General features: G+C 42.4%; 2 protein-coding genes and 1 long non-coding RNA gene across 14 annotated transcripts; 1 reads left to right on the forward strand and 2 right to left on the reverse strand.

Moving 5' to 3' along the window:
• Nucleotides 1-48870: 48870 nt before the first annotated feature.
• Nucleotides 48871-106083, forward strand: ZC3H12C (zinc finger CCCH-type containing 12C). Of its 8 annotated transcripts, none has more exons than XM_083436297.1 (7): nt 48871-49456; nt 56789-56951; nt 84366-85129; nt 94981-95120; nt 96695-96929; nt 98100-98206; nt 98798-106083. In XM_083436297.1, the coding sequence occupies exons 3-7, from the start codon at nt 84438-84440 to the stop codon at nt 100192-100194; spliced, it is 2571 nt and encodes an 856-aa protein (XP_083292423.1). In that variant the 5' UTR covers nt 48871-49456; nt 56789-56951; nt 84366-84437; the 3' UTR covers nt 100195-106083. The 8 variants fall into 8 exon arrangements, with proteins under 8 accessions (XP_083292423.1, XP_083292428.1, XP_083292425.1 ...); XM_083436299.1 differs by lacking the exon at nt 48871-49456 and adding an exon at nt 49725-49806; XM_083436298.1 differs by lacking the exon at nt 48871-49456 and adding an exon at nt 49821-49894.
• Nucleotides 106084-107181: 1098 nt separating this feature from the next.
• Nucleotides 107182-110536, reverse strand: LOC310675920. The gene is made up of 2 exons (XR_014510318.1): nt 110073-110536; nt 107182-107842 (listed from the first exon to the last, which is right to left on the reverse strand). It is a non-coding gene; the product is annotated as an uncharacterized lncRNA (long non-coding RNA).
• Nucleotides 110537-113719: 3183 nt separating this feature from the next.
• RDX (radixin) lies at nt 113720-141128 on the reverse strand. 5 transcript variants are annotated; one of them, XM_083436539.1, is made up of 16 exons: nt 139109-139213; nt 137809-137925; nt 134791-134868; nt 128650-128733; nt 127943-128038; nt 126576-126613; nt 125276-125550; nt 124336-124419; nt 123681-123827; nt 123313-123409; nt 122587-122750; nt 121236-121366; nt 118316-118476; nt 117380-117472; nt 116424-116672; nt 113720-115000 (listed from the first exon to the last, which is right to left on the reverse strand). In XM_083436539.1, exons 6-16 carry the CDS (start codon nt 126576-126578, stop codon nt 114836-114838), a joined length of 1569 nt encoding a protein of 522 aa, XP_083292665.1. In that variant the 5' UTR covers nt 126579-126613; nt 127943-128038; nt 128650-128733; nt 134791-134868; nt 137809-137925; nt 139109-139213; the 3' UTR covers nt 113720-114835. The 5 variants fall into 5 exon arrangements, with proteins under 5 accessions (XP_083292665.1, XP_083292664.1, XP_083292663.1 ...); XM_083436538.1 differs by lacking the exons at nt 137809-137925; nt 139109-139213 and adding an exon at nt 140721-141083; XM_083436537.1 differs by lacking the exons at nt 126576-126613; nt 139109-139213 and adding an exon at nt 140721-141075.
• Between the last annotated feature and the right edge of the window lie 3051 nt (nt 141129-144179).

A 144179-nucleotide genomic window follows, 5' to 3' on the forward strand; every position in this document is an offset into this window, starting at 1 on the left:
GCCCTTTGGCAAAGCAAATGATCAGCACTGGCCCACCCATGAGGTGGACTGAAGCAGCTGCTTCAGGCGGCTTAATCCCATGGGGCGGTGCCCTCACAGGTGCTCCACACACCCCTACCACCACCAGGGTTGTGTGGTGAGATCTTGCCAGAAGTTGCCACCACAGGAGCCATGTGACCCCAGTAAGTGATGCTCTGGAAGGGGCAAGGAGGCGGTGTCTTCTCATTTTGCCTCGGGTGGCGAAACGGGATGGGCCGCAGTTGCAGAGGACAAGAGGCGTTCCCAGCTACTAAAAGGGCTCAGGGCACAGGCCCTTGACACAAAGTCGCAGAATATTTGTGTCAGGAGATGGCAGAATACAGCACCACTCTCCCTACGAAGAAGAAGAAGAAGAAGAAGAAGAAGAAGAGGAGGAGGAGGAGGAGGAGGAGGAGGAGGAGGAGGAGGAGGAGGAGTTTGGATTTGATATCCCACTTTATCACCACCCGAAGGAGTCTCAAAGCGGCTAACATTCTCCTTTCCCTTCTTCCCCCACAACAAACACTCTGTGAGGTGAGTGGGACTGAGAGACTTCAGAGAAGTGTGACTAGCCCAAGGTCACCCAGCAGCTGCATGTGGAGGAGCGGAGACACGAACCCGGTTCACCAGATTACGAGTCTACCGCTCTTAACCACTACACCACATTGGCTCTCCAGGTAATGAGATGGACGGATCAGAGAGACTCTGAGGACCCTGAAGACTTGGGGTGGCAATGGGGAACTTGTCACAATCTGGTAACTGCATCGTTTGGGAATTTATATGCACAGATGCCTCTGGGAAATTAGAAAGAAAGGTGGTTGGGGTGTCACCAACACTGCTTTGTAGTGCACCCACCTCAACTTTTCTAAGTTAAAAAAAGGAGGAAGGGCAGAGAATCCAGGTTGCTGACGAACCAGGGCTAACCATGTCCCATTGCCGCCACCACCCAGCCCCATCCATCAGCCAGAGGACAAAGAGCTACTGTGTGGTATATTTGGGGTGTTTGTTTCTCATTGTATTATTGCCATCTGTTTTAAGCCACCTTGCGAATCTTCAGGTTAAATAGGTCCAATCTCTATTTTAAAAGAAAGAAAGCTGTGTTCTACATTATCTGCCAGGAAAATGGAAATAAGAACAGGGGTCATTTATTACGATCACCATTGTTTTCATAAAACAAAATAAAAAACCACTCAAATAGCTACTGTCACTACACTGAAGGTTGTTCATAGCTTATAAAGTTCACGTGGAAAACAAATCTTGACAGGAGGGTGGACATTAATTAATCTAAATTGCAACAGAGAACCTGGTATTTCAAATGCTCCAAAACAAAATGAATTCTTCCTCATTATTATTGATATCATGAATGTCAAAGGGATTAATAATTGTTAGCCAGCTGTCACTGGTGTCAAGTGAAATTTCTTCTAGGACATTTGAATTATTAACTATTTCTTCAAGCAGATTGCTTTGGTTTAAGGCGACCCATGCACCAGGAATCTTCAAATAATCAAGTAAGTATTCTGAGAGAGATCGCACAAAGAGGCAAAGGCCCTAATGTGAAGTCCTTTGGCAGACCCCCACTATGGCCCATTGGCACCCTGAAGTACTCTGAAAATTTCAATCATGGTCAAGATCTGGAAGCCAAACCACTAAGTAGACAAAGGTCCAATATATACCAGTACGTGATTGTTAGACATGGTTTGGGTGGGAAATCTGGCTTCCCAATTCAATTGAGCTCAATACCATAATGAGCTAAAACCTAAAGCCATGGTCATTCATGCTTCAGGTACCATCAAGGATGGATGACTTAGTTTCTCTACACAATAGTGTCTTTGAAAAACATCTGCAAATTTAAACCAATGCACGTTTTGGTTTAAATTTTAAATGCAGTTTTTAGAGCATGTGATTCCTTATCGATTTCAACAGATGCTGGTCTACTTCTGAGCTCAATTCTATGTTCTGGTTATTATTACCTATAAAACCCTAAGCATCTGGGGACTCCTCCTGCTTGGGACCGCCTCCTCTCACATGATCCTGTCTATCTCCTTAAGTCAGCTGGAGAGGTGGTTTTGCATGTTCCACCTCCATCTGAGGTGCAGTTGGTGGAACACGTGGTGAACTGGCAGAATCAACGCAGTACTTCCGCGGGTACAAATTTTGTACCATGCCAAACTCAGTGCTATTTCTTGCGGTGGTTATTTAAATTTATATACCTTCATCAAAAAGGCCGCAGGGCCATTTACAACATGGTGTAGACCAGGGATAGGCAAACTCAGCCCTCCAGAAGTTTTGGGACTACAACTCCCATCATCCCTCACCACTGGTCCTGTAAGCTAGGAATGATGGGAGTTGTAGTCCCAAAACATCTGGAGGGCCGAGTTTGCCTATGCCTGGCGTAGACCTTGGGTTAGAAAAATTCTATAAACTGTTCTGCGGCGTCTATGGAAGAATGGTCATATTTCCAATATCATCCATACAAAGTAATCCAATCAGGCAAATCAGTTAAGCTTGTGTTCAGATAGACGGGAGCAAACTCGAGTCTTTGATGACAGTTCTTTTGATCAAATTGCAGCTTAAGAGCTAATTAATTGATTGAGTGGTTGCAAGAAATTGAGTTTGATGGCGGTGTTGACAGACTCAGGGAAACGGATTGATTTGGCTTTAAATAATATTTATGAGGATGACAGCATGGGTATAGTATAGGTTGTCACAGCCTTCATCAATTGCCCCATTCTCTTATCCACCCTCATCATTCTGTCTCTGGTACCTGTCATGTATTAGTTTCTGGTGATAGGTGATAGGACAGCTACTTCCAGGTAAATATATACAGTCATACCTCTAGTTGCAGATGTATCAGGTTGCATTTTTTCAGGTTACGGACGCTCCGAAACCCAGAAGTACCGGAACGGGTTACTTCCGGGTTTCGGAGGTCATGCATGCGCAGAAGCTCTAAATCGTGCTTTGCGCATGCGCAGAAGCACCAAATTGCAACCTGCGCATGCGCAGACATGCCGCTGTGGGTTACAAACGTGATCTGTGCGGGATGCATCCACTGTATATATAGCAATCTTAGTCATACTCAGTGTGGATCCACTGAAATCAATGGACTCTACTCTGCGTATGACTAACATTAGTTATCACCCAATGATTCTGTAGTCTTACATTTATATACATTCTTATTTCTTTTCTTAAATCAAGCTGTGTACAAGTCTGTCTTTCAGCTTCTCACCCACACCAGAGGTGTGAGAAATGATGAGATCAGGATCTTCCAAAACCTGCTTAGGAACTGTCAAGGACTGGGCAGAGGAGGAATGGTGGAGACCGCCTCCCCAGCTTGACCCTTTCAGGGAGGTGGAGAACGAAGACAGTTTAGATTTACAACAAGGGTTTGAGGGAGGGAAAGCTGGGAAATAATGGGAGAGGAAGAAGAGGAAGAGGAAGCACTGGGGGTTTGACAGCTGACAGGCACAGTGTCTTTAGAAAGCATTACAGACCCACCCCCAAGAACCAGGCAAGCCTTGAAAGTAGGAGAGCAAAGAGCTCAAAGACAGAGGGAATATAGCAGCACCCGTAAAAGAGACCATGTGAATGACGAATGAGGAAGTGGGAGAGATGGGGAGTGGAGATTCACTCGGGGCAAAGCCATTATCCAAGAGGCTGGGTTCTATAGCCTCTCTCTGTAAATACTGAATAATAAGAGGACGGTAAGAAACTTCTCCATGTCTATGTACGTTCCTGGGCAACCAGCCGGGAGTCGCTGGCAGCAGCCTGACAGGAACGATCGCTCAAATTCAAAATGGCTATTTTTAAACCCAGTGGAGAGCTTTGGGCTTTCAAATTTTAGCATTGTGGAATGCTAAAATTCGGCACCCCCTGCCTCCCACACTCCATCCGATAGCGTTGTTGTGGCACCCAGTGCATCTGAGCTGGTCACACTACCCTAAAACTACCTCTGCTAAACATATTCACAAGTTGAAGTGGAAGGAGGAGCATGTTGCTTGTGAACAGGGGGACCATCACACAGGCAACTGCATTCACTTTTTTCAGATGATTGGGATTCCTTAAAGGTCTGCTTCAGGTTCTGCCAAGTGTAAGGAATCGATTTTTCACTGTGGCAACACCTACCTACCCTCTGACTCAGGCGGCACTCAGACAGCACTTCATTCCATTTTTCCAATGTAAATTTCCATGGGGTGTTTTTTTTTGGGGGGGTGATCTTTCATATGACAAAAAAGTCACTTCTGGAAACCTAGAGGAAGTTTGCCGCTCATTTTTGTGTTAATTTCCTTCAAAGGGGGGAGGATTACAACCCTGTTAACTCAGAAAATCATGGCGGTTTGGGGCTGTTTCACCCACACACACCCGCTCTTTTCATGGATCACACCACCATTGTGATGCAATCCATGCATTTATTTCTCAACATTTTCATGGGAGAACAGAAGGGCACATGCACATCAAGGTGTGTGTGTGTGACTTGTCTGATGACATCCACTGTCATGTCACACTGCAGCCACTGGTATGAATGACAATAATAATAATAATAATAATAATAATAATAATAATAATAATTTATTCTTTATACCCCGACCATCTGGCTGGGTTTCCCCAGCCACTCTGGGCGGCTTCCAACAAAATATTAAAATACTTTGCCTATTAAACATTAAAAGCTTCCCTAAACAGGGCTGCCTTCATATGTCTTCTAAAAGTCTGGTAGTTGTTTTTCTCTTTGACATCTGGTGGGAGGGCGTTCCATTTAGTGCCATGTACAGTGGTACCTCGGGTTACAAAAACTTCAGGTTACAAACACGTCAGGTTACAGACTCCACTAACTTGGAATTAGTACCTCGGGTTAAGAAATTTACCTCAGGATAAGAACAGAAATCGCGGGAGGCCCCATTAGCTAAAGTGGTATCTCAAGTTAAAAACGTTTTCAGGTTAAGAACGGACCTCCAGAACAAATTAAGTTCATAACCAGAGGTACCACTGTAGTAGTATATTGATCAAAATGTCACAGGTCCATAACACAAAAGGTAACACAGGGTGAAAGGAATGTTATAAACCAGGACTAGCATTATAACCAGGAAAACTAATACAATAATCCCCACATCTGAATGCAACTTCAGGATTAGACAGTGTGTGTTTCTATGTCCACACATGCATGTGCAAAAAGATGTTCAATTAGACCGCTTGCCACATAATTGCCTGATACCTCCAGTATTTCTAAATTCATCTTACGCTTTTGATAATCTACCTTCCTCTTCTGGGATTGGACCGCTGATCCTTTACTACATTTCTTTCCATTGTACATTTAGAACATTTCAGGCGTTTGTTAGCAACAGTCCTGGAGTGAACTACACCGTCCTAGCTTTCATCTGCTGCCATGTCAAAGAACACCCATTTGGTTCATTTGTTATCTATTAACACATGCCAGAAATGCAGCCTGTGCGCTGGAAGGAGCCAAACCATCTGGGAATCTTGTCTTTGAAAAGAAGAAGAAGAAGAAGAAGAAGAAGAAGAAGAAGAAGAAGAAGAATGTCAAAAGTAAACTGTTAAATCATTATTTAGTCATCTGTCACTCCGAGTGTGGAAATAAACAAGCCACTTGAAAATGATGGTTAAATATTTTGTGTTATGATTATTATCAGCATTTATATCTTCCTCCAGGGAGCTCAGGATAGTACGCAACATTCCATCTGCCCTCCCTTTGGCTCAGCCAGTCACATGGTGGTTGGCAGCTCAGGATCAACCAATGAGATTCATAACTGAGTCAGGATTTGAACCTGGGCCTCCTCATGCTGAGACCAGCATGCTAACCACAGTGGTTCCCAATGCTTAGCTTCAGATCTAGCGCTTCAAAGTCAGTGATTCCCAAAGTATCAAGACCTGATGCCTGGTTAGCGCCAGCAAGGCTAATCCAGTTTCCATGCGCGCCAACCTGTTCAGTTTCCAAACCAGGACATGCATCTTCCCATCCATGCGCCTGCATGAGTCATGTGACCTGCATGAGATCACAGAGCCCCAAAGACACACTTTTTTGGGGGGACGTGCTCTCATTGGAGGGTGCCATTTGAGATCGCAGCCCCAAAAGGGCTTTTTTCAAGGCGCAATATTGGGGCAAAATCACACGAAATTCTGGCAACCAAAAGGGCTGGCGTGCTCTCGTGGGGGAAAACAGGATGTCTCGTTTTTTTCTGGAACATTTGTGGTGTATGTAGTTCAGTTCCATCATGGACTGAGTCAAGAAACAAGCTGCTCAGCCCCAATCCCTTGAATTGGAGGGCCTTGTATGACACCACAGAAGAGCAAGGGCAGGAAATGCTGCCTGAATACATCGGAAGCTTCCTCATACCAAGGCCACATTCAAACCGTACACTGAATGCACTATGATACCACCTTAAACAGCCATGGCTTCCCTCAAAGAATTCTGGGAGCTAAGAGTTGTTAAGAGACCCCTATTTGCCTCACAGAGCTGCAGTTTCTGGAGTGGTTTAACAATCAATCCCTCTTCTCAGGGAACCCTGGCATTCTTGTAACCATTGGTTGAAGAACTGCGTCGTATTATTCAGATAGCTGCATGTTTTGAAGGTTAGCTGGTTTCAGTGTACATTTGAAAAAAGGGCAAATTTGATAGATTTGCCCTGAAAGATGAACAGAGTCCAATATCTCCCCCATCCCTAGATATAAGTATTCTAAATAAATATATAGGGTATGTTACTGTACTTCAAGGCGTGCTGTGGTGTGCCTTGAAACAGAAAGTCACCATGTTGGATAATAATAATAATAATTTATTATTTGTACCCCGCCCATCTGGCTGGGTTTCCCCAGCCACTCCACAAAGACCAAAAATACACTAAGATGTCACACATTAAAAACTTCCCTGAACAGGGCTGCCTTAAGATGTCTTCTGAATGTCAGGTAGTTGTTTATCTCTTTGACATCTGATGGGAGGGTGTTCCACAGGGCGAGAGCCACTACCAAGAAGGCCCTCTGCCTGGTTCACTGTAGCTTTGCTTCTCGCAATGAGGGAACCTCCAGAAGGCCCTCGGCGCTGGACCTCAGTGTCCAGGCAGAACAATGGGGGTGGAGACGCTCCTTCAGGTATACCGGGCCGAGACCGTTTAGGGCTTTAAAGGTCAACACCAACACTTTGAATTGTGCTCAGAAACGTACTGGGAGCCAATGTAAGTCTTTCAAGACCGGTGTTATGAGGTCTCAGCGGCCACTCCCAGTCACCAGTCTAGCTGCCGCATTGTGGATTAGTTGTAGTTTCCGGGTCACCTTCAAAGGTAGCCCCACATAGAGCGCATTGCAGTAGTCCAAGTGGGAGATAACTAGAGCATGCACCACTCTGGCGAGACAGTCCGCGGGCAGGTAGGGTCTCAGCCTGTGTACCAGGTGGAGCTGCTAGATAGCTGCCCTGGATACAGAATAGATGGATCTTTCAGAACGAGATCAGTGTCTCCATTTCTCTGTCAGGATTAGGGCACTGACATCCCTCTGAGATGGAGAGAAGGATGCACTTAGTTGACACAGGAATAGCCTGTGGCAGCTGATAGGCATGAAAGAATTTCAGAATTATTTCCTCAAGGAAGTAGCTATAACAGCTTCTCTCCGATAACCACTGAAAGTATCCTTTGTTGCATTTTGTGACGCAGTTGTGCGCGGACTCCCACAGAAACCGCCCTGCTATGCCTAACACTGCAATTTTGTCCCATAAACATTTCGGGATTATTATTTTTTAGCAATGCTATATCTTTGGCTCTTCCAGGCATAGCTTTCTCTGTGCACGTGCAACTCAGTGGCAATTGCCCAAACCGAAAGAATGTAATTCACATTAAGTAAGTATGACCTTCTGTTCTACAGAGACGAGAGCAATCATATTCATCACCGGCCGAAGGAAGTCAAAGCGAACAGCCCTGGGTTGAATGGAACACTGCCATCTTCTGTTTTGGCTCAGCAGTTGATCTATGGTTCTGCTAGGATTGAATTATGAGTGTATTACAGGAGGCTGCTGGGTTTCTCCTTTGAATTGTTGCTGTTTAAAGGCTGGTTTGTTCATTCAGCAGAATCAAGTGGCAAAGCTTTTTCTAGAACTGCAAAATTGGGTCAGGGAGCTCATTCAGCTCAGTGGGTGTCCATTTCCAGCTTCTCTCTCACACACAAACTCACCCTACCATTGCAAGCGCTGCAAGCAAGGAACTCCCATTAACATTATAATATAACAAATATAATATAATATAATGCTTTCAAAGGCAGGCCAGGGGATAATGTTGTTGTTGTTTAGTCGTGTCCGACTCTTCGTGACACCATGGACCAGAGCATGCCAGGCACTCCTGTCTTCTACCGCCTCCCACAGTTAGGTCAAACACATGCTGCTAGCTTCAAGAACACTGTGCAACCATCTCGTCCTCTGCCGTCCCCTTCTCCTTGTGCCCTCAATCTTTCCCAGCATCAGGGTCTTTTCCAGGGAATCTTCTCTTCTCATGAGGTGGCCAAAGTATTGGAGCCTCAGCTTCAGGATCTGTCCCCAGGGCTGATTTCCTTCAGAATGGAGAGGTTTGGTCTTCTTGCAGTCCATGGGACTCTCAAGAGTCTCCTCCAGCACCCTAATTCTTCGGCGATCAGCCTTCTTTATGGTCCAGCTCTCACTTCCATACATCACACCTGGGAAAACCATAGCTTTAACTATACGGACCTTTGTTGGCAAGATCACTGCCCCTTCATGGATCACTGCCTTGCCGTGGCAAAGGGGCTTGAATAACTCAGAGAAGCTATGAGCTATGCTGTGCAGGGCCACCCAAGATGGACAGGTCATAGTGGAGAGTTTTGACCAAACGTGATCCACCTGGAGCGGGAACCAGCAAGCCACTCCAGTATCCCTGCCAAGAAAACTCCATGGACAAAGACAACAGGCAAGGGATAATACAAGGCTCAAAAAGGAGAGGAAACAAACTGAATCAGAAACATAGAAGCAAGGTGCTGGGGACTGTTTAATTTTGAAAATGCTTCAGTAAAACTTTTTTGTGCTATGTTAATTGAAGTATATGTTAACATAAACATTAGCCATGCTTGGTCACTCCTGGTCTAGGAACACAAATCTTGAACCACCCTGAGATCTAGGGATGGAGGGCAGTATACAAATTTAAAGAAGAAGAGGAGGAGGAGGAGGAGGAGGAGGAGGAAGAGGAGGAGGAGGAGGAGGAGGAAGAAATGCTTGCCCCAAACACAAAAAGAGGATTTCAGTCCTGAGAAGCCCTCTATGTCTTTGTATTTTTACCGTGTTGGTTTCTGCTCCAATGATGGGCAGTGGAACAGAGCAAAATCAAAGACCAGCTTTACTGGATACCATGTTGAGATTTTTTTAAAAAGTGGATATGAACTCAATGGACACCTCTATCCCCCCAATCCTCAAAAACCTGTCATCTGTACTCACTCTCTGCTTTGTTGTTTTAGCCTTCCGTTTGAGAAGGTTGGAAATCACCAGAGGAAATCCTAGAAGTAAGTGGAAAGAGCGCGACAGAGTTAAGTACCAAGGATCCTCTGCAAAATGTTAATAGTTCTCAGCATGATATTTAGGAGAGAAGGGGATTTGTTGTGGAAGCTTAAGCCAATGACAGACAGTAAGAGTGCATTAATTAAACAGTGAGATGTCCTACAGAGACTTGCACAGTAAGCAGAGGTTATAGCCAAGGTTATTTTAATAAAGGACAAAATAATGCCGTGGAAAGGGGGTTGCCAAGAAAAGTTCCTTTCTTCTTAGTGAATATCCTCGCCATATTTATTAATGGAAAAGACAATGTCAAACTCTACGAGGACTTGAACTATGGGGAAATGGTATGAAACCCACAAGCCAAGCCAAGCTGCTCCTAAGTTTAACCTCACCATATTCCCCTGGAATTTCTCTCACGTCGCAACTTAGAAATGGTGCTTTGCACTCTTAACAAACTGTGTCCTGAATGCACACATGTGTCTGCTCATCCACTGGATGCAATCCTGAGCAGAACAAGGGTTGTACCCAATGCTCATCCTACTCAGAGTCGACCCATTGAAAGTAATAGACCTAAGTTGGCCACGTACATTCATTTCAGTGGGTCAACTCTGAGTACAACCAATATTGGATTCAGCCCTAAATCCTCCTCTGCTCCTCTTCCCCGATTTCCACACAAGAGCATCAAGCTATGGAAATGGGTGCTTTGACTCGCCCATCAATCAAAGCTCAGCCACTAGTGGCACAGCCCCGAATGAGAACCAGCTCCTCTCTCCTTTGTTTCCTCTGTTCCGTAGGACAATCTGCTTCCATGAAATATACACTGATCCTTCAAAGAGGATGGACTTGCTCCTTTGAAAGGTCCCACCAAGGGATTCAAGGTGGGCTTTTGTCAACTCGCTTCCACTTTTCCACCAGCTTTGCAATGCTCAGTCTGCCTTCCATGTCGCTGTCACTAAGGAATGTCTAGGCTGTCCATCATAATGGAGACATTCAAGTTATACGTTATGATATTATTCATTTGAGCACATTAATATTCCTTCCCTGCTTTTGCCTAATGAGTTTCTGATTTGTAAGCTTTCCCTACTCCCAACCTGGCTCTGCCACTGCCCAGGCGGCTATTGTTTACTTCCTATAATCCTTCTCAGGGTGCCTTCTGTTGTCCCTCCTCATATCTTCTCAATGCGCCATTCATCCTGGAAAACATTTATCGAGGATTAATTTGCAATAAATTGCTGCCGTACCCTCATCTTACTGAAGTCTCTGGTAGGATATAGATTGTCCTTCTGTCAAAGAGCTAAGGGTAAAACCATTAATCTAACTCTGTCCCACTCCTCTTCTTCCCGCTTCCACAGAGGACGGGATTTGCATTCTTTAAAAATAAAATATGGCTCTGATTATTCAGCTTTGAGCTTTTTGTTTAGCGTCAGGCTGAAAACATTTGCCCCAATCCAACTGGTGGAAATGTGCCTGGCAAGGGATGCTGCCCATGTATTTTTCTGGGCTGAACTATCAATATGTCAGGGTTGGGCCACGGTAATAGTCTGAGATAGGAGCTGGGGATAAATTCAATTCAGGTTACATTTAAAGACAAATCTGTCAAGTTCACACTTTCTGAAACCATTTGAAGACAGAACCGTGGCCATCCTTCAAAATTTGCTTATATGAAAATATTACAATACAGTACTCCAATCAAATAATTTTTACCCCCCCCCCAAAAAAAACACATATCAGAGGGAATTGTGCATAAAATTCAATATATTCATGAAAATGATGTTTGTTGTGTTATTTTGCTTGCAAAATTGTCACCTATTTATGCCTGAGAGACGTTACTGAGGCAATTTTTAGGTGAGCATGGCTAACTGTTCTCATTATAAATAACCTAGAAATGGGACAGCAGTTATTGGTGGTATATTTATTTAAATCAGTTAGAGAAACATCATTAAAATTGGGGGGGGGGGGGACTGTCATGTGAGTGCAGCTTGTGTCAGCTGCTGAGCCTCTACCATTACTTGGCTGAATAAAATTCTCTCCCATACTTACCAGTAAGTGTCGCTTTCTGCATGTGTTGGAGCACAGTCAAAACCTCAGGCTTTCATCTCTCTCTTACCCCCAATGCCTGTGTTGGGAGCCTTGTGCAGAAGTTAGTAACAATTGTGCATAGCCTGCATTCAAGGGACACCGTCTGCCAACAACAAGCATTCAACTTTGTTCGACTGGTCATGTTGCGCAGATGCCTGATGATCGTCTTCCAAAGCAACTACTCAATTCTGAACATAAAAATGGAAAGTGTAATGCTGGTGGTCAGCAAAAGAAGTTTAAAACTCTCTCAAGGCAAATCTTAAAAATGTAGTATAAACACCAACAACTGGGAAACACTGGCCTGCGAGAGCTCCAATTGGAGAACAGCCTTTACCAAAGATGTCATGGGCTTTGAAGACACTCGAACTCAGGACGAAAGGGTGAAACGTGCTAAGAGGAAGGCACACTTGGCAAACCCTCACCATGCTCAACTCCCACCCAGAAACCAATGTCCCCACTGTGGAAGGACGCGTGGATCCAGAATTGGCCTCCACAATTACTTACGGACTCAGTGTTAAGTCCGTGTTCATGGAAGACAATCTAACTCGACTACAAGTGATCGCCAGAAAAGAAGAAGTTTCCTTCCTGGAACCAACATGACAAGGTTGCTTTCATTTGTTCGTGAACTGCCTGGGTCTTTCTTCTTGAAATGAAAGGCAGCATGTAAATTATTCTATTAATATTAAGTAAATAATAATTGGTAGTAAACTGATGATAAAGCACACCCCCATATTCAGGCAGAGGACAAGGATTGCTGGACCCGTCTTGGTCGTTTCTAGCTCAAGAACTTGCATTGGCACATGGATGCATCTTTCCCCGTTTGATGAAGCTGATGAGCTATAAACAGTCGCAGTGACTGGCTTTTGTTTGGCTTCATCATGTGCTGTTGTCGTGACCTCTGCAGAACATGCACAATGTTTAGTTTCAGGCACAAAGGTTACTGCTTCTTTTATTTTTAAAATAATATATCAACTCTGCCAAATGCAGAGAGATCCTGTGGAGGTTCTTTGAGCCGAGATCTCATTTGCCCTTGCTGCGAGAGGTTTGTCTGCACGCACGCTTCCCACTGCCACAACTTAAAAAAATAAAATAAAGATGGCCGCACCGTGGTACCTGCAGGCCCATTCCACCCAGGAAGAGGGAACTGATCACTCCAGAGCAACTGCTTCATGCAGCATTTAAGGACATTAAGGACCCAGTAAATACGTTGGTGCAGCTTATGCTTCCGGCATGCTAAGTAACTGCCTTTGCTGCTCGCCATTGCATATCTTAATGAAATGCTGACAGTTTGGCACCTCATTGGATAACAGCATTCCGGAGTATCCGTCACAACTGACAGCTGTTCAGGAAAAGTGTACAAAATAATCTCAGAGACAGGAGCTTCGCCACGGCCGCACGGTGCATTATTTATATCCTAGTTATTGGTGGCAAAAGAAAGCCAACGTTTTAGGCACAGAACATCTTTAGATCTAGCAGGAAATGATGCACCACCAATTTGTCTCTTGGTACACAAGGGCCTGTGCAAGGTTTTAAAAGCAGCATTTGCAACTGCCTCTGTCTCTGGTACCAGGCTGGGCGTAAAGGGAAATGGTGATTTTTTTACTTGTAAGGAGCAGGCAAAGGGCATCGTCTCGAATCTCAGGTCTGTAGTGCTTGGTGCTAAGGCAGGAAATAAAAGATCCCTCTGGCTGGATCTCGAAATTTACAGCCTGGGGAGCCTGCTGAAGCTGTTTGTTGGCTTGTGGGGAAGGCTGTAGCTGGAGACAAGGGGTGAAGAAGAAGAAGAAGAAGAGTTTGGATTTGATATCCCGCCTTTCACTCCTCTTCAGGAGTCTCAAAGCGGTGAACATTCTCCTTTCCCTTCCTCCCCCACAACAAACACTCTGTGAGGTGAGTGGGACTGAGAGACTTCAGAGAAGTGTGACTGGCCCAAGGTCACCCAGCAGCTGCATGTGGAGGAGTGGAGACACGAACCCGGTTCCCCAGATTACGAGACTACCGCTCTTAACCACTACACCACACTGGCTCTTTTGCAAGATCTCAGCAGGCCCTGCATCTCATGCAGCCTGGCAGGATTGTGGGGTGGCCTTTAAAGGACCAGTCACAATCCTGCCTAAGCTTCCTGATTTGATTTATTATATTTCTATTTTGCTTTTCATTCAAATCCCAAAGTGGCTTACAAACAGTGGAAAACAATAACATGGTAGAATCATAGAATCATGGAACTGTAGAGTTGTAAGAGACCCCGAGGGTCATGTGGTCTAACCACTGCAATGCAGGAATCTTTTGCCCAACGTGGGATACAAACCCATGACTCAGAAACTACAACTAATCCAGAATGCGGCAGCTAGACTGGTGATTGGGAGTGGCCACTGAGACCACATAACAACAGCCTTGAAAGATCTACGCTGGCTCCCAGTACGTTTCTGAGCACAATTCGAAGTGTTGGTGCTGACCTTTAAGGCCCTAAACAGCCTCGGCCCAGTATACCTGAAGGAGCGTCTCCACCCCTAGCATTCTGCCCAGACACTGAGGTCCAGCACCAAGGGCCTTCTGGTGGTTCCCTCATTGCGAGAAGCAAAGTTACAGGGAACCAGGCAGAGGGCCTTCTCAGTAGTGGCACCCTCCCACCAGGTGTCAAAGAAAAGAACAACTACCAGACTTTTAGAAGACATCTGAAGGCAGCCCTGTTTAGGGAAGCTTTTAATGTTTAACAGACAAAGTATTTTAATACTTTGTTGGAAGCCTTCTAGAGTAGCTGGGGAAACCCAGCCAGATGGGTGGGGTATAAATAATATATTATTATTATTACTATTATTACTATTATTATTATTATTATTATTATTATTATTATTATTATTATCTCTGAGATTAAAAGTCTCATGCTCTACTGACTGAGCTAGGAAGAGCCAGGTAGACCTAGCAGCAGCAGCAGCAACAGATTTAGGGTGTAATGAATTAATTGTACACTATCCCTCTGAAAACAACCCAGACTCTGGCTTCTCTCTCTCTTTTTGATCTAGTGGAAACCCTTCTATTGGTCTGTACCTTAGAGTCCTGCTGGGGGATTGCATATAACCCTATTAAATTAACTTGTTTTATTATAAAACATGTGTGTGAAGCCAGAATCAGTAGCTAAGTTTCAACAGCTAACGTTTGGCGCTAGAGCTTTCATGACCACCTCGTCCCGCTGGAAACAGACCACAAACCATCGGAGAGCATACTCAAAAATCATCTCACTTCAGCGCCACCAAGACCTCAATGTACGATTCCAAAGCTCCACAGAGTCAAACACAAATCTGGAAAGAAGAACAGAAAGACTGCAGTCCCCCATCTCATAGTCTTGCACAGAGGACCCGTTTGCTGAAGAGAAACATTTGGGCCAGGTGACCAAGAACCACTGAAAGGTTGTACCTCCTGCCTAATGCCAAAGGGCACTCAGTTCCATAAGGCAAGTCCTGCTGCGATAAAGGCAGGGAAACACTCCCCTGACCCCATCTACTGGCCTGAGAAGGAATAGCTGCTGGGAGTGGGAAGCTCCCATCCTTGCCAAAGGCCAGCTTATTCTTGGTCTGTAATACATGTTCTGTTTCCATCCATCATTCAGAGGGCTAAAATGTATATTGTGTGTGTTATTATTAGTATGAGCTTCTTGTAAGCTGCCTTCAGAATCATTTAACTGAAAAGCAGGGTATAAAATCTTCAAAATAAGATGGGATAGCTCAGTCAATACAACATGAGGCTGATGATCTCAGGGTTGTGGGTTCAAGACCCAGGTTGCACAAACGATTCCTGCACTGCAGGGGGTTGGACTAGATGACCCTCGTGGACCCTTTCAACTCTTTCATTCTATCTTTTTAGGAAATAAGTAGATTGGCTCTCAATGGGGCAGCCAAGAGGCAGGTCCAGAGGGTACTAGTGTACCAGGCCTAAGGACAGCAGTGGACCTGAAACATGAAGCTTTCATTCTGAAAAAGAGTAAGTCTCTTGCCCTCTTAAAAAGAAAGATATGAAGCAAAATGTGCAGGTAACTTTCTGTGAAATGTGCCAGTCTTGCTGCTTCTACTTTTCAGTGTTTTCAGCCAATAAGTGAAGTCATTGTTGTGATTGACAAGTGAGATGTTTGGACACCAGGTGATAAGAATCACCAAGGTCCTAAAGCACACCTTCCAAGTGTCTCTATTTTCCAGGGACTTTGCTGATTTAGGGAACCCATCCCAGTTTCTGATTTGATCGCAGAATGTCCCACTTTTTCTTAGGATGTCCCTATTTTCATTGGAGAAATGCTGGAGGGTATGGAGTTATCTGACCCCCTGAACTGTCTGAAGGCAATCCCGAATAGGGAAGGTTTTTTTTTTAATGTTTAATGTTTTATTATGTTTTTCTATATGTTGGAAGCTGCCCAGGGTGGCTGGGACAACCCAGTAAGATGTGTGGGGTATAAATAGTAAAATTATCATTATGGGATCGTTATTTTCACTGGAGAAATGTTGGAGGGTATGAAAGAGCTGCTGTTTTCCCCTCCCCATTGCATTTTCACTGCTTCTGTCTCATATTCCACTCCTTGAAAGCTGGAAGTGCAAATGTACATGGTCCCATGACACTTCCTCATCTCCACCAGCCTGTCAATGGAAATGGCAAAGGAAAAGGCAGAGGGGGCTGCTGCATTGAGCTTTCCTGCCCAAAAAACCACCACGAGGACAGAATGGCCTGCGCACAAACAACAGGTTCCTAAATCAATCAACAATCTTGAGCAGGTGATAAACACAGAGTGTTGCCCATGATCAGCACTCTAGTAATAAAGTTTCCAGTTGCTTAGGAATTCTAAGAAACCAAAAGATTTCAGTGCAGCTTTTAAATCAGTGGTTAAAATCAGAGCAGTTTTGATAGGTTCAATCTGCCATCTTGAATCAAAATGGCATCCAAATGTATTCAGACATAGAAGAAAACCTCCTCCTTGATCTTAGGAAGAGTGGCTGGGGGAAACCAGCCAGATGGGCAGGATATAAACTTCTTGATGTTGTTGTTGTTGTTAACCATCATGCAAAACGTAATTATAGCCCAAGAGGTCTCCCAATGCATAACGATCATACAACTTTCCTACATATATAGTAGCTCATAATTTAGGATCGTTTTGGTGTGCTCAGAGCCAGTGTGATGTAGTGGTTAAGAGCAATAGACTCGTAATCTGGTGAACTGGGTTTGCTTCCCCGCTCCTCCACATACAGCTGCTTGGTGACCTTGGGCTAGTCACACTTCTTTGAAGTCTCTCAGCCCCACTCACCTCACAGAGTGTTTGTTGTAGGGGAGGAAGGGAAAGGACAATGTTAGCCGCTTTGAGACTCCTTTGGGTAGTGATAAAGTGAGATATCAAATCCAAACTCTTCTTCTTCTCATCCTCCATTCTACCCCATAAATATCTTTCCCAAATATTTGACAAAGAAAACCAAGACTCAACCCTATATTTAAATGATTCCTATCCCTAATTTTGTCTGTGAACCTCCCAGCCATTGCACAGGAGTCTTCCTCGTTTTTGTTTGGTTCTTGCCATCCCACAAAAAGGTCATGCCTTTCCTTTCTCATACCCAAGTAGGCCATTTGGGCCTTATTTTTAGAAAGGATTTATTCAGGTAGTAGTAGGTGACCTTTCTTACACACTGTATTGATTGCACTGCAATGTCTCAGGCTGACAAGGTGAAAATGGCTACAGTATTTTACAGTTTACAGTGCTTGTTTATTTACCTGCTTATGTAATACATTCGTGCACTGCCTGGGCTTGATTGATTTATTGCTTGCGGCCTGGCTAGGGGAATTTCTTCAGCTGCTTGCTTATATGCGGCGCTCTCTGTGAATTAACAAATTACGGATAAGGAATTCACCCAAGAGCATTATGTCTGCGCTTTGTATACGAACAGCAGGTGTGGGTGTGAAAACTGTTCCTAGAATCATAATGCTGGACTGGGTGATCCTTTAGTTTGATCTAGTTCTTACTGCGGAAGACTGCAGCTATTTATTATCTATTTCATAAAAGTATTTATTTGCCACCCTCTCATAAAATATTAGAGAGGTGTATAGCACAAAAAAACACAAAACGCTGTTAAAAAGCAGTGCAAAAGAATCATTAATGTGGTTGGCTAATCAAATAATGTTTTTGTTATGTACTGAAGTTCTCACCCTGGGCCAGCAGGGGGATACTGTAGCTAGTTTTCACTCAGGTCCGCATATGCAAATAAGGGATTGAAAGTGATGTTCAGTGATTGGATACTTACAGAAAGTGGTTACTGTTGCGTTGTAGTGGAGTTCTATATAAGCAGGCTGGCTGAACCCTTCAGTTCAGTTCAGTTCAGTTCTGGCCTGTGAATAAACAAGAGCTGTTTGAAGAATCGCTGTGTCGTCTGATATGTTCACCCACAACTTAACAGTTTTAACAGCAGCAAAGGCCTGTTGTACTTGTAGTTTCCAAGTCACCTTCAAAGGTAGCCCCACACAGAGCACATTGCAATAGTCCAAGTGGGAGATAACTAGAGCGTGTACCCCTCTGTCGAGACAGTGCGCGGGCAGTTAGGGTCTCACATACCCTCCAACATTTCTCTGATGAAAATAGGGATGTCCTATTCCATCGTCATCATTGTTGTCATCATTTTATTATTTATACCCTGCCCATCTGGCTGGGTTACCCCAGCTACTCTAGGCAGCTTCCAACATACAGTGGTAGGTCGGGTTACATATGCTTCAGGTTACATACGCTTCAGGTTACAGACTCCGATAACCCAGAAATAGTACCTTGGGTTAAGAACTTTGCTTCAGGTTGAGAACAGAAATCGTGCTCCAGCAGTGCAGCAGGCCCCATTAGCTAAAGTGGTGCTTCAGGTTAAGAACAGTTTCAGGTTGAGAACAGACCTCTGGAACAAATTAAGTACTTAACCTGAGGTACCACTGTATATAAAAACATAATAAAACATTAAACATAAAAAACTTCCCTATAGGGGGCTGCCTTCAAATGTCTTCTAAAGGTTGTATAGTTACTTATCTCCTTTGCTTCCGGGCTGCATAACTCTATACCCCCCAAAATTTATCCAATGAAAACAGGGACGTCCTAAGGGAAAGTGGGACATTCCAGGATCAAATCAGAAACGGGGTGGCTTCTGTCAATCCAGAACTGTCCCTGGAAAACAGGAACACTTGGAAGGTCTCAGCTGATGTAGCAGATGGAGCTGGTAGACAACTGCCCTGGACACAGAATTACCTGTGCCTCCATGGACAGCTGTGAGTCCAAAATGACTCCCAGGCTGCACACCTGGTCCTTTAGAGGCACAGTTGCCCCATTCAGGACCAGGGAGCACCCCACACCTGCCCACATCCTGTCCCCCAGAAACAGTACAACAGATTCACCTCAATCCATTGACCACCATCCAACCTCCAACCACCTCCAGATACCTACACAGGAAAGAGTTATCGCCCTTATGTCCTGCTCATGGGCTTCCCCAGAGACATCTCGTTGGCCACTAAAGGGAAAAGGATGCTGGACTAGACAGGTCTTTGGTGTGATGCAGCAATGTTCTTTCAATATTCTTATGCACGGTGCAGCTCTCAGGTATGTGCCCAGCCACAGTCCCACTGATATTTTTTTTAAATGTGCTCCAACCTAATACTTTATTAATGCATCCTATTTGCCCTCAAATGTGAGCGGCGGCTGCTGTATGAGAAGCTATTGATTATTATTTTGGCCTGCAAAACAACAATTTTGAATCTAATCACTCAGAAGCTTTGGAGAAAAGTAACACGAGTAAAAGGGAAATCATATTGCTGAATAATAAATGAAACATAACCATTGAGATTATGGTAGCGAGTCAAAGAAAGGTGACTCATATTTCTCCTTAGTTTTTAGCAGAAGGTTTAGACTTCAGCTGGGCAGAAGCAGGACCTATGCCTCCATTCAGCAATCTGACTTCTTCCACAAAATATTACTATCATCGAAGAGGGACGCGGGTGGCGCTGTGGTCTAAACCACTGAGCCTCTTGCGCTTACCAATCAAAAGGTCAGCGGTTCGAATCCCCTTGGCAGAGTGAGCTCCCGTTGCTGTGTCCCAGCTCCTGCCAACCTAACAGTCTGAAAGCATGCCAGTGCAAGTAGATAAATAGGTACTGCTGTAGCGGGAAGGTAAGCGGCGTTTCTGTATGCTCTGGTTTCCGTCACAGTGTCCCGTTGTGCCAGAAGTGGTTTAGTCATGCTTGCCACATGACCCAGAAAGTTATCTGTGGACAAACGCCGGCTCCCTCGGCCTGAAAGTGAGATGAGCGCCACAACCCCACAGTCGTCTTTGGCTGGACTTAACCATCCAGGGGTCCTTTACCTTTTTTTACCTTTACAATTATCAAGGAGATGTGACTTTGAGACTGCAATGAAAAATCAGAATAAAATTGCATGCTTATACGGCAAAGAGTAACCATCAGGTATAATTCCAAAGCCCATAATTAATCAATGGAATGGAATGTTTATATTTGCATCAACAAAATAATAATAATAATAATAATAATAATAATAATAATAATAATAATAATAATACTTTTAAAATCCTCATTATGTCTGAAGCCACTAAACTTAATCCTGGTTGCTGCCACCGCCTCATCCCTGCTGCCCATATGGCTGCAAAGGAATGAAGCAGGGGCAGTTAGAAAATGAAACCAACATTAGGCAAAACAAGCTATGATTACTTTGTCTGCAAGCCTAATCCTGGTTTATGCAACAAACCATAGTTAAAGCAAACCACAGGTCAGCATTACATGCAAATGCAGCCAGTCTAGCTTTTAAACAAAACTTTTAAAAGTATTTTTGTGTGATGTTTTAGCAGATTCAGTACTTTTGAATCTATTAATCTCTGACCAATTGTTCAATTAAGTGTTGCTTCTCTAGTAAAGATTTTTCAAATAACCTTAGAAGAGGACAGCTGCCTTTCCCAAGCCATATCAACTTGCTCTGAACAGGATTAGATGACGCAGTTAGCTAGATTAGATGGCTAAAGCATTAAATTGCAAGGTTTAAAAGATCTACTCCTTGCTTTAATATCACAGCTTCTGTTTCTTCTGTGAAGCAGCACCACGGAACAATGTACCAAAGTGATTTTTTTTTCTGCCATAGGTGAAATCCTGGTGGTGATTTATGATCCAAGCTTTAACAGTGACTTGGCAATGCTCAGGGAAGCCGGAATCCAAAGCACATCTTTCCTTTTGTGCTCTGTGATGTGAGTGTAGTGCACATTAACGGCAGGCATAAATTGTAATTTGTCCAATATAATTAAGGATAATCTCCAGAAGAGAATTAATAAGTTTGTGCTGAATCAAGAGGCACTACAACGATGGCAAGGTTGGTTGAAACTCCACACCGCATTTTAATCACAGTAATGCAATTACAAGCTTTTTTTCCTTTTATGCTGTCCTTTGAAAAGAAGAAAAAGCCAAAGAATGCCATTAATTATTGGTAATGATTTTTTATCTCTTTTCTAATGGTCGAGCAAAATGAATGTGAAACGCAGGCCCGTAATTAAAAGAGGCTCCCGAGTGAAAGAATTGCACATCTCCAATGCAAATTCTTCCGTTCCCAAATCATCGTTACTGAAAATGATGCAGTGCTTCCCATTCAGGAAATTCTACAAGATTTTGTGGTAGAGATAAAAGCAAGAAAAAGGAGTCATGTAGGCAGTAGTGTTGAGTGCCTGCAGTCTCTTTGTGATATACAGTATTAACAAGCGTGGGTTTTCAAACCATGACACTTTGACATCAGGTGTCCATTTCTCCTAAGCAGTGGTGAGGTGCCAGCTGTTCAGTAAGTACAGTAGAGTCAAATTATTTGTGTGTGTTTTTTAATGCAGCGGAGGTGGCGCTGTGGGTTAAACCACAGAGCCTAGGACTTGTCAATCAGAAGGTCGGCGGTTCGAATCCCCGCAACGGGGTGAGCTCCCGTTGCTCAGTCCCTGCTCCTGCCAACCTAGCAGATCAAAAGCACGTCAAAGTGCAAGTAGATAAATAGGTACCGCTCCGGCGGGAAGGTAAACGGCGTTTCCATGCGCTGCTCTGGTTCGCCAGAAGTGGCTTAGTCATGCTGGCCACATGACCCGGAAGCTGTACGCTGGCTCCCTCGGCCAATAAAGCAAGATGAGCACCACAACCCCAGAGTCAGTCACGACTGGACCTAATGGTCAGGGGTCCCTTTACCTTTACCTTACTTTATTAAATGTAAATGTAAAAAACAGCTTATTGTCCTGGACTGGTTGGACTCAGAGAAATGGTGCAAAGAACCAGCTGGGAAACCCCCAAGACTGTGGATTGGTGGTTGGACATTGATGAGTGGCCAGAGGGAGAAGAGGGAAAAGGAAGCTGAAGAGATAACAGGACTTAGTGAGCGAGGGGAGTCTGTGGCAGAGAACAGTCCAGAATCAGAGGCAGAAGCTGAAGCTGCAGAGGAGGGAGGCCAAGAGGCAGAGATGAGTCCAGCTGGTGAAGAGTCACAGGTGTCTCCCCTTCCTGCTGTGACAAGCTCCCCTCCCCCTGATCTCCCAGAACCAGGAGAGGTGTGAAGAGGGTGGGGAAGTTAGCTTCATGCAGACACAGTCTCCGACTGCTTGGGGAAAACCCTGGAGAGGAGACTTAGGGGACATTCAGTCTCAGCAGGTGCTTCATGAAGGCAAGACCTACCAGAGAGGAGTTGCTATGTTCATTAAGCCTGATACTCTTGTGCAGATCCTGTTTTTGCTAATAGAGCGTTAACTCTGATTTGCTTGGTATGTTTTACTGCCAGCTCACTCCCATCACTCATTCTGCATTACTCCAGTAACCCATTCTTTGTAACTTTGGGTTGGGCTGTAGCTCGGTGAGACAGCATCTCCAGACACGACTGAGAGAGACTCCTGCCTGAATGGATGGAAAGCTTCTGCCAGTCAGTGTAGAAAACACTGGCCTAGATGGACAAGGGTCTGGAATCAGTATAAGGCAGCTTCCTACGTTTCTAACCCTAAAATATTGTGCAATAGTGAAGCACGCACAAAAGGTGCAGAGGAAGAACAACCGCTGGGCAGGTGTGCCAACATTATGAGGCTGGGGAGCCTTGGCCCTTGGCCTATGCATGACACAGGTGGACGTCAGCAACCTGTACAGCCATTAGGGTTGGAAGGAAATATCCTGGCAGAGTTTTGCATATTAGAATCATAGATTTGTAGAATTGCAAAGTTGGAAGGGAGCCCTGGGGTCATCAAGTCCAACCCCATGCGATGCTTGGAATCTCAACTAAAGCACCCTATCACTAAACTATTAGTTTTGTATCCTGTTCTGATACCGGCTGTCAGTGGCGTAGCGTGGGGGGTGCAGGGGGGGCCGGCCGCACCGGGCGCAACATCTGGGGGGGGCGCTCGCACTCACAGTGCTAAAATCAGTGCTAAAATCCACGGGTTAGGGGATGCAAATTACTTGCCTTGCCCCGGGTGCTGACAACCCACGCTACGCCACTGCCGGCTGTGTTTGCCGCTGCAAAAGTAACCATTGCTCCACAGACTTGCATATCATTCTACAAATCATGCGGCTGGCACATGAGAAGGGCAATGGAGCATTGCCATACCGTTGTCTGCGCCGTTGATGCAGCGCATCCTGCCAGCAGTTGGAAAAGCTGCGTCATAATAATGCAGATATCAATGGAATCCTGCAGGGTTTCAGGCTCGGTGCACCTCCAAAGCCCTGTAGAGATCTTTATAGTTCACGTTTTCTGCTCCTGTTGCTTTCATTATCATTTCTTTTCTCCTTGTCGGAAATAAGATATTTGGAACGCGGGGTCTTAAGTGATGGTCCCAGAGCGGGTGCCATTCAAAAGCAACAGAGATATTTCATGTAGAACAAAATACCGCAAGGTGTTTGGAGTACAAAATTTTTTTACAAAAAATTGCTTGAAAAATGCATCAGTCTGAAACCAATGAAATAAAATTCTACAACGCAATACATATTGTTTACAAAATATAAAAGAGCAGAAGCTAAGGAGGAGAGAGAGAGAGAGAGAGAGAGAGAGAGAGAGAGATGGCAATGGTAGAGATTTTGGTGGCTTTGGGGGCCTCATTAGGCGCAGCAGGGGTCTTAATTTAGCTCATGAGACCATTTTCCCCAAGCCACACCCACACACCCAACATCTAACATCATATATACATCGAAATTAAAAAGAAATTAAAAAGAAAATTGTCCAGTAGCACCTTATAGACCAACAAAGTTTGTTCTGGTATAAGTTTTGAAGAAGTGTGCATGCACACAAAAGCTTAGAACAAACTTAGTTGGTCTATATAAGGTGCTACTGGACAATTTTTATTATTTTTATTTTTATTTTGACTACGTCAGACCAATATGGCTACCCACCTGAATCTAGAAAGATGTCAGATTCAGGGCAGGTAAAGACACAGCTGCATAGGAACCGTCCGGAGCCTTAGAAAGAGCTCCGGCTTGCTCCTAGCAAGTGGCACTTGTGTGCAGCATCTGTTGAATTTGGCAACCAATGCCAGTGCTCCTGGGACCGGTTTCACCTCCCAATCAGAGCTCCTGAGTGGCTCCAATCTCTGATGAACAGCAGGGAGCAATGTCAGCGCTAATCAGCCAATTAGCTCTTTTTTAAGCCTCCTTGGGCCCGGTTCCACTGCAAAGGTTCTCTAATCAAGAACTCAAGAGCGCAGCTGATGTATGCGTGGTGTTTTGTGTCAGCGTTGCTCGTGCGGGTTCCCTTTACTACAGTGGTACCTCTGGTTGCGAATGGGATCCGTTCTGGAAGCCCGTTCGCAACATGAAAGGAATGCAACCCGCAGCAGCGTTCGGGTTGCGATTTGTCGCTTCTGCGCATGCGCATGACGTCATGCTGCATGTCTGCGCATGCGTGAGCTGCGAAACTCGGAAGTAACCCTTTCCGGGTCGCCATGGGACGTAACCTGAAAAAATGTAACATGAAGCAAACATAACATGAGGTATGACTGTATTAGCTTGTGTTCCTTTGGTGGTGAGAGAGGTTGGGGTTGGCCCAGGGTGTTGTGGTTGTTTGTTTGTGATTGGCTGCGGCGAACTTTGTTTTCATGTGTGAGTGGGTGTTTTTGAATCAGGTTAGACATATTCATTCGTATACTGTTGGTGGATTATTGTCGTCATCTTGTTGGGCTGTGTATGTGATAAAGGGGAGCCATGGCAAGGTGAAGGCGCCTTCTTCTATTTGTCCCCGTGTCAGTTTCAGTTTATTGGTTAGTTTTTTAATAAGGCTGTTTCCCACACTATTTGGTACCATTGCTTACTCCTGACATATCTCTCCAGTGTCTGGCTATGATGTTTCTGTCTGCTGAGCGTAGGTGGGTTATGAGCTCTTTATGACGAGAGTGGGCATTATTATCTTGGAAGATGTTGTGATACAGGTATGTAGAAAATGTAACTTGAAAAAAGAGACATTGCACATACTTTTGTAAACCAATAAATCTTCAATAAAAAATATGTTGTTTTTTTTAAAAAGAGCGCAGCTGATCCAAACCATGATTTCAAGCTCTGGTTTCATTAGCTGAGGTCTTCCTTTGCAGCATGACTCGAACTCAAGCCATGCTGCAAATTGGGTGGCAGGGGTGGGAAGGGTCACCTAGCATCACAGTCGGAGGCTCAGCCCACCTCTCAAAGTGGCTCCCCAAGGGTGAGAGGGAGTTAAGAATCCAACCCACTGGGCTGAAAAGGATCCTGATGTACTGAGACAGGTGTAACCCTGAGGTCCTCTCTTTCCAGATACATTTCTCCATCATCTGCACCTTTTCTCTTTTTGAAACATTTCCAGCAAAATGTTAATAGGAGGAGGACTGGCCTAGCTGGGTCTAGTGGGGATGGGTGAGGGGGAAGTGTAACTCTCATCAGAGTTTGGTTTGATTCCACTTGCTTGCTCCTGTACAGAAGTTAACAGTTCTCTCTGCCACGGCTCAACCTTGATATTTATAATGTCCCTGTGAACCTACCATATGGCTATAATGATGAAATAGTCTTCATACATTGCTGAAATGAAGCCTAGGTACGTATAACTGCATCTGTGAAACATTTAATCCCTGTGGCTTCTCCATTCCTCCTCTGTCATCGGCCCCATGGTCAGTGTCTAGATTGTAGGGTTAGAAGAGACCCCAATACAGGAATCCCAGCTAAAGCATCCATGGCCATCCAACCTATGCTTATGTGCTAACATGCCTCTTCTTTACTTTCCAATTTCATTCCCCACCCCACTCCCCTGTTCCAAATTTTCACAATCACCAAGGTTGGTGCAATCTACGTGTGTGTGTTAGTGATTAACACCAAACTCCCGTGCTAAATGGAATTAAAGTTAGAAGACTCACTGAAGGTTCCGAATAGTTCAAACTCATGGCTTCGTCTCCTGTCTTCAGTGGAGAGTGTGAACATTTGTTCCCTCACTTCTTTCCAACATCCTTGTAAATATTTTAGAACTGTCAACATATTTCCCCTACGCTCATCTGTTCTCTAGACTAAACAGACCAAGGAGTGATTTGTCTTCTAACCCTTTCAGAATCCTCAAAGTTCTCCCCTTGTAACTTGTCAACATCCTTCTTAAAATGGTGTTGTCCCCCCCATAAAACAGACAAGGTTTGGAACAAATGAATGTTGTTTTTCTTTAAAGATATGGATCTGAAATAGATATGCTTGCAAGGATGCAGTGTCTCGCAGCAGGCATGTAGCAGCAGGGAGAGAAAAAATCATGGATATCTGAATCACTGATATCCTGGTCAAAGAGACACTTTGTCCTAGAGTTTGGCAGGTAAACATATAGACTGCAGTGAAGCTGATGGGAAACTCACCAATGGGGATGTGAATTGCAGAGATAATTTACAGGTTTTGTTGCAGCAAAGACTTAGGTAGTATCAACGATGTTTTCCTGCTTTTTGTAAACAGGTGTGTTTATTCTGGTCCGAATAAGAGTTTCTTCTTCTCTTTCTCTCTTTTTAATTGGCACCAAGGTTTGTAATGCAGAGAACCTAATCAATTTGCAAATCGAAATGCAGCCACCCTCTGAAATTCACACATCTCTTAATTTTGCAACGTGAACAGCAATATTATTTTGGGAACACGTGTGCCAAAAAGCATTATGCTGGGGAAAACTGCTTTGCAAAATTATGTATGTTCACAAACGGATGCTGAAATGTGGAGAAGTGAAGGGTGGGGAAATGAGAAACCAAAGCTGACATATTTGCTCAGCTTTAGTCATCGGTGCGTCTGTCTGTTGTGCAAACTGTGACTGCTGCTCTGCTGCATCTGTTTCTACCCTTACTCCTTTGCGGAACTCACAGCAATCTATGTGTGGCAGAAAATACAATCCCCTCTCATGCCTTCTAATTTCATTCTAATGGCCTGAGGGGAGAGAAACGCCTGAGTGATCGTTTAATTGTTTCTCGCAGAGCAGCAGGCAGAGCAAAAGTATAAATATGCAAAGGCCACTTCATTTCAGAGGAGTGTGGATAACTAGCAGATGGGCAGCTGGACGTGAAGTTCTTTCTTATCAAGAGAAACTGCCCTCCCCAGTACAAATGGCACCCATCTGGCTGGATACCACAGCCCACTTGGGGAGAAGGGGGCCAAAGGATTGTGGGAGATCCTAACTTCATTTGCATGTGGCAGCAATCACTATCACCGTGTGCAACTTTTTTATTTCTTCACTAGCACACAACAATGCACGCTTTAGTATTCTGGAGAAGCATTCTGCACTCCTTCGCAAGCACTGCCTTCATACACCTTCAAGAATAAAAAGCATGTAGCATTATGCTTTTTTATTTAACCAAAGTTATAAACCAGTTAATGAGACGGGTCTGTGTGCTTAACATAAAATAATATAAAACATTCAAAAGAAAATGCAGATAAAATCAACAGACTTTCTTTTAAAGGCATAATAATATTAATAATAATATTCTCAATATTCTTCCTTATTGAGAATGCCTGCCGGAAGGAGAAAACGAGGTGCAAAGAGCCAGAAGACCATTATTGAGACTCACAATTCCTCTAAAACAAAGAATCGGCAGAGAGCCAACGCCATCTGCCCTGGCTCAGAAATAGAGCGGGTTGAGGAAGCCGAGAAAATGGAGCAAATAGAACAAACAGTGAGTAACAACATTGGGGGAACCTCACCCCCCCTTAAGGAGGATGTCAATGACCCGACCCCCCTCCTCCCAGAAAAAGCTAATCCGTCCAAGAGGGCAAGAGCAGGAGCAGGAGGGATTCCTCCCACTCCTAACGCTGACCCACCCATGCCTCTAGAACAAGATATCAGAGGAGCCTGCTTTCAACCAATTCGGGATACACACCCCTACCAAGAGATTTGCACGTTGTCTGCAGAAACTATGGTTCTGGTTCTCCAAAGACTGGATGAAATCCTCACTAGAATAGTTAACATTGAGAAACAATTGGATACTAGTTCCTCCCCTTCAAATGCCCAAGGGCTTAAAAGGATGATAAGAAATGACTCTGTTAATAACTCACCAACTCAAACTATGGATGAAGTGAGGTCCTGTCAAGTCTTGCAAACGAACCAGATAATGCTTGAGATTCACCGATACACTCATAGGTGGATGAACCGCAGACAAATTACTATGTCCTTGTCTCAGCTCCTGAATTACCATTACCGAAATGTAGATCTAGAAAATTTCCACTTCCTGCCTACCTTGAGAAACACCATGCGCCTATTTATGACCTTTAGGTCTTCAACCCTCCCATCTCGACTCATGGATACCCTATGGTGGTTCCATTCTCTCTGCCCAGTGAGGGTATTTAAGGATGAAACTAGGAGGCAATTGGTCCCTTGCATAGAGTCAAAGCTAATGCGGATAAAGGAAACCAAGCTCAACACTAGAAATACTAATTGCCCGAAGGAAGAAAAGAACTTTGTAAGCCTAGAATTACAAGACCTGAAGAAGAGGCTAATGAGTATAAAGACTGAGATTTCTACCCAAAATATAAGGACAGTAGAGCCTAGAGCACAATATTTAAAGACGTCCAACAGCTCCGTATCCCATACAAAGACATCAGTGCAACTCCCTGTTCCCTTTTCAAACGACACCAAATTAGATGAGGAATTTGGTGCCTCCGACATTTCTATGGCAACAACACCTAAAGAACTCTATGTTGCTGACAATCTGGAGATATCCAGCAACAAATCTACATCTGGACCTTTGCCTAATGTTCCAAAAATTTATCAGAGTGATCAGCCTTCTCTACTGTACTCCTGGCGAGACAGGATGGACAGATCTTTCAAATTCGAATCTGGCTCTTTGTTGGCCAGTGATCCACATTTTATAACACATACCTCATTAATACTTCCACAGCCACAGATAGAACCAACAATCCTCCAATTAACCCAGGAGGGAGAGGGGGATTGACAGTTAATGAAACACCATGGGACTGTCCCCCCCCCCCCCCGCTTGGGGTGCGGTTGGTTGGGTTTTATCTTCTAGGAATACTTACCCTATCAGACCTCCACCTCTTTCCCATACCATTTTGACCCAGGAGTCCTGGCCCAAGGATGACTTGTTATTGAGGGGATGTTACCCATCTATTGGGGAGGCTAGTATGGGGTCTAGGATTTCCACAATTGAAGGGCTAGGGAGGAATGGCGGTGGGGCTAGATATCTCTATCGGCGAAGGGTTTCGAGATGCAGTGATCCTCAAACCCCTTCCAATCTACGCCCCATCCCAAGGGATGAGGGTAGGGAGAGCAAGGATTACACACCTCCGTCATTGGTGCTGTGCAATGCCAGGTCCATAGGCAACAAAACCGCCACCATGCGTGACTTTTTTGTCTCGCAGGGGATTGACCTGGCTTGCATGACGGAGACCTGGGTACGGGAAGGCGAAGTAGTCTCCCTACATGAGATAACACCCCCAGGTTTCTCTGTCCTCCATCAATCGCGGACTGTGGGTCGGGGGGGAGGAGTAGCGTTGTTATTCCGGGAGGATTGCTCTTTCAGAGCTCTGCCATCACCGGCAATCTCCGGCATTGAGTGTGTTGGTCTCGTGTGGGGCACCAAGGAGAGCTTGGCTGTCTGGCTGGTGTACCGACCACCCAGCACACCTGCAGCCACCCTGTCAGACCTGCTGGAGGTGGTGGCGGGCTGGGCCTTGGAGTTCCCAAACCTACTGGTTTTGGGAGACTTCAACGTCCATGCCAATGCCGCTCCCTCCTCACAGGCTCTGGACCTAGTGACTTCCATGGCAACACTAGGGCTCTCCCAGTTTGTTTTGGGCCCCATTCATCAAGCAGGCCACACACTGGATCTGATCTTTGGGGCTGGCATAGATGTGATCATGCTCCCCGCTGTGGAAGTGCCATGGTCTGATCACTACACTCTGAAAGCCAAGATTGACTTCCCGCTCCTCCCCAGCTCGGGTGGCGAACCTATTTGGGCTCGTCCACGAAAACTGATGGATCCTGATAGATTCCAACAAGCCTTGCGGAACCCTGCTCCTCCTGGCGACTCATTAGATGACCTTGTTGAGGACTGGAATAACCGGCTCTTGGCAGCCATTGATGAGATCGCGCCTAAGCGCCCTCTGCGACCCCATTGAAACTGGGCACCTTGGTTTACTGAGGAGCTCCGGAAAATGAAGCGAGATCTCAGACGGCTAGAGGGCGGGGTATAAATAAAATATTATTCTTATTATTCTTATTATTGTTATGGTTTGTATTCAAAGTAGCACTAAAGAGAATATTCCAGCAGTGCAAGGATTTTCCTAGAACTTTCTCCCATCTCTCCCCTTGCCTCTTGCCCCCTAAATTTGTTCTGGGGGCTCCCCTCCAACCTTCCAGAGCTTTCCAGCCCAGTCACCTGAAAGGCCTTCAGCTTTTTCCACGCCAGCTGGTCAGTAGATGAATGTGTAACTAACAACTACCTGACTTTGCTTATTTCCTCCTCCCTCCTGATCCATTTTCCTTTGGTGTCATGTCTTTTTAGATTGTAAAAAGAGCTCTTTTTGCCTGAAGAGTGTGATAGAAATCCAACAGCAACAACAATAGTATTCTCTTCCTCTTTAATCCAAGAGCACGCAGTTCTGGCCTGCAGCTTATCCTGCAGACCAGGCCCTCTAAACTGGTATTAAACAAATTTCCTATTTCCCTACCAAGTCACTGGAAAATGAAGAAACTTGAACTGCCAACCCAACTGGTTATTTTTTGTATTCTCATTGGCCCTCGTCCAATGTGTGGCAGTGAGCTTTGTGGTTGCTTCAGAGGGCAAAGAGCTTCCAGCTTAGCAGGTGGACTATTCTATCAGCTTTGACAGGACTGATCTCCTATTTGCAGGGAGAGACAGAAAGAGAGAGAGTGCTTTTAATTAGTCCCACCTGTAGTTGTCTCTGCCTCTGGCAGCAGTTAATGTCTGAGCCATTTTTGTGCCCACAGATCACCATTTACTGGGACAGTGGGAAAAGCACAGCTGCATATCCTCCAACGTTTCCCCGATGAAAATAGGGACGTCCCACACTTCCATATTGATAATTTTACTATTTATGCCCTACACATCTTGCTGGATTGCCCCAGCCACTCTGGGCAGCTTCCAACATATATAAAAACATAATAAAATCTTAAACAGCCGTGTCATGCTTAGGATAATATTTTATTCTCTTGTCCTTTGTAATGTTTTATTTTGAAATCTTTAAGATAATATTTTAGTTTCCTGTTAATTATGTTGCCTTGACTGTATACTTTATATTTGACTTTCTTAGAAATGTTTGGTTCTGGATTGTTTAATTGATGTTTAATATGCTGTAAACCACTTTGAGATGTTTCTTAAAAATATAAAGTGGTATAGAAATGAAAATAATAAATAAATAAAATAAACATTTAAAAAAACTTCCCTATGCAGGATTGCCTTCAGACTACTTGGGGGTGGGGTCAGATAACTCCATACCCTCCAACATTTCTCCAATGAAAATTTGTTGTTTAGTCATTTAGTCATGTCTGGCTCTTCGTGACCCCATGGACCAGAGCACGCCAGGCACTCCTGTCTTCCACTACCTCCTGCAGTTTGGTCAACCTCATGCTGGTAGCTTCGAGAACACTGTCCAACCATCTCGCCCTCTGTCGTCCCCTTCTCCTTGTGCCCTTGATCTTTCCCAACATCAGGGTCTTTTCCAGGGAGTCTCCTCTTCTCATAAGGTGGCCAAAGTATTGGACTCTCAGCTTCACAATCTGTCCTTCCAGTGAGCACTCAGGGCTGATTTCCTTCAAAATGGATAGGTTTGATCTTCTTGTAGTCCACGGGACTCTCAAGAGTCTCCTCCAGCACCATAATTCAAAAGCATCAATTCTTCGGCGATCAGCCTTCTTTATGGTCCAGCTCTCACTTCCATACATCACTACTGGGAAAACCATAGCTTTAACTATACAGACCTTTGTTGGCAAGGTGATGTCTCTGCTTTTTAAGATGCTGTCTAGGTTTGTCATTGCTTTTCTCCCAAGAAGCAGGCGTCTTTTAATTTCATGGCTGCTGTCACCATCTGCAGTGATCATGGAGCCCTATAAAGTAAAATCTCTCACTGCCTCCATTTCTTCCCCTTCTATTTGCCAGGAGGTGATGGGACCAGTGGCCATGATCTTCGGTTTTTTGATGTTGAGCTTCAAACCATATTTTGCGCTCTCCTCTTTCACCCTCATTAAAAGGTTCTTTAATTCCTCCTCACTTTCTGCCATCAATGTTGTGTCATCTGCATATCTGAGGTTGTTGATATTTCTTCCAGCAATCTTAATTCTGGTTTTGGATTCATCCACCCAGCCTTTCGCATGATAAATTCTGCATATAAGTTAAATAAGCAGGGAGACAAATATACAGCCTTGTCATACTCCTTTCCCAATTTTGAACCAATCAGTTGTTCCATATCCAGTTCTAACTGTAGCTTCTTGTCCCACATACAGATTTCTCAGCAGACAGATGAGGTGATCAGGCACTCCCTTTTCAGGGACATCCCTGGAAAATAGGGACACTTGGAGGGTCTGCAAGTGCACAATGGCTGGTGTCTGTTTGAATCCATCACGGTACCTATGAAAGAAACAAGACTCTCTTGGGATGTTAATGCTGTGAACCCCTCCTCCGTAGGCTCAGGTTGTATATATGTGTAAATAAACCAAAGGCCACAGTCTCCACTATGCCTCATTTCTAAAAGGAAACACGAACCCTGGGCAAAGTGTCTGGAAACCCCTGGAATCTCACACTGTGGCTGGCGTGCAAAAATAGTATAAGGAATTCACACTGAAATGCTGATGAGAGGCCTTTCGAAAAGTTGTAGAGTGTTGTCAAAATGTGACCTTGGAAGATTGAAAAAATGAGAAAGGAAGAGAAACGGACATTGGCAGCTTTGCTCACCCTTACTCACAAGGTTTTTCCACTGTAGGATTATTTGGCTATAAGATGAATGAGGATAGCAGCAGAACCTGTAGATTTTTTGCTGTCCTCTGCCAAATATATTTCTTCTTCTTCTTCTTCTTCTTCTTCCCCTTCCCCTTCCCCTTCCCCTTCCCCTTCCCCCTTTCTTTGGCTTGTTTTCTGAGCTCTCCATCAGCACTGAAGGCAGAAATATGATTTTTAGTTTTTTCTACTCCCGTACCCTTCATCCAAGGATCCAAGGATACATAGGCTGCTGTCCTAGAAAGTTGCCACAGTGCCCTCTAGTGCCTTCCTAAGAGCAAAATATTTTCTTTCTGTATTGCCTCTGCCTTACTGTGTGTCACAAACTTTTGAGGCAAAAGGGATTTCTCTGCCTTGGAAGGTGGTGAAGTCTCTTTCGTAGAGGTTTTAAAGCAGAAGGCTGCCTGCCCGGCTCTCAGGGACATAGTAGTAGAAGATTCCTTCACAGGCCATGGAGCAGGGAATGGATTGGGTGATCTTTGAAGCACCTGACAAGGAATCATAGGGTTAGAAGAGACCCCTGAGGGTTGTATCGTCTAACCCCCTGCAATGCAGGAATCTTAGCTAAAGGAAGAGAAGGTAATTTTGCCACCACTGCCTGGGGTGGGGCTTGAGCATGAGGCAGGTCTCTTTCTTTTTATTGTGTCTTATAATTTTATGAAGCTAAAAATGAAAATATGACATAACAGAAAAAGAGGCATCCCATAATCCCCACCCCCTCACCTCCCTAGCCCTCAGTCATACAGTTAGATTACAAGTTATTTAATAATTATTAGGCTCTTGGTTTTGTTTTGTTACTTGGAGTCATCAGAAGGAGTCTGGGTGGAGTTTCATTTCTCCACTGCAGTGGAGATTGTCAGGAGATTGTCCTACACTCGAATAGGACCTTGGCAGAGACACACACCCGACTGGCATGTTCTCTCCCTCTTGGTCAATTGTTTGGGAGCTTCATTAGCTTTCTTCAGCCCGAACATCACAGCGACTGATGCCAACCAACACCGGCACACTTAGAGATCCGCAGAGTTTGCGCAACTTGCGTGACAGACCTCAGCAACTCAGCATTTTGGCTAATCTACTTTATTTACATATAAACACACACAGAGCACTGCAACATGGCTCCCTCTCTCTCTAGCATCAGACAGCAAAGAGAAAAAGAACAAAGGACAATAGTCCCACTTCAGGAAACACAGTAACACAAACATCCTGTCTCCGTCACTTCCCACTTTGTGGAGTCAAAACATATACCATCATGTGATAGACAACAATCCCATGACAGCAATCATGGAGCAGGAATTCTAACAGATACAGAAGAAGACCAACAACCTGTTCTCGTGATGCTATTTGATGCTCATACATTGATGCTATGATAGTCAGATCTGTCTTTGAATGGATGGTAATTGGCCTGCACCGTGATTGTCATTAGTATATTTAATAAAAGGCCACCAAACAATAAATAAAATCTGTTTGCTTTGAGCGACATGGATGTCTTTAAAAAAAATATTTCCCTCATTGAAATGTTCCTCCAATTTTGAAGGAAGCAGTCTAATAAGCAACCAATAGCAGCTTGCGGGGTGGTTCGAACACCAGCACTAAATGCAGCATACTTGGTGTGACTGAGTGCTGGAGCCAATCCTGTGTCCCTGGCAGTTTGTCAATACAGTCCCAACCTTGGCCCAGCTGCTTCCAGATATGACCCCCTAGTCCCCACACAGAGCTACAGTTCTCAGAGCAATTTAACTGTCAATCCCTTGTCCCAGGGAACTCTGGGAATTGTAGAAAAGGGGGGAGAATAGGAGTCTCCTTAAAAAAACAGCAGAATATAATAATGAGGATAATAAATCAGAAATGGAAGTTGAGGGAGGGTGGGGAAAATGTTATGCAAATTGTACATTATAGATATAAGTATATATGTGAAGAAGAATATCAATAAAATAAGAGAGAGAGAAGAGAGAGAGAGAATAGGAGTCTCCTTACAACTTTGTTTGTGGGAAGCAACAATTGCCTGGCAATGGAAATCTGAGAGCAGCTTTCTCAGCATACTCTCCAACATTGCTCCAATGAAAATAGGGATGTCCTATTCAATTATTATTATTATTATTATTATTATTATTATTATTATTATTATTATTATTATCATCAGCAGCAGCATCATTACCCACCTATCTGATTGGGTTGCCCCAATCAGCTTCACTCTGGGCAGCTTCCAACCTATATAAAACCATAACAAAACATTAAACAGGGCTGTACAGGGCTGCCTTCATATGTCTTATCCCTTGCTGGAGGGTCACATAACTCCATACCCTCCAACGTTTCTCCGATGGAAATAGGGACGTCCTAAGGAAAAACAGGATATTTCAGTATCAAATTAGAAACCGGGATGACTACTGTAAATTCGGGATTGTCCCTGGAAAATAGGGACCCTTGGAGGGTCTGCTTTCTGTCCTAAGAAATGTATTGGACTATAACTAGAAGTAAATACATACTCAGCTTGATGGTCATAAAAATACCGTCAAGGCATCTGCTATGGTGTTACTAGGCAGGGAGTTATGAAGACCCTGCACCACCACAATAACAGACTGATTTCTCACAAGAGGGGGATGAGGAGGAAGAAGAAGAAGAAGAAGAGGAGGAGGAGGAGGAGGAGTTTGGATTTGATATCCCGCTTTATCACTACCCTAAGTAGTCTCAGAGTGGCTAACAATCTCCTTTCCCTTCCTCCCCCACAACAAACACTCTGTGAGGTGAGTGGGGCTGAGAGACTTCAGAGAAGTGTGACTAGCCCAAGGTCACCCAGCAGCTGCATGTGGAGGAGCAGAGATGCGAACCCGATTCACCAGATTACAAGTCTACCACACTTAACCACTACACCACACTGGTATTATGGGGCACCTCTAATTGTGCCATTTCTACAGATCAAATGATTGAGTTGGCATAGGGTAAGGTGATCCTGAATGTAAACTGGTACCAAGCCTTTAAGGGTTTTATACTGTATACTAACAGTAACACCTTGAACTTGACCTGGTAGCAAAAAGACAACCAGTGGAGGCCTCTAAGCAGAGGTCTTATATGCAGAGATATGCAAACACTGGGGTTTCAGGGTAGGATACAGGTATCTATTCTGCGGCTCATGCTTACAACAAATCAACCAGAGCACAATCTCTGCTATTAAAACATGTTGTGAGAAATAACCCCTTAAAGAAAATAAAGAAAATTAATTTCAGTAGTGTTATTTAAGACTGCAATCTTATACATTCTTTTCTGGAAGCAAGCCCTGTTGAATATATTGGGGCCTACTTCAGAGTAAACATGCACAATCTCCAGCTTGGATAGTCCTAAAGAAGCTACAGAACCAATACTGTTAACATTTCTATTGTTAGTAGTTATCAGAAATACTCATGACTACCCACTAGAGGACACCATCCCATAAGTTTAGAGAAGCAAAAACAAGTGAAATGCCAGCTCGTGTTGCATTTACTCCTCCTCCTTTAAAACCTTACAAGTTTGCTTTTGATAATGGGCAGAGTTGATTTCAACAGGAAAGATATTGAGCAGATGCTATATTCTCCTGTTGAGATCAAGCGTACTTAACAACCATTTCATCTGATCTTGCTTATGCCTTAATTTGTTATCCGTGGAGCAAAAGTGAGAAGGCTCCCTTCATTTTCAAAAATTCTTCTTTCTTTAGTAGGGTCTGTTTTCAGTTTTATCATAGAAGCAGCAATCTAGCCCAGGGGTGTCCAACTTCCAAGAGACTGTGATCTACTTCTTGTTGTTGTTGTTTAGTCGTTTAGTCGTGTCTGACTCTTCATGAACCCATGGACCAGAGCATGCCAGACACTCCTGTCTTCCACTGCCTCCCGCAGTTTGGTCAAACTCATGCTGGTAGCTTCGAGAACACTGTCCAACCATCTCATCCTCTGTCGTCCCCTTCTCCTTGTGCCCTCCATCTTTCCCAACATCAGGGTCTTTTCCAGGGAGTCTTCTCTTCTCACGAGGTGGCCAAAGTATTGGAGCCTCAGCTTCAGGATCTGTCCTTCCAGTGAGCACTCAGGCCTGATTTCCTTAAGAATGGATCAGCTTGATCTTCTTGCAGTCCATGGGACTCTCAAGAGTCTCCTCCAGCACCATAATTCAAAAGCATCAATTCTTCTGTTGATGTGATCTACTATCACTATAAAAAAGTGGCAGTGCTCTACCCATTGGATTGACCATAGTTGTTGAGCAGGGAGGCCATTTTTTTTTAGGGGAAGAGACCAGAGTTCTTGAGCTTTTTGGGGGGGATGAGCCAAAGTTGTTGAGCTCTTTTATTTTTATTTTTTCAAATGGGGGGGGGATTCGATCAATGGAGATCATGTGATCGACCAGGGACAGCCAGCAATCGACCAGTGAGTAGCAATCGACCGGTTGGACAGGTCTGATCTAGCCCATTCTGTGTTAATTGGATGGTCTCAATGCAGCTGAGGAATCGCCAAAGTGGGGCTGCCACGAGTCCCATTCACCCTTTTAAGCCAAACCCACCATATCTTATTTATTATTTGAAATATTTAAGCTTTCATAAAAAATGCAGCAAGGCAGTATGCACCATACGAATTACAATAAGATAAATAAAAACATCAATAAAACATTGGGAGGGTCAATAAATAATGATTGTTAAAAGAAAGAAAAAAAACACTACACATTGCAAATGCTTGTGTTTTTCGGAGACTTCTCGAAGGAGGCAGGAATTTTCTTTTTCCTTGTCTCAGTCTTCAAACACTTTGACTCTGCATTTGGCATCCACATTACAGAAATCAAACTGGTACAGCTGCAATTATTAATCGTAACAACAGGACTGGTGGTATGTGTTGAGTGTACTAACATTTTGTGTGTGGTGGTGGCCACTTCATGTTCCACTCCAAATGTCCCAGAATGTCCAGTGCATGCTGGGAAAATTAAATGGCAGCAACCAAGAGGCAACTGGTGAAATCTGCTCCCTTGTCAGTGTCACGGATGAGAGCGACGTTTCAAAGAGTGGTGCAACTACAGGTATGTAGCTGAATCCATCCTTTGGTTTTGAAAATCCTTTCCGTTGAAAACAAAAAGCTCTCTCTAGAGAATCTGATGACCTCTCAGTATATTCATGTGATTATTTAACCAGCTTGATGACAGCCTGTTTTTAAGTTAATGCTTAACGTTCAGAGCCCACTCAGAGGAACTTGGAATCAATTCATGCACTTCTCCAAGTGTCTTTCTAAAGAGAACATTTTATTTATGCTCTCAAACGGATGTGGTTACTCATCATTTCAGGCTCTGCTAGGATTTTACTAAGATGTCACATTGGTAAAGGTAAAAGGTAAAGGACCCCTGGATGGTTAAGTCTAGTCAAAGGCGACTGTGGGGTGTGGCACTCATCTTGCTTCGGGCCAAGGGAGCCGATGTTTGTCTGTAGACAGCTTTCTGGGTCATTTCTGGGCATGACTAAACCGCTTCTGGCGCAATGGAATACCTTGATGGAAGCCAGAGCGCATGGAAACTCTGTTTACCTTCCTGCCGCTGCAGTACCTATTTTTCTCCTTGCACTGGTGTTAGGTTGGCAGAAGGTGGGACAGAGCAACGGGAGCTCATCCCGTCACGCGGAATCAAACTGCCAAGAGGAAGCAGGTGGCGCTGTCATATTGATAAAACCCATCTCTGCCTGCCAGGAAAATCCAGTAAGCAGGCAAAGCCTAGAAGCCTACAGATCTGCAAAGCAATGTTACCCCTTCCTTGTTATTGTTTCAATAACGACAATCCTTTGCAAGGCCACTGACTGATATGCTCTTGTAATGCACCCTTCCTGTTTTCCCAGCATAGCAATGACGTTGTTTGCTGAATGACTCGTTTGCTGAAAGCGAGAAGAAAAGAAAATAATGCTTTTAATGTTGTCCATTCAAACACCAGAAGCCTGTGCAGGAAAGCAGCAGAATCAAATTGGAAAGCTTCATATGAATATTATTTTAAAAGTGGGGATGGATGTTGTTGTTTTTTAAAAAATACTTTATTGTCACTTGTACAACTTGTATACAGTGAGATTACACGAGAACCCCCCACTCAGCTCTCTTAGACTTTATTCCCCTCGTTTACTGACGCACACCCACCAAACCCGAAAGTCAGTTGCCCTGTTGTTATCTTTTCATTCAGCAGCCTAACAGCCCACGGATAGAAGCTGTTCTTTACCCTGTTGGTGCGACTAATCATGCTTCTATATCTTCTGCCCTCAGGCAGGAGATCAAGAAAGTGCCAGCCAGGGTGTGAATCATCCCTGAGAATTTTCCTCACTCTCCTGAGGCAACGTTCTTCCGTGATGTCATCCAGCGGATTCATGGGACAGCCCATAATATCTTGTGCTGTATTCACCACCCTCTGTAGGCACTTCCTATCAGTTGATGACAAGCCAGCATACCACACCGTGTTGCAGTATGAAAGGACACTTCCTATAGTGGACTGGTGGAAGGAGATCATCAAATGTTGATTGACATCATTCTTTCGCAATACTCTGAGGAGATGGAGTCTCTGTTGGGCTTTTCTAACCACCTGGGTTGTATTGATTTTCCAGGTAAGGTCTTCACTGAGATAAACTCCTAGGAATTTAAAGGAAGAGACTCTCTCCACACAGCCCTCCCCTATGTACAGCGGGGCTAGTTCTCCTCTCTTCCTCTGAAAGTCCAACACCATCTCTTTTGTCTTGCTGATATTAAGCTGTAAGTTGTTAAGAACATAGGAAGAGTCTGCTAGATCAGACCAGTAGCCCATGTAGTCCAGCAGCCTATTTTCACAGTGGCCTCCCAGAAGCCTATGAGAAACCTTCAAGCAGAACCTGAGAACAAGAGCACTCTACCCGTCTGTGGTTTCCAGCAACTGGTATTCAGAAACATTGCTGCTTCCAACTGTGGAGGCCGAGCATAGTCATCATGGCTAGTAGTCATTGATAAGCCTTATCTTCCATGAATTTGTCCAATCCATACAAGTTGGTGGCTCTCACTGCCTCTTTTGGGAGTGAGTTCGACAGTTCCGCCATTTGCTGTGTGAAGAAGTACTTTCTTTTGAATTGCCTCTCAGGCTACTTGTCAACTATTTGTCAATTCAAAACAAAAATTTATGGAAAAGTGGGATAGATATAAGATATATGTTCAAAAATACAGTAAAGTTCGCTATCTGTGCTAGCATTCGATTGGCGTTGGAGAGCGACTGAGTTGAGAAATAAGACCAATGGTTAAAAGAGAGAGAGAGAAATAAGACCAAGGGTACATATTGATATAGGAATGTATTAGATAAAATGTAAAGAAATACATAACAGGATAGACAGGAAGTCCAAAGTGTTGGTACATATATGATTTTGGAATACTTTTTTGTCCTTGTTTTTTTTTCCCTTTAGGTATATAAACTTTGTATACATGCTGAAAATTATATTTTAATAAGCCTTGTAATGTAATATGTAATGTAATGTAATATGTTTACCAATGTAACATAAGAACATTAATAAATAAATAAAACTCAAAAGAAAAAAGAAAAAGAAGTATTTTATTTTATCTGTCCTGAATCTTTCAACATACATGAATGCTAGTGTTATGAGAGAGGGAGAAAAAGGCTTTTCTCTATCTAATTTCTCCATGCCAGGCATAATTTTATACACTTCTATCATGTCACCTGTCGCTCACCTTTCCCCTAAACTAGAAAGTCTCAAAAACGGCAGCCTTTCTTTTGGGTTGCATGTCTGAATGCTCCCAACCACTAACCCCCCCCCCAAAAAAAAATCCTCTGCACACAGCAACAAGCACATCAAGGAGATCAAGGAGAAAAGCATTCTGAAACCTTCTCCTTAACATGCTGATTTTCTAGGTGTAGGTTTGTCTTTCGCAGGGGAACATTAAAATATGAACTAATAAACACATCATTATACTATTTAAACTTGCATATTCCAGGGAAAGGTATGGTAACTGATTGTGCTATTTGTATACTCTGTGTTGATTTGACAAGTTCTGGCAAGAAGTTGTTTTAGATCTCGATATCTATGGCTGCAATCCAGCTAGGAGTAAACCTCGCTGAATTCAGTAGGGCTTACTTCTGAGTGGATGTGGTTATGATTGTCCTGTACATTTCCTGTTATGTACGGAAGTTCTCACCCTGGGCCAGCAGGGGGATACTGTAGCTAGTTTTCACTCAGGTCCGCATATGCAAATAAGGAATTGTAAGTGACGTTCAGTGATTGGATAGTTACAGAAAGTTGTTACTGTTGCCATGTAGTTGAGCTCTATATAAGCAGGCTGGCTGAACCCTTCAGCTCGGTTCTGTTCTGGCCTGTGAATAAAGAAGAGCTGTCTGAAGAATCGCTGTGTCGCCTGATATGTTCGCTCACAACTTAACATTTCCCACCCACCCCTTGTGGAGCCACATGTGGGGGATCAAGTTTCAACAGGCCTCAAGTTTCAACAGCCATCAGGATGCATGCCAAAGAGGGTAGGAAGAATAAGGAAAGGATGAGCAAATGCCTTTTAAAAAGGGGGGGGGGTGGCAAATAGATTTAGAAGAATACACATCTTTTATTGCTGAAAAGAATATGAACAAAAATGCAGCCAAGTTCCGGAAACCAAATAGGAATGTTAAAAACTCCTTTTAAAATAGGAAAACAAGGTAGTTTTCTACTCATAATGAAGACTCTGGTGTGTATGTCTAAGAAAGCAACAGCTTGTGGCAGGGGGTAGTGTGTGGCAGGAAAAGTGTGTGGCAGAGTGTGTGTGCCTTTGGCCTTCACAACTAAGACTCCGGGATCTTAAAACCAACCATCTATTGAAATGACAAGCCCCAAAATAATTGTTCATGGGGCTTAAAAGCTCCCATAAAAGCAAGCAGAAAATTGATGACAATTACTTGTGAATGGCAGGTACACTCTCCCACTCAGTGTGGGGGCAGAAGATATGGAAATTTAGCTCATCATTCCCCTTTGTTTCATGGATCTTGTTCATCAGATCTTCTATGAACTCATGAATGATAAGGGGCTTTTAACTGAACAAGTGGAAGAAGTTATGACTACTATGTAGTTATGCCTATTCTGCTCCCCCCCCCCCCGCCCACTGCCCCACCATGGTATAAGTTGTTATTCTTTTCCCTGAATGAAACGTCCTGGCACTTGACAATTCTTCCTTGGGAAAATATGGACGTCTCATGAAGTCCATTAACAGAGGCAGCATTATGTTGTGTGTGTGTGTGATGAGTGACAAATCCCATACATATGAGGCTCTCATAAAGAGAAGTGGAGCTGATGTTGGCTCTGAACAACTAGTCCTCCTCCAGCATTTCACCTCACCAGGTGTTCCAGCAAATAAATATTTCATTATCTGAAAATAATGAAGTTCTATAGATCCACCAAGAAAAGAGAGAAAAGAGGTGGTCTTGGCTCTGGGCCATATGTACTTTTGAGTCTCAGAAATACAGTGGTACCTCAGGTTAAGTGCTTAATTCGTTCCAGAGGTCCGTTCTTAACCTGAACCTGTTCTTAACCTGAAGCACCACTTTAGCTAATGGGGCCTCCTGCTGCTGCCACGCCGCCAGAGCCCGATTTCTGTTCTCATCCTAAAGTAAAGTTCTTAACCCGAGGTACTATTTCTGGGTTAGCGGAGTCTGTAACCTGAAGCGTATGTAACCTGAAGCGTATGTAACCCGAGGTACCACTGTACATGGACTTTCTCAGAAATACACTACGAAAGGAGTGAGTGTGGAAAAGAGAGTAGCAGAAAGTGGCAATTGATCCACTCATCAAAAACCATCAAAACAAATAATCTGTCACCCTAAATGGAACAGTTTGGATCCCAATTTTCCCCAGCTTTTGGGATTATCCCCATATCAGATAAACCCAAGTTTACAGAGGGAAAGCATTAAGATTGGTGTCATCTGAGAGCTAACGTCATGTGGACTGCACAAATTAAATGGAAACACAAACAGCAGCAAACACACAGTAAACTCTGGCTTGGACAAACCTTAGGTTTCCTTCCTTTCAGCCTAATGTGCATCCTGGGGAGGCTGTAATCATAAAAGGATATAAAGATCAATTGGTATCTGTTCTTTATATAGTTCAGATTATGTCTGAAAGAGATCAAAGTTGTAGAACATGGTTTTTAAAGGGTTGCTATCCCCTGTAGATGTTACAATCTCCTCTGACATGATTATTCACTGATAACAATGTTTCTTCCCAGAAGTAATGACATTGATTAGATCTGAGTGTCTATAAGGCTTTCTTTTGGTGATTTTCCCCTCCTGCTGATTTCCCCTTTTTAAACTCAGGCAGGGCGATTAAACCTGACTCATCTATAAAACACAGGCACAAAAACATTGGGCTCACACGCTTGCTTTGCTTGAACAGAACGCTAACTATCTTACCACATTTATAGATTGCCAAATAGAACAGCTACCTTTAAAAAAAAAAGAACTGGAACAAGCTGTTTTTTAAAATAAATAATCAGTTTCATGCAATCTTTCCATGTACTCTTTTTTTAAAAAAGCTATTAGGGCACTTATTTTGAAAAGGGTTCTATTTTATGGGTTTTTGTCAAGCCATTTTTTCACTGAGATCCAAAAGAATTGAAGCAGGAACAGAGTACAGTGGTACCTCGGGTTAAGAACATAATTCGTTCCGGAGGTCTGTTCTTAACCTGAAACTGTTCTTAACCTGAAGCACCACTTTAGCAAATGGGGCCTCCAGCTGCTGCCACGCCGCCGGAGCACGATTTCTGTTCTCATCCTGAAGCAAAGTTCTTAACCCAGGGTACTATTTCTGCGTTAGCGGAGTCTGTAACCTGAAGCGTATGTAACCTGAAGCGTATGTAACCTGAGGTACCACTGTATACACTTGTCCTCACATTTTTTCATTCCCAATACAGTGGTACCTTGGGTTACATACACTTCAGGTTACATTTGGATAGAAACTGTTTCTCAGGCGGCTAGTCCTAGTCTTTATAACCCTGTACCTTCTTCCAGAAGGCAGAAGCTGAAAGAGATAATTTCTGGGGTGTGTACTATCCTGCACTATCTCTGCAGCTTTCTTATGACACCTGGAAGCACAGATTTGATCCAAGGTGGGAAGGGTGCACCCAGTTATTCTCTCTGCAGTCTTTACAACCCTGGACAGCATTGTTTTTTCCCTGGCCGTGCAGCTCCCAAACCACACACACAGACCACACAGTGTGCTGCAGCTAGAAGCTCTGGGGAAGGTGTTACTGTTTAAAACAAAGGTTCCAGTTTGAAATCTTTGCAATCATATTTTGCAATATGATTGCAACAGAAACTCTTTAGAAAAAGAAAAACGAGGCAGGCCTCTGGTCCTGCATAAAAGAGGAAAGCATTCCATCCAGGAACCAAATTATTCATGGCTTATGGAGCCTTCCAGGAACTCATGAGGGGAAAGTGTTAGAATTATTAATGTGCAGAATACGTAAACAGGGATGAGAGATATTCTGCTCACGGGAAGGCTGCTGTTGTGGAAAATGAATATACTCTGTGTCAGGGTCAAGCGCAGCATATAATATCCTTTCCAAATAGCCAGCTGACTGGACGCTCTTACATATTTGTTGTTACACAACTTTACATTTGATGCACAACTGCAACCAATCAGCCAAAGTTCAGCACTTTCAAATCCCTTTGATTTCAGCTGGAGCATATAGAATCATAGAGTTGTAGCATTGGAAGAGACCCTGAAGATCATCTAGTCCAACTCTTGCAAGGCAAGAATCTCAACTAGATCATACATGACAGATGACCAACCAAGCACTGCTTTAAAATCTCCCAGGAAGGAGAGGCCCAAGGGAGTCCATTCCACTGTTTGAACAGCTCTTACTGCCAGAAAGTTCTTCCTGATGTTTAGTCGGAATCTCCTTTCTTGTAACTTGAAACCATTGGTTTGAGTCCTACCTTCCAGAGCAGGAGAAAACAAGCTTGCTCTCTCTTCCATGGGACAGTCCTTGAGATCGTTGAAGATGCCTATCATATCTCCTCACAGTCTCCTGATGAGAATCCCTCAATTCCTTCATCTACATCATTTACATCATCTGATAGGAAGTGCCTACAGAGGGTGGTGAATACAGCACAAGATATTATGGGCTGTCCTGTGAATCTGCTGGATGAAATAGCGGAAGAACGTTGCCTCAGGAGAGTGAGGAAAATTCTCAGGGATGATTCACACCCTGGCCGGCACTTTCTTGATCTCCTGCCCTCAGGCAGAAGATACAGAAGCATGATTAGTCACACCAACAGGGTAAAGAACAGCTTCTATCCGTGGGCTGTTAGGCTGCTGAGTGAAAAGATAACAACAGGGCAACTGACTTTTGGGTTTGGTGGGTGTGCGTCAGTAAACAAGGGAAATTAAGACTAAGAGAGCTGAATGGGGGGTGCTTGTGTAATCTCACTGTATACAAGTTGTACAAGTGACAATAAAGTATTTCAATTTATAAAGATGTTGAACAACGAGCCCAGGATAGACCTCTGTGCCACCCACCACTTGTCACTTTTTTCCAGGAGGACAAGCAACCATTAGTCAGCACTCTTTGTGTTTGTGCATTCCCCTGATCCACCAAGCTTGTAGAGCTAAAAGGAAGGAAGGAAGGAAGGAAGGAAGGAAGGAAGGAAGGAAGGAAGGAAGGAAGGAGTTTTGTCTTGCATGACTTGTTTTTGAGAAACCCATTCTGGGTCCTAGTAATCATAGCATCCTTTTCTAAGTGCTCACAGACTGACTGCTTAATTATCTGTTCTAGGACTTTTCCTGGTGTCAATGTCAAGCTCACCAGTCAGTTTCCTGGTTCTACTTAGGCCTGCCATGAAATGGATAGTACCTGAAAGTGTTGAAATTTGGTTGGATTGCATCTATACTATGAGACCCTGAACTTCATGGAAGTACAACGTGATAGTAAAACAAAGACACTCTCTAATCACACTAATTCAGTGGTGTACACTGAAGCAAATGCAGTCATGCTTCCCAAGAATATACATTAGTGCAGATGTCACCAACAAATCTGTGCTGGAAGAAAGTGTTCCACAACATGGGACTGGTGACACTAAAAGCCAGACTTCTCATTGAGGCCATTTGGGCCTCTGTAACATGGGTGACAACTAAGAGTGCTCCTCCACATTATCTCAGTGATTGAAATGGGCTTGAGTTGTCCAGAGGTTTGTGTATGAATACAAGAACATTGAACCAGTCCTGGTAGGAGATAGGCAGCTAATACAGATGTTTTCGCAGAAGTGTCACATGCTGTCACACAGTATAAAGGGACAGAATTGCAAGGGCTTAGAGTACAGAGGCTATTAAGTGTATTTCATAGTCCTCAAAATACAGCTCTGTGCAGGTATTCGTGTAAGAGATTTCCACGGGAAATTATATAGAATGGGTTGCTTTGCAACACACTCAAATCACTGTCACCTTTCATCCATGACAACCAAAACCAGAGAAACAAATACTTTCATTAATTTAAGATTTATTTCCCATTCCTGGCATGAGTTTAAGCGCTCTAATTTGTGCTTTTCTAATGCTGTCAGCAGATGTTTGCTTTTTTCTAACAAAGAACATTTTATTATTTGATGCTGGTTTCATTGATACACAAGGGACAGTAATTGTAGGGTGTTTTGATAGATGAGCTATCTACCTTGACAAGGAACACAGAAATGCAGTAGCAGCCTGCTTTAAGATTATAGTATAATTATTCCCACATTCTGAAAATAACCCAGAGACAGGAGGTTGTCTAAAGTGGCAAAACGTCCCAGACAAGCCCTGGTGAGGGGATTCTTCAATTAACTATAACCACCAGGTTTTCAATTAATACAGATTCCCATGTCATCTAAATGGGGAAAGTATGGTTAACAGCTTCTGAACAAGCCAAGATATTATGCCATGTATCATGGCTTGTTCCAAAGCTGCTGACCATAGTTTCACAGTTCAGACAAAATGAGAAACTATAGTTAATGAAGTACTTCCTGGTTTGTTGCTTACACTGTAAATGAAAGATTTCTTTATTTGCTGACTCACACAAAGAGAAGAACAAGGCAGCTGCACCCAAAGCCAAAAAGATTGCTCCTATCTTGACATTTCAAACTGAAGCTAGATACCCACTATACCTTTAAAGCACATTTCCCCTCTCAAAAAATTTTGTGCAATGTACCTCATTAAGAGTTGCTAGGAATTGTGACTCTGGGGTGGGTAAACCACAATGACCAGACTTTAAAGAGTGCTTTAAAGGTATAGTGTGTATGTCTGATTGTCTGTATGTGGCTGTTGCATTTGACACCTCTGAAATTGCACTCTTTGGGTACATATGGTGGTTGGCAAAATGTCACGCATACAACAATAATTCAAATATATGTCTTTAATTATTTGTGTGTTCTTTATGTTGTTGCTGCTTATTCTTCTTTCAGGGTGATATCCAACTTCATGTGAGCAGACTTCTACTTGCAGAACAGGTCTTCTCCTTCCCCTTCTTCCAGTCGCAGTCCTCAAATCTGCTCCAGAGGATCCCCAACCCTCAGGAAAATATTCTGAGAGGTGTGCAGGCATGGTGTAGCCAGGATTTATTTCAGTGGGTGGCAAGCTTTATGTTGGGGGGAGCATAACCAACTTATCTGTGATGCAATCTGTCAGGTAAGTATTTTTATTTATTTACTTGATGGGGGGGCAGCTGCAAAGAGAATTATGTTCCATTCAAACCTGGATGCCACTGAATTCAAGCCAGTTTTGAAATTGTTCCTGTAGACTCCCTTTTCTAAAAGTGTTGAGAACCACCTTGAATGCTATACAGTATAGAGGAGGCGACCATTTTGCTCAAGTCTAATTGATGTGCGACTGCCAACAGGTGGGTCCTTTGGGACCCGAAAGAGGGCAGAACTGGGGCAAATGCACACAGGGGCCAGGAATGGAACCCCCACACAAAATGGTTGCCACCTGTACACTAATAATAATAAAGTAACCCACCCATCCTACTTTTTCCTCCATAATTCAATGACTCCAAACATAAATGTGGTAGCCAGCTGAATGACTTGGATGAATACACCCATCCAAATATTATTCTAGTTTTCAACTGATGTTAAGCATTTTGGTAATTTAAAGTGTACTAATGGGCATAAACAGTCCCATAAATGAGACATTAACACTTTGAATTAACTAAGGCAGCTGGCCTAACGTTGTTGCTGAACCATCCTGAGATCTATGGATGAAGGGCGGCCTACAAATTTCATAAATAAATAAGTAATTTCTGCAATGAAAACCCACCAGGGCTCAAGGCTGGGCTGGCCCAAGATATTTCGGCATCTGAGGTGGACCCCAAAATGGTGACCCCTTGCCTGTCAGAGAAAAGGGGGTGAGGGAAGATCTGGGGAGGGGAGGAGGCGGTAAAGAAAAATCAACATTGGGATCTGCTGCTCTGGTGGGTCCTGCTGCCTGATCACTTTGCCATATGACCTGGCTCAATGCTACTTGGACGACACACCCTCTGATCTAGAGCTGTGCTCTTCTTACTTCCAGCTTTGAGGGACTAGTTTCATAGATTGTAGAATCTATGACCCTCAGGGGCATAGCTGTCAACTTTTCCCTTTTCTTGCGAGGAATCCTATTGGGAAGAAGGGAATTTCCCTTAAAAAAAGGAAAAAGTTGACAGCTATGCCCCTGAGGGTCATCCAGCCCTAGGGAAAGAAGAGGATTTGTTAATGCGGAAAGAAAAGCAGTTTCTTTTTTCTTGCAATTTCACCTGCTCCGTAAGTGAGCACTGATGCTAAAAACAAATGATGGGCTTTAGCTCTAACAAGCCGCCACGGACGTCTTAGGGTGCCAGTCTCTGCCCACACCTCACCCTACGCCAGGCACCCCGCAACGTTGTCACTTTGTCAGCATTTGTGTTCGGATGCAATTCTTACCAACCTCCCTCCAGCAGGAGGAGGTTTAGCACTGAGCTGAGAGAGCAGCTTTTGAGCACTGCCTTCCCTTGGCAAAGAGGAAGCCTTCTTTTACTAAACGGCGGCATGAGAGGAAGCAAAGAAGCCAGCATGATGCCTCGCAGGGAAGAAGGAGAGGAGAGGTTTGTCCCAGAGCTCTGGGCGCTGCAGGAGAGGGCATTTAAAAAGGTCCCCCGAATCTGCTGCTGACACGAGCCAGTTTGGGTTCCCACGTTCAGTAAGGACTCGCTTTGGGATTTTTTCGGACAAGAGCGGGATGAGGAATTATTGGGATGGGGGCAGGTGCCGTGAGGGGTGCGGAGTGCTCCGTCTGCAAGCCCCACGTCTTTATTCTTCCAAATTTTAACCAAATCACGACCCTCCCATAGCTTTAAAAAAAAAAAGCATCTTCACAAAAGGTCCCCCGTCTGTAATTCGAGCACTGGCAGAAAGGATCGAAGGGCTGGACAACTCCCATGAGAATCCAAGGGAAGAGAATGATGGAGGCAGAGACCCATAGGTAAGGGGTGCTGTTTGGAGGTCGGGGTGTACAGCAAGGTAGGAGAGGGAGGCAGAATTGCTGGGGCTGGATAAGTTTGGGGCAAGGGGTGATGGTGAGGTGATTTAGAAGCCTGGTTATGGGGTGGGTCCGCGATGTGGGGGTGGGACTGTGTGCTTTGAGAGATCAGTGGGGAGATTGAAGTTTTTCTGGCAGGCTGGGGCGTACAGAAAATGTGGGGGAAGTCGGTTCCTGGACGTGGACGGAGATCACGGGGGAGGGGGAGGTTCGGCAGAGGGAAATCTAAAAGCTTCCAGGGATCCAGTTCGTGGGAATGCAAAGGAATCTTCTGGCGCGTGACGGGTTATAGGGTAAAAGCAACACTTGGGATCCTGAAGGCGGGCGGCAGAGCGGGGCAAGGCATGGGCTGAGTGGCAGGGAGTGTGTGGCCGTCGGAGGGCAAGGGCGCGCACCCAACGTTTGTTGAATGAGTTGAGCTGCTACTGTAGGGATAGGCAGGGCGAGTGGGCTTTCAAACCATATAATAATAATAATAATAATAATAATAATAATAATAATAATAATATATGATCTCCGCCAGTAATTTCAGAGTGCAGTCTCAGAGGGTAGTAATGCTGGGTTGATTCATTCATTCTTGGTGTGTCACTGGAGTCTGTACGTGTGGCAAGCAAGGGATGGGCTGCATGTGCCAGAGCTCAGCCCCCTGGCCTTGGAGCATGTGCAGAAAGTGCCTCAACCACACTCGGGTCACCACCACAAATGTTGTTGTTGTGTGTGTACCCCCCCCCCCGCCTAGGACCGTGGCTCACTTTTTGTGGGGGTTTGGGGCAGTTTACATGGGGAGCGCCCCACTGAAAGCCCCCATGGCAAGAGCAAGAGAGGAGAGGGAGGCGGACGCCATGGGGCTCTTCCTTCCCCCTGGTTTATTATAGCTGCCCCCTTCCTAGCAGGTGGCTCTACTGAGAGGTGTCTGGCCGAGGAAGGCCGCCGCCGCCGCTCCTGTGGGGCGAACGAGGCCCCGGCGACGGGGGGCGGCGTCTGGAGCCGAGGAGGCCGCGGGCTTCCCCTTCCCCGGCTGACCCTGTCCGGGTGGCGAGTGAAAGCCGAGGCCGCCGGGATACTCTTCCCGTTGCGACTGGGCAAGCGGGAGGCGGTCCTGCGGAGGCCCAGCCGGGAGAGCGCCGGCGCTTTCGCAAGGCCGAGGCGGGCGCCGGCGACTCCTCGGGGTCGCGTAGGGGAGCTTTCCCCGGACCCCCGGCCGCGAAAAGGTCGTGGCGCGGACAGAGGCCGGGCTGCAGCCGCTCCGGGGGGCGGGGAGGAAGAGGAGAGGGAAAAGGGCCGCTTCGCCTTGAATTTGAGGAAGGTGAGAGAACGTTTCCCGAGCCTCTCAGGAACTGGACAATGGAGCTTCCCTCTTTTTCTCCGCCACCCGCTAATCGGCATTTCCCACCCCTTCAGCTGCAACGCTTTTTGCCCATATTCTCCCGGAAAGTTTTTTAGGTGGTTTTTTCTCTCTCCTAGGATTTTCCCAGGCCCCCTCCTCCCAGTCAGGCTATTTCGCTTCAAAATGAATTTATTTGCTTCCCCCCGCTCCCGCTTCTTAAGTCCTTTGATTCCTTTATTTGAGGACTTACTCGCCTCTCCACCAAGGAGCTGTGTTTTATAGTATAAGCCTAAACAGTGTTTGGATAGGAGTATGTCACAATGAAGTTGTTATTGTTATTATCATCATCATCATTTACTTGATTATTATTATTATCTTCTTCTTAGTGAGTCTGGTTATAGGATTGTACTGGTGGGCAGAAATCCTGAATGTTCACATACTTGGGAGTAAGCCCTATTGAATTCATTATTAAATTGGGCTGCTAGGGGCAGACAGCTATCCTGCAAAGTAGGTCACACTCAACTTTTTCCTCTTGGATACCTTGGGTATATTTTCCTACTGATAATCAGTGAGGTGCAGGTGACAGTAGTTGGTTTGGAGAATCCATTTTTAAAACCTCACTCAACCCTGAAACTCAATGTGGGATTTTGCAGCCAATCTCATTCTGAATTACTTCATAGGTTTGTTGTGAGGAATAGAGGTGAGGGAACAGATAAATCAACCTGAGCTTCTTGGAGGAAGGGTAGGATAAAAAGCTAGTGTTTCCATTTGCAATGTGATAAAACAGTCTTTGTAAATGTGCATGCACTGATTTGGTGCACATGTGTTGATATTGTGCCAGAATGCAAATTGTGAATCAGACCCGAGAGAGTCTGATCTTGCTCAAAGCCACCTAGCAAACTCATAACTGAAGTCTTGAATTTCCTTAGCCAGTGCAACATTCTGCCCACAACCGTATTTCCTCTGTGGCTGTGTGAAAATCAGTGGGTGCTCCACCTGACCCAGTATCTAAATGACAGAATTATTGAATAAATAGATTATATTTCAACATTCCATCCCCTTTCAAGAACTACAACAGAATGATTAGTGTTTCTTCATACACAGAACACACAGGTGATCAATGCAGTCCATAGATATTTACTCAGAAGTAAACTCCATTGACTTCAGTGGGACTTACTCTCAGATAGGTTTATGTATAGAACCACAGTCTTAATTGGTATCCAGTTTTGAGAGAGAGAGCTGGAATGTGGCAAATATGATTCTAACTCAATGGCTAGCTGTGCTGCACGTTGATATTAACAAACATGACTAAGTTTGTTCCATTAATTTCAGTAGGTCTACTCTGAATAAAAGGTATAACACCACCCAATATTTTTAACAAGTGTTCTTTTGAGGCTAATTTATATACTATTTTAAAGTGTGACTATTTTAGGAGTAAAAATCAATAGTAAAAATAGGTATCCATCTGATTAATAGCACTATTAAACATTGTATTTATGCAGTTTTTGAGAGTTGCTTGCTGTTCTGAATGATAATTGGAAGTCTCATCTTGTGAAATTATACACAGGACTCACAAATATTTGAGATACCATTTGCTGATACTTTTTGTATGGATGAAAGTTCAATACTGTATAATGAATTTCAATTAAGTTGGTGAGAACTGCATCTGCAATGATTGTAAAGATATCATGATTTGAGCTGAAAGGTTTTCTCATAAATATTTTTTTCAACTATAGTGCCTCTAGTCTTTTGTCTTTAAAAAGGTATGTTCCTTAGGTTTAAAAAACGACAACTGTGATGAATCCCCAAAGTTCATGTTCTGCTGTTGTTTTATTGTTAATAATTATTCAACATAATTGGATAGTTTCTTTATTTGTCTTTTTATACTTTCTTCTGTGCAGTAAAAACTCTTCAGATAGCTTCATTTGGAGCTCAAGGGATAGAATTTTATTTCTCCCAGTTCTGTTGTTGTTGGGAAAGTATATATCTAAGAGAAATTTTTAAAAATCACCCCAGGGTTACTGTGGTTTTGTTTGTTTGTTTGTCCACAATCTGCATTGGGTCTTGGGATCTTGCAAGCATTTTCATAATTATATTAGCTATTACCATAATTTTAGTTTTACAGATCTTGATACCTCAAGTGGAATCCAGAAACAAGGCATCCAGATTTATTGTATATGCCTACTAGAATAAAACTGCTTTAAACAGGCGGTGAAGTAGCTGGGTGATTCATTGCAATCATGAGCAGATGGCAGAAATCTAAACAGGAGATCGATCTGGGTTTTTTGTGCTATCTGAGCATGCTTGTCCACAAGTAGACATGCATTACTTACTTAATTAGCCCTGTGGCACATGTATTTTTTCCCCTTTTCAGGATTGACTGCCCAGCTGTTGCATGTTTAGGCAGAGGCAAATGCTTTTAGAAAGTGTAAGGCTGAGCTAGATGAGCTTATTCTTTCACATACCTTACGAAATAAACTCTGTTTCCACTGATTCAACATCAGAGCTGGTTTCATGGATGAAAGTCAGTGTGGCGAATGGTGGTTTTCTAAGGTCGGTCAGTTTTTCTGCACCAAATATAACTACCCAAATACAATACAGTCACTATCTTTCTTCATATTTACTGCCCTACCCCAGATCTACTTATATGGCAACTATTGCCCAGTCTCAAATATTCCATTCTTGGGCAAGGGGATTGAGGAGGTGGTTGCTGAACAACTCCAGGTATGCCTGGAGGATGCGGACCATTTGGATCCCTTCCAATCGGGATTCAGACTTCATCATGAGACTGAAACTGCCTTGGTCGCACTGGTTGATAATCTCCGGTGGGCTAGGGACGAAGGTGAAAGCTGTTTCCTAGTTCTGCTGGATTTCTCAGTGGCCTTTGATACCATCGACCATAACATCCTTCTGGACCGTTTCGAGGAGCTGGGGGCACTGTTATACAGTGGTTCCGCTCCTTCCTCCTAGGCCATGTCCAGAAAGTGGGGGGGGGATGAGTGTTCAGACCCCTGGGCTCTCACTTGTGGGATGCCTCAGGGTTCCGTCCTCTCCCACATGCTTTTTAACATGCATATGAAGCTGCTGGGAGGGATCATCAGGGGGCTTGGGCTGGGTGTTCACCAGTATGCGGATGATACCCAATCCTGTGTGTTTGGAGGCAGTTGGAGGTTGGATGACGACTAACAGATTGAGGTTGAATCCTGACAAGATAGAAGTACTGTTTTGGGGGGATGGGGGGAGGGCAAGTGTGGAGAACTCCCTGGTCCTGAATGGGATAGCTGTGCCCCTGAAGGACCTAGTGTGCAGCCTGGGAGTTGTTTTGGACTCACAGCTGTCCATGGAGGCGCAGGTGAATTCTGAGTCCAGGGCAGCTGTCTACCAGCTGCACCTGGTACACAGGCTGAGACCCAACCTGCTCGTGAACTGTCTCACTAGAGTGGTGCACGCTTTAATTGTCTCCCGCATGCACTACTGCAATGTGCTCTACGTGGGGCTACCTTTGAAGGTGACCCAGAAACTACAACTAATCCAGAATGCAGTAGCTAAACTGGTGACTGGGAGTGGCCGCCGAGACCATATAGCACCAGTCCTGAAAGATCTACATTGGCTCCCAGTACATTTCCGAGTACAATTCAAAGTGTTGGTGCTGATCTTTGAAGCCCTAAATGGCTTCGTCCCAGTATACCTGAAGGAGCATCTCCACCCACATTGTTCAGCCTGGACACTGAGGTCCAGCGCCAAGGGCCTTCTGCCGGTTCACTCACTGCGAGAAGACCTGTTTAGAGACATTTTTAATGCTTGATGTTTTATTGTATTTTATATTTTTTTTGCTGGAGGCCGCCCAGAGTGGCTGGGGAAACCCAGCCAGATGGTCGGGGTATAAATTAATTATTATTATTATTATTATTATTATTATTTTTAAAAGCATTTTCGCATTTTGCTCCAGGATGGGAGCAACATGGGTCTCCACCTGCAGGGAAACAAATAGCATTTCATTTGAGCCAGGAGTTGAAGGGCGTCAGTTTCTCCACGTGTCTGTTTTGTGTCAGTGTGTTCAAACTTGTGATCATCCCTCCTGCCTCAAATTATAGTGTTACCTTGGTTCTCAAACTTAATCCATTCTGGAAGTCCGTTCTGAAACCAAAGCGTTCCAAAACCAAGTCGTCCTTACCCATAGAAAGTAATGCAAATCTGTTCCAGACTTTTAAAAACAACCCCTAAAACAGCAATTTAACATGAATTTTACTATCTAACGAGACCATTGATCCATAAAATGAAAACAATAATGTACTGTACTATAAAATAAACAAGACAGTATTGTAGATGATAAAAAAAATCTTACCTGCACTAATGATTGTCACTGTTTGGATGGGGAGCTTTTATCCCTTTCTGCAGTCAATCAATCAATCAATCAATCAATCAATCAATCAATCGTTAGCTGAACTGGGTTCCACACAGTCACAAAAACAAATTAACCGAAAAAGCCTCAAAAACAAAAACGCAAAATAAACAGCAAAAACAAAAGTGCCAAACATAATCCGTTCTGGAAGTCCATTTGACTTCCAAAATGTTCCAAAAACAAGGCGCAGCTTCTGATTGGTGCAGGTGCCCTGGAAACAATAACCGACAGCTGCATCGGATGTTTGGCTTCCAAAAAACGTTCAAAAACTGGAACACCTACTTCCGGGTTTTCAGCGTTTGGGAACCAAGATGCAACTGTACTGTTTCAGTAACTGCCTCAAATGTTTATCTGAATCTGCAACATGCAAGTATCCTCAGTGGTTAGAAATGTGATAGCTAAAGGGAAAGCCCATAGCTCGATAAGAGTATGCATATTACGCGTTCGTGCAAGCATAAGACCTTGAGCATCATTTGATAGATCTTCCCGAGCCCTTCTATCTCCAAGACTTTTTGAAGTCCTGCCAGAGAGGAGGAGCCATATATTCTGAGCCATATAGGCAGCTTCATATGGTCATCTGTAATATGGCCTGATCCTATGTGTACATTTTGAGGGTCTGGCAATTTAAAACTTGCAACCCTATCCCGATTGTGTTGGCTCAGAAGTCTCATCTGTCTCTCTGTTATAACCTGATGACCAGGTTGTGATTCTGCAATCCTAAGCATGTTTGGCCACTGCTTATGTAATTGGGAATTGGCAAGTGATGATCAGTTCTTTATACACTGCCTCTTTGGTTGCCCCAACCCAGTCAGATGGGCAAGGTACAATAAATATTAAATTATTATTATTATTATTATTAGGAAAAAATCCTTCTTATTCCCTGACATCTTCACTTTGCGTAACATGGTGAAACTATAATATGTGAAACATATATGGTATTTCCCCAGATAGAGAGGAAAGGGCATGGGGCAAGGTTTTTCTTTTATTTATTGAAGGATACACACACCACACACTTTCACCCTAAAGGCAAAAGGCTCCCAGGCTTACAAATATCAGTAATAAAAACCTGCCCTTGGGCTTCCAATCTAAAAGACATGGCACAAAAGGAAAAGTGATTGGAAGGGAGGAGGAAAACAAAGCAAATCCTGGTACTAGCTCTTAGGGGGTTCCTGTATAAACAGAAAAAATCAAAGAGAGGCGGATCCAAAGTTGATGGAGCCTCAGCTGAGCCAATGAAGAGGCCCTGCATTAGCTCCTCTCCCTCTGCTATAGCTCGATGGAATGGCTCCATCAGGGTTAGTGTAAGTTAGGTGTAAGAACTTATTGTCCAGGATACTTGTTTCCTATTTTAAACCTTTTGATCAAGGCAAAAAACCATTGTGAAAGTTAAGTGGATTCGTACTTTGTGTCATCAAGGTTATTTTTATTTGCGGTAGAATTTCAATTTCCTCCCCTGCATAACTGAAGTCGAAACCAAGGTATTTTGCATAAGCTTCAGCGAAAGCATATCAACTACCTTATTTCCTCGTGGTTTATTCTTTTACAGGAATATTCATATGCACAACCTACGCTGTGTTTTCCATATGGTAATCAGTAGCCCACATTTTCTCACAAGACGATTCTTGCAAGTTCAATGGGATGGAACTCCAGAGAACGAAGTGCTAGCATCCAGTATGATGGTCCGTTTGCCTTGAAATCCATTCAGCTAGGTAAGAACATCTGAGATGGGGCAGGAAGGGACCCACGCTGGTCTTGAAAAGTACTGTATGTGCAAAATTAATATGTAAATATAGCTGTGCTGGTGATGGGAAAAACCCAGTATCTTTTGCGGTTTATACAGTGGTGATCTAAGTGGTTCAAGCCCTGAGTTGACAAGTATTTACAGCAGCGGGCCTGCCATTTACCAAGATGCTTAAAAAATGCAATTAGATGTTCTGACTGTATTTTCTAATTCATTTTGGCAGTCCCTAATGTCAGTTAATTGCTAGTCCTTCAGATGTTATTAGAAAAGATTTCTGTATGAACCCAACAACTAAGAGCATGCAGAAAACACCTCCATAAATAAATTCACCATAAGCATGTTGAGTTTTCTTTCTTTCATCCACAGCTCTTGGCTAGAACACACAACTGAGAACAGTTTCCTAACAAATGTGTGTATTTCTACTGTGATCAAGGGGCTGCAACTCAGCTGCTTTATAAATTCTAGAATTTCACTGAGTTACTTGTAAATTGTAATGCTTAGACTATTTAAGTAAAAATTAATGGTTCAGCTGAGTTGATGGAAACTATTATCATTTCTATTTACTTCACAGAGAAACCAAATTTGATTGTTTATGTTGTTCGAAAGGGATATCTGTATAAGCAGGTGATGTTGGAAACTCAAACTATGGAGGATTTTGTGCTTTAAAGGATTTCAGTAGAATTTGAGGAATTGAAAGAATTGTTTTTTGTTTCTTTGCAAGTAAAATCAATGCTCCAAATTTCTCCTTTTAGCACTTGCCTAAATCTAAATTTTCAGTAATGAGAAATGAATATGATTGATGGTTCCTTGACACTAACTTTTTAGAAGCTTTCTATTGTAAAGAATTGGGGAAGTAAATCCGACCACAGGAAAACATTCTAAAGTTTTTAAAGGGACAGTAATAACATAGGTCATGTAAAATCTTCGTTTATAGTCTACAAAGAAACCTTAATCTCTTGTTAAGGCCCCAATTGAAGAGTCAAATTTCCTCCTTGAAATATGTCCAGAAGCCAGTTAGCAGCCAATACAACAGAAAGTACATTAACGTCACAATCTTAGGCATGTCTACTTAGGCATGTTTTACCTGAAATCCTTGAATCATAACTTAGGGCAGTCTGCTATTTGGGTGTTAACACCTTAATGGAGAACATTTCCCATCATGTTGTCCCATATATAGAATCATAGAATTGCAGAGTCATCTAGTCCAACCCCCTGCAGTGCGGAAACTCCGCCCACAGCCGTCCCTGGGTTGGCTCAAACCACCAACCTTCTGGTTAACAGCCAGACACACTGACCCATTTCGCCACAGGAGGGCTTCATCTCGACAACTTTCCTTGAAGTGAGTTCTTCCTTAACTTGGAAAAGTACTTGGAAAATAAAATAATTTTTTAAAAAATTACTCTTAAGAACCCCATTTCACATTATAAAATGTTTCCGTGGAAGTTCCCCAGTCCTTTGCAAAAACAATCATGGCGCCAGCCGTATAGTTTGACTACTCGGCTGGTGAGGATTTGTGTGTTATCCAGGCAACCAGTCAAGGAGAACATTTCATGGCAGACATAAAGCTCTTTCAGTGCAATGCAATGCATCTCTCACCAGAAGGAAGGCATATTTGAGTTCAGTTAGCTTACTTCCAAGTAAACAAATATAGGATTGTAGCATTTTATGCTTCTGGGCATATTTGAAGCTGCTGCTTCTGCTGATGATAATGCTTATACCCATTGTATCAGGCATGGGGAACCTGTCCATGGAGCAAATTATCCTATTTGGCCTGCAAAGCTATTGTAATTATGTTAGGTGTGGGGCAGGTAAAGCCTCAGCTGCAAAGCAACAATTGAGAGCCTTAAACTGTGCTCCTGGTTGTTCCTCTAAAAGTTTGGTGCCAAGTGCAAGGCCTGGCTGGGATCAACGCCACTTGGGAAATCTCAGGTGGAGCTGCAAAGGAGGTGCTTCACCCGGCAGGCATTGTAGTATCAGGTGACTGCCAGATGGACTGCCCCACATCCTGTCAGCATGGCCTGAGGCAGCTGGACGCATGAGGATCCAGCCTGCCAAACGGATTCAGCTAAACCCCCCTGAGTTCTATCTTAGGACAACCTTGCAAAATAAACACACAAAATTACTAGCCTGCCTGCTGTCTGTCCTTGTTTTAAAAACAAAGCCGGAAAGCAGAATAGCACCTTGCAGAGAGCCAAATGTGTGCAGAAGTCAGTTAAGACAAGCATTTATGGAGACAAGGAACATTTGTTATTTCAGACGCTTGCAAACACAGAGAGCCCCATAGAAAACATTACATATGCTCTACTCGCAGGTGCATTCTGCCACAACGCGATTTACATAGGGGTATGCAATCCACAAGACATGATACAAAAGAAAGAAGATGGCCATATTCAGCTACCCACTCACTAAATGACCACTGACACAAACCATAAGTAAAACCAACTATGCTATGTAAACCAGGGGTTGAAACTAAAGTTTGAATTGGGTTCGCAAGCCATGGTTATGTAGAACCTCCCCCCCCCCCTTTTTTTTTTTTGGTAAATGGTGAATTTCATCTGGTTTTTTTTTTTAAAAAAGACACATTAATACAGTGGTACCTCGAGTTAAGTACTTAATTCGTTCCGGAGGTCCGTTCTTAACCTGAAACTGTTCTTAACTTGAAGCACCACTTTAGCTAAGGGGCCTCCCAGTGCTGCTGCACCGCCGCTGCACAATTTCTGTTCTCATCCTGAAGCAAAGTTCTTAACCCGAGGTACTATTTCTGGGTTAGCGGAGTCTGTAACCTGAAGCGTATGTAACCTGAAGCGTATGTAACCCGAGGTACCACTGTATTGGGAAAGGGGTGGAAGGGGAAATTACTCTTGAGAGGGCAGGGGGGCACAAGGCAGGTCCTCATTTTGCAGAACCATGCCTTGACAAAAACTAGTTTTATTTTTTTTTTTATAAATTTTTTTATTGCGTTTCTTTCCATAATTTTATAGGTTTATAAACAAATAAAGTAGTTACAAGAAACAAATTTTCTCTTTTTTAACAACAAAAACAAAATAAAACTTGGACTTCCCCACCCCTTCCGATTCTGCGTTCTTTGCATTAACAATGTCAGCATTTTGTTACCTTATTTCATACCTTGTTGTAACTTTCGAATGTTATGTATCCAAATACAATATATTATATCTCAATTTCAATACCTTTAAAATAAACATAACATATTCAATTTAAATTGTCTCCTTTTCTCTTTTGTCACTAATTTTACCATTTACTTAATCATATTCGCAGAAGCTTATCGTTTCCTAATCATGCACTTTCTTAGGATTCATACAGCTTATAATATTTTTTCAGATAATCTTTAAATTTTCCCCAGTCCTCCTCAATTGTTTCTTTATCCAAATCTCGGATTCTGCCGGTCAGTTCAGCTATCTCCATGTAGTCCATCAACTGCGTCTGCCAGTCCTCCAGCGTGGGCAAATCTTGTGTCTTCCAACTCTTTGCAATGAGTATTCTTGCTGCTGTGCTAGCGTACATAAACAAAGTTCTATCTTTCTTTGACATTTTCTGGTCCACCATGCCCAACAGGAAGGCCTCTGGTTTCTTAGGAAAGGTATACCTAAATACCTTTTTCAATTCATTATAAATCATTTCCCAGAAGGCCTTCACTTTTGGGCAGGTCCACCAGAGATGGAAGAAAGTCCCCTCTGCTTCCTTACACTTCCAACATTTGTTGTCAGACAGGTGATGCATCTTGGCTAACCTGACTGGGGTCATGTACCACCGGTATATCATTTTCATAATGTTTTCCTTCAAGGCACTAGATGCCGTGAATTTCATTCCGGTGTTCCATAACCTTTCCCAGTCTTCAAACATAATATTATGTCCAACATCCTGTGCCCATTTTATCATAGCAGATTTAACTGTCTCATCCTGTGTGTTCCACATAAGCAGCAAGTTATACATTCTAGATAAATTCTTGGTCTTTGGTTCTAACAATTCTGTCTCTAGTTTCGATTTCCCCTCCTGGAAACCAACCTTTTTATCCATTTTAAAAACCTCTTGAATTTGAGCATAATGTAACCAATCTCGCACCTTGTTTTTTAATTTGTCCTGGCTCTGCAACTTCCAACCGTCTCCAATTTTTTCAATTAATTCCCAATATTTCGGCCAATAGGCCTCCATATTGGGTCTTTTTCGAGCTTTGGCCTCCACCGGTGATAGCCACCTCGGTGTTTTACTCTCTAATAAGTCTTTATATTTCATCCAGACTGCAAAAATCGCTTTTCTGACAATATGGCTTTTAAACAATTTGTGAACTTTAACCTTGTCATACCATAGATATGCATGCCAACCAAATGCATTATCAAAACCTTCCAGATCTAGGACGTCGGTGTTTTCTAGCAAAAACCAATCTTTCAGCCAGCAGAAGGCTGCAGCTTCATAGTACAACCTCAAATCCGGCAGGGCAAACCCCCCTCTTTCTTTTGAATCAGTTAATATTTTATACTTTATTCGGGGCTTTTTGCCCTGCCAGACAAACTTAGATATATCCTTCTGCCATTTTCCAAAACATTCCTCTCTGTCCACGATCTGTAGGGTTTGAAACAAGAATAACATTTTCGGCAATACATTCATTTTAATTGCTGCAATCCTTCCCAACAAGGAAAGTTTCAATCTTGACCAAATTTCTAAATCCTTCTTTACTTCCAACCAGCATTTTTCATAATTGTCCTTAAATAAATTCAAATTTTTGGAAGACAAATAGATCCCTAGGTATTTCACTTTCTTTACCACATTTAATTCTGTTTCTCTCTGAAACCCCTCTGTTTCTGTAAGTGTCAAATTCTTGGTCAAAACCTTGGTTTTTTGTTTGTTCAACTTAAACCCCGCCACCTGACCAAACTCAGATATAAGTTCAAGAACTCTTTTTGTACTGGATTCTGGCTCCTGCAATGTCAAAACTAGGTCATCTGCAAAAGCTTTAAGTTTATATTGTTTCACTCCGACCTCTATCCCTTGTACCAGCCGGTCCTCCCTTATCATGTTCAATAGCACCTCCAGGACTGAAATGAATAAAAGAGGGGATAGAGGGCACCCTTGTCGTGTCCCTTTTTCAATTTTGAACTCCTCCGTCACCACATTGTTCACTATTAATTTGGCCTTTTGCTCTGAATAAATTGCTCGTAACCCATTTTCAAACCCCCGCCCCACTCCCATCCCTTCCAAGTTTTTCTTCATGAGCATCCAAGATATATTGTCAAATGCTTTCTCCGCATCAACAAAAATTAACACCGCCCTTGTGTTCCTGTCAGTTTGTAAAAGTTCCAAAATATCGATGATGTTTCTGGTATTCTCATATAAATGTCTACCAGGGAGAAAGCCTGCTTGGTCTTTGTGAATTACTTCAATTAAAACTTTTTTAAGTCTACTTGCCAAAATGTCTGCAAATATTTTGTAATCCACATTCAGGAGTGAGATGGGGCGGTAGTTCTTGAGTTGAGTCTTTTCAGATTCTATCTTAGGTATCAATGTGATGAACGCTTCTTTCCACGTTTCTGGTGCCCTCTTCCCATCCATGATCTGGTTGCATACCTCCAACAAGGGTTGTGTTAAATAGTCTTTCAAAGTCTTGTAGTATTTGGAGGTAAGCCCATCCGGGCCTGGAGATTTGCCTAGTTGCATATTCTGAATGGCACTTTCAATTTCCTGGGTGGTTATTGTAGAGTTCAAGATTGATCTTTTATCTTGAGTTATTTTTGATAGTCCATTTGTCTTTAAAAAATGATCTATCTCTGATTCTTTCTGAGGCCCCTGTACATAAAGTTCTTTAAAATATCTGTGGAAGCACTTCCTAATTTCCTCTGGTTTCTGCACCGTTCTTCCTTCAATCTCTAGATTTGTAACTGTGTTCAACTTTTGTCTTTTTTTCAGCTGCCAAGCTAGCAGCTTTCCACATTTATTTGCTGATTCAAAGGATCTTTGCTTCATCTGTTTTATTTTCCATTCAATCTCCTGATTAATCAATTTTGAATATTCTGCTTGATGGAATTTAATTTCTCTCAACAGATCCTTTGACTTTGGTTTAGTTCTCAATTTTTTCTCTCCTTGATGTATTTTCTCCAGTATTTTATCTTTCTTTCCATTCCAGAGCTTCTTCTTAATTGTATTCTGTTGTATCAGAAACCCCCTCATGACAGCTTTGCTTGCGTCCCAGATGGTTCTTTTTTCTACTGTAGTATTCAAATTTATCTCAAAATAGTCCTTTAATGTTTTTTGGGCCTTTTTCACAATCTCTTGATCTCTTAAAAGAGTGTCATTCATTCTCCATCTGAAGGAACCGGTTTGAGTAAGTCTGAGATCTAATTTCAGAGCGTTGTGGTCGGAGCATGTTTTTGGGCAGATTTCCACCTTTTTAGTCTTGGGTGCCAGCCCCCTGGAGGTCCAGATTTGGTCGATCCTTGACCAGGACAGGTGGGCCTCAGAGAAGAAAGTTCCTTCTTTACCTAGGGGGTTCTTTGTCCTCCATATATCAATCAAATCCAGATTGTCAGTCATTTCAAAAAAAGTTTTAGGCAGTCTGCCGTCTGATGTTAGATTTTGGTTATAAGACTTATCCATATGTGTAGACACCACTCCATTCATGTCTCCCATCATTATGATGTTAGCATAGTCCAGATAGTCCAGCAGCGTCTCATGCAGCTTCTTGAAAAATTCTGATTTCCCGTCGTTTGGAGCATAAATTCCTAGTATCAATATTTTTTCTCCTTGGGTCTGGATTTCAATTGCCAGAATTCTTCCATATTCATCTTTGAATAAAAATTTAGGTATCAGGCTCTCCTTAGCATAAATCACCACTCCTCTTTTCTTTACCTTGTCTGAGGAAATAAACTCTTGGCCTAGTCTTTTGTTGACCAAAACTTTCCTGTGGAGCCTGGTCACATGGGTTTCTTGTAAACAAATAATATCCAATTGTTCTTTCTTCAATATATGAAACAGTTTCCTTCTTTTCTCCGGGGAATTTCCGCCATTTATATTCCAACTGAGTAGCTGCAGAGACATCCTGAACTATTCTGTTACACCTAGAGCGGTGTATCTTCTTTTTCCTCTAATTCCGAGGATTTAGGCGTCCCTCCGCCTGCTGGCAGAGTGGGTCCTGGTTTAAGTATAGGCCAAAGGGCTGCTGCTTCTTTTTGGAGATCTTCTCCGTGGTCGTGCTGGAACTTTTGTAGATCCTCTGGTGATCTTATTTTAACCTTCTTCTGTTTGTAAGTAAATGATAGTCCTTGTGGGAACTCCCACCTATAAGGGATTGAGTCAAGTCTCAACAACTTAGCCAATTCTGAATAGGTGGCTCTCAGATCCAATAGCTGTTTAGGAATATCTCGGTAGATTTCCACCCTTTTCTCTTGTATCTCAATTGAGTTTTTGAAGTGTAGGCCTAATATTTTGTCTCTCTCCTCTCTTGATCTCAAAGCTATTAGACAGTCTCTAGATCTATCTTTTCTTACCAATCTTCCCAGTCGAAAAGCCGATACTATTTTAAAATCACTTTCTTCTTTTAAGCCCCAGAACTTTGAAAATTCTGTTGTCAAAAATCCAATCAAATCTTCTTGTTCGATTTCTGGGACCGCCCTAAGCCTAAGATTAGTCTCCCGGTTTTTCAGTTCCACCAAAGAGAGATAGGTTTGTTGGTCCCCTATCTGTTTATGCAGAGGCTTGACTTCTGCTTTAACTTCCTCAACCTCTTTTTTAGCTGATGTTGCAATTTCAACGGCTTCCCCTGCCAATTTACGGTTCTCTTCCGTTGCTCCTTGCAATTTTTCAATTGCTTGGGTGTGTTGGGAAACCTGATCTGTCAATTTCTGGATCGAGGATGTAGCTTGGTCAATTTTTGTTGATTGGTTATCAATTTTTTGATTTAATGTTGACAATTGTTCCAAAACTTGTTTCAGTACTGCCTCTGCTCCTCCTGATGCCATATCTTCCTCTTCAGATTTTTCAGGCTTTTCACTTTCTACTTTTTGTGTTGCAAGCACAGCAGGCACTGATAGTCTACGTCCCTGAGTTAAAGTTGTTTGCAAAAGCTGTGCCTGCTTTTTTGCTTTTTCTTTTTCCTTAGCTTCCTTAGCTTTGGCTGCTCTTGTCTTTCCTGTACCACTCATCAGTCAATGTTCAAGGTCAGATGTTGTAATCCCATGGGAAAGACAAGTCCAAATTTATAAACAGTCTGGAGAAAGAAAGTAAGCAAAAAAACTTTTCCCAGGCCTTTGTTATCCAATGTCCTCTAGGGGGAGTGCCACCAAAAGTTAGTAAGAAGAAGGTAACTTTTCCGCCATTAAAGTTTCCGTTTTCAAAAACAATTTTAAAAGCAAGTTAGTTCCAAAACACTAAGAAAAAAGTCCTGCAGAGCACTTTAAAACGTTTAACAATGTTCCAACAAGGTGCCTGCAATTGTATCCACTCAAACTAAGTAAGCCCAAAAGTTGCACTTCAGTTACAAAAGTATCTGGAAGTTTGTAACAGTTCCGCAGTCAAGCAACTTCACCCGGCCACCCGAAGATTTGGAGTTAGAGTCTTCCCTCGCCCCATGGGGGACCGCTCCAAGTCCAATTTAAACTGTATTTTTTCTTCCTTTAAGAATAGAATTTCAAGTGTGCACGAAAGTCCCACTTTAAAGCCTTAAAGCTTCCCTGTTCACAGCGCTTTCCGCTCTTTAAACAGTCTGCTTTGATCTTATAAGCAGTGCCGGAAGACGGACTTCCTCTTTCTCGTCTCCCGGTTTCAGCCAAATTTCTTCAAGTTATTGTAACAAATCTTAAGTCCTTACTCACGGGTTTGCTGTTTCAGAGTAGTATTTTTTGGAAGAAAGGTCAGCGCTCATCCGTGACAGCCGCGCGGCTTCGCCTCCGCAGAAAGAGCGATGAACTCACAGCACCGCTCCCCCTCCTTCACTCCGGAGCCCCTTACGGGGTCCCTTCCGCGAATTTGGGGTCGCTCCAGGTGCCCGCCGAGTCCCACGGCCACGGACTCTCTCTGTCCGTGGTTTTTCTTAATGGGTTGCCGCTGCGCCGTAGCGAAACAACCCTTTTCTGCGGTGCCCCTCTTCAAAGCTCGAAGAGGTCCGCCATCACGGTTTCGCGCCGCCTCCAGAGAATTAAAGCTGCTGTCCTGGAACATTGCAGGATGGCGCGCTAAGAAAAACAATCGACAAAAACTAGTTTTAGATTAGCTGCGAACCTGAATAAAGCCTAAAACAGACTGTTACTTGATAACGGGAAGCATTGACTTGAATCCAGCGCCACACTACATAATCGCCCCATCAGTGCAAGGAGTTCCACTTGTGCAATGGGACTTTCCCCGTTCTCTCCCTGGGTGCACCATGCATCCTCCCCAAACCTGTTCTGAAGGGCTTGGGGGAAACCCCAGAACAGATTTAGGGGAAATGGACGTCCTGAGCACTAGATTAGATACAAGCCATTATTAAACATTAGAGAGGGTGGCACAGCCCACTACAGACTGACTTCATATTTGATACTGATGCTGAACTCTCAACTTGGGATACTAAAAGAGAGGGTCGTTTAGTGAAATGTCTTGCAATGAGGTGGCAGTGCTATTATCTTAGCTTTCAGAAATATGACAGAAAAGGAATGCAGTAGTTAGACGTTTTAGATCAGAATCAAAGGAACAACCTGCAATGCACGTACAATACATTATTGCATATACCATTAGCTATAGCTCATACACAGTTATATTTCATTTGCCTGTGAAAAAAGACAGCCCATCAGCTTCTGGTGATAAGTACTCTTAAAATCTTGATAAGATCTACACGCCATGCTGTTCATTTAGCACTTACAGTGTTTATCTCAGTGCAGCTGAAGAGCACTCAGAAATGTGTAGGTTTCTCCCATGGGTACAGAAAAATGGGTAAGTTTTTTTAAAAAACCCACTGAACTCCCCCTTCTTTTATAAGAAACAGCTTTTATTAACACTGGCCCACCAACCATCTGTTGATAGTCGGGATTGGTAGTGTAAAGAAACGCTTGAATGTCATCTCTCTGCAATGCAAGATGTTGTAAAAATTAATATATATTGATGTTAATTGAATTGCCATTTCTAGTTTCGAGGGAATGGTTTCCAAATGCATTTATCATTGTCAAGAAGCTGGCAAGTGTGAACTTTTTAAGAAGTACGGTTGAGTCGAGAACAGAAAAGAGAGGAATAGAAGGTGTACATAAATGCAAATATCTAATAAATATTCTGAATGTGATTTTTCATGCTCAGTTTTCTACAGAGAAACTTTATGATGTGCTGACAGTAAACAGATTATTCAACAAGACAAGAAAGTTTCCATGTAATCTTAAATATGTTGGGTAAATTGATCTTCAAATCAATTTTGGTTGAGAGAAATTTTCGACTATTAGAAGCAGCATAAATGCAGCGCTAAAGCAGCAAAAATCAATTATCTAGGTCTTCAGGCAAAATTTGAATCAGAAAAAAATCTAATTTCCTACATTAATTGAGAATATTTTAGCATGTTTGACCATATTTAATAACTAGAACAAAAAAGCATATTAATTTTATGTGCTGTATAAGTTTCTGAAATATCTTCTCATAGCTAAAATAGTGAAACTGAAATATTTTCTGTATCCAATCAGTTCAGTTAGGAGTGCAGTCATGACTTCCCCATGTTAATGACTGAAGGGGTCGTTGAGACAAGGGTTGCCCATTGGGGTTGTGGTGACAGTTGCCTTGGATACACGGGGTTCAGTGGCGTAGCGTGGGTTGTCAGCACCCGGGGCAAGGCAAGTAATTTGCGCCCCCTAACCCGTGGATTTGCGCCCCCTAACCCTAACCCCCAGATGTTGCGCCCGGTGCGGCCGGCTCCCCCTGCACCCCCCATGCTACGCCACTGACGGGGTTCAAACCACTGTAGACTCCGCAGCTACACCAAGCTGGATCTGGTATAGTGAAAATGACAAGAAAAAGTGCTTCTCCAAACTCCACTTAGGATCGCTCTGAAAGTGAACCTTGTATGGTTCGTGTGTTGCATTCAGACTTGTACATGGAAATTACTCATTTTGGAATGCTTGTAAAAAAATATATTAAAATATAGCATCTCAGTAGCATACACTACATTATTTAGATTTTAACAGCACAATCCAATGCATGTTAATTCGCGAGCCAGTCCCATCGAGCTGAATGTTTTTGTGTTGTTGCCTACAGTCATAAATATATGATTTTGCATTCCTATTCATAAGAGAGGAAGAGAAAAGGACAGCTGGGAGTGAGGGGAGAGAAGCCGTGACAGAAGTTGTGAGGTTTGAACACAAGTTGGCAGGGCAATGTCTGTGCATCTTTAAGTGGCGAACAAGAAATACTTTATTGAAGGGCTCTCACCCTAATTAATATACACTCTTCATATTCTATTTTGTGATGGAAAATAGCAGGATAAAGTTTGGGAATCTGAATAAATCAGCAGAGATTTTGCAGATGATCTATTATTTTCTTTAATAGAAACTGATCATTATGCATAAATAAACTTTAACAAAGAGGCTTTTTTGTATAATCTCCCATTTATAGTCATTTGAAGTATTAGAATGGCAGGGGGCATTATGTATAATTCAGAAAAATGTGCGTCTTCCCCACCACTTTAAGTCTGGGTTTGGTGAACGTATTTCTAGACATCAGAAAGCTTAAATCTGAATTTATTTCAAAGGATGTTTTCTACGCAAAAGTAAAAGTACATGTTGATTATAAAGGGTCACCGAATATATTTTTCACATTTGTTTGCTGAGGCGAGCTTACTTGGAGAAATGCCTTGACAGTTGTCTGACAGTTTTGCCCTGATCTAAAGGACTGACTTCGTATCTCATTGGACCTCTGAGACAACTCTTGGTTGAGAAATGGTCACTGCTACATTTATAGAATGTAGAAACAGTATGTTACAAGCAAACTGTAAACAGATCAAGACATTGGCAGGATTATTGTAAAAAACCTGCCGTTTCAAAAATGTATATAAGATATATATGAGAATAGATGATTAAAATAATAAGTGAGGGCAATTTGGAGTATGCAGGATAGGTCGAAAACAAATGTAAAGAAACGCAGAAAGAGGGGAAGGGAGTCGAAATTGAAAATGTTAAAATTATGGTTAAATAATTGTTGTAATGTATATAAATGAAAATTATAAATAAAAAGAAAAAAGAAACAATATATACTATCACTAGTGTATGTTCAGAACAGGTCCAGCACAGCAGATAGTGTGTTGAATTTTGGTTTGCTAGACCTTCCTTCAAAACTCAGCTCTTGGTGTAGGCTTGAACACTTACAAATATTATTGTAACATTATTACAAAATGTTACTGTTTTCCATGTTGAAATCTCTGTTTCCTGAATGAGCATCTATACTGCTGTATATTGTAACCCTTAAAGTTATTAGTTTGCGCTAAATATGACTTCTGCAACCTCAGACCATAACCTGAAACCTTAGGCATTCTTTGCAGAATAATACTGGCGTAGAAACCAAGAGAGGCATTTGTTTGCCTGTCCTTGTGAACATGTAAGCATTCAAAGTAAGATAAGGCTAAGGCTGCAAACTTATGCGCCCACTTTGAAGTATTTTCAAGTAAACAAGGCTAGGATTGGGGGATGTAAACATCCAGAACTTTCAATGAATAAAGTTTCGCATAGACAGCTCTGCAGCTACTATCAGGGCCTGCCAGTAGCAAGCATTAGAGCCTGAAATGGAGAGTTCTGAGAACTGAACAGGGGTGGAACAGAGTCAGCTTTTGGATCCTTCCAAGCCTGGTGCAGGTGCAACTAATCCCCTGCTCCATTGCAACCAGTGGCAGGAGGAGAATAAAGGGGGATCTCTGCATGATGGGGAGGAGGTAAGTCATTATCCTCATTCTGTCCTGGCTAGTGCAAGCCAACAGGGCTCCGGATATGATGGAGAATCTGTATATGAACCCCTATGGACCCACACGTGTGGGTGAACAACAGAAAAATCGGCTGGATGCCTGGATTCAAAATGAAGGGCAAGCACACAGAGAGCCCCAGTAGCAGGGTATTAACCTCATAAAAATAAGCAGCACAGGACAGCGTTAGGAATATAGGTTGTTAAGCCTTTTTAACCTGTTCAGCTGCAGACAGCAGCTGATCTCTTTCTACCTCTTGCAGTGAGCAAACCACACACTGTTAAGTAAGTTTAAAATTCTTTACTTACAGATTCAAGATCTGTATCATACATGCAACAGCAAGGATCATACAGGCAAAATAGCATTGGATAGAAAAGTCACTTCAAACATGCGGTCTGTGCTTGGGAATAAGCACAGACATGTCCTTCTCATGGCTTACATGATGCAGAGAGAGAGAGAGAAAGAAGAAAGAAGCTTCACTTTCTCTCCAGAGCAGAGGGGGCGTGATCTAACTGCGTCTATCTAGCAATTACAACCATGTGGTTCTTAGCCCCTTCATGCACTGACCAGCAATTATGCATAGTTATGTTTGCAGTCTCCTACCCTGTTCACCTCAAATTTGCCTTCAGGGAGATACGGGAACCTTCTGCAGTAAATGTGTCAGGAAGACACTAGGACAAGAGAGAATGGGAGTCGTGGAAGCAGAATCCCCTTGGTGCGGCATTGGATACAGCCAACTGTTCTTCCTGCAACCAAAAGCAACTTAAGAATTTAAAAATATTTTTTTCACTGGTGATTTTGTTACATAGGTAAAAGTCTCAGCCTTAATTACCGTTCAGCTCTTTGGGTTTTGCAAGCTTCCTTTAGATGGGCTTGAATAAGAAGCGTGCTTTTGACTTCCTCCAACTAGAGGATGGTCGCAGAGGTGAACAGTAGTTTTGCCTCAGGGCCTGTTGATAAAAGCTGAGGTCATAGAAAATCTAGCTCCCTGCACAATACTAAAAAGGCAGTGGGGCCAGGGAGGGGAGGGGAGGGGAGAGTATTAAGGTTTCTCCTAAGGCAATCTGCTCTGGCTATTGTGAGAGGCATAATATTGGATTAGATGTGAATGTCGCTTGGGCTGCGTTTGCAGTGCCACTTACTGAAATAATTGAAATCTACCCAGTGACACTTGCTGGTTTGCTTCTAGGGAGCAGGTTTGTGTCTTTCTCTGCGGTTTTTAAATTGTAAAGTGATTTGGCATGTCCCTCTTGTGTTAACTTTAAGATTCAGTCTTTGTCGAAACAAAAACATGCGCGCCTAATAATTTAATCTAGGCCAAAACTTGCTTGTTTAAATACCTGGCGAGGCTTTTGACTGTTCTGGATGGAAATTTGAATTTGCTGGAAGTCCATTTGGCGACTGGCTGCCCAATGTTCTCAACCAAGAATACGATTTGAATTCCTCACGCTATAAATTAAAAGCACACTGTTAAACATAAGGGTATTATCTAGAAACCATTTAACGCTGCCATATTTGTGTATAAATCAGATTAGCCCTGCTGAACTTGGTGAGACTTACTGATCCAATCCTAAAATTGTTGCAGCAACAGAGAATCACTTAAACTGGGGGGCAATAAAAAGAACTCTGCCCCTCTCAGTTCTCTGCAGTTCAGGAGATGGGAGGGATGTTTTCTCTGCCTTGATGCTAGGCTGTTGCAGGAGGGAGGCAGCAAAGCACTGCTTGTACCTTCTGCAAAAGCCCAGCCCACAGACAGAGAAACCACTCCTTTCCTTTCCGTGTTCAAGTGCAGAGAAACTGTCCACCTCTTACCCAAGTTCTCTGCAGTAAATAGAGAATGCGGGAGTTGAGAGATTTGCACTAAGTGTGCGGGAGGGGGGCACTGGCCCAGGGTGCATGTGTGAGTGGCGGTCACTCTGGCAAACGACTTGTGGATTCACATCCTTTTAGCAGTCTTCTAACTATTCTGTGATTTGGGAGCGGGGGATATCAAGCTTTGTAGAATGTGGGTCATGTGCGACTAAAGTTTCCACCTGGATTGTAAGCTCTTTTCTATACCTACAAAACAGTTTGCTGCCTATAACTGTATTATCGGTGTCAGGCATTTAGATGTTTTACCATGTGTGCCTATGTGAAAAAATAGTTCCTGATGGCTCCTTTGGTGGAAATGCATTTCTCAGATACGCCTGACAAGTGCCAGTATTTATGCATGTCGGATCCCCCAACATACACACACAATCTGTATCATGATTAGAGAATGAAATAGCTAGTAACGATGATAGCTAAAAATGGAAGCCCACAATCATAAGCATGGAATCTCTAGGGTCAAATCACACTAGGGACAAAAAACAGCCAGTGGTGATCACTGTCTTAATAGCCTCCTATGTTATCTGACTAGTAGCCATACTCAGAGATGAATGCAAGGCTGAGTGGACCTTAGACTGAGTTATCAAATTCTTGGGTGGTGTATTAAAATCTTTATTATTCTTGTATATGCATCCCAATGTAATTCAGGACAGAAGATGCAAGCTGATGTATATATTTTTCAGTTTCTTTGTTTTGTTTGATTGTCCCAGTAAAAACAAACAGAGGAGAATCTCTGGTCCCTTGCAGAAGTGTGCATACCAACTCTGCAGGCCACTTTTTCCGATGACCTGGAGTAACCTCTTGCATTTCAGCATTGTGTTTTAAATATAGCAGTGGGATAATGGCTAGACTGCTCAGTTTGCTGGATCGGAAGGCTTTGGTGCAGAACTGGAGCTTTCTTTGTTCCATCTGCTCTGTGTACTTTCTGGTAATGCCATTATACCCTGCCACCAATGTGACAAGAGACCCACAATGTTTCCTGCTTAGGTTTCTTTGTTGTTCTTGATGTTTCCAGTAGGAAATCTAGTATACTAGTTAAAACTCTTAACATGAACGCTTTTACAGCATGATTTAATAAAATTGCACTAACATTTATATGTGTGTGTGTGTTGGCCAATGTCCAGGATCTCTCTAGGAAGAAATTAGAAATGACTCAGAGAAAGCTATCAAGACACATCTAAATAATATAGTAGCAATATGGTTTGTTAACTTTATCATATGCGCAAGTGTGCTGATTGTAAATCACCCACCCACATACTGCTCAGTTAAGATGTTACAGTACCCAATTGGAGAACCATGGTGCGGAGATCATGAAGCATGTGCTTTCTCTCCTTCTTCCCCTTTCGTGTGTAAGTTCATTGTTGTTTCCATGGCTTGTGTTAATCTTCGTTTCCTGCAACACCTGGCTCAAAACGAAGCAGCGGTATGTGTTAGCTTTTGAATTTCCTCCAAATCATGGTTTGAAGTGGGCTTGAAACCATACTTTTGATGGAGCCTCATTTAGCCCTTCAGTGTAGTTTGCACAGTTTAGATGTCATGGCAAAGTATAGTTATCACAAACCATGGAGGAAGGGGAAAGGCAGGATGCATGAGCCTGCCTGCATATCTGTAATCTCCAGCCTATAGTTGCAAGATTTTATATTGTTATGCCCAAAATGAGCCACTGGCCAAAATGTTCCAAATTTGATCCAGCAAGGTATTAAATACCCAAAGACAATAAAAATTTTGAACTATGAAGTGCTTCCTTCCTTCTGATTTCCTCAATTTGCAATTCCTGGGCCCTTTAAGAGCTGGGACTGAAATCCCATTTGGAAGTTTGGGCTCATCTTATACCATCCAACCATTTAGTTAATTGACAAAGGGAATGGAACAAGCAATTGGAGGCATGACCTGAGAGATCTTATAAGCCTCATCATCAAGGCCAGCAGTCTCCAGAGCAGGATCAAGCATGTCCATTGCTGAATGGGAAATACAGTTTCCAGTGCAGCCTTGTGTTCAGGGAATTGGAGAGGGACCATAGCTTAGCGGTGGGGTGCATACTTCGCAGACATACAGTCCCAGGTTCAGTCCTCACCATCTTTAGTTAAAAAGGTAATTGATTAGCCTGTGGCACAAAAGACACTAATGAGAGTCACTGTATGGCAACAGTGGGTTAGGTCACTGGTCTTCAGCCTTGATCCAAGATGGGTCTCAAAATTCATGTTTGGGTTAAGAGTGGGTTCTGGGTCTGAAAAGTTAAAGTCTACTGTTCTAGGCAGGCAATTGGTCTGCAAAGCTACTGTTACTAGCCAGTCATTTCTGCCTCTCAGAAAGTACCGTATTTTCCGCTCTATGAGACACACCAGACCACAAGACGCACCTAGTTTTTGGAGGAGGAAAACAAGAAAAAAAATATTCTGAATCTCAGAAGCCAGAACAGCAAGAGGGATCGCTGTGCAGTGAAAGCAGCAATCCCTCTTGCTGTTCTGGCTTCTGTGATAGCTGCGCAGCCTGCATTCGCTCCATAAGACACACCCACATTTCCCCTTACTTTTTAGGAGGGAAAAAGTGAGTCTTATAGAGCAAAAAATACAGTATATTTGCTTGGGGTAGGATGGGCAGGAAGGCAGAGGGTGAAATCTCCTGGGCCTTTGTCTCTCTGGACTTTTAAAGAGCTCTTAAACAGACCCTGAGTTGTTGTTTGTTTGTTTGTTTCTTTGTTTGTTTGGAAAGTAATGCTAATTAGAAGGTAAATCAAGGGGAGCTCATCACTAGAATAATCTTGTGAACTATGAATATTCAGGGATAGATTGTTCTAGAATGAAGCATTTGGAATCCTGTAACTGAAGTGCTTTTAGAACCACCACCACTCCAGTAGTTATTAGAGTTGCATGACAAACATTTCTAGTAACTTAAATCAAGCATAAATAAATAAATCTATATTTTATTTTATTTTTGTAAAAGGGACATAATCTCTGCAAAATGCTGTTTACAAGAGTCCTGTGGCACCTTAAAGATGAATATATTTATTGTCACATTAAGATTCAGTGGTCTAGAGCCCAATCTGTAAGATGCAATGAATCAGATATGCACACGTGTGGAATAATAGTAAAAGGAATGATTTCTGTGCATGATTAACTTTGTAGTCAATGTATACAATACTGTTAGCCTAGTCTCTGGAACAAGGATGAATGTGTGTAAATATATTCCATGGAGTCTTTAAGTATACTCCCAGAGGTAGTGTATATATATAAAATGCAATCTACTTTTCTTTTATTTTTTAAAGTATACCCCCAGAGGTCTTTGCAGTTGACAAGATTTATTCATTATATTTATGACAAGCCTTTCCTTCAAGGAGCTCAGGGTGGTTCTCCCCCCTCCCCATTTTGTTTTCACAACAACCCTGTGAGGTAGGTTAGACTGGAAGATGGTGACAGACCCAAGGTCACCAGTGTGATTCAGAGCTGAGCAAGCATTTGAACCCACTCTCGCAGGTCCTAGTTTGACATTCTAACCACCATGCTTGTCTGTCAGCCTTTCCATCACTCCAAAGCAAGCAGTTCATCAATTTTATGTTATTTTAAGTACGGTACTTCTTCCCTCGCTCCCTTTGAATATACTGTATTTTTTGCTCTATAAGACTCACTTTTTCCCTCCCAAAAAGTAAGGGGAAATGTGTGTGCGTCTTATGGAGCGAATGCAGGCTGCGCAGCTATCACAGAAGCCAGAACAGCAAGAGGGATCGCTGCTTTCACTGTGCAGCGATCCCTCTTGCTGTTCTGGCTTCTGAGATTCAGAATATTTTCTTTCATATTTTCCTCCTCCAAAAACTAGGTGCGTCTTGTGGTCTGGTGTGTCTTATAGAGCGAAAAATACGGTAATTCCCAGGGTGGTTTTCAAAAATTTAAACACCACAAAATATATGCACAAGAATAACAATGGCCCAGATTCAACTGACCCAGCGCACCAGCAGAGGGCAGTGTAAGAGCTTCTGCTAGCACAGTAGGGCTTCCCCCCCCCCGCCCCCGCCAAGCACCCACAACTCAAATTCATAGAATTGGAAGGGACCCTGGAAGTCATCTAGTCCAACCCTCCGCAATACAGGGATCTCAACTAGATCATGCATGACAGATGGCCATCCAACCTCTGCTTAAAAACTTCCAAGAAAGGAGAGTCCACAACCTCCCAAAGGAGACTGCTCCACTGTTGAACAGCTCTTACTGTCAGAAAGCTCTTCCGGATGTTTAGTCGGAATCTGATTTCTTGTAACTTGAATCCATTGGTCCAAGTCCAAGAGAAAACAAGTTTGCTTCATCCTCCATGTGACAGCCCTTCAGTTTTTGAAGATGACTATTATCTCTCTTCTCAGTCGCCTCTTTTCCAGGCTAAACATACCCAGCTCCTTCATCTATTCCTCATAAGGCTTGGTTTCCAGACCCTTTATCATCTTGGTCGCCCTCCTCTGCACACATTCCAGCTTGTCAATATCCTCCTTAAATTGTGGTGTCCAGAACTGGACACAGTATTCCAGCTGTGGTCTGACCAAGGCAGAATAGAGCGGTACTATGACTTCCCTTTATCTGGACACAATGCAGATAAAATGCAGCCTAGAATAGCATTAACTTCTTTTACTGCTGCATCACACTGTTGAATCATGTTAAGCTTGTTGTCTACTAAGGCCCCTAGATCCTTTTCATATGTACCATTGTCAATCCAGGTGGCCCCCATCTTATATTTGTGCATCTGGTTCTTCCTTCCTTAGTGTAGAACCTTACATTTGTACCTCCTGAAATAAATTTTGTTAGTTTTGGCCCAATCTCTTGAGGATACCTTGAAACCTGATTCTGTCTTCTGTGGCATTGGCTACTCCTCCCTGTTTGGTGTCACCTGCAAATTTGATGAGCATCCCCTCAATTCCTCCATCCAAGTCTTTTGTAAAGATCTTGAGCAACAATGAGCCCAGGAAAGAACCTTGTGATACCCCTAAGAAGCAGAATTGCCTGCCATAATGGAACCAGCAAAAGACCGTGACATTGAATTCCTCCCAATAACTGGATATGCTTCATTTTCTCAGGTGCAAAACACATTTCCTTTAGTTTCTAAGAGCACTGTTGAACTGTTCCGTTGTTCACACATGGAGAGGTGAGCTGGCCTATGAAAAGCAACTAGAAACAGCTACACCAGAACAGTGATTCTGCTAGGACTATAAAGGTTTTTGCAGCTAGGTAAAACAGACTGGGATCCCTCATTTCACCTACAGATGTTTTTAATACGCTTAACATTATCCAATACCAGTAACTGAGGTAGTCTAAATACCACAGCAGGGACTGATTAGCTTTTTCAGATCACTGCCTTTATTTGCTGTTTGCAAAGAAGCTTAATCCAGTGCTGGCGACCAGGCTTCCTGCTGTGGTTTGAGGTAGTATTCTCTTATTCTTTGTATCCATAGTGGCAGAAATTAGAGAGGGGGACTCCTGCTCCTTATTGAAAACCTCAAAATAGTCAATGACAGTCTCAGGATCTGGGTGATTTTCTTTTCCAGGATCATTTAATATATATTGGTTGGTTAGTTAGTTGTGAATTTGTTCACTGCCACCACTACTACCAGAGAGAGTACGTACAGCAGTGCCTATAGAATGGATTCTGAAGTTTAAGATCTATAACTGTGAAGAAATGGAAGAGTTGCATATATTACATTGTATTGTATATGCAGTAATTCATATTTTTATTTTGAATTTTTTATGATTCAACATTTAGCTGATTTTAATGAACTGGACCTCACAGTAAAAAAAAAAAAAAAAAATCATTTTATCTCTTTCAGTTAAGCACCAATCATTATTTTTCTGTTGATCTCCTATGCCTGCAGGAATAAGCAAAAGGTTATTTACAATTTTCAGAATTTATCTCTCTGTAGCATAGTGTGTTCTTAAATCCTATGCAGGAGGGTAAACTACAAGGTTCTTTTGAACGAAACTCCCCTTGAAGGAGTTGCTGTGCCTGTCATTGCCCTTGTCATTCACACGTTCTGAATGTCAAAAACGAGTAGACGGTCACATCAAAACAGCATGTTGAAATTTGACTGTTATTTCTCTTACAGGCGTAGAGGATTTTAACCAACGGTGCCCTTCCATTTACGAAAGGTACTTCTGTCATCGGGGGGGGGGGGTAATTTTTGCAAATTCCCACTTCTCCTCGCAGCCCCCTGTGCAACCCCTCCATCTTTTCCAGGAGGTTTGGGGACCCATGGGAGGTGGTGTGAGGGGAAGAGGGAATAAGGGGAAAGAGGGAATAAGCAAAAAATTGCCTCTTTTCTCCTTCCACTGTCTGAAACCTCCACTGGATCAAATTGGAGGGGACACTGTTGGATAAAACCCATTAAACGTTATGAAGCCCACTAAGCAAACTCACTGTAGTATTATCTCCCCCTCCTCAAATGTTTCTTTATTTCCACATGCTGTTAGAAATAATCCCAACATAGAGACTGCAAAAAGTGGCACTTGGTTTTCACGTTTGTCAGCTCCTGGTTCCATTGCTACTCGGATGCACCTAGTTATGTAGGTTTTTCCAAGAAACCACACAAACAAATGCTTCAGGAAATCGAACACTTTGGTGAGTAATTCTGCACATAAATACTCTGAGTGCTTTTCCCACTGCCTGTTTGATTTTACTTTTACTTTTTTACTTTTTCTTTTTTAAGCCGGAGAAGAATGCAGGTATAATTGTGCCGCTGTGCTGGGTACTGTTGCGCTCTCCCCCCCCCCCCCCCCCGCAAATAATAGAAGCGAAATGTCCTTTATGATCGGCGTGGGCTGTGTTTTTTGTTTTGAGCTCTTCTAAGTCGAACCTTGCAACTTTTACTATATAAAAAATAATTCCCTTTCTTTGTTTCGTGAATTAGAAACAATGAGGGAAAGCTGAAGTCTGCCCAGGCCAGGTGTTTCTTGTTGGCAGCCTGCTCCCTAATGACTCTGGCTCTCATACAGCAGCTGCCTGCTAGTCTCTTTTGTATGGCCTATTGTTGCTGCACACCCCTCGTTAATACACATGCTGCCCGGGGCAGACCCTGAGAATGACATCAACTTGCTTCTCTTAGAAACCTACAAACCTGACTCAGGGTGGGGAGGCTTTTCCTTGCATCTGCCTGGCCAACTAATTGTCAGCCTTTCCCGGCCTCCGATTGGTCGCTCTTCTGCTCGGTAATAGGTTAAGCAAAGACATTGCTATTCCATCTGGTCAACCATTCATTGTTCTGCTTGCCTGCCTGGAAGTTTGCAGCTGAAATCGTGTTAAGGAGTTGCTTCAGGACCTGCTGCAAAAAAAATAATATTGCCCGCCTCAGTATCTCTGTACTTTCCAGTTAACGTAAGTATTTGGGCTTGCCTTTGCCAGGGATTAAACGCTTTTACTCCTTTCGACCCATCAGTATGTTCCTAAATAAAAGAAGCACGATATGTGTAAGGGATTTTTTTGGGGGGGGGAGTTGTAAAAGCTGCAATCCCCCCCTTCAAAAAATGGCATTTTAAAAATGTGTTATTTTAAATCTCATTCATTCAAGTGAAGAAATGTAAGATATAAGAGTGACACCTTACCAGAAGCTTGTACATAGCTAATGGACAATAAAAAAATTTCATTAGAAGTGAATTTGATTGTTTTTTTGGTAGCATTTGGCTGACTCGATAAATGTTATCCTTAGTAAAAATGAGCAGCTGGAAGCACACCAGTTACCTGTGTTGAAAGGATGGTTTTGTGATAAATTAAATTAACCTTCATGTGACAACATAAATTATTTTATGGTCAAAGAATTTAGTCCAGCTTCAGGAAGGTGCAGGGAGGATGTAGAGGATGTATGTGTAAGTGTCATATATATATTGTGTGTGTGTTGATTTTTTTTCTGGTGGTTTTGATTTGCTGTTCAGCCTGTTTTATATTTTGGGCTCAGATACTAGGCTGAGGAACACTTTTAACACTTTAATCTTTGAGCCAATGCCAGAGTTCCTCAAGGGGGGGGGGGGGAGATAACTTCCTGGGAGGGGACACCTGAAAGGGTTAAAAAGAGGTTTGCATTTCTACCAAATGCCCTATTGTGTGAACATATGCATAAGTCTATTGAAAGTTTTCAGAAGATGGGCAGGCCACCAGTTGCTGGTCTCCTGCAGTTCCAGTAGACATCTGTTGCCCTAGAGCATTAACCAATCTGTTCAACGGGACATCCTTCCTTTGTTAGAGTGAGGGCTGTTGTCTGCATCAGTCTCTGAAATACAATGGTAATTAAATATATAAAGTCCTGCAGCAGATATTTATTACATATTTATTATTTTGATTTGCATTGTTACAATGTCTTGGCTATTTTAATAATGCATAACCTGAGCGATCCCTCCTTTCCCCAGCAAAACATATCATTTAAAGTATACTAATATTCTTAGCGTTGTTGATTAGTGGGAACATTTACTACTGAAAAGCAATAGACAAGCCAGGCAGTTATGGCACATATTCCCATGAACTTACTTGATGTTGTTACTTTCCAACATACTGATTAGCACTTGCCTTTCTTGACTCAAGAGGCAAAAATGTAAATAAAACCTGGTAACTGGGCTTAAATTTTAAGTAACCATTTTAGTGCACATCCCTGTGAATTCAAGTTAGGATTTCAGTTTATCCCAATAAGGCCACTTTCAAGATGTGATTGGACAAGTGCTCCCCCTCTTTTCAGTATATGGGCAATTGACTGCACTGCATTCATGTGTGACTTAAGGTTTCATGGGAGGCAATGTACATACATATATATCATATAATGCATCAAAAGTTGTTTCCCAAGACTAACATCTTGCGGTGGTGCAGCTGCAAATTTCTTGTGTAAAGTTACAGCTGCAGATTTCTTGGAAGAGATAAAATACACAGAGATGTACCAGTGGGATTGCTGTTTGGGAAATAGAAGCCATGGCATCATTAAGTTTTATTTGCAGTGGACTCTCAATAGATAACTACCTTAAGGCTATAATACTTAGCACTTCCTAGTAAATCCCGTTGAAATCAGTGGAGCACACTTCTGAATAAACATGTGCAGGCTTCTGCTGCACAAAAAGGGGTTGTTCTTAATGTCAGAATAAAATGCTATGCTTTTCTATTTGTGTTGGTTTGTTAGCTGTTAATCAGTACTTATCTCCTCAAAAAAAATGTTCTGAAGTGTCTGAGTGCAAGCATGTTGTCCATTAGATTTCCTTAGTTCTGTTGTCAAATGTGTTACTAGTATGACTTTGAGGTATATTAAGCATACAGTTGCACGTTAATTATAAAAAGCCCTCTTTGTAATGCCTGGGTGGAGATATATGACTTGTATGCAATGGCTGAATTTGTAAATGCTAGGCTCTTTCCTCATTTAGTAGCCATTTCACATTCGCTTAGAAAGTTTCCAAACGCTGAAAATTCCAGCAAAAGTTTATTTCTAAAATAGGCTTCCTTTTCTGGTCTGCATCTCTTAACTGACCTTATTCTGGACCAGATGAAAAATGCTTACACCTTAAATGGGTTACAATGGAAACCAATGGTAGTTGCTTCCAGGTGATGTTATTTTCAGTGCCCAGGAAGCATTTCGCAGTGCATGGGTTTGGCGAGTGATCCATTATCTCAGTGTATTAACTATTGCGATACATGAGCCAACCTAAACCTTTTCCAGCCAGTCTTAAAAGTGTTGCCCATTAAATATACTTCCTCCAGTCAGAGCAGATTGCAGGGTTTATGGAACAATGATGTCGGAGCTTCCAGATTGGTTTGGCAGCTGCATTGTTCTCCGAGGGTATACCAGACGCACTTAAGTCCCCGTCTTTTTTTTGTAGGCTTTGTTCATACCAAATTATTCTTGCACTCTGCTAGCATTCATGATGGCTTGTTAAAGGAGTGCATCCTAGCAACGAAAGGCTGGTTGCTAAGCAACATAGCTTTCCATAGGTTTTTCTTGTTTAAGATACTTTTTGGTGGTAGTTTTATGAAGGCCGCCAAAGTGTGGGTTTTGAACTGTATTCTTTCATTAGGATACTGTTGTGATTTGTTAGCGGCGATGGGGCTACGAGTGAATTGGGGCAGTTAGTAAATCACAACGTTGTTCAGCTCTGCTTCCTGAATTCACCATGTATTTGTACTGCAGCACTGTCTGAATGAACCTGGAGTTCGTTATTTTTATAAAGTCAAGCCTGTAAGGGCTTATCAACATTGATATCCTCTTAACAGGTATTACTGCAGTTGTGCATCCATTAAACAAAATTAAGAATTCCAAGAATTTTTTTTTAAAAAGTTATTTTTGTAAGATTAAAACAGATTGGACACTAAAAATGCTTTTGTCTTTTTAAATGAGAAACTGTATATGTAGGATGGAAAACTTTGCTTTATTAACCACCATGATGCAACTTTTAGAACTAATTTTTAAAAGCTGGTGAGACGCACCTATGAAGGACTTTGAGAGGAGAGGGGACAAAGAAATATTGGGGGTAAAAATGAATTCTGAAATGAGAACAAATTGTGCATCTTGTTAACTTTAACCAAATCAGTATTTTAATTATAACTGTTTGGATTCCCCCCCCCCCCAAAAAAAAGATCCTCTAAATTACATAGATTGTGAGTCCTTTGGGGACAGAAATGTATGGTGGTATATAAATTACTGCTACCCATTCTGAGCTTTCAGAAGATGGGCAATACTTTAAAAATATGTCATCCTTTCATTTTTAGACAGCAATTTCCTAGCTTTGTGTTATGATATTAAATATATATTTCTTCTCTATTATTGGCCTCAATCCACAGGCTGTTGTATGTGAAGATTTCCTGTGCCAAACAGATGGTAGGTACTATCAAGCATGGAAGTGTTAGTCACCTGTTGAGGAGAGAGGGAGTTTCTGGAATAAGTGCTGTTGCCCTTGCTCTCTCTCTCTCTCTCTCACTCACACACACACACACAAATTATATATATATACACACACACACACACACACACAGTGGTACCTCGGGTTACATACGCTTCAGGTTACAGACGCCACTAACCCAGAAATAGTGCTTCAGGTTAAGAACTTTGCTTCAGGATGAGAACAGAAATTGTGCTCCGGCAGCATGGCAGCAGCAGGAGGCCCCATTAGCTAAAATGGTGCTTCAGGTTTTCAGGTTAAGAACAGTTTCAGGTTAAGAACAGACCTCTGGAACGAATTAAGTACTTAACCCGAGGTACCACTGTATATAATCACATATCCAGTAGCTCTGGTTACAAGGATTTTCTCCACATAGCACATGGGACTTCATCTGGAAGAGTAGTCACCAAGCCCAAACTTCCTTTGCACTTATTGCCATTTCTGGACTGGGACAGGTGTCTTTAAAGCATTTCTTCTTTTATCTAAATGTTCAGCCATATAAATGGCGTTATACTTTTAAACAGGGTCCATTTTAAAGCAATCAGTGTGCATAGATGGTTGTGTATTCAAACATCCCACCCATTGTATCAGGTGGGATGGGCACACGGTATCTTGATGTCTACAGCCCTGTTCCATCTTGTGTACCGGGTTGAAGCCTTTTGTTGACTACTTGCTAAAATAAATGAAGATTTCACAGCAGCTCTTGGAATTGCAGCTTTCTTAACCACTGGTTTAGCTTTATTCCCAAATATTCCCTGCTTGAAGTGCTGTAGGTTTAGACTTCCTGGTGTGTTAAAAAAATACAGGTAAAATGTCTTGTTTCCTTGCTTTGTGGCATCAGACATCTGGAATTTTGTGAACATTTGGCATCCTTGATATTCCACCTGTAGTTTTTGCCTGCTCTACTCTTGTGCCTCTTGTTTTCTCCTGCACCATAGTCTAGATCTTGTCAGTTAATATAGCATGAATGCTCGAAATAACTTCAACACTCCATAAAAACTAAGAGCAGACAATTGATGAACATCCTGGGTTTTGCTCCTAAGAATCTTGGCCGGACACTGGAAATTGGTTTAATTCACATCCATATCAGAAGGTTTATAGAAAATGCTAAATAGAAAAAATGGGTGAGGTAGACTCCCAGCTTATTTATATATGAGAGTGATATAGTGTGTCAGAGTTCCTAACCTGAATGGTGGTAAACATTGAATGTCACATATTTGCAGTCCTGTAATGGCAGTTAAAACTGTGTGACAGAAATTGATATGACTTGATAATAACTTGGACAAGCACTGAAAATTGATATTTGCCAATAAATATGTTTTTGGACATTTATGCTTCACTATAATAATCTAAATGTTAAGTAAATCCTGTCTCACTGGTAATATGTCGTAAGGATTTTGAGTCCTCTTGATTTAAAGTACATTATGATTGAGCTGTCACATTGTTGAAACAAAAGAGCTTTATTGACTTGGGGCCTTGACATCTGCTTGAAAACCTTTACAAGGGTCAAAGGCCAGCACTAGTTTGGCCAAACTCATTTTGCAACCTTGACAATTTAATATTTGCTTGTGATACAAGTATGTATTGGACCTTTCACAGAGCTGAGTTCCAAATAGATCTCACCAGGAGGTGATTAAAAGAGAATGGTTTAAATCTCCCTTTAGGAAGGCAAAAATCTAAATCTTAAGACAAGTTCCAAATGGAAAGAAAATCCCTAGTTCTAACTTTATTATTTCTTCTTTAGGAATACAGGATACTTTATATCCCGGAATACAGGAAAACCAACAAAGTGGAGTCAAGTACATGCAGCAGCTTCATGGGCTTGAAGGATCACTTGAGGCATGACCTAGGCCACCTCTATGAGGACAGCACTGAGACTCAAATAAGTGCCATTGCACCTTGGTCAATGGTAGAGAAACCAACCATGGATAAAGTTAACTCTAGAAAGGAGGATGCTAACAAGGAGACTTCTGAAGAAACTGGAAGCTCCAGTTGTGATTCTGAGGAGAGCACAAATTCCGATAGTGAATTGGAACGGCCAGCTATAATTGGACCAGAATCATGCTTCTTACCTAAGACTCACAGACCACTGTGCAGGTCTCCTTGCTTAGAACCGCATATATTAAAGCGCAATGAAATCTTGCAAGACCTTAAGCTGGAGGAAGCTCAGATAGGGTCTAAAGAACTGAAGAAACCTCCTGACGTGGTGAAAGAGTATCAAACCAAACTGGAGTTTGCACTTAAGTTAGGTTATTCTGAGGAACAGGTTCAACTTGTCCTGAATAAGCTGGGTACTGATGCTTTAATCAATGATATATTGGGAGAACTTGTCAAACTTGGAAATAAAACTGAGACGGATCAGAGTGTAAGTAACATTAACGCTAGCATAATGCGAGAAGCATCTTCTGTTGAGTCTCAGAGATCTGACTCCCCGCTTCCGGAAGATGTGCCAGTGGATGGTGATAACCTCAGACCTATAGTTATTGATGGCAGCAATGTGGCAATGAGGTATGTTACAGTGGAATGATATGCTACAGTAGAATGGTAGCCGTTGTGTTTTGGGGTTTGAGTTGTAACAGGTGAGCATATTACTGCCCTTCTGTTACTCGTGACGTTACATCATCAGGGATAATCAATGTGGTGCTTTCCAAATAGTGTTGGATTACACTTCCCCTCATCCCAGACGATCAGCCATGCTAACCAGGGTTGATGGGAGTTGGTGCTCTGACAAATGCGGGTCCCTTCTTCCAGCTCTGATTCTAACATCTGCACTGCTTTGGCTACCCCTGCATATAGGTAGACTGCCAGCCTAGCAGTTTGAAAGCACACTAGTGCAAGTAGATAAATAGGTACCACTGTGGCAGGAAGGTAAATGATGTTTCCATGCGCTCTGGCTTCCATCACAGTGTTCCGTTGCGCCAGAAGCGGTTGAGTCATGCTGGCCACATGACACGGAAAGCTGTCTGTGGACAAACACCGGCTCCCTCAACCTGAAAGCGAGATGAGCGCCACACCCCATAGTCGCCTTTGATTGGACTTATCTCTTCAGGGGTCCTATACCTTTTTTTACTTTTACCAATAGGTATAATATAAACCACTCAAAATAGTTCCCCCATCAAGTAAGAAGCAAACAGAATAGTAAGCAAACATTTACATTGCTAAATCACAATATGCACCATTACTTCATGAACTTGAGCTACAACCTGTTAAAAAGCGTTTAAAATTCCAACGATAAAACTCACTGAAAAATATGAGAGGTTATTGAGTCCTTCATCAACTTCAGTGTCACAGTAGCAAACAAAAGCTTGGTGCAAAGCATACTATTAGCAGTGCACAGGAGACATCCTCAAACATTTAGACCATACACATGTTCTGTAGAAGGGAAAAATAAAAATTTCATTACTGTTATCACACAAGATTAGTCACAGCTTTCCAAAAACACTACAGTAGCAATAAAACTCAGTCCTACATACATACATACATACATACATACATACATACATATTGACCCTTTTTTCTCTCTTTTTTACTTTTTTCTCTTCTTTTCTTGTGCTTTTTTTCTGTAACTTTTAAACTTTTAATAAATATTTTTTAAAAAATAAAATAAAACTCAGTCCTATACACATTTAGAAAAAGAAACCTACCTCCTGAACTACCAAGGGCTTCTAGAACATTTACAAGACTTAAACTGCAATCATTTTCTCACTTACCTGGGAGCAGGCCCCATTTAATTCAGCGCAACTTACTTCTGGGTGGACTGTGTGTAGAGTTGCACTGTGAAAAATGCCTGAATGGTTCATGGCTGGAGATATATAGCGCTTCAGAAAGCATAAGGAAAGCTATATTTCACTATAGAGAGTGGGCATTCCCTCTGAGATGGTTATTTTGAATCCCCCTTGTGTTGGAAAGCCGTACATGAGAGCTTGCTTTCCCTTTCCATGGGAAAGTGTATTCAGAACTGAGGAAGAGATTCCCCTTGGTTTCAACACTAGAACTCTTGGGCATTCAATGAAGCTGACTGTTGGACAACTTAAGACAGATGAAATTATGTACTTCTGTACACAGTGCACCTTAAGCTATGAACTTGCTCTCAACTCGAATGCTTTAAAAGAGGAGCAGGCAAATTCAAAGAGGGCAGTGCTATCAGCTATCAACATTTACTAGCCACGATGGCTATGTTCTGCCTCCACCGTCAGAGGCAATATGTCTCTTAATACAAGTTTGGAAATTGCAGTTGGGTGTAGGGCTGTTTCACTCATGTCCAGCTTTGCAGACCTTCCCACAGGCATCTGGTTGGCCCCTCTGAGAACAGGATGCTGAGCAAGACAGGCCATTTGCTTGATTCAGCAGACTTGTCTCACGTTCCGTGTGGGGTTTTCTGTATTTTAACCGTGAGAGCAGAAATTTAGTAGAATAAAAACTGAACTAAGATTCTTTGCATGCACAAGATTATCCAAAGTAATGGCAGATATTCAGTACGGACGCGGGTGGCGCTGTGGGTTAAACCACAGAGCCTCGGACTTGCCGATCAGAAGGTCGGCGGTTCGAATCCCCACGACGGGGTGAGCTCCCATTGCTTGGTCCCAGCTCCTGCCAACCTAGCAGTTTGAAAGCACGTCAAAGTGCAAGTAGATAAATAGGTACCACTCCGGCGGGAAGGTAAACACTGTTTCCGTGCGCTGCTCTGGTTCACCAGAAGCGGCTTAGTCATGCTGGCCACGTGACCCGGAAGCTGTACGCCGGCTCCCTCGGCCAATAAAGCAAGATGAGCGCCGCAACCCCAGAGTTGGCCATGACTGGACCTAACGGTCAGGGGTCCCTTTACCTTTTTAACAGTACTGCAAGGGCGAATACAGAAGGGAAAATGTACATGCGCACGTATAAATATTGAGCTAACCATGTTGGCTCAACAAAGCTCCTTATACCACTATTGGGATGTACAAAACAGAAAGTGAAATGTCAGGAAATATGATAGGATGATAGATGAATATAGCAGATCCAATTTATACATCACAAAAGTGTCCCCAGTCTGTTTTTATGACATATAATGTATTCAAAGTATTATATTAGACTGTACTGAACTAATCGCTTGTGACTGTTTCCATATTCTTCTTGGATGTTATTTGGCGTTTAAAAGCTCAGCAGAGATGAGCTTGGTGCAGAGTTCCTGCTTGACAATCAAACTGAGATTCTGACTTGGTAAAATGGGAAAGCTACATTTATTACTTGCAAATATGTGGTTGAAGGAAACATCCCCAGTTCCTTCTCACTAAGGTGGAGATGGCTTGAGCCATGCTTGCTCTTGCAGCTCAGATGAAGAGAGATTTGAGAGTGTCTTCTGTCGCGAGGAAGGCATGAAGGAAAAGAGGCATCGAGGTCAGGTCAGCAGCTTCATGTCTAACACTGAAGGAACATCAAGAGGTTAGCACAAGGAGGACAGCTTAGGAAACTTGGAGATTTATCTCCATCTACCCTTCCCAAGCAAGGGACGCGGGTGGCGCTGTGGGTTAAACCACAGAATCTAGGACTTGCCGATCAGAAGTTCGGCAGTTCAAATCCCCGCGACAGGGTGAGCTCCCGTTGCTCGGTCCCTGCTCCTGCCAACCTAGCAGTTCGAAAGCACGTCAAAGTACCAGTAGATAAATAGGTATCGCTCCGGTGGGAAGGTAAATGGCATTTCCATGTGCTGCTCTGATTCGCCAGAAGCGGCTTAGGCATGCTGGCCACATGACCCGGAAGCTGTACGCCAGCTCCCTCGGCCAATAAAGCGAAATGAGCGCCGCAACCCCAGAGTTGGCCACGACTGGACCTAATGGTCAGGGGTCCCTTTACTTTTACTTTACCCTTCCCAAGCAGGTATATTGGCTTACAGCACTTCTCATAGTAATTTTGTCCCATAATACACTGGTAGATTTAGACATTATGCCGAAGCATATCGTGTTTTAGAATCCAAACGTTCAGACACCAACTCCTGGTTTCATATATGTCGTTCCCCCCAGCACCTGTGGTTACTTAATTCAGGTTTCTTCACCCCGTAGCATGGCAGCCTTGACTATGCACAGTTCCCTAAGGAATTCCAGGATCTGGTAGATGAAGCAGAATGTTAATTGACACTCTTTCTGAAAAGCTACGTATAACTAGAAAACTTCACTCCTCCTCTCCCAACACCAAATTGATCTAGCTTGCCTCTTATTTTATTGGAATGACTCAAAGAACCACAAATGAAATATTGGATGGCATCCACTGGTGGATTTGCCCAGGTGGAAAGTGCTTTGGCAAGTTGGGGCAACCAGTTTCCACCGCTCCCACCTACCTGCTGTAACTCTCCACTGTGACTCTCCCGTTATGTTCTGGAGTATCCTTCTTTTCAGATGCCTGGATTACAGTCTCCCTTATCTGATGATCAGCCATACTGCAGCCAAGACTGATGGGAGCTGTAAGCTAAAACATCTGAGGGCAGCATGTTGGGAAAAGCTGTTTGGCATTCCACCCCCACCCCCGGAACAGCCTTGGGAGGGGGGCTTAACTAGTTGAGGATAACTGGCATAAATTGGGTACTCCAACATACAGAGCCACTCCTGAATATAACCCAATATCTTTTATCTGCTAAAAGGACAATTTTATGTGAATTGAATGTAATTATATAGTTGACATTTAGCCAGAATGCTGAAGCTGATACAACCAAATTATTTCTTTAGTAAGCTCTATAGTAAGGATAAAGAACTGATCTTAAAATCCTAGTGAAGGTAATTGCAGACTCCCCACTGCCTTTAATGGAATCAGGCTTTCGTTGAGCTGACCTTATAGCTGCCTTCGGACTACTGAACCACGCTAAGCTTGTTTTTAAAAGTACATCCAATTATGTCAAGTGACATGTTCCCATTTCCAAGAAGCTGCTGGTGGCTAAAGTAATCGACTTTTACATCCCCATGACATTTGTTTTCCTAGCTCAGGGTACAGAGAAGTGCCTTTTGTTACTATTGCTGCCAAAAGAATAACTCCCCGCCCAAATAATCGTGACTTTGCCATAACATCTCATAGCTACAAGTCATGGGGGAAACACGGTTATAAAATCAGTGGCAATATATTTCAGAGCTAAGCTGCTCGCCGTTCAGGTATACTTTCTCTTTACAGCTGCAGATGACTGACACTTAATTGCATGAATTCAAAGTAATTGTGCATTTTGCTGGATACAAAGAACGAGGGTGACTCATCACTGATGTGATTTTTGCAAGAGCCTTGACTTCAGTTCCAGCTCTAAGCCAGCAAGTCTTTTCAGCAGTGGTTCTCAAACTTTTCCCTCGGAGCCACGCTTTCAGAATAACAGTTTGCTTGCCCCACACCACATTTCTTATTGATAAGAAATACATTGGAAAACAAAAAAGGAACAATTCCTTGCAGTGCTTGATTGGCAACAGAGAACACAACTGCTTTACAATGTGACCGTGGGGCATCCAGGAAGTATAAAACAATGCAGCTACAATATTCATTCCAAAAATAAAATTATAAACAAGCCTCTTACATGTGTCCCTTAAGTATGCACACAAACTCAAATGAGAGGCGTGAGCTTGCTTTTGCCGGGTAATCTCATTTATATTAGGTCTAATTTGAGACAAAAAAATTCACCTCATCAGCACAAAGGAGCCTTTCTCTTTTCTGATCTTTCATATTTGTCAGAGTTGAAAATCCTTGTTCACAACAACATGGCATGGAGAACTGTAGAAGAATAGTCAAGATACTCTCCAGCACTTTGTTGAAAGACGATTCTGGATCACAGCTAGGATTGTCCTCAGTATCGCTTGATGCTTTTGCTCTCATTTTGACAAGTCTGCAAATAAAAAAACACCATGTTGGTAATATACTATACAGTACTACACTGAAATAGGGACATGGGTAGCGTTGTGGGTTAAACCACAGAGCCTAGGACTTGCCGATCAGAAGGTCGGCATTTCGAATCCCCGTGATGGGGTGAGCTCCCGTTGCTCGGTCCCAGCTCCTGCCAACCTAGCAGTTCGAAAGCACGTCAAAGTGCAAGGAGATAAATAGGTACTGCTCCAGTGGGAAGGTAAATGGCGTTTCCGTGCGCTGCTCTGGTTCACCAGAAGCGTCTTTGTCATGCTGGCTACATGACCCGGAAGCTGTACGCCGGCTCCCTCGGCCAATAAAGCGAGATGAGTGCCGCAACCCCAGAGTCGGCCATGACTGGACCTAATGGTCAGGGGTCCCTTTACCTTTACTACACTGAAATATTCAGATGTTTCTTTGGTTGTCCTTGAATCTTCCTGCCACACCAGTGTGGCTCCCCATGTCCTAGACAACCACTGTTTTACAGTCATAATAATGTATCAATCAGATTAGGTTTTGTGCTTTATGAAAGCTAGAACTAAGTAGCGGGTTTTATAAAGGAAACGTAGGACCAAAACTCACTATGCAGCCTTTACAGGAATAGTGCATTCCTTTCAAAGTATGTGGACTTTGTTTTGGGTTATGCCCTATGTTTGGGTTATGACCTATGTTTTCTGGAGGAATGCTTTTGGTTCCATAGGCGTTACAATGAAGCATTTTTAAGAAGGGCTTAGAATTAATTCAGGTGGTAGTTGACTTAAGTTTTACTCAAGGGTAAACCCATTGAAATTAATGAACATGACTAAGTTAGGTCCATTAATTTCAATGGGTGTACCCTGAGTAAAGTGGAATAACACCCTTTATAATTACCATATAAATCAAATCAGTACCTTTAAACCTGAAGCAACTATAAAACCCAAAAGAAAATGCACAGCAAAGTGAAAATCCAAAAAATAGTGGATGTGAATAAAGTTTATTTATAATCAATTATTGGTGTTTGCCAATGGGAATGGAGTAATTAGTAGGCTTCTCTGGTGTGCAAATGATATAGTTGCTTCATGTATTCCAGCATAGAACTATCTGATAATTCCTTGAAAATAAAACTTCCGCTTCAAATGATAAAAAAGCCACCTTGGTCCCTTATTCTTTGGAGTTTGCCAAAGTCTTGCATAGCTGATCTTGATTGCTTGAACTCCTCCCAAATGATAACTTTATGGTCAATATAAAATAGAAATATATTGTCGCATATTGGGATGATCATAGACTGCATTTCAGAACAGATCTTTCAGGATTTTAAGCTGTACCTTTCTAACTACTTTGGCCGGGTGCTTTAAAGTTAGCACACATCCCAGCTTTTTTCTGGACCCATAATTTCAATGGGAAGTTTCCTTTTGAAGAGCCAGGGTAGCATGAATAGCATTTGAGATATCCTGCTATTAGTGATTAGCTTACTGAGTTCTCTTTTCTGATATGTTGGTTGAAATGAATAAACTTACAAAGGGAGTAAAATAACATCCCTGTTCTGTATACACTAAAGATGTTTCCAAACTTAAAGCATGGTTGCTTTGGGGAACGTATTGTTGGTGTTGTCTTGATAAATAACCTTTTCTATACTTCTGACTTTTTCTAATGATGTGTGGCCCCTACATCAAGGAACTCAATCCCACCGCTCTTCCCCACTTCAGAATTTGTATGCGAAGACTAGAAAGTGACTTCAACAGTTATGCATTAGGGAGAAAGTGCTAGTCAGAAAATACCAATATGAAATTCAACAGGGTGTTCCTGGATTAAGAAGCACTAAGATTTGACGATATGAAAGTGAGATCATTTAAACTGATGTGTCATTAAACTAGAAAGAAGAAATTAACTGAAGCCTGAGTAAATACTTTGTAAGGGAACAGAGCGCTTATGTCTCCTCCTCCTCCTCCTCCTCCTCCTCCTCCTCCTCCTCCTCCTTCTTCTTTGGCGATCACTCGTAGCCGAGTAAGATTGTCTTCCATATACTGACTAAATGTTGTCTTAACAAGGAATTCTGTGTATTACATCCTCCTGTTTTTCCAAAACGCTCAAATCCCTAAGAACCACTGTTCACAAGGGTGCTTCTCACATTCACTTTCCGAGGATAGAAGTTTGCTTCTGGTAAGCATGGTTGTTTCTGAAGAAGTATATGAAATATTGGAGTTGTGAAGTGCACACCTGCTTCAAAGAGAAGCTGTTCTGACGTATGCGAGTCTTCTCTCAGAAACATGCCCAGGTAGTATATATTCCATTATTTGCTCTTTTGTCAAAGACGAAAGTGCATATAATGCCACCTCTACCATTTTTGTGGTAACCCAGGGACTATTTCTGCATCTAGCTCAATATCGGCTGGCAATGGTTCTGCAGGCTTTCAGACAAGAGTCTCTGTTATGTACTGAGTTGAATAGGATCCAAAATGCAGCAGTCTGATTGGTCCTAGAACAACAGGATCCAGAATGCAGCAGTCTGATTGGTCCTAGAACAATAGGATCCAGAATGCAGCAGTCTGATTGGTCCTAGAACAATAGGATCCAGAATGCAGCAGTCTGATTGGTCCTAGAACAATAGGATCCAGAATGCAGCAGTCTGATTGGTCCTAGAACAATAGGATTCAGAACTCTCGACTCCAAGTATATTTCAGTCTCCAAGCCCTGTCTGGAGCCACTGAACCTGGGCCCTTCCTCATTCAATGCTTGCGCTGTGAGCTGCAGCCCTTTCTCTTAACTTGTTAAGGTCTGCTCCTTGACTTCTGGTGCTGAGGGGAAAGCCACACTCTTCCTTGAGGGAGGTGAAAGATGGCAGCCGGATCATGGAAAGGCTCTTGTAAATATTTCATCCCTGGAAATGAGGAATTATCCTGTTGGGATATGAAACTGCCGGTAAGCTGGCTCTGAATACCAAGATGTTAGTATTCATTTATTTACTATTCATCACATTTCTACCCCATCTTTCCTCCAAGGAGCTCAAGGTGATACACATTGTTCTCCTCCCTCTTTTTATCTTCGTATCAGCCCTATGAGGTAGGTTAGGCTGAGAGGCAGCGACTGGCCCAAGGTCACCCTGTGAGCTTGGTGGCCAAGTGAGGATTCAAACCCTGGTTTGGCAGGTCCTGGTCCAACACTCTAACCACTACTGGCTCTAACCACTACTGGCGAGCACTGGCTCGCTTTCGTACTAGCAAGACATTTTTTCCCCAAGGGCACAGTATTCCCCCAAGTTTTCAATCGGGCAACCCATAACTCACTTACAAATAGCTCTACTATAGCTGTACCCCAGGTTTTATTAGGACAAACTTGCATAGTTGCTTGAAAGTATCCAAACCAGATTTTAGCCATATTGAAATATGTGATCATAGAGGAATATCCTGATAAAACCTTGGCGGGGGTTTGCAGCTACACAGCACTTCTGCCCTTTCTGTGAGAGTTCCACCGACCACGTCACCTTGGTAATTGCAGGTCTTGGCTGCAGTTCACAAAAGCTATGGCTGTACCGTGAGGTAAATGTAACTTTGTGCAACACTCGGATGTCATCTTTTCAGATTTGAATATTGAGGACGTAAGATCAAAATAAATTTTATTGGATTCTAATAAATATAGTTTGTTCTGCAAGCATATGTATGTTCCTGGCTGCCGCCTGCTTTCTGTTTTAATTGCAAGTTGGTTCGGCTGTGTGTCAGAGGAACTCCCAAACTCAAGTACACTGTTGCGTGTGTGTGGCTTGGTTTGCTCCCTTTTTGAGTTGTTACCAGCTGGTGTGAAATAGGCTTCATGTTTCTGGTTTAACGTGAGAGGTAAACGTGTCCCTTTTTCAGATATTTGTGGCTAGTCGAGGTGACTTGGGCTCTGCATATGCTGACATTCAGAGCTGTAGTATCTGTTGTATAAGTAGCATAGTCTTTATTAGATAATTGCGCTGCTTTTGGGGGAGACACATTTTTCAGGTACTTTTCAATGAAAAAGCCAGTTGTTATGGATTAATATTATTGGCTGTGCAGTATGTAGACTACTTATTGTTCACTTTGGTTTGACAAGAGCCATTCAGCTGTCTTGTACAGGTGTGATACAGCTTGTGGCCAGGTTACTTGAGAGACCCACCTTATCCTTTAAGTATCCAAGAGGTCATTGCTTTCGGCAGGAAAGTCCTCCACGGCATTTTGGAGCAGGACCTGCATTGTGGCTGCCCCTGCTTTCTGCTAACAGATACAAAATGCAGCCACTGTTTATAGTTTCCAGAAGCAACTGGAAACATTTTTGTTTCATCAGCCTCTTCCATCTAGACATTCTATGCCTTGGGTGGTTATACAGTTCTTAAACCTATTTTTAGCTGGTGTTATTGTATGATTGCAAATCACCTTGGGACTTAAGCAAAAGGTGATTCTTAAATTAATAAAGCAAACGTAATAATCCAGTGTATTTGGTATATTCCATTCATACTCATATGGGAAAAGTGAAGGTTGTAATACAGGAGGACAGTGATTTTGGGGATGTTTATTTCAGCCATGGAAACAAAGAAGTATTCTCTTGTCGGGGGATCAAATTGGCGGTGGACTGGTTTTTGGAAAGAAGCCACAAAGATGTCACGGTGTTTGTGCCAGCATGGAGGAAAGAACAGTCCCGACCGGATGCTCTCATCACAGGTATACTTTGCTCTGCCTTCATCTTGATTTGAAAAGGGTTGCTGGTCAACCAACTTTTACTCAGAGTAGACTATCCATTAATTTCAGTGAGTCTGCTCTGAGTAAAAATTGAGTGCAACGCTATGGGATTCCAGAGTACACAGTAGAATCATAGAATCATAGAGAGTTGGAAGAGACCACCGGGGCCATCGAGTCCAACCCCCTGCCAAGCAGGAATCACCATCAGAGCACTCCTGACACATGGTTGTCAAGCCTCTGCTTAAAGACCTCCAAAGAAGGAGACTCCACCACACTCCTTGGCAGCAAATTCCACTGTCGAACAGCTCTTACTGTCAGGAAGTTCTTCCTAATGTTTAGGTGGAATCTTCTTTCTTGTAGTTTGGATCCATTGCTCCGTGTCCGCTTCTCTGGAGCAGCAGAAAACAACCTTTCTCCCTCCTCTATGTGACATCCTTTTATATATTTGAACATGGCTATCATATCCCCCCTTAACCTCCTCTTCTCCAGGCTAAACATGCCCAGCTCCCTTAGCCGTTCCTCATAAGGCATCGTTTCCAGGCCTTTGACAGTATTTTGCATGGAATACACATCAGGCTGGCCTCATACATTTTGCCATAGAGCAGTGAGTTATAATCCAGACACCATATGAAATAATATCACTACATTGCTTCTGATCCTGCGATTTGCCTCCCCGCTAAAGTACTGCGAGACTAATAAATAAACATGTAAAGTGGCCAATAATTCATTCTCCTTATGGTTGTAACATATTGCTTGTACAGAGAAAAATTCATATGAATGAGTCTGTGCAGGGTTGTAGAACCTCGGAAAAGCTGCTTGTTAATTATGTAAGGCCCTTGCACCGAAACCTTCTCCAAATCCTTTTGAACATTTTTCAGAGTTGGGCCATCTTATTTTCAGTTTGCTTCCAAAGTTTTAATGAAAGGCCTTATATTCTAGTCCTAGGATTCTATTCTGTTTCTTGTATTTGAGTTTTACTAAATCATGATTATGAATCATAAATCCTTGGGAAAGGGTATGCACATAATGCCAATAAATTTTAGACTCTTCCCTTTAACACTCAGTATACACGAGGTGAGCAAACGGTTGTTATTTGGGATGCATTTTTTCTGGGAAGATTGTATCATTGGGAGAGGGAAGATGCTGAAATCCTGATTTTGATAAGACATTTGGTTTAAAAACATAGCTTGTGCTTAATTATATGTTTTAAAAACATAGCTTGGGCTTAATTATATTTTAAATGGGAAACTTTTTTTCTGTTCTTCTGTTAAGTATCTTTGAAATCAAGAACCCCTATTTAATATGTGTTACTAGAATTAATTTCAGTATTCCTTGCTCCTAAGTGTACACATGACTGTAGATCCTGGCAAATGTAATTTATGTTTATATATTTTTAACGTGTTGCTGAATATTAGTCATCTCCTTCCAGCAGGCTCAGAAGTGCTTTTGCTAAGTCATTCTTCTCTGAACATCTGCTCTCTTGTAACAGAGCTCAGTTGTAGACCGAATAAAGTTCTGACCTCAGTGCTCTGCTTTCCCCCCTTTACTATATCTAGACCAAGAAATCCTGCGTAAATTAGAGAAGGAGAAAATTTTGGTGTTCACCCCTTCCCGCCGTGTTCAGGGGAGAAGGGTGGTGTGCTATGACGACAGGTTCATAGTGAAGTTGGCCTTTGAGTCGGATGGCATAATTGTGTCAAACGATAACTACAGGGATCTTGCAAATGAAAAGCCAGAATGGAAGAAGTTCATTGATGAACGGCTGCTGATGTATTCATTTGTCAATGACAAGTAAGTTGTAGTTTTTTTATAAAAAAAAAAATCTTGCTGGAAAATAATTGGCTGCAGGACTTGGAGCATATACTGGATTTTATAGGCATACATACACACCTGGTAACATTTCTGCGCATGCAATAAGCTTAATGGATCTTGTGCTTCGGTGGTGGTCAGCTTTTTGCAATAATAAAAATACAGCCTGCTCTCCTTTCATGCAGAGCATTTATGAGACCCCTGCCCCATTGAAAATTCTTGTAGCTACATATAGAGTTGCAGCTCTAGTGTAATCTTTCTTCACCTATTCCAAGACAAATCACTTCTTTGCTGTGGTATGAGCAAGTGGTCTTTTGGTACATGAACCAAAGCAGCCTTTTCCCCCTGGCAAATAGTTGCATGTGTGTATTCAACAATTACGTGCTCAGAACAGACCCGTTGAAATTAATGAACGTACTACACTAGGTCCATTAATTTCAATAGGTCTACAGTGTAAAGGTTAGTTGTATGTTCACAGCTGCTTCTAAAAACAAAGATAGGATCAATGTCTGAGAACGCCCTTTGCCAGCCTCGCCCTCCAGACCCAAAAATGTGGACTGCACCAAGTTAGCAAAGGCTGTCTTGGAAAACAATTTCTCGAACTGATGAGACCTTTTCTCCTTCTGAGGCTTCATGAATGTAGATTGCTATAACATTCGACTCAAGTACTGCTTCTTCTGTTTTAAAGATTTCTAAATAGTGCTGACTGGTTAGGTTTTAAGTAAACTGCTAACCTTGACATTTGGTTTGAAAAGTCTTCTGCGTAGAGATCCACAAGCTGGAACTGAGTTTAAGGGGGAAATACGTAATGCTATGACACTAGCAGCTAGAATAGCCTGGCTTTGTGAATTAATTGAGTGAGGCTAGAGTTTCAGTCTTAAAACATAGTCTTAATCATGTCTACCCAGAAATAAGTCCTATTGAGTTCAGTGTGGCTTACTCCCGGGTAAATTGAGTTAGGTTTGCAGCTCTAGTTTACAAGGCTGTTTTGTTTTCCAGAACAATATATGGAATGCATCTTAAATAATCTGGGAATACTTAATATCCTATTTAGAAATAGAAAGTGGTATTCTTTTCAGATGTTAAGACCAAGAATGTGGGTTACTGAATGCCTTGTTTATTTAATTATTAAATATGTATATATCTTGATAGATTTATGCCTCCTGATGACCCCCTTGGCCGCCATGGCCCAAGCCTGGATAATTTTCTGAGGAAGAAACCTATTGTACCAGAACATAAGAAGCAACCATGTCCATATGGTAACCTTTTTTTCCTTACTAAACACTAATTATATTTTAAGAAACAAGGCCCGATTGCTTGTTTGGGTCTGTGTAAAACGTGTCTTTGTAAAACGTTGCTGCGGAATTTTGTTACAACTTCCTTTCAATAATAGGTTCTTGCCCTGTTGGCTTTGCTGAAAGACATTCCCAGAGTTGGAACGCATATTTCTGGAACTGTGGTTCACAACACCATTGTGATCATGAGCGTATAATGTTCCCCAGACCTAAATTTAAATCCTTGCCTGATCAAGACAGCATGAGTTCTTCATTTTGAAAATGGGAGAATAATAGTAGCCTGCAATATAGTGGCTACAAAGTTAGAAATCAGAATAATAAACAGCAAACAGACCAGTGTGTATAAACACACACACTCTCTGTGTTCAGCTGGTATTACTGATGCCACATCTTATCTAACTGCAGAACGTTTAACTATCCTAAAAGCATCCTTGACCTGTGATTCAGTGTTATTTTCATCCCCTTTTGTCTTCATGCCGGTGTAGAATCACATTATCTCTTTCTCTCCCCCCCCCCCCCCTCGTTCACTTAAATCTCCAAACGACAAATTTGCAGGGAAGAAATGCACTTATGGGCACAAATGCAAATACTACCACCCGGAAAGAGGAAATCAGCCTCAGAGGTCAGTAGCGGACGAGCTTCGCGCCATGTCCAGGAGCACAGCTGCCAAAGCTGCTAGCGAAGGAGGTCTGGTGAAGAGCAACAGCGTCCCTTGCAGCACTAAGATAGATAGCACTTCGGATCTCAAGCGAGCCACTCCAAAGAGGCAGTCGGATCCTAGCATAAGGACTCAGGTCTACCAAGACTTGGAGGAAAAGCTTCCCACCAAAAACAAGTTGGAAACCAGGTCTGTACCTTCCCTAGTTAGTATACCGAACTCTGCTGCTGCAAAACCCCAAAGTACTGCACCTTTGAGCAATGGCCTTCCCTCCGGAGTTCATTTCTCACCTCAGGATCAAAGAGCGCAGGGGCCGTATCCTCCAGTGTTGATGGCAACCAAAAACCACGGAACGCCAATGCCTTACGAGCAGTATCCCAAATGTGACTCCCCCGTGGACGCCGGCTACTACTCTATGCTGAACGCCTACTCCAACCTAAGCATCTCTGGCCCGCGAAGTCCCGAAAGGCGTTTCTCTTTGGACACCGATTACAGGATTAGCTCGGTAGCTTCCGACTGCAGCAGCGAAGGGAGCACCAGCTGCGGCAGTAGCGATTCCTACATGGGCTACAGCGACCGGTCCTACGTCAGCTCTCCCGACCCCCAGCTGGAAGAGAACTTGAAGTGCCAGCACATGCACCCCCACGGCCACCTGAGCTCGCAGCCCTTCCTGCAGGGCTACCACGAGACGCTGACCAGGGTGCAGAGCTACAGTCACGAAGAACCAAAGCACCACCACAAATCTCCGCTTCCCTACATGGCGGTCCACCTCCAGCATCCCACCGTCGGCGCTCGGTCCAGCTGCCCCGGCGATTACCCGGCTCCCCAGAGCTCGCCCCGCTCCAAGGGCAGGCACCTGGGGAGGGCCCTCGTGTCCACCCGAGTAGACAGCATTTCGGACTCGCGTCTGTACGACAATTCCCCGCTGAGGCAACGGAAAACGTACTCCGGCCAGGACGGACTTGGCGGCTGGGACAGGCAAGGCTACGGGGTCGACGCGTATGGCTACCGCCAAACTTACTCCTTGCCCAGCAACCCCAGCCAGCCGTGTTACGATCAGTTTGCCTTCCAAAGCTTGCCTGAGCAGCAGGATCAGCCTTGGCGGATCCCTTACTGCGGGATCCCCCCGGACCCGCCGCGGTACCAGGATAACCGAGAGAAGGTCTACATCAACCTGTGCAACATTTTCCCTCCCGATCTTGTGAGGATCGTCATGAAAAGGAACCCTCACATGACGGACGCTCAGCAGCTCGCTGCGGCCATTTTGGTGGAGAAATCTCAGCTCGGTTATTGAGGACATGAGGATGATGCATCTTTGCGGTGTCTTAATAGTTCCGTTTCAGCTGTAACGCTGAGGGAGGTTTGCTACAATAGCATGTGTGATCTCCTTCTCAGCAAGGAGGTTATATAGTAATCCATTTATGTGAAATAACTGTGCCATGGAATCTGTATGTGCAACCCCGTGCATTGGAAATGACAGGTTTTAATTTAAATTCTCACTTGGATTTTATTTTTTATTTTTGAAGAATATTTCATGACTGGATAAGAATCTTTCCAGTTTAATATATTATTATATCTGTGGTCTCTTAATACGTTTCTTTGGTGCACCGGGGGGTTTTATATGCAGCACTTTTTATAACCTCGTTACGTGTTTATTAAATTAATGGGTGTTTTTGTCCTTCAGAGTGCAAAAAAAGTTTTCTTTAAAAAAAAAAAAGCTGCAGAAAACTAAAGAGGATTTTATGCACCCAGCAAATGGTTTTTTCCCCAAGCTAAGCTTATTATGAACTTTTTAAAAATTGCAATTAAGTTATTTTATTGTGTGATCTTTTTGCTATAATCATTTTATTTATAGAAAACAAAGGTCTTTTACAGCACTGACTATTTTTTTAAACAATGTTTTGAGTTACCAGTTTTAATGTTGCAATGGGTAACAGTGTATTATTAGTACTTTATAGTATGGCACATTTTTGTTGGTTTTTGGTTTTAAGTGACATTATTTGTTTATCACTGTTAATTTTTGGTGCACGCAAGAGCAATCACTGATGGAGAAATCTGCCATGATTAATTTATTATGTAGAAGGCAAAAGCCTTGGATGCAGATTTTGAAGATGTTGCGCTCATCCGACTCACACTGTCTAGAATTAGGCTACCAATATATCAGTTTAGGCAACTTATCCACACTTTCATGAGTCAGAAACTGAGATTTGTTTTTGTCGTGTCTCTTGCTCCTCTAATTAATTCGCAGGTATACTGGACAAAATGTGTGGTTTTTTTCATACCTGTTTTTAAATGAAACTAATTGTTCTCGATGCAATTTTTTTTTTTTTTTTGTATATAAGATACTGTGTATTTTTCATGCTATTTATCAAGGCTGGCCTGAGAAGGTTTTATGTTGTGTTGACGATATGCAACATTTTTTTATAAACTGCACTATAGTATAATATAGCATTGTAACTGAGAACAGTCCATCCTTTTTGTAAAATACTGTAGATGTTCTCAAAGTTAGTTAGTTTGTCTGGCCTGCTGTATTGTGCAGGCATGGCTCTTTCTGCAAACAACATAGATTTAGAAGCAGACAGAACCGTCTCTTCTAGTATTAGTAAGGGAGATTTCTGGTTTTTAAGTCGTGGGTTCTGCTAGCTCTTCTAAAATGTAATCTTGCATAGATAGAATAGTACTAGATCTTGCAGGCAGTAACTTATACATAGTGAGCGTAATCTTACACACTAGGATTCCCTGCAGAGTGACCTAATGTGATGTTTCCCTAGTTGAGCCTTCAGCAACCTGGCCCCTTCCAGATGTTTTGGACTTCCAGCCCCAGCCAGCAGGTCCAAAACATCTGCAAGGCACTGTCTTTGCAAAGGCTGCTCTAGTTTATCATCTTATTGCTGATAAACCAGGTGCACAGCTGCAACTTGAAGACCCTGTAGAACCAGAAAGTTACCTTTTACTGTTGATACAAATTGTATCTTTAACTATGATAATTATTTTGATTTATAGATCTAACTTTAAGGAAAAAAAGGAAAAGGAAAAACCACGCACAAATGTGTAAAGATAATTTTAGACTTTGGGCAACATTTTATTCCTTATTTAAATGAGAAAAAACCCCTGTAGATTTCAAATCCTAAACAGTCAAATAGGCAATTAGTTGGGTTCTTATTGTAAACAATATTCTCTCTCTCCCACCCACCTATTTAAATATACCTATTCTTCTTCTTTCTTCTTCTTCTTCTTCTTCTTCTTCTTCTTCTTCTTCTTCTTCTTCTTCTTCTTCCCCTCCTCCTCCTCTTAAACCACGTTGAATGAGATCATATATAAAAAAATAATGATAAAATGCTGCCTGAAAAGAATATCCAAGCACCTTTTGAATAGGAAAACATTTTTCACTACTCGTGCAACACCGTGTGTTGCGAGAAGTAGGATTTTGGTATACAGTAAATGCTCCTGCAAAGCATTGTGCTTATAGATGTATCCAATAATCTGAACCATGTTCAGCTACTTTAATTCAGGAACTGTTCTTCTACACAGCTTTCACTGTTGACTAGTGAGACAGGATCTCAGTTCTGTCAATTCAGCTGCCCTCCTCTGGGTACTGTCTTAACACTCCCTCCGTCTCCCCTTGGGGAGAACTTCTTGCCCTGTCTGTTTTCTTTCTTCTCAGCTTCACTGTTTCTTGTCTATACGGAATGTGTTTTAAATGGAGAGGGTTGTACGCTGCATACTTCTTCCTGCGTAAGCCCTCCATTAAACGAATGTGGTTTGCATCAAAGCAGGTCTCGTTCATCACGGTGGGCTTCCGGTGGACAGTTTCCACCTGCAATTTGTGTGTTGTTTATAGCTTATACTGTAACCTTGAACTTGTATTGACTTTCTATATTCCTTCTGAAGTATCGGTGGATTCCTGACCCAGTGTCTGCAGAATGCGGAACTCCTCTCTTCTGGAATGGCACCATTTTGTATTTATTGTTGGCCGGCTTACCGTATTTTACATGTTTATGTCTGACTGCGGCGTGGAGCCTGATCCTGCACTGTATACTGCAATGTGAAGTGAGCGTCTTCCGTGAATGTGTGATGCAGCTTGTGACTTTTGCTGGGCTGAAGATCCCAGAACTCCTGGAAGCTCTGTTTCAGCATCTTCCTTCAGTGTTGATATCTGGTCTTTTGTTATTGTGGCCTTCCTTGGGCTCCATTAAAAGCTGGTATAAAAAACAAAAACACACTGTTTTCTGCTGCAAGAACTTTGCATGTGTGCTTTTTTTACCTTACAAGGAGCTCCAGGCTTTGAAGGACTCAAAGCTCCTGTCCTCCGTATGCCCTTTCCCTGAAAGCAAATGGTTGGCTGTGCCATCTCTGTCTCCATCGATTTGACTATGACCGGTAGCAAGCTTTTCTGGATTCAGAAACTGCTTATCTGCTTCTCCAGGGAGCAGCATGTTGTTTTGCGCACACCAAAAGAACTGGAGTCATTGGGCAGCTCTTACCAGCAGGCAGCAGCACAGCTGCTTTGCATTTTAACCACATTGCTTTCTGCACACCACCTCCTATGAACCTTGGCTCTTCTAAGTTGCTCTCTTTCTCCTTTGACGTTCCAAAACTCGGGACCCGCAGCCACCCTCCCCCTCCTGGGCTGGCTTTCTGTAGAATATATATGGTAATAGTTTGCAGCAGTTGTAGGACAACATGGAAAAGGAAGGAACATGCTAGGAAGATGTCAGGTCTGTTTGATGCCAATTTATTGATGCAACTTTTGGGTTGGATCCAAATTTGCACACCAAGTGTAAGTGAAAAAGCATGTCTACTCATATATGGGGGAAGGGACAAAATTGGCAGAGGCATTTTGTTCTTTGGGGAAGGTGTCTTCAGGGGATGGGGATGGAACTGGAAAGCAAGCAGAGCACCCATGTGCAGAGGGTGTTATAACTGTGAAGTTAAAATATGTGATATATGATCTTAGGAGGTTAAATACCTGCTTTGTTTTAATTTATTGCAATATACAGACACTGGTACACTCAGTCCAACTTTGAAATTTGAGCTGAGTTTTATGCCATTATTATCATCACTATTGTTTGGAAGTACTTAACAGAAGGGATGGGAAATTTACCTGGAAACATTTCAGGGTTTTGGATTTTTGGGGAAATCATATGTGTGCATGTATGTAATTATACAGTGTACTTATATCATGCTCAACCACATAGAAGCCCCTTTTAGATCTACCTATGATGGCAAGGTTAAACTCCTTGCCATTCTGTGCATGCATCTCATTAACATGTTTGGAACTTCTGGCTATTTTTTTTTTACCTTCTAATATGACTCCAAAGTTACGAGAGTTTAACTCCGTTAGGTTTTGCGTGTGCGTGTTTAGCAAATTCTGACACTATGAATAGGTCCATGGGCTTCGTTTCTGAAAGCGGAGCTCTTCACTTTCCAGTCCTGCTGTCCTCTCCCAGTCTAAAAGACAGTAGTAGTTTTTCCCCCCAGAAGAAATAAGAATATATACTATGTGAATTTTCAAAATAAGGGGGTTTGTGGCATCTTTGGAGACTGTAGCAATTTCTGCAGCATCCATGATTACACCTCCTGGTGAGTCAGCAGGTTTAAATCCTTCCCAAGTCTCTTCTGAGAGACAACGCAAAGGTTGTATGTGTTATATCGCATTTTAAGTGTAAATTAAAATGGAACGTGATTAAGGACTCATTCCTTGTGTGCCTTTATTCTGCCTTTTATTTAAATTTCCCCCTTCCTACCATTTCTTTCACCTCCTGCCGTTTCTCTGTCTTTATGGCTTTTGCTGTTTTTATTACTCTCAGAGTTTTCATTCCTCTGTTTTCCTTTTCAGTCTTTCCACATTCTTTTTTCCTGCCTCTTTGTGCCTGCTTCCCGTAAGGATTTGACTTTCTTTTTGCCCCGCATCCATCCTCTCTTGGGAGATCTTTCTGCCCCTTTGCATCTCAAATAGAGTATTCGCTGCTATTCCCCAAGCCAATCACTGCTGTGGCCTCTGAACTGCACATCTTCCTAGAGAAGATACAGTTTAAGTTTTTGAAAATATCTGGATAAATCTGAGTGGATATTTCTTAGTAGTATTGGAATGGTAACTATCCAGTATGTTAATCGGATTGTTCATCTGTATTTTAAAAATAGCTTGGGGGAATATTTATTTTGATATATTGCGTATATTTATCTGGAAAATGTATTGATCCTAACATTTTGAGGGAGAATAATAGGAGAAGTTGATTTTCTGTTTTAAAATTGGGGGAAGAGCAGAAAGGAAGTACGTATTTTAATAGACCCTTTTAAAACAAACCTTTTTGGCCATACATCTTAAAAGGGTTAAAATCCAAAAAGTGTTTTGCATTTTTCATGCTTTGTAAATGACAGAAATGTTCACGATATCGCACACACACCCCTTATTCTGAGTGCAGATTGATCTGCATTCATCAGTTCTAAATGAAACTTTGCTTGATAATAGAGCTTTAATTAGACTTGAAACATCGTCGTTCAAAATTATGGAATTGCACTACTGAGGTGTTGATAACTCGAGACCTTTGGATGTTTACCAACATTTACTGGACTTTCAGAGGCATGTGATATTTATCAGAATTCCTTCACAATTATCAACAGTATTCACATTTGGGGCATTGGCTATAGCATACGCTTATGGGAGAACATTTTATGACCTTAGGAATGTACATGTTGTGTGCCTGGGGGAGGGGAATAATGTTTAGAAGAAAGCCCAACAAAGTTCCCCAAGATTACAAAAAAATAGCCTTCAAACTTACTGAAGTTTTGTATTTGTACAGCTTTAAAATACTTAACTATGTGGTATAGCAGTAGTTTGAATTTTCTTTCCATCTACTTGTATTCCTAGTTGGATGGGCATTTTGCAATTATCCTGGAGCTAAATGTAAGGAATTGCTTCTGGTGATGATGAGATGTTTTAGTTACAAGTGTTCTTAAGGGGTTTTTTTGGGTGGGGGTCATCGTCATTGTCGTCCCTGCATATTCCCCTCAATTTGAACTTGTTGGGATCTTGTCTATTTGGAAACTCCTATCTGTAAAAAAAGAGGACCAACATGTCCATGAAAAGTTTGGTGCAGCAATTGTGTACTCTTCACTGGCTGTTCTTAAGCTGTGGCTTTTCACATCAAATAAAGCAGTACATGGGCATTAGAAAAATAAACGAAGCATGTGCATGGATTCTATTCTTGGACAAAAAAAAAAAAAGCATGTATATGGACTCTACAAAAATATAAAAAATTATTAGGTTCCCCCTCCCTTCATGGTTTGACTCTCCTTATTTCATACTGATGCTCTCTCCAGAACAGCATGAAATCGTAAGAACTATTTGCTTGAGTTGTCTCAGAGACATTCCGCAGAGCTAAAAGGATTTTGAACACTTTGCATGATATTAGTAGAAATCTGGATCATTTTAAGGTCAGATTCTTTGACACTTTCACTCAGCCTCTCCCCATCCCACCCCTTCTTTAGTAGCAAAAAGTGTATCCTGGCATTTCAAATGAGAGGTGAACCATGCAGTAGGAGATCCTATATGAGCACCTTAGGCTAGAGAGATCACCTTTTCGTTCCTCTGTGCTGCTGACATATATGAAGTACACTGTATCATGGACTCATTGTGTGACCTTGGAGCAAGCTATGCCTTTTCTTCAGCAAGGGCAAAGAATCTGAGCCCCAGTGGCTTCAGGATTCTACCTACATCCTCTGCAGCCTTGCTGCTTAACACACACACACACACACACAGAGAGAGAGAGAGATAGTGTTTTTGTGTGGCTGGCATATAGTCTTGAACTGTGGTTGTACCTCTGGCTTGCCTGAAGGATGCCGAGGTATTCATATTGGAGGAAACAAAGCTAAAGACAAATGATTCACTACCTGGAGAGATTGGCAGGCCAGAGATTTCTGCTCAAAAAGCCACTTCAATCTGTACGCTGCTGCACCGCTCTGGCTCTCATGTAATTGTACTCCTTTGCGTAGGGGCAGACCATTCACAAGCAGAGGCCAAAAGCGAATGTTAAAAGCTGAGTCATCTCCTTGCCTCTTGTTGCTTGCTGAGGTTTGGACAATTACACACAGCAAGGTTTCCAGCAACTGCGTAACAGGAATGGGTCACGTGGAGCCCTCTCAATGTTGATGAATGAACCCCACATCCCTGGCTAGGACTGGTGGGAGTTGGGGTACAACATCTGAAGGGCTGTAGGTTTCCCACTCCTGGCACAACAGCTACGGATAAGGAAGGATTAAAGTCACCAAGCAGGCACACAAGCATCAAAGATGCATTTATTCAAGTACATAGGTAGAGACAATTTGCAATATATGCATATAATGCCCATTTGAGCGATAGTGAGGAAGGGAATCAATCGGCTGTAGCACCTTAAGAGGAAAACTCTAAAAAGATTCATTTGCCTGTGACAAATTATGTTGATTTAGGTTTTTATATGCCATCAAGGCTTAATATAAAATGTGTAAAAATGAATAATGTAAAGGCAAGAGAAACAGCAGTCACTTTTACATTTCTGATTCTGCCAGGGTTCATGCAGAGAATATTTAAAAGATCCCACTTTTAAAGAACAGTTTGCCATCTGCTATATTGATTTCCATTATAGCTGCATAGTAAACAAAGGTTCTGATTCTTCGGCCTTTGAGGAAATAGTCACAGCCATATTTTGGGGGGGAAACATGCCCCCGATCCAACGCTTAGGAAAAAACCCAGTTACGAGAACTGAACCAAGAGATCTCCAAAGCATGAGTTGCTCTCCATCAAGAAAGTTGACATATACTTTGCACCTCTTGTGTGTTTAAAGGATTGTAAACTTTCCCGAATAACAGAAGTACAGAGGCAGGCCTGGATAGACCTCCGGTTCTTCTGCTGTTCCTGAATAAGTTTCTATCCTAAGGGTTGCAAGAGATCGTACTTTTGTAACCTGCACAAAGACACAGAAGAAGAAAAACCAAGAAGATTTAATAAGGAAACAGAAAAGAGCCACACCCACCACATTTATAGCTGCAGAAGCACCTAGAATGAAAAGAGATGGGTTGTTTCCAAAAGAAATTCACATTTTGCTTTTCAGAAGAAGAGTGAAGAAGTTTAGACTAGGAGGCCTATCTGGCAGCTGTGGCAACTCTGCATGCACTTGGGCGTCCCGTTGAAATCACGAGGATGTCAGAGCTCATAAATTGATACTGCATTCCAGCTAAAATGTGCATTGACTTGGCATGCAGCCAAACATCAGCAATACTACTAGCAATAAAAGTGTGACTTTTGGAAGGCTCTCCTACACTTTGACTAGCCTAGTGAGCGCAAGGAGCTACCATAAGCCCTACTCACATGTTCAAAGGATGCACCAGCTTCACCACTAAGCTTTGTGAGTTGAATCCAAAGGTCTCAAAGGGGATTCTTCAAGCATTCAGGAAAATGCACTAAGAAGCCTCCCGGGGATCAGGGCCCCAGTGGTGCAGAAAACTGTTGCAGAGAGGAGTCTAAACACACTCAAAGACCAACCACTTTGACCTCAATGTACAACAGTTGGCAGCAGAGCCAGTGGGGATTTGGGGGTGGGGTGGGCACTTACAGCCCTGGACCCCCTCCAAAAGTTTTTGGAAAACCTGAATAGGGTGCTATGCTGGCATACATACCAAGAGTTGACTATCCTTGCCAAATATTTAAAGTGCCTTGAAGGTTCGCTAGCAGTTTGGTATGCTGACAGTGGTTATTCAGGGTATTTTCCAGTTTTCAAAACCCTTTTTTTAAAAAGGCAGAATTCAGATTGTACCTCAAACCTTATAAATGCAACAAAAACACTGATCAAGCTAAGGGCAGGCAAAAAGCTAAATATGACACAGTCTTGGAAATAACCACTGGTAAGTTTTGAGGCCCTCCAGAACTATTCTTTTAGTACTCACCCTTTTGTTTTCCACTTTCCTTATTGCCTAAAAAAAGTTCAGTTTGACAATCAGATCATTGTCGACTCTGCCGCGTTTCTCAAAAGCTCTGCTGTTTCTGTTGATGGCAGCCATTGGCTGGTAAAGGGGCACCAAGATATACCAGCTTCTGATGCTAATTCATGACATCAGCACCCTATCAGTCATACCAATGTACTGATCGCTATGCCCTGTCCAGAGCTCCATTTTGCCTGCGCAACATCTCTTGGACACAGCTCTATAAGAATACTACTGCTTTCCTAAAAGCCCTATGAAAAGTGATTTTAAAAGGGCATTTTGAAGATCCCCAATCTCTTAACGTTCCATCCTGGCACGTGGAAACAAAACATTGGAGCCCTCCAGAATGTGAAAAGAATTTTTCCTCCTTAGTGGTGGGGCTGAATATCTGCTGGTTATCGCTTGCTGCGTTTCCTCTTAAACACTGCAGCAGCTGTATGGAAACACTGCTAGCACAAAAGGTGGACTGTGCATACTTTAATAGGTGGAAAGTATGGTTATATTTATATTACGCATAGAGAGCTGCATATTGCAGCTTCACTGTAATGTCTCTCTCCCGAAAGACCTGCTATATGTTGAGGGCTTAAAACCGATGTAATGGATGCAGAGTGTTGCAACAAGGCATCCTGTGGACTGAAAAGCAGGTGCGTCTCTGTACGATGGCCAAAAAAGAAAAGAAAAGAAGACAAATGATGCATGGGGTGGGCATCATTATGGAGATAGAAGGGGTGCACTGCAGACAAAGCCGAGCCCTGCTGCTTTCAATAAGGCAAGGGGCTTTGTGAAAGCACATCCCCACTGCAAGAAATGGCCCCCAAGGGAAAACAGAACAGAGGTCCAACACAGAGCCAGCAGGACTGAAAATGGAGTGGGATGTACGCTTTGCCCACAGGTTATTTTGCATATCCCTGTCCAGCAAAGCAACTACGAGTAACCAACTGCACACACCAGGCAAAACAGAAAATCAGCGTTTTTTATGAATAAATCATTTTATTTCACCTCTTGTCCTCTCCTGGTAATGAATTGACATCGCCCGCCCTCTTTTTTTGCTTCCCCCTGGGAATAGTGGGAGAAGTCATCTTTATATTTTGAGGTGGAAAAGTCACATTAACAGTAGGAAAGAGCCTGGTGGATTCAGAATATTTATTCCGCCCAAAGAAAGGGCTTCTGAAACTCAGAACATAAAATATACATTGGACGTTTCTTCAGCCTTACCTTGATTCTATTTCGGCGAGGAAAGGGGGAGGCGGAGAACATGCATCTTATCCCATTAGGTGGAAAATGTGTGTGAAATGCAGTGCATGGTTGAGGAGCCAGGATCTGAACAACGAAAACCTACAGACAACGGTCCACAATGATAAACAACAAATACATTGCACAAAGGGCCATAGAAATGTATGCATGCCTGTTTTGTATGTGTAGTGATTTTCTGTTTGAAGACGGCCTGTGGAAAATCTAGTCTAGTGCTACAACCTCCATCATCATCATCATTATCCTCAGCCTCATTTGTTTCTTCTCTCTTGTCCAATGACTTAGCCAAATAGTTGCCTTGCTACTGCTGGCCACCAGCCGGGGCCCTGGCAGTGAACTACAATGAATCCAAGATGAGTCTCAGCTATAAAAGCCAATGCCTTGGGATGATCAGTGCAGGACAGCCAAATGGACTGCTTGTTCTGCAAACAAGCTGTGATGGCCTGGGATTCGGACTCGGAGGCTGAACCTGAGGAATCCCAGGCTGAGCCGGGGCTGGGGCCTGAGCCTGAAGGGTCCTCACCTGTGCTGGATCCTCAGGTGCAGGCACCAGCTGAGCCTGCTCTGGCTCCTGAGGTGATGGAGGACCCATTGCCTGCAGGTGTTCCACTCTCAGCCCCGTCAGGGGAAGGTGAGGTTGCCTCTGGGTCTGGTAACCCTCCAACCTCTTCTGAGCTGCAGAGGCTCAGGGCAGAGAGGCGGAGGGAGCTAAGTTCCCGCAGGAGGAGTGCTCGCCTCCAGGCCAGGACAGGCGAGTCACCTGAGGATCGGGATCGCCCTATGCCTCGGGGTAGATAAAAGCCAGCCCCAGTCCCAAGTTGCGGGAACAACTTTGTTGTCAGTTCCTGCCTGAACCCTGTTCTGCTTTCCTGCCGGAGCTCCTAACCTCACCCGACTCCCTGCCCTGCATCCAGCTTCAGCTTTTACGGACTGCCTCCATATTGCACCTTCGACCTCGGACTGGACTCGGACCTTACCTCTAGGTTAGCCCACGGGAGCAGCACACAAGGGGGTGGGGACTGGAGCAGCAGCCTGAGGAAACTTCCCAGTATTCAGCTTTACATCCTGTGCTCCCCCTGCATCTTCTAAGCAGTGGAAAAGTCCTATTTTGGAGTCCTCCTGTACACTACCTGGGGACCAGAATCAAGTCACAACTATGGTAAACAGCTTTAATTTGTGCACCTGGACTGCAGGGACTTGAGAATTGTTGATGTATTACAAAACAGACGAGCATGAGACAGGACATGGATCAGTGAGAGAGCATCTGCTTTGCATGCAGAAGGTTGAATCTCCAACTAGGACAGTGCTCTGCAAAGCCAGTGTAGAAAATACTGAGCAGGATGGACCAATGGTCAGAGTAAGTAGAAGGCAACTTCCTATGTTCCAGACCGGCTTGCATATATGAAACGGAAAACGTATTTTGGGTGTTCTGGATTTCTCAAATTACACAGCTTTAAAAAACCAAACAAGTGAAGTCCCATTTTATATGCAACATTAAGTCAATGGTGTTCAAATGAGCTCTCTCTCAAATCTGTGTGTGATGTTATGCTACTCATGCAACTCCATGTCACAAAGCTGGAGCATACATCAAGGAAAAAACCTCAATTTTTGTCATATGAACACCTGCTGCCTAAATAAGCTCTTCGTCCTCAACAGCAATTCTGTGCCAGTGATTCCTTTTTTTCGAACCTGCAATTACCCTTTCCCCTTGTATCTGTAGTGAGCAGTTAGTGCCCCCTCCCTCCATAGGAGTGTCATTTCTGCTTACATTTTAAATGAATTCCCATTACAAGATTTGTCATCTGTGTTCCAGACATCCATTCACTAGTCTTAAGCAAATTGTGATTTTCCCCCCCAGCAAAACCGAACAATTTTGCTCGGGAAAGATGAGATTAAATAACAACAATGGATCTCAGAAGAATGAACTGTAGTCTCTTTATTGTTAGCCAATGAATGTTATCCAAAATAATAGGTGTTATTAACTGTAGCTTAATTTTACAACACAAAAGATGCTAAGAAGGGGAGGGGGAAGAAGAGGGGAAGCGTGTTGAAAATTCCTTCACCAAGTTATTTTCTTAATGCCTCTGCATCAATATGTGTTTCCTTAACAGTTGGTGACAACCATCACCATCACTTTTGTTCACAGTGAAAAACCTCATTACAGACGTTAATTCCTGGTTGCTTAGAAAAAAGTCACACAGTTTTATATATGGATTAGATCCATTTTAAACTCTAATCTATACATTGTATATTATGAACAGCAAATCTAACTCGTATTTCCCCCCCTTACACTGATAGTCTGGCATTGTCAATGCACGAACACACATTTCAGGGAAGAGCCATACACTGCATTCCATTTGCTATGGCAAAATATTTTGAACACTTTGGACATATAGGTCTCATGATCTGCTGCATGAAAATGTGCAAGGCATCTGCCCAATTTCTCTGACTGCAAGCAAAAGTGCCCCGGGCAAACATTTGAGCATGTGCACAGCTTTTGCACACCCGTGCAAGGAAAATCAGCTACCAGTGTGTCTGTGTTCCTTTCATGATGTCCTCTCTCCAAGATCTCCCTTAAATTTAAGGGTGGGGTGGGAGACAACCCTCAAGAAGGTTCAATAAGGAATCCTTATTAAAGGATATTTAATAAAATGGCAATTTTAATAGGGAAGTGTAAATTTTGAGTGCATAATACCAAAAGGTTAGCTGAACCATCCTCAGGGAAAGCAGGGCTTTCTCCCAACTACTAATTAAAGAGTTATAAAAACGGTGCGTAATTTCATTCATAAACATGGTCCTCAAAAGTCAACATGCCAATTAATCATCCCAAAGAGCATTAGATAAGGGTGATTCAGCAATGGTTCTAAACATACATTCAATATTACCTGACTGTATGCTAAACTTCAGCCTAAATGTTTGTTCATACAACTCATTTGCCCCTGTTCTGCCACAATTCCTGTGACTGAACTCCCTGAAAAGCGCATATATATATATATATATATATGCAGGTTTTGGTGTCCTCGGGTGTCTTCCCGTGTAAAAGTTGGGGTGTCTGGGCGACGTTTCGACGAGGTCTCACTCGTCATCTTCAGGCTGGTGCTTTCGGCTTCTTGTTACTGGAACAGAGCAGGATCTCAGTGTTTGAGTTCCTATAAATACTCCTCAACAGTATTTATAGGAACTCAAACACTGAGATCCTGCTCTGTTCCAGTAACAAGAAGCCGAAAGCACCAGCCTGAAGATGACGAGTGAGACCTCGTCGAAACGTCGCCCAGACACCCCAACTTTTACACGGGAAGACACCCGAGGACACCAAAACCTGCATTCCTGTACCCGTGAAAATCTACGAAAGCATATATATATATATATATATATATATATGCACAATTCCCTTGCATCTTCAGTTATCATGGAAGGAACAACCTTGATGTGTAAGTGGGCCCTCAAAGCAAGTACAAGGCAGCATTGTTTTATGCAGACTTCATTAAGAAATGAGCCTCAGAGCAAAGTTAATTTAGTACAAAGGAACCCAAGACCCAGAAAACATGCTCAAATGTTTCACACCCTCTCAGTGGATCATATACCAGTTCCAGGTTACATTTTTTTTTAAAAAAAATGGAAGATACATGGTGCAGAATTTTACTCAACAAAAAGGCAGCTGAACACTGTTTGGATACTACAAATCTATGCTGCAATAGAACAAAATATTTAAAGAGTAAAGGCTCCTAGATTTGTGTAGTGTTTAGCTATGCAGAAACCTAGCATAATGCAGTTTGCGTTTCTATATGGTGTTTGAAAGACCAGTCATCATGCATATCGTAGTGAGGTAGGCTAGTGTCCCCTCCATGGGACTGATGTTTTCATATGCTCCCTTGCCAGAAAGGTCCAGGGTTTCCCACATTGCAATTCATATGACAGCTAACAAAATGCAAGGGAAAGAGAACCCAGAGCAGGGGTGGGGGACCTGAGCCCTCCAGATGCTACTGAACTAAACAGCTCCCATTTTTCCTAGCCATGCTTGCTGGGGCTGATGAGAGTTGTAGTTCATCTGTAGCGCCAAAGGTTACCTATCCCTGTCTCGTTTTTCCTACTTTTATCTGAAGAACTGAAGACTTCGGCAAAACAGACCTATAAGCAAAAGACTTTCGACAGGTTAATGTTCCACTTTTTTTTTTAAAGGGGAAAAAAGGTATGTTGGAACAGCTACCTGCCATCTAGACCTTTGTGAACAGGCAGGCAAAGAAAACCATCAATGATGACAGGACGTGAAACACCAAAGAACTCCACCTAACAGAAGAAAAACAACACCCCGTAACCCCTGATAAATTAAGCAAGTTCTTGCAAATTCACTAAAATGGAAAAAGAAAAATCCAAAGTGCACCCATGCCAAAAACTGTGGCCAGTTATAAGGTAAAAGCTAGTGTTCTTTCAAATCATTCCTGTTTAGGTTAACAGCTTTGTCAGTATAAGATGGTGGTAGTCCTCCAGAGGACAAAGAATAAAAAAAAAACATGTGATATGAGATCATGGAGATGTGACCACCACCTCTCCCAGAGAGCCAGAGCGGACAGGCTGCCTTATTGTTGAACGGCTTTCATGAAATGAGTTTTAACCACAAACTGGTATAAATGCTTTGGCAAGGTGGGGTGTGTTCCTTTCAGAAAGGCCTGCATTTCTCTGCTGGTGGTTCAAGCTTAATGAAGAACATATATGCAAAGTAACAGCTCTCACATTGCTTCAAATTCATCAATGCGCTGCTTCGTATTGCCTTGCCGGATCTGTCGAAGAGTCTTGTATTTATCGCGGCCGGCTTTAACGTTCTCCGCATGAAGGACATCGTTCTGGGTCTTCTTGGTGTCGTCTCTGGCTTGGGCCAGCTCCGAACTCAGGGCCTGTTGAACAAAAGCATTGCCGATTTAAACGCTGCCAGTTCTGTCAAGTTCAACATTTCATTTGTGGTACAATCTTCCAACCAAACAGCCAGAATGTATACATACATAAAACAAAGGGGTATACATGTGCAAAAGGGGAGATGATATATTCTTGTTCCTTTAGTGGATTACTTTCAGTAAATTCAACTTAAAACAAGGTTTGGAATATTTTTTTCTGGGGAACAGTTATCAGTCTCTCATGTATAGCTCCTCAATCACATATTCTTAGAAAGAATTACAATAGAAGGGGACATAACGTGGTACAGAGAAGCAGACATATTGTATTAACTTTTGTGTTCACTGTTTGCCAGATTCACTGCTCAGGACAACCTATGATACAGCGAAACATAGGCAGGTTAAGATTTTTTGATTTTTAAAATTACATTGGATTTAGTGAACATTCTGTTAGTGCAAAGATTTCTACTTGCATAACAAAACATTCCCCCCTCCCAATCCTCCTGTGTGCCCCTAATTTTGTTTTAGAAGTTCCCCTAATCCTCTGGCACAAATTTGGGAAGGGAGCATGCACTGAGTGGAGGGGGGAGAGTCTTGTTACAAAAGTAGAAATCCTTGCTCTGATGGGACACCTTAGTTGACTACCCATCATGCTCTACTAAACTAACTTATTTACCCATCAGATGAAGGAATCATCTGCTTCTGTATTGTATGGATTTATCCTTCAAAATGATGATTTGTACAACAGCATTGCCAGGAAACTCACTTACTGGTTCTGATTGCCTTCCCAAGTAAATGGTGTCTCTTCATGCATTATTAAAGGGGCCTAAAGGCCGCTGGAAAGGAAGCTCAGCAGAATGGCCCCCTCCAAGAGCTTCAATTAAGATGGAATCTGATCTTAGCTTTCAAAATGCTGTGTTAACTAGCTTAATGCTCAAAATCCAAAGAGAATAAAAGCAACATTTGCACTCTGTGGTATGAATTTGCATATAAAGGAACTTGCTTGTGTTGGGCATTACAAGCATTTTGTTATTTTCACATGGGGCTGCAGTACCTAGTTTCAAAACAAAATTTGTAAAGCAGCACAAGAGACAAACTGAACAACTCCGACTGCATTTTCCAAAATATAGGCCACATCACAAAAATAGGTTTCTCTTAATCGGAAGGAGAATGTCTAGATGTGTGGAGGGATATATTATGGATTTTTGCAAAGCAGTATGTACTGTGCCCAGGGCCCACTGAACCAATTGACTTCCTCTGCAAGTTGAGCAGGAACGTCCCCTCACAGCCATACCAAGATGGGTTCAATAGGAGCCATTTCAAAAGCTTTGCAGGGGACTACTGTGCAAAGCAAGGCTGAGCATGCTCAACCAGCAGAGAGCTTTTTGGTTTGTGGCCTATGTTATATGCCTCTGTAATCCTTCATTACCTGGAGTTGTTTCTTTACACGTTCATTCTTCTGTGTTTCTGTTACACGCTCTTCCTCGCTCCTGTGATTCACAACGCCATCAGAAGCCAATTCAGCACTGGCCTCTGCATTATTCTCATCCTGTTCATCATGTTCATTTTCCGTGGGAGGAATTACAGGGGGAGGCGGAGGAGGTGGCGGAGGAGGAGCAGACATCACAGTCTTCAGCTCTTCTTTGGTCTTCTCCAGATCTTCTTGGGCTGCAAAGGCCTAAAAGGTAGTACTGAGGATTAGTCAACACTTAGGCTCCACAAACAACCAAAATCTCCCAGCTTTATGCTTTAATGAGATTGGTGTCAATGAGATTGAACCAACTTAGCCTGTCATTCCTTTAACATGTTTACGGGCCACAGACCATATGCTTAAAATTACTTTGAAAGTCTCCAGAGCAGACCAGAAGTCAACTCAAGCAGCTCCACACATCTTTCTGAATACCAAGTCAGCTGCAGTCAGCTAATACAAAGGAACTGTGATACATCCCTAGACCCCAAGTGCTCATTAAAATGATTAGCCCAAACAGCATTTTCAGAAGACTCTTAACAGCTTTCCCTGTCTCTAGGAGAAAAGTAGGATACCTATTTAGGATGCGATTTCAGAAAAGCATAAGAAGTAGGTACAGATAAGCTCATGAAGACATTTGTTTCCCTCCTGGGTTTGGATGAATCTATATTCCATCAAGTCAATCTCCTTCTAGCCAGAGAAAGTAGAAAGCACAGGACATATGCAAGTCCAAGTATTGCTCTCATCTCACACTGGGGCAAGGAGTACTGTAAGCTTGCAGAAGATTTTAAAAAGCATTTTCCAGCAGACAATTTGACACCCGATGCTGGGAAATGCCTTGTTCTCAGCTCTGGCATGCAGTTCAGAATGCTTTGCCCATTCACAAATCCCAGCTTTAGTACATTAAAAATAATTACTTTGTGCTGCCATTCTGAAGCTTCTTCTTCTTTCTTCTTCTTGGCCTCCTCCAAAAGTGCAATCTTAGCTGTGAATTCCGCAAGTTCTGCCGCCTAGGAAGTAAGAAGAAAAAGTTATTAGCCCTAAGGCAAATCATGTATTGGTCTGCATTAAAGATGAAGCTGTAAAGAAATCTTAGTCACCATTTCATAATGAACAAGCAACCGTTCAAAACTAAAATAGCTAGACAAATAAGAAAATAACCAAACTATAAAGCCACTTAATATTCCTTTAATACTGACCAGTTAATTCACCAATAGCAATATAATAAAAATATTTTTTTAAAAATGAGCCTGGTTTTCATGTGACTCCAAAACGTGGGGGGGGGGGGGGAGAAGAGTCATGAGGGCATCCTTTGGAGAAAGTATTTTCATAAGGATAGCGCCACCATTTGAATGGTGGTGGTATATCTGAACTTAATATTAACAAGATGGTAGAATGGATCCAGAGACATGTAATGGAGTTGGTGGAAACAGAGTTCCTCAGCACACACCCCCAACCAGGTCAGAGAGGTTCCCCTAAGGTCAGGGTACTTTGCCAAAAGTGGTGGGCTATAGCAAGAGGGGTTGAGGGGATCCCCAAAATCATAGAGGCAACCTTGGTGAGTGGAGAGAAGTCAGCTTCTACCTGCCCTGTTATGTGTGCTTTGGTTTGGATGCAACCTAGTGGATTGTTGACTCAAGATGCAACATACACCTTTCTCTCCCCACAGCACAGTACATAGCTATACGGGGAGAGAAAGTACATGCATCTACCTTTTTTGTACTTAGATGACATCATGCAATTATGAACCTGCATGATTTTCTTAATACCGTTTCCTCTTTGGATGCCAGAATTTTAACCAACTCCTTGAAAACAATACATCCTAACATAATCAGGCGCATGTAACGTCTTACCAGCTGCTCCTGATTTTTCATTTGGTCAGCAGCCTGTTTCGCCAGAGCAGCTTTTGCCTCTTCTGCAGCTCTCCGATCCTTTTCCAGGCGCTCTGCTTCCTCTTTTGCTTTCTTCCTCTCCTGATCCAGCTCTAGGGCTCTTCTCGTCTGCTCTTCCAATTCTATGCAGAAGTTTAGAAAAGATCAGATTAACTAAAAGGCAGCCAGACTGTGTTACACCAAGTCAATACAGTGGTACCTCGGGTTAAGTACTTAATTCGTTCCGGAGGTCCGTTCTTAACCTGAAACTGTTCTTAACCTGAAGAACCACTTAAGCTACGTGCCGCCGGAGCACGATTTCTGTTCTCATCCTGAAGCAAAGTTCTTAACCCGAGGTACTATTTATGGCTTAGCGGAGTCTGTAACCTGAAGCGTATGTAACCTGAAGCGTATGTAACCCGAGGTACCACTGTAAAACTAAATATTTCCAACACTGAATATTAAAGAGTTCTCTGTTATTTTTCTAAGAGTAAGAACAGAAGTTCTAAATTGCTTTCAATGGAGATTGCCTAGGACAAGGATGGGAAAACTTTTTGACCCAGTGAGCAGATCTTCATCTTAAACCCCATGGATCAGCTCTGAGAAGCAGTTCACAGCAGAGTTTGGGGGAGGTAGTAACCAAGCAGGAATGAATTCCCCAGCCATAAACCAATGGAGAGGGGAGCTCAATCCTGATTTCTGCCAAGTTCAACAAACCTAGGACATGTCTTCCAACTTGTTTTACACTGCAACTCATACACAGAATTATAGAATCGTCGAATTGTAAAGTTGGAAGGTACCCTGGGGGTAATCTAGTCCAACCCCCTGCAATGCAGGAATCTCAACTAAAACATACATGTAAGATGGCCATCCAACACATCAGATTATAATCTAATGTCAATTTTACATTGTACAGTGGTACCTCTACATGCGTTCACCTCCGGCAAACCCGGAAGTATTTTTCCAGGTTTCACTGCGCACACATGCGCAGAAGCGCTCTACACTGCGTGAGCATGCGCAGAAGCGGTATCTCCAGTTGCAGAAACCTCGGGACCCAACCGGAGCTCCGGAATGGATCCTCAAGTGGAGGTACCACTGTAAAGGAATATTCCAATGTTTTCTCCACTTGACCGCGTTGGCAGGAACTTACTCAAGTGAAAGGATGCAAAAGGATGCATTTCACTTATGTTTTTTATATAGATATTCAAGAGAACAGAGCAATACTTTACTGCCCAGACTGCAAAAAAACTGGCTCTCATACAAATCCACTAACCGTCAAAACTGTTCACATTTTTCTCAGGAGGAATTATAAAAGCATCAGGTATAAAAGCCAAAGAAAGCTCAAATGCAAGCCAGTTTCCCAAATACATGGCAGCCGTGATAGCTGAGTAGGCACACAAACCATAGCAGTAAGGACTAAAGCTCAGAGAACATGCTTTGCACACCAGAAGGTCCCTGGGTCAATCCCAGGCAACCCCAGTTACATGAAGCAGATGATAAGCCCTCTTTCTGGGACGTTGGAGTGCCATTATTAGTCAAAATACACAGTACTAGGCTAAATGAACAGTTAGTCTGGCGTGAAAAAAGTTGCTCCTCATGTTTCTGTCACGGTTTTCAAAAACACTTCCCGTTCTCAGGCATCTGTGTCTAATTTTAAAGGCCCTAGATTTGCACATGCTTCTGGAAAAAAGCTTTAAGATATTTGGGGTTTTTCTCATTTACATTTTTGGGGGGAGAATTAAGTTTTTTGTAATCTTCCCAAGTATTCTGACTTGCACTGTGCAAAGTATAAGCCTTAGGCACTCAGATCCCCTCCCCAGCATCGTTTTGGGACATCCATAGTATGCATTTGGCTTTTGTGGGTGAGTTCTTTGGGTTCCCAGGTGCATTCACTACATCATTTATTTGTTGCAGCAAACTGCAGTTCTCACAGAGCACCCAGTGTGGGAATTACTGCCTTCAGTGTCTTAATGCAAACTATTAAAAGAGATGAAAGAACATTAAAATGTTAGGAACTGCAAGAAGTCACTCCATTCAATAGCTGTGCTATGATTCAGAAAGTCAAGCACAAAAAGAGCAATTGGCTGTGCTAGAGAAATCTATGCAAAATCCTGCAAAAGCTATTATGTTTAATGATATAAAGACTTTAACCTTAAAGAGCAGAAACACGTCTGAAGTAAATCCAATTTAACTGTACTTTTCTAGCAGACTGTAAAATAGAACACCTCACTGTGGAAGTGGGTTTATATCTATTACATTTTTTGCATGCTTCTTTCCTTCATTTCCTTTATCTGTTTTTCCTGACAGAGCCAACAGCTAGGTCTGAAACTAAAGCTTACTGCACACCTAGTGGCAGAATATAAATGATTTACCACTACATAACTGAATTTGATTTTAATCTAAGCTGCTATTTATTATAAAGTGATGGTCCGCAATAAGGTTTAGACACTGCAAATTTGTACTCTTCACAATGACACATAAGGTCAGTGTGCCACTGTCCATACATTGCACTCAAGCAAAAAGGAACAAAAGGAAAAAGGGACACAACAATGTACAGGTAACTCGCAACTTACGTTCACTTAAGTTGCATGCATTCAGCTTTATGTGCTTGCCAATGGTTTTTTTGGGGGGGGCGGGTGCAGACATCCAGGGAAAAAAGACTTTGGGAATCCCACCCGCCACTGAACCCAATGTGTCTTGACTATACATGGTTTTGGTTTCATAAAATCACGTATTTTGAGAGTTGCCTGAAGTTTAAAATATGATGCAAGTTAAATTAGTGTATTGTTAAGCTAGCTGCTAACTTCCTTACATGATGTGATAAGCAATGTAACATAATAAACCTAACAGACACACAGACTTAATATTTACTGAAGGAAATAGATGTGATGAACATGCTCACCTTTTTGGGCCTTCATCGTCTGTTCTTCAATTTGTCTTAGCCGTTCCATCAACTCTTCCTTTTCACGCTCTATTCTTTCCTTCTCTTTTTCTGCTATTTCCCTTTTCCTTTTCTCATTTTCTAGTTGTGCCCTAAATTAAATAAATGCCAGCATCAACATAGCAGAGGAGAAAGTGATTTTCATTCTGAGTTTACAGTGCATCCATCAAAATCCATTTACCCAAACATGCCAAATTTATTCTCACAATAAAAGTCACAACATGATATGCTAGGTGGAAGCCCTGCGGCAATAATAATAATAATAATAATAATAATAATAGGTTTGTTCTGGCAGATGATCTCAAAGTTGTATCCTAAGTGTCTAAAAAAACAAGGTGAAAGCTGGAATGAAACAGAATAGGCAAACAATCTAGCTAAAGATCAGCATCAAGTAGGGTAAGATGGTGCTTCTAAACTGCAGGCTTCTCATGAGCGTCTGGTTGGCCACTGTGAGTACATAATGCTGGACTAGAGGAGTCATTGGTCTGATCCACCCGGGTGCTTATGTTCTACACGACAATCAAGTACCTACAAAACTTCAATCTATCAGGTAGTAACCCATAGGATAACACAATATTAGGTACTTCACAAAACAATTTAAAAGACAACAAACAATCTGACCCAAAACTGTGACGCTTAAGTATCTGCTCCTCATTTCTACCAAGGCTCTTTGCACACTGGCAGTATATAGTAGCTAACTCATGGTAACGTCCAAGTGGCAATTACATATTTGTCTGCACTCACTAACAGCAGCTGCAGTGTTGCTATTTAGTTTACTTAGTGCAAATCTTCTGAAATCACTGCGGTAAACATGCCAGTACATGCCGCTTGTTTTTCCCCAAAGCATCTGTACTCTAGCAGAGTCCAATTAAGCAGGCAGCCTGCTGTCAGTGAACTTTGCTGGAGGACAAATCCAATTGTGACACAAAGCTGGATAAGGACATGAGCTTTCCTAGACACTACCCAGGGCTAAAGAAAACCAGGGGTTTTGACAAACACCCTTTCTTTCTTTCTTTCTTTCTCTATATATAATACATGAAACCAATTTGTCATTGCTTAGAACTGGTGTGCATCCATGTGTAACAGGTGTTAAGTACGATACCAAGACAACAAGGGTTTCCACTACTGGCGCTGATTTAATATCTGTTTTTAGAGAATTCTGTCCATGAGGGCAAAAATAGAACTTAATATTTTTTCCTCCTTAAGTATGCCTCTAGGTCACATGTGCTAGAGTGTTTTTGTTTGTTCGTCTGAAATTATGAATGACAAAAGAATTCCAACTACTGTTCATACAAAGTTGTCAACATCATACCTCTCCATCTGTTTTTGGTGTTTTTCTTCCCTGGCCTGGGCCTTCATCTGTTGAACTTCAATTGTATCTGGCTTTCTCCTCCTCATGTACAGCTCGTGATTTCCCATACACAGTGCCAATATCCGCTTATTAATTCTCAGACGTGGTGCATAAAACACAAAATCCTAATAAAAAAATTAAGTTATTGAAATCCCATTTATGTTCTAGAAACACATGCTTGTTAAGAATACAGACACTCTTAGCTTCTTCTTAATGAGATTCTAACTTCTTAAATAGATAGTGTAACACTTTCACTTCCAATGAAGCAATCTTTGGGACTAGTCATTAGCTGTTCCAGAACAGATCAATAAATGACTTGGAATTAGGTGTGATCAGTGAAAGAACTGACACTAAAGCATTAAGAATGATTAAATCCCAACGAAACGGGGGAAAACTCTAAAAGGTTCTTTGAACTTGGTGACTGTAACAGGCTGGCAGAGGAAACTCAAACAGGATTTTGAAAGTTATGTACTTTGTAGGTGGGGAAAAGAAAATTCCAGGCATGGATTAGCTCCAGCGAACAATTAAACAATGTAAGTGAGAAATTCCAACACAAATATTAGCAAAAGTTACATTAGTTAAGCAAGAAAACTCTTTGGAGAGTTAAGAGCTAGAGAGGAAGGGGTTACAGATGTGTCCTATATTGATAGTTCAGGTCTAAAGAAGGAATTAAAAAGATTTACTCACAGGGGCCTTTTTGTCGATGGGTTTTATCACAAACTTTTTGTCATTAAATGAAATATTTCTGATTTCACTCCAAGGAAAGCCGATCTTGGGAGTCAACCTTTAGCGAACACAAAAGAATCCTTAGTCACACACACTTTGTGAACAACCACAGTAAAAGAGCAAACTTAAGTTATAGGGCGAAAGGGCAGTGTGCAATTTCATCTACCTCTGTCCAACTCATTTAACATGTTTTTCTCTACCCACAATAACACCTACAGCTCAGTTTCCGAAGAGCACGCACTTAAAAACAATGTACACCAAACTCTATTAAGGAGGATGACCCATGAACAGTTCTTCAGGAATACTGAAACAGTTTTAATATTACTTACTTATCATCATGTTCATAAATATTTAAACCCAAAGCATCGACACCAAGCCATAATTCAGTTCCCTTTTTGTTCTTTATTTCAAAATAGTTGACTCCATACATTTCCAAATCTTGTGCAATTTTGAGGTACTCCATCATAGAATCCTCCCTGATCGATGAAAAGAACATAATTGAAAGTCAGATAAAATGCAAACTTCTATAGTCACTGTATAGGCAGAAGTAGTAAGGATCCTGCACCCAATCTTACCAATTGTATCCTTAAAGTAAGTCTTAAGTGGGTTAACTGTGCACTTTCATCCATTGATTCCAATCGGATTTACAGCCCAATTCTATACATTATAATTTGGATGTCCCACCAATTTCAATGGGACAGACCCCTAAGTATATGCAGATAGAACCGTAGCCCTAACAAAGGTCAATTACTAAATAATAGATTGGATCCACTGTGCTTTTATTTATATTTTTATGATAGATTTAAAACAGAAGCAGGGAAAAGTAGCAAAAAGTTAAGCTAGTTATGTACAGAAGTAAGCTAAAACGGCTCTTTGGAGTAATATGTTTCAGTTACCAGCACTTGTTCTGTCTGTAGGATATATTAATTAATTAAAAGCAAGCTAAATTCAAAAGAGGCGGGCTAACTATACCAGGGAACTTACCTTAACATCCCTCTGTGTTCTTCATGCCAGTTTTGTATTCTTTCTTCCCACTGCTCTTTTGTCAATTTATGCTGTTCCAAAACGCTGTCAAAATAAAGAATAATCATGAAAAGAGTACCCTACTATTTATTTTATTTTTACACAAAAGTTACAATCAGAGGCACCTTTCTAGATTTAAATTTTTATTTAACAAAATTTATACACCACTTGATTGTAGGTAAAACCTCTACGCGGTTTACAAGAAGTAAATTTGAATGTGTTGCAATACCCTGCCCTTTCACAGCCTTCAGGGAAGCTTACAACTTTTAAAAAACAAGTAAATTAAAATACTAAACTGAAGACCACAATGAAACAAAACTAATTATAAACAGCAACAGTAAACAAGAACAATGTGTGCATCACCAATTGTATTCAACTCCTTTAAAAATGCCAACAAATTTCAACAACAAAAGAAATCATAAACTCTGTACTTAAGGTGTGAATGCTAGAATGGGGCTTGCCCATCTGACAACTGGCTTGGCAGGACTTTGACTTATGCTACTAGTCAAGCTAGTTAAGAAAATCAGGTAGTATCTAACTAGTGCAACAAGTTCCACTATTGTGAGGAGTTTCAGCTGTGCAATGGAATTTCCCTGCTCTCTCCTCTCCCTGTACACCCCATAAATCTGCTCGGGATTGTCATAAGAACCCCAGGAACATATTTAGAGGCCACACAGAGTGATGAGAAGAAGGGGAATATCCACTGCTCAGCCAACATTCCTTGCAGTAGCAGAAGTCTTTAGTTGGATACTGCCCACAGTTTCTGGGATGGAGATGCATATTTTTAAATTCCCAAATTGAAGAGCAATGGTGTAGGCCACTAGACAAGCTTTCATGTTAAAGTTATACGCTGTACCCATAGAATTTGCCAGACTTTTGATGCACCATATAAGTTTCTTACCGCTGGGGAAGAAGTCTGTCATTGGCCAAATATCCTAGCTTATGTATCTCTTTATTGTAATCTCCATACTTGGCTTGAACAGCATAAGAAGCTAGCAGAACAGCAGTTTCAGGAGGACAATAGATTTCATCATTTAAGATGGCTTCTTTTACTTGCAGAAAAAACAGTCTCTGGGTTATTTCTTGAATCAACTCTTCAGACACATCCTCAGGAAAAAACTTTGCCCTGAATTTGAACTGAAGAGGATTTTCTTTCCTTACATCTTGCTGTGTTACCTGAAAAGGAGTTTGCAGAAGGGTAAAGAGAATATGAGAGTATTGGGAAAGCAATCTAGTCACCAGTTGTTACATACTGTAATTCAACTCTAGGAAGCACAACATTGAAGGACTTGTGATTCACACAGACATCTAAATAATTAATTGTGAATTAGGAAAACATGACAGCTTTCAGAGGCTACATAAAGCCATTTAAAGTCCTTATTGTATCCCTGTGTTACTCCAATTTTCATTATACAAATTCAGTTCTGCAGACCTACACAGCAGGCTGATTTAGGAAAATCAACCTTGCATTCAAAGATGTACACAACATAGCAGTGGTTTTAAAAGTTTATCTGCAAAGAGTCTCTTGCACAGGACTGCCAGATATTGATGAGCTAATGAGCATCATGTACACCAGATTTCTCAAGTAAAGTGCACTAATTGATATCTGGCAAGCTTCCATGTGTGTGTGTCTGAGAGGTTTATCAAGAACTGCACAAAAAGATTTTTTAAATCCTAATGTTTGGTAACAATTCAAGAAAAGGAATAATAGTTGCAGTATATATTCAAGTAGTCTGCTTTTTCGTAAACAGCACATCAGGATTCCCCATTCCACTAAGCCCCCCCCCCCCAAAAAAGACAATCGGTGGGTTTTCGGTTCAAACTTTTCCTTAAAAAAAAAACAACCTATGGCAAACTTTGGGGTTTCTCCCATCCTGTTTTTCTCAGTAGAGTGCTCATCTTTAGAGGGGAGCAAGGGGGAATGCCCCCCCCCCCACATTTCTCTGCTTTCATTTAAAAAGAGCAACTTGAACCTGGCATGTGATAAAATATACTGGAGCTATTCTTCTTATTTTCTGTAAGAAACCAGCCAGTTTGCCCCTCCCTCTATAAAAAACCAGCCAGTTTGCCCCTCCCTCTATAAAAAAAAAATCCTGCAGAAGCTCCTGCACAGGGCTGCAATTCTGTCAGCACTAACCAGTTATGTTTGCATTAGAGTAATTTGTAACGTATGAGAGAAGAATGTCAAACCCTTCTCTTACCATTTTTGCTGCACCCCATCTCAAGTGCCTCAAAAGAACTAATGAGTTGAAAGACAAAAACAGCTAGAATTATTGCCTTAGAGCAAAGTAGAAAGAACTCAGAGGACCTGAACAGACGTTATTCTACCTGGCTTCAAACACACCCACAGGAGATCCCTGTCCAAACTCTGTTTCCACCCTCCGCTCCTCTCACTGCGGGGATAAATATTTGATTAAACTGATCCCACACTTATTAGAACATAGCTCTTCCAGATTGCAGAGAGACACACCAGGCAGATGTGAAGCTGCACCAATGTAAGACCCTCTCTGATAAATTCCCAGGGTCAGTCTCAGAAAGATTAAGATCTGAATGAAGACATTTCTACAGGAGACAAAGAAAGCGGGTTCTATAACTTATCCACTTCCAATGTATTCCATGCAGTGTTCGAAACTCCCATTGTTCTAGGCACATTTTGTGACAGGGAATTTCATTAGCACAAGCTGTTTCTGAGCTGTGGGCGCAGTACTGCACCTAAGATTTCAAATTAAAACTGCAGAGTAGAAGGAAAGAAGGATCTTTTTCTGCCTCCCCACTTCCAGCTACTCTCTGAAGACTGGAGAAGAGACCCTCTGAAGAATATTAGCGGGGTGGGCAGGGGAAGGACTAGACCATGTGAAAAATGAATGTAATATTTTAGCTGCAGTTCATTCATTTTCAGCTTTGTATTCTTGTTATAAAAAGTGCGCCTAGACATTCCGTTGTTGCGTCCATAACCTAGGTTTCAGGCGCCATTTAGCTCTAAGCTTTCATATCTCTGTTTCTAACACTGATTCCCTGTTGTGCATCTTCACAAATATTAATACCACCCTGTGGGAAACAAATCCAGAAACCTCTTAAGATTTCAAGTATGAACTAAATTCTCCATATAAACAGAAGAAATTGGATCAATCAGTTTAGAAATGTAATCGTTCAGAGCAGGGCTTCTTTATAGTTTATAGTTGGCCACCATAAAAAGAAAGAAAAGAAAATGGGAATCTGACTTTAAATTTTTTCTTCAGTAGAATAAGGATTTTTAGTGATTGAACAGATGTACTCTGTGAAGGCCATTTTACAAGTCAAGCTAATCTTGATATGATTAGCTTGACTTATAAAATGGCCTTCACAGAGTACATCAGTTCAATCACTAAAAATCCTTATTCTACTGAAGAAAAAATTGAAAAAATAAATCTAAACTGAAGATGTCAAATTGGTCAACTAACATCACAGGGCGTACATGCATCTTTATTCTAAATGAAAGTGAAATCTAATCTAGAATACTTTTTAAACACCACCTACCATTCCTTCATTGCAAATTGAATTGTTTTAAATAAAACAAATTATACATTACCTTTTTGTTCAACTTCAACCAAGTTGAGTATCCTTTGCTGTCTACATACTGTAGTCCAAAAAACCAAACTTCCCGAAGGCCAACTGTTTTTACAACCTTAAAAAAGAAGAATGACATCAATACTAGTCACATAAAGTTTCATGATTAACCCTTCATTGTATTATCAGGGAAAGCTAGACACCCTATGATTCCCTGGACTTACCATCTCTTACTTCAAGGGAAAAAGCCCAAGTCTATATAAGACTAAGCTAAGACTAAGGGAATCTCAAGTACAGGGTGGGGAAGAGTGGAAGTAAGCTCTGCCACAGCTAAATAAGCAAATGGCTGGTCAACTTCACAGCGGTATGGTTCTTAAAGGGCAAGAATGACCACAGCAGTAAGTCATTTTGTTGCAAACAGCAACTGCAAGTGCTGGTTAAAATGTGACCCCCAACTTCCCATTGTAAAAGCCTGCCATGTCTAAACCAGGACACTAGTACCTACAGGTGCAGCATTATCAGCCAGGGATCCATGACTAGCTGTACAATAAGTGCTAGTACACTGATGCTGTACATGATGGAACAGGCAAGCTGGTTTAAGTGGAACAATGGCTGCTTGGAATCATGAAGCTGTATGTATGACGTAGGTCAGAGGTTTTTACCTCTTCATTCTAAGCGTAAGTCAGTTTGCTATGTCATGTCTGAATCAGCCCATAGTAAGACGATTACCTGATCAAAAAGCTGTTTTCCTGTTGTGTTGGGCTGGATGGCAAACTCCAGCTCTGCATCCATTGTGGTGACTCTTACATTAATCTGCACAGAACAAGAAGGTATTAAGTCTAAATAGATTTTCATGCTTTGATCAGCATTGCCGTGCCAAATTATAAACTGACACAACATCTTACACATTCCATGTAACTAAACAAAAAGTTAAACAACCAAACTAAGAACTGGTAAGAATGAAAAGTTTTTTAAAAACAACCCAGAGATTTGTGACTTCTGCCAGGAGTTAAAAATAGCAACCTGATATGCAACAATTAAATTCCATTGTCACCAGGAAACTTACTGTATCTATTTGATCTATCCAAACTCATTCTAAAGGATAGCCCCAACTCTTTCAGATTTGCAATGAACATCCTCTGTGGCACAGGTCACTAACTCAGCTCTTGCAGGCACAAATGTACCCATTGAAAGCTTCCTTGCTACCTGCAGGTTGCTCACCCCTCCCACCACTGAAATTAAGCCTGAAAGAAGCTTTCATTGTAGACAATAAGCTAGATTGCTGTATCATAATATCATTTGCATATTAACCCTGGTACTCCAACAAGCATTGAACACAAAATCTTATGCTTGGAAGAGTTTAAAAATTGTGAATAATATCTCTGCTTTGCGTTCTGAGGGATTAATTTACAGCCAATTTTAATCTCTGAAGAGATAGGTGGCAGCCCAAGAAAGTATCTGGAAAAAGATGCTTAGATTTTAAAGATATCTTTAAAAAAGGACATTCTACGCCTTGAAAAACAGGCAAATACACAAGCCATGCATTTTAGTTAAAATGGCAATTCAGTGAATGAGATAAAATAGTAAGGATAATGGAGTGGTAAATGACTAGAGAGAAGTGGCACAGTCCAAGTTTGCTGCACTCCAGGATTAGCTTGCCTCAGAGTTAGCTGAGAATGATGACTTGCTTTCTAGGAGCAGAAGTCAAAGAAGCTTGCCTTAAACAGATCATTTGTGTTGTACAAAGAGTGTCAAGGTTCTGCCCCCATTGTAAATTAGATGCCTTTGTCTCTAATGATCTAGCAGGGTGCATATATGCACTGTACGTACATTGTCTCTTTGAACTATGGCAACATGTTGGGGGTTTTTAAGCCCAGCCTCCAATATGGTTCTCAGTTGTTGTTATCAGAATAGGTTTCCTTTAGTGACAACCACAGAAATGTCATACTTAATTTGGCAGACTAGCATAAGCTTTGTAAGCTGACTATCTTTCCCGACAGAATGTCTCACAACAGTCATGAGGATATAAATATTTTGTTCTATTCTGACAGGAGCATAGGAGTTTCTTGCTGACCTTATAATACCCAGCAGTATTGCTACCAGGACCCAAAGACACCTTTTATTGTGCATACCTCTGAGCCTTCATGGTTTTAACTACAACCCTCTTGCTGTATGTATCAAAGGCCATAAGCTGCATTCAAAAGCCAGTGGTAGGGCACAGAAAAGCCCTACTGTGCTCTCCCATTCTGAACTCTTTACAGAAGCATTGCTGTTTCTAACACTTTTGGAGCATAGACCTATGACAAAAACTTTTCATGTGCTAAGCTAATATACATATATAGATTCAAATTTAGGCAAATGTTCAGAGGGGGTGGAAATAAAACTGGCAGTCAGGGCTTACAGCTCTGAGGTGTCAACAGTATTTTCTGGGCCCAGTACACTGCACCTGCAACCTACTAAAATTGAGCAACTGCCTCCATGCAAATGGCTGTGGATCTCACTTAGCACTTCAATCCCCCCACTGAGCCCCGCCTGTGTTATGCCCCATTACACCCCCGTTCTGCCCTCTTCCGTGTCTAAAAGGACCTGCGTGTCAGAGATCTTGTGTCAACTGGATCAAAATATTCACTGCCTGTAGTTAATATACACCAAGGGTCACCAATGCAGTACCCACAAGCACCGCTTGGCAACCCTGGGTAGGGGGACCCCAGACACTTTCATTTAAGAAGAAGAAGAAGAAGAAGAAGAAGAAGAAGAAGAAGAAGAATCTAGCCCTCCTAAAAAGAAGGTTACAAAACAGAATGTGCACATATCCTTATAAGTAATTTATATTAAATGAGGTAGGCTGGCTGCTCCCTTCTGTCAGTGAAGTAAGAAATTCAAAAAGGAAAGCCCTTTCTGCCATGAAATAGTTAAGCAGAAAACTCCACAATAACTATACGCTCTAATTTTGTTTTATGTCATGCCCACCATGACAGCTATTTTGTGTTCTCACATGCCTCTGGGCCAGTAATTCTGTGACTAGTGCCAACAGCATGCTCTCAAAATTCAAAATGTGCCCACTGATACAAAAAGATTGACAACTGCAGGAACCATAGTTAAAGCTGAGGTATCTGACAGATGATCACTTAAACCTTGGTTCATTGTGTCACAGAAAAGTTAAAAGCAACAACAAGAGCAGCTGAACCTTGAGAGTGGTTTGAATTCTTTGTCACCCTTCACTTGCGGCTCTGTAGATTTGGAACGCGGATGACTCCTTAACCATAGTGTCCTTTAACCATAGTTAATAAACTATAGTTAAACTGCTAGTTAAACTGCTAGACATAACTCTTACTCATTGCTTAATAAACCATAGTTATGTGTTAATCAGGCCAATGATTCTCCCTTGAACACTTGTATGCTAATATTTGTAACACGAAAAATCTTTCATATTTGGCACTATTACTTTCTAGTACAATTCATTTTATCACAGAGTGATATTTTGCCTTTAGGATTCATAAGAAATCCTAGATTAACTGATGCATTTAATTGTTGGCTTACATTAATTGCAATGCTTTTTGATATAAACACTTATCTGATGTGCACAAGTAACATAGTATTTGGAAACAGATGCACTGCTAAAGCTGAAAAGGATTTTTAATTTTAATAACTGGGTTGTTTGACTTAATTAGCATGTATTTAAGGAGCATGCAAGCTGAAAGCTTGCACTCATGAAAGCTGCACACTCATTTTAAATGCATGCATTCCAGAAGGCACTGTGCACTTTAAATATTCTTTTTGTGTATGGTTGAGACTCAAACGGAAATGATTAACATACGAGACAAAACACAAAATGAAGACACGTGATAGGACATTTAGATTCTGAACATTCTGCTTTGAATTAGTACAAAAAAGTTATATACTGAATAGTACAAGCCTTTGGAAAATGCAGAAGTACTTATTTAACTTATAGTGACAGGTAAGATTGAGCCCTTCAAGCCTCAATCCTGATACTCCTTTAATAGCAATAGAAACATTATTTGTCAAGAATTACAAATGTGTTTGAATGTAGAATGAAAGAAAATGCCGCTTTATTTCTTGCTTGCTTTTTGTGGGTTTGTCAGTGTACAGTGGTACCTCGAGTTAAGTACTTAATTCGTTCCGGAGATCCGTTCTTAACCTGAAACTGCCCTTAACCTGAAGCACCACTTTAGCTAATGGGGACTCCTGCTGCTGCTGCACCGCCGGAGCACGATTTCTGTTCTCATCCTGAAGCAAAGTTCTTAACCCGAGGTACTATTTCTGGGTTAGCAGAGTCTGTAACCAGAAACATATGTAACCTAAAGCGTATGTAACCCGAGGTACCACTGTATTTCTAAAATGAAAGGTTTGGGCTCTATGCCTCTCTGGATATCACAATGACTTCCCTTCATTTCCTAAACCTGGAAGATATTCTCCCTAATGTCAGATATAAGAGGCTGATTATGATTACTCTGGTGTGATGTACTCAGCACATGAACAGAGTTACTTCACATTTTCGAAACTGAGTCCTGCATTACAGGGTACATTCTTATGTACACTGGCTCAAATGAAACACATCATTTTTGTCTATTAATTTAATACTTTGATATTTTAATTTAGAGGTGCTATTTTAATCTAGAGAAAAATTGTTTTAGATTATAAAAACTTAAATTGTCTGGGAGGAATGCAACTGAAAGCAAGTGCTCCTCACATTTCTAACATATTTGTGTGTTTAGGTGTTATTGTTTTTTACAATGGATGTGTAGGTGTAATCAATATATGAATCAAAAAACTGATGTTATGTGGTATGGCTTAATTTTTAAACAAGAGGCATGGAGTTACTCTTGCCTGAAAACCATTGTGATGAAAACAGCAAGGTTAAAAATTACAGCCCTACCAAGTCAGAATGTTACCAATCACCACTGCCTACAGTACAAAGTTAACCTGCTCTTGCTTCTTGTCCCACCTACCACTGGCATGGGCCCCCTCCCTGAATGGTTGACCACAAGGGAATAGAGCGCTCAGGCCAAAAGAGATTCCCCACCCCAGGTCTAAATGATGCTAGGTAGGAAAGCAGATCAGGAAAAGATTGTATCTTATGCAGGCACACACAAACTGTAAAAGATTATCAAATGTGCAGCTGTTACAACCCACCATACTCATGAAAGCTGCACACTTCATTGCACTCTGGCAGTGCTACTAGTGTTACTCTCTAAGCTACGCATTTTCTGCAGCAATCTTCATCAGAGATCCATGCATCATCACTACAGTTCATCGGGTTGAATACAAGTCTTTCTAAACTATAGCTCACTATATTTGGATATACGCTTAAATAAGGAAAACAAAACAAGACTGTACTCTACACAACAGCAAGACTCCTTTATAGCTACAGATTAGAACAAAAGTGCCTTTATGGCACCCAGACAATAATATTGTTCAACTGCCTTTTAAATATATAGAAAATGAAGCTGCAGTCAGAATGGGTTATTCAAGGCCATAGGCATGGAAGAATATTATCAAACCAGACTTGCACGTAAGCAAACATAGAAACAAAAAATAGGTATCAGAAACAATGCCAAGAAGCAGCACTCATATAAAGTAGTTGCAAAATACCAAGTAGTTTTTCATCAGATTACATAGTGTGGTATTAAAATAAGTTTTACACGGGGCAGACATATTAAAGTAAATGAGTGTGACTAAGTTAGTACTGTATACCTATTGAAATTAATGGACCTAAGTAAGATTTAATTGACCACCACCCCATAGCTACAGAAAATTGTGTCTCAATAAATAATAATTTTCCCTCTCACACATACACAAATCTTGACCAAGAGCTAATCATTTAGAAAACCAAACGAAACATACACAGATCCATGCATCATTAAGTTCAGTGCCTTCTCGCAGGCTTCCCATAGTCATCTGGTTTGTGACTGCATGTTTAGCATGGTAAAGAGGAGACTGAGAGGAGCTATGATAGCTCTTCTCATATATCTATAGGGTTGTCACATCGAAGATGGAGCAAGCTAGTTTTCTCCTGCTGCAGAAGCTAGGACCTGAACCAATGGATTCAAGTTTCAAAAGAAAGGAGATTCCGACTAAACATCAGGAAGAACTTTCTGACAGTAAGAGCTGTTCGACCATGGAACAGATTCCCACAAGAGGTAGTGGACTCTCCTTCCATGGAGCTTTTTAAGCGGAGGTTGGGCAGCCATCTGTCATGTATGATCTAGCTGAGATTCCTGCATTGTAGCAGGTTGGACTGGATACCTTCAGGGTACCTTCCAATTCTACAATTCTATGATTACTGCCTCCCTTTGGAAGTCTTCAATGTTGTTTCTATATATCAACTGAGAGAAAAGATATCAGCAGCAGTAATTACAGTAATAGTAATTATTAGCAGGGCTTTTTTTCACCTGGAACTGGAGCTCAGCTCTGGCACTTCTCAGGTGGGTGCCATTGCCATTACAGTCATACCTCATGTTACGTTTGCTTCATGATACGTTTTTTCAGGTTGGTTCCTGCGGCGACCCGGAAGTACCAGAAAGGGTTACTTCCGGGTTTCGCCACTCGCGCATGTGCAGTAGCGCTAAATTGCGCTTCGCGCAAGCACCAAATCAAGCCATGCACCTGCGCAGATACGGCACTTCAGGCTGCGGGCTTTTCACATTATGAACGGACCTCCAGAATGAATCCCGTTTGCAACCAGAGGTACCACTGTATAATAGAACAAGGGAGGCGTTCATTGTGAGTTCCGACACCTCTTTTTCTAGAAAAATACCACTGATTATTACCTTACAAAAACATCTGCTACAAGTAGCAGACAACACAATGAGCTGAAAGCCAATCAAGTACAAGAAATAGATTACTTACTGGTTTCGGCATTTTCCCCCCTTTTCTGTGTTTCTGGTTCAGTTAAATCATCTGCTGTACCACAATCTTTGTACTTTTCTGTTGAAACAAAGTAATTATTTATAACTACATGCAGTTCACATTTCACTAATAAGATAACTGGCCCATTAATACTATAAATGTTCAATATGCTGTTAAGTATATACATATACATCTGCTTTGCATAGCTACATTGATTTTACATGGAAGGAGCAGAACTAATTGGTGCATGAAAATTTCAGAAGACTGTGCTTAATTAGACATGTACAAAGAGAAAATTCTAGTCTTTACAGTTGGCACTTGGTCCTAACATTTTGCTTGTGAGCACCAAAACAAAAAACATTATTATTTCTTTGTTTGAAGCTGGACAGATCCACGTAAAGATTAAACACAAAGGCTGCTGGAAGAATTCTATGGTATTTCAGGAAATCTACACTATCTACTTATTACTTAAGTATAATAGCATTTGTTTACAACATTTATTTGCCATCTTTCAGTTTTGAAAATCACACAGGGAGCTTCCAAATTAATGTTAATAAAAACGAAACAAATCCAGTACCAAACACTTTGACAGTCACTATGCCAGACAGGCTATAGAAGCAGATTTATTCCCCCACCACACCCATCCCAACCCCAGTCTTAGCTGTATTACAAGTGATGGGAATAAACTGTTGAGTTAGTGCATCATCATATTCAAGTGTCTATATCCAGCTTGTACAATGTGCTCTACCATAGCCTTCCACAACCTAATGTCTGCAAGATGCTTTGATCTACAACTCCCATTATTCCTACCCAATGGCCATGGTGACGGGGTGCTGATGGTCACTGTAGACCAACACATCAGGAGGGCACCAGGTTGGGGGAAGATTGACCTACATTATATGTATTTAATCCACTACACATTGTGGATGTAAGACTGCAGCATCTTATAATCAAGGCAGAAAATCCATTCCTCTGCCCTTGAACTCTTCATCAGCTGACATTTTACAAACTACAGAAAATGCTATTTTTTAATAGACATTTCCACATAATGTTTGCCAAAAGCCTATTATTTATAAAAGATAACCTTTTTGTGTCTGTTGAATCTGTTTTTATCTTACATATTCATGAGCATGGGAAAGCTAATAAATTGTTTTAGTATTATTTATTAAAGTTATTAATCACTTTTTTGTCATGGCAACTCAAAGCGACATACATTATCTTAAGCAAAAAACAAACACATACCTACAATAAGCACATTTTTAAACATTAAAAAATGGATGTTGCACTGCCTGCCATAAAAACGACAATCAATGTTAGAAACTGAGATATAAAAGCGAGGAACCAAATGGCGCCTTTTTGTTATGGTCACCACAATATGTCTATGTTTTATCGTGTTTTTAATATTCTGTTAGGAGCCACCCAATGTGGTTGGGGAAACCCAGCCAAATGGGTGGGGTATAAATAATAAAATTATTATTATTATTATTATTATTATTATTATTATTATTATTATTAGTGCTTTTTAAAAAAAACACAAGATGGGGGATCTAGCTGAAGATGCACTGGAAAAGCAGTCTAGAAGGGATGTGACTGCAGTTTCATTCTAGCAAAAGAAAAAAAAACCCAAACCTCTTTTACTCAATCAGAGGGGGTAGTTTGCCAAAACCTGTATTTTAAAAACTTGAGAACAACTTTACATAGAGAATTTCTTTGGTTCTTTTTGCAATTTGTGGTATTTGGAGGATTGCAACTACCCCAAACAACTTGGTATCATCGGCAAACTTTGCTTACTTGTCTCCAGGAAGGACTAGAAAGATGCTCTGTCTCATGCTACAGACTTGGGTTCAAAAAGCAGATAACACACATCCAGTAAATCTCACTCACTGTCACAAATGGGCAGGATCAGAACCAAGAACTAGACCAAAATGGTTTTCTTCTCTATTTCAATATTTATTCTACTTACACTCCTGCCTTCATACCAAATATGCAATCAGATACACAAAATCAAACTTCAGAATGGCCAGGTACACAGGAAGGGAACCCTTGCCCGCAATTTTTTCCCCTTTTTGTCATAAGGGTGGGTGTGTATAAACCTCTAGTCAATGCCTGCCTGTAGGATGGTCCCTGTACAAAGATCAGACTCACATCCATTGCTGCATCCACTTTCACCTCTCTGGCTAAACCTACCACAGGAATGCAGCTCTCACCCTCCCCCACATGTCCCCCTCAAAGCAGCTCTCAGGTTGAAAAAGGTTCTCCAAACCAGCTTCAGATTGATAAAGTACTTCACAAAAGGCTCATTAAAATCTGTTACATAATATAAAATTACAAACCAGGTTCTGTTTATGAACGAAGAAGGTTAAGCATATTAAGACTGCATCACTTGGCTACTCAGCAAATTAGTGCTGGTAGCTCATTTTCTTCAATTCCTTACTCTGGACTCCTACAAACTCTGTTTTCTTAACCAGAATAAGAAAAATATTTTATATTCCCAATTTTACCTCAATTTTCTGAACTTTGAAACCCAAAAAAGTACCATATTTGCTGGCAAACGTAAATGTGCCATCAAATCTAATGCACACCTTAATTTTTGCAACATAATTTGACCAAAAAAAGGTGAACATTAGATTTGAGTAAATACAGTATGTAGAACAAAAATTGTTAAGACCTTCTACAGAGGCACCACATGCAAAGTGCCCTGAAGAAACCTTTATTACACTGACAAGGATCAGCTTTCTGCAAACAAAATCACTGCCTGACAGACTTTTAGAATACTTTTAGTATGTCTACCTGGGCCTTTGAAATCCAATATATCTATTTTAAGATCCACCCTTATTCTTTTTACTGTTCTTCTGTTATTTGTTTTAGCTGTTTTTAATATCCTGTTGTTAAATTGCTGTAACTTGCCCTGGGACCTCACAGTGAAGGGCAGGCAAGAAGTATAATAAATAACATGGGACCAGGAGTAGTCTTGTAAACATGACTATAAGACTTCTACAAAGCTTTGAAGTTCCTCACCAAAGATGCCTTTGTAAACTTCAGAGCAAAGGCAGGAAAAATCAGACAATGGAGTGAAGCAAGCACTGGGGTCTCCCAAGAAGCACTGGAACTGGTGCTATTTAACACATTCATAAGCTATTTGAAAACAGAGATTTATAGGTGAAAACAAATAACTCAGGACAGTGAAGACCAAGCAGTCAGTGAGGGACTCCAAAACAATCTCTTCAAGCTGGGTGAATGGGCAACAAAATAGTAAAACAATTTGTACTGGGGCAAAATACACTAACCACATAAATACTAATGGGATCTGAACTGGGGTCTTCACAAATAAATCAATGTAAGTATCAACAGCAGTTGAAGGGGCTGATCGGGGGGCATGATACAGGGGGAAAGGGTTTAAACTCCATGCTTACTTACCAATCCTTACACTCCTCCCAACTGCTATTTAAATAACAAAAAGCAGGCACACTATATAGTAAAGGTAAAGGGACCCCTGACCATTAGGTCCAGTCGTGGCTGACTCTGGGGTTGCAGCGCTCATCTCGCTTTATTGCCGAGGGAGCTGGCGTACAGCTTCCGGGTCATGTGGCCAGCATGACTAAGCCGCTTCTGGCAAACCAGAGCAGCGCACGGAAATGCTGTTTACCTTCCCGCCAGAGCAGTACCTGTTTATCTACTTGCACTTTGACGTGGTTTCGGACTGCTAGGTTGGCAGGAGCAGGGACTGAGCAACGGGAGCTCACCCCGTCGCGGGGATTCGAACCGCCGACCTTCTGATCGGCAAGTCCTAGGCTCTGTGGTTTAACCCACAGTGCCACCATATCATCTATTTTGGCCCATGATCTGATCCAGTACTGATGCTCACTTGTTCTTAATAAGGGAATTGCAGTCTTAAAGCTCTGCAGCACTGCAAGCATAGAGGCTGCATATATCCCGCTGAAGTCAAAGGGACTTAGGAAGCCTATGTGGAGAATTACAGCCAAAGTTCTCAAGCCTTAACTTTTAACTTTAATTACTTTGTTCATAAGCTTACCACCATAAAGGAGATTTGCATAAAACACTGACCCAAATAACTCACAATACAATTATTGTGCTCGTTATGTAAATCAATACATTAAAAAGCCAAAAAACACGAAAAAGTAGATTTGTTTTCAACAATGGACAGCATCAGTCTTTGGATCAGTTTCATATGATGTCATTCTTTATTTGTCTATTATGGGTGCTTTTATCATGAACACATGATTGGCGCATGGGTGAGCTATACTGTGGCTAAAATTCTGTTTGTGTTGGATTTTGCAGAACTTTTGCATTTAATTACTTTTAAAATGCTTCATCATCCCCACTTCAATCTGGAATACTTTCAAGTTCTCCAGATTCTTGGTCTACTGGCAGCTAGCTGAGGTCTAATTCTAGGATCGAAATTTCAACCTGTACCGGGAAGAATAGGAAGAATAAGGGGGGCAAAGGGGGGCATGTGGAGACTGGTGATCATTTCTGACTCTGCAGCGCTCCAGCAGTCACCATTTCCTTCAGCTGCTGCATGCTTCTATGGACTTTCCCCTCCTCCTGAAACGGTGACAGGCAAGGGGTTGGGTTGAAGTTTGGCAGCTGCCGACATGAGGAACGTGTTAAAAATGTACTCGTCCCCGTTCGCAACAAGTAGCTGAGCCGCATGACAGAAGAAGCTTCAAGTTCAATCCCCATTTCCGCCCCATCTCTTCTATTCTCTCCCCAATAATACCGACCACTATTACTACACATGCAGTCGGGGGGAGGGGGCGGCGGCGACGAGGACGACACTCGATTATTCTCGTACAGCAATTCGCTAAACAAGCTTAACTGGGAAATAAGCCCCGCAAATAATTCCAACAGAGCTTCCTTACAAGCAGATGTGCATTAAGCCTGGGGTGTTAAAAGACTTGCAGCCCGATCCCACAACTGACTTCCGAGCTGCAACTTTCTCCCCAGCTCCGTATTGTACAGCCTGCCCTTAAGCCAAGCATATCCAACCGAAATTAATTCCACGCAAACGTGCTTAAGTTCAGGTTATTCGGCTGCAACCCTCAAGCAGCGTTAAGCAGGCAGTGATCGTAAACCCTATTGAGATTGCGTGCGTTTGTGAGAGCGGGAGGTTACTAGAGAGTAAACACGCTCCGGGCTGCTGCGTTAGAGCCCCCGCTCTGCCTGCCCTTTCCCTTTTTTGCTAACAAAGGAAATAAATCAGCAGCAACGAAGGTGGTCTTGTAAAACGCCGTTAGTTGGAAATGTAAACATTAGAGGCAGCCTGCAGCATATGACACTAACCGTGTGTGTGTGTGTACACATATACATATATAAGCGCGCGCGCACACGCATATATATTTATATATATATGTAAATAAAGACATATACATGCATACACATATATACACACACTTATATGTAACAATTACGCCTTCCCGGACCAGTGACCCTCTCACACCAGCCCTTCCTTCCTTCCTCAGGGGCTGAGGGGAGTGGGCGGGTGGAGAAGAAAAAGGCGGAGAAGCCGAGAGGGAGTCGGGAGTCCCTGCGGAAGGAAATACCTTTTGGGGGGGGCGGGGAGTGAGTTGGATCGCCGTCGGGTGGGGGGGGGGGCGAGAGAGAGACGAGGAATAATCGCTGCCGAGGGGGGCGAAGGGAAGCGAAGAGTTTCTCTCTCCCTCAGATACATACATAAACAGTCTTTCGGAACTACGATTCCCACCGCCCACATCCCCGTTAAGCTTGCGCAGGAGCCGCTAGTGCGCGCCGGGGGGGGGGTGAGGGTGGAGGGGGCGTCTTCCCTCAGCTTCTGCCCCCCAGGTGTGAGGCGTGAAGATGAAGCGAGGGAGCGCGAGAGGGAAAGGGCGAGGCCTGGCAGAGCAGCACCGCCGGGATCGGCCGAAAAGTAGCCCGCTTTTCTCCCTCACCTGGCAGCTGCGGAGGCTGAGGCAGCCCGGGGGCGGCGAGCTCTTCGCTTTCCTCTTCCTCCTCTTCTCTGCTTCCAGGAAAAGAGGATTGGGTCCCAAGCGGCGGGGCCGGAGGTGGGAGACGGGGAGCCACACACGCACCACCACCACGACGGCGCCCGCGCAGCCCCCTCCGCAGCCGGCCAGGAGGCGCTGCAGGGCCGCTCCGAGCGTGGCTGAGGTGCGCGCTCCCGTGCGCGCTCTCGCTCCCGTCCCTCCTCCTCCTCCTCTCCGTCAGGGCCTCGCTGGTGCTGCTACAGCTTCGCTGCCGGAGACGCGCCAGAAAGTGGCCGCTGACAGGTCCGCAATATGGCGGCGGCCGTCGGTTTAGAATTTTCCTTTTCCCTCCCCCTCCCCACCCTATCAGAGTTCTTGGCGCCTCCGCTTCCCTACCGGGCATGCGCGGACGGAGGCGGGGGAGCATGCGCCATCCGCGAGGGTGAAGCCGCTGGTTTTCCCTGAGCTGAATTTGGGAGAAGAGGAGGCGCGCGCGCGACGGGGGGAGGGATGGTGTGAGTAACGGCTGGAGGTAAAGGTCGGCGCGCGAGAAGGACCGTTGCTCAGAGTCACGTGGGAGCGGAGCTTGGGTCCCGCTTTGTAAGGCTGCAGCCACCTACACACCTATACATCCCGGATCCTGTGCATATTTACTCAGGAGCTAAGTCCCACGTGGTTAAATGGGAATTGCTTCCAAGTAACTGGTGGATGAGTTGGAGCCCTACTTGGAAAGAACTCGGTGCTTGAATTGCTGGAGCCGAGGACGGGGGCCTGGCCTTCCTTAACCTGCTGGTCCAGGAAGCTACAGGGTGCTAAGATTTGGCTAAAATTGTGGAGAGTCAAGAAGCAAAGCTTGTATGTTTCATTAAGGGACACATGCATAATGCTAAATCTACCAGTGTATTATGGGACAAAATTACTATGAGAAGTGCTGTAGGCCAATATACCTGCTTGGGAAGGGTAAAGTAAAGGTAAAGGGACCCCTGACCATTAGGTCCAGTCGTGGCCGACTCTGGGGTTGCGGCGCTCATCTCGCTTTATTGGCCGAGGGAGCCGGCGTACAGCTTCCGGGTCATGCGGCCAGCATGACTAAGCCGCTTCTGGCGAACCAGAGCAGCGCACAGAAACGCCGTTTACCTTCCCGCCAGAGCGGTACCTATTTATCTGCTTGCACTTTGACGTGCTTTCGAACTGCTAGGTTGGCAGGAAAAGGGACCGAGCAATGGGAGCTCAACCCATCGCGGGGATTCAAACCGCCAACTTTCTGATTGGCAAGTCCTAGGCTCTGTGGTTTAACCCACAGCGCCACCCACGTCCCTCTGTGGACACACGCATACCCCTTCTAGGAGTGTAGCACCATCAAATCTTAATAAGAAATATTTAATATTTTTTGGTCATCTTAGTTTTATTATTTTTATTCCTGTTAGGTATGTTTACAGTCATACCTCAGGTTGAAGTCGCTTCAGGTTGAGCGTTTTCAGGTTACGCTCTGCGGCAACCCGGAAGTAACAGAATGCGTTACTTCTGGGTTTTGCTGCTCGTGCATGCACAGACGCTCAAAATGACGTCATGCGCAGAAGCAGCAAATCGTGATGCACAGATACGTAACGTTTCAGGATGCGAACGGGGCTTCGGAACGGATCCCGTTCACATCCAGAGGTACCACTGCATTTGTATGTTGCCTCAGATATGCTGTAGAAAGGGGCCCTTTAAATTTATACACAAATAAAATCAGAAGGGTACAAATCCTGTAGCCATTTCCATATGATGAACGTTACTGCCTTTGTGAGCAGTCTTACAGCTGTGTGATTAAAGATGCCCAAGTATGTAAATATTTGTTTGATTTGCAAATCATTTGATCCCCAACTGTCAGGAAATAACCTGCTAGATGCACATAATTTTGTCCTAGCAAAATTATGAAACAGTGGCAAGTAACCATTATCATATGGGACACGGGTGGCGCTGTGGGTAAAACCTCAGCGCCTAGGGCTTGCCGATCGCATGGTCGGCGGTTTGAATCCCCGCGGCGGGGTGAGCTCCCGTCGTTCGTTCCCAGCTCCTGTCCACCTAGCAGTTCGAAAGCACCCTTAAGTGCAAGTAGATAAATAGGTACCGCTTTACAGAGGGAAGGTAAACGGCGTTTCCGTGTGCTGTGCTGGTGCTGGCTCGCCAGAGCAGCTTCTTCACGCTGGCCACGTGACCCAGAAGTGTCTCCGGACAGCGCTGGCCCCTGGCCTCTTAAGTGAGATGGGCGCACAACCCTAGAGTCGGACACGACTGGCCCGTACGGGCAGGGGTACCTTTACCTTTACCTTTAACCATTATCAAAACAATCACACTCTACATGAACAAGGCAAGGTTATCTTAGGTAAAGTCACTAATAAATACAGCTCTACATACAATAACAAAGGATTGAAAGTATGGGATTGTGTTGACTTGCAGAGCTTTAACATGTGGAGCTAACAGAACTGGATCAGAAAAGCTATTAGCCCAGACACATTAAGGAAAGTGCCAATACTGGCACACAAACAGCCAGAACAGCATTTTTATAATTGAAAGTGATTCAATAGGGACAAAAGTAAGATTCTGCACTTAGGCAGGAAGAACCAGATGCACAAATATAAGATGGGGACCACCTGGCTTACTAGAAGTACATGTGAAAAAGATCTAGGGATCTTGATGGACCCCAAGCTTAACATGAGTCAGCAGTGATGCAGCAGCAAAAAAAAAAAAAGCTAATGCTTTTCTAGGCTGCATCAACAGAAGTATAGTGTTCAAGGAAACAATAGTCCTGCTTTATTCTGCCTTGGTCAGATCACACCTGAAATACTGTGTTCAATTCTGGGCACCACAATTTAAGAAGGATGTTGACAAACTGGAATGTGTGCAGAGGAGGGCAACCAAGGTGATCAAGGGTCTGGAAACCAAGCCTTATGAGGAACAGTTGAAGGAGCTGGATATGTTTGGCTTGGAAAAGTGGAGACTGAAAGGAGATGTGATAACCATCTTCAAATATCTCCAAGGCCTGTCACATGGAAGAAAGAACAAGCTTGTTGTAACCTGGTCTGGGACATTATGGTGAAGAAATTGGATATATGGTAAGAAATCCAATACATAATAATCAAAATAAATTGTAGAGTTAATAGAAACTTTAAAGGTCATGCAGTATAACCCCCTGTGAGTGCAAGATAGTGTTTGTAGCAACCTCTTATTGTGGTACGGCTAGGCATGCTGTACAGACCATGCAACATAGCTACTGAAATTTTCTTACTCCCCTCCTTTCCTTGTTGCTTAGGACAGAGATAAAACAAGAGTTGTTGCAGGCTTCACCCTTCATTTCCCCTGTCACCTAAACTTCCCATGAACCAGAAAAATTAAAGCTGTACACAACCAGTGTTGAATGTTATCCTTTGTGTATTGTTT

Source organism: Podarcis tiliguerta (genome assembly GCF_965153285.1).
Source record: "Podarcis tiliguerta genome assembly, chromosome: 4".
In the NCBI taxonomy this organism is placed as follows: domain Eukaryota; kingdom Metazoa; phylum Chordata; class Lepidosauria; order Squamata; family Lacertidae; genus Podarcis; species Podarcis tiliguerta.

Bases quoted from the DNA above. Each gene is read 5' to 3' on its own strand.
- RDX (XM_083436535.1), bottom strand. The intron at 121,367-122,586 runs GTATGATGTTGA...TATTTAATTTAG, and splicing joins CACCAAAAACAGATGGAGAG to GGCACAACTAGAAAATGAGA. The intron at 116,673-117,379 runs GTAATTATTTTT...ACTACCTTTTAG, and splicing joins CTTCAGAATGGCAGCACAAA to GCCTTTGCAGCCCAAGAAGA.
- ZC3H12C (XM_083436297.1), top strand. From the start codon at position 84,438: ATGGGCTTGAAGGATCACTTGAGGCATGACCTAGGCCACCTCTATGAG. The intron at 85,130-94,980 runs GTATGTTACAGT...TGTTTATTTCAG, and splicing joins GGCAGCAATGTGGCAATGAG to CCATGGAAACAAAGAAGTAT. The intron at 96,930-98,099 runs GTAAGTTGTAGT...ATATCTTGATAG, and splicing joins TATTCATTTGTCAATGACAA to ATTTATGCCTCCTGATGACC.